This window comes from Loxodonta africana, chromosome 12 (assembly GCF_030014295.1).
Source record: "Loxodonta africana isolate mLoxAfr1 chromosome 12, mLoxAfr1.hap2, whole genome shotgun sequence".
NCBI classification, from domain to species: Eukaryota; Metazoa; Chordata; class Mammalia; order Proboscidea; family Elephantidae; genus Loxodonta; species Loxodonta africana.
In genome coordinates, this window is record NC_087353.1 from 48,066,648 (window position 1) to 48,210,826 (window position 144,179).

A 144,179-nucleotide genomic window follows, 5' to 3' on the forward strand; every position below is an offset into this window, starting at 1 on the left:
GCAGACCCATTCCAACCCTGACAGGATATGACCCTCTTGACAGGGAGGCTGCTCTGTGAGAGGTGGAAGGAGCCCAAATCACTCCCCAGGACCAGCCCACAAGCTCTTCCTTCACAAGTGACAGAGCCTTAAAAAGTACTTCTCTTGGTAACAACCTAATTGCTGCTTCCTAGCGAGCCTCCAGTGCCCACTCTGTGCCAAGCTCTGGCTCTCACCCAGCACCTCCTGTAGGCAGGAGCCAAATCCCAGACTCCCTTGTCCTAGGAACTGGTCCAGAACGGCCTTAGTAGTCAGCTGAGAGGAGCTCTATATCGCAGCCTGGGAGGCCTGACTGCCCAAGCTTCGGCTGCCTGGGTGGGCTGCCAGGGCCCCTCCTCTGTGGAGGCCAGCCCCAGCTCAGCAAAGTAAGAGAATGGGAAGGTTAGTAGCAGTACTGAGGTGATGGCGGTGGTGGGGTGTGAGAGGGTGCCTGCTGTGGCAGCCCTTTCTTTTTCTGAGACTGGGAAGAATTTGATGCCACCAGTATCTGAGTGCCACGTGCCTTGTTCTTCAGGAACAACCTCCTGTTTTCTAGAACCACACAAACTCTTCAGGCCTGGGACTTCTGTATGCATACCAGCAGGTGAGGCTGGAATCAGGACAGTGAGAGAAAGTGCAGGCAACTTCTCTTCTTTGCAAGGAGACTTTGCAAGGTTTCTTCTCTGTCCCCTTTCTCGGGAGGGTTTATCTAGGCATGGCCACTCTTGTGCATTTGAGATGAGTGTAAGCATTGCCAGGAATGGGTTGGTCATTCTCTGATTTATATGTGGTAGCTTTTCCTGCCAGTTTTCAAAGGATGGGCAGGACACGTGGAAACCCACCTCTTCCTTCAGCAGACCTGTATGTCCCACAGATGCTGGTTCACCCCTCGACTTCTGAGTCCCTACAAATGAGTCACTGTCAAGGGCAGGGTGATACTCATGTATTCATAGCAGGCCTCCACTTTCATACATTGTATTAACATTTCTCAAAGTTGAGAACTTAAGGCCCCCCAAGTTATGCCTGCAGACCCTCAGGGGATGCCAAGCATAGTTTGAGAAATCCATTAAGTTAAACTATTTTCTTTCACTGGAGGTGACCAATCAGCACTAACAACATTGTCAACACAGAGAAATGCAGACCCTGAAACCAGATGGCATCACTTGGCTATAAAGGTAGTCATCCCCACATAGTTTATAATGTACTTACGGTGATTTTTATTTTATTTTTTAAAGTTGTTGCAATGAAACAAAAAACCTAAAGACTCCTTTTGGAACCCATGTCCCCTCCCCTGGACTTTCAGGGATTTTAGACGCCATTTTGAGGAATACTGCTCTGGAAGAGTCTTTCCCCTAAAAAGCAAGAGCCCATATCTAAGGGAAGAACAGAAGCTCTACCCTGCTTGGAGTCCCTGAATGGTGCAAACAATCAACAAGCTTAGCTGCTGTGAGGTGTGGAACCCCTTTGCAGTGAACAATTTGGCCTTTGGTCCTAATTTCTGAGAGCCTGACCACATCTGAGACCAATGAGTGAGGGCTGACCAGACCAAGAGGGACCCCCTGGGAGCCCTGATGGTGACTAAGCCTCAGAAAACCATACGGTGAGGCCAGTAAAGGCCTTGGAAGAAGGAGGCTCACTGGAGCTTCCAAGTTGGAGTGGACATTTGCTCTCTTGAGGGTAAGCTCTATGCTGAGGCCCCCTCCTGGGCCCCCCTCCCCTCCGCTGCCTTTGTGTGTACATCCTTTTTCCTTCTAGATTAAAGATAGCCCTTTTCCTGCAGTTTGCGAGTCATTTCATTGGATTATCAAACCTAAGAAATAGAGAAGGGACTGATACTGGTTGACCTGGCCCCCAGTGAATGGGGAAAGAGAAGGGAAGGGAAACTGACCAGGGAAGGGAAACTGAGATTCCATGGACTGGTTGGACACTGATTTAGCACTGCTGCTAACTGAGAGGTTGGAGGTTCACATCCACCCAGAGGCACTTTGGAAGAAAGGCCTGGTGATCTACTTCTGAAAAACCAGTCATTGAAAACCCTATGTAACACAGTTCTACTCTGACACACAGGCTGCTGCCATGAATCAGAACCGACTTCATGGCAACTGCATAGTCTGCTTGGGCTGAGGCTCACATAGCAGGGTCAGACTAAACAAGGGGAATCCATATGACCACACAGCTCTGAGCTGGGAGGACCTCGGCGGCCCTCTCCTCCGAGGCCCATCTGATTCATGACTCTAATCATCACTGACATCCCATTCATTGTTAGACAGCTCCTGCTCATGCTCTGCGTTGCTTAAACTAAGCCAAAGCAGACTCATCTAGAATTTCCACTGGTTTTGGTCTTGACATCTGGCCAGGGCCTATCTATAGGGAATAGCACCTATGGCAATTAGTTTTAAGTTGCTGAATGAATTTCACAGCTGGCAATAGAAACTTCAGTGGCCAAAAGAAATTACTCATTAGTGCCCCACCTTGAGCAACACCCAGGGCACACACCCTACCTGCCATACCTTAGTTACTTCTCTGTATCTGGGACCATATTAATGAAATAAAAGTCCCAAAGATAAATTGGGGCAGAGGGCATATAGGCCTGATTTGCGCTCCTTCCTTTTTTTGTATAAATGGATGCAAGAAGCTCATTGGAGCAGCCCATGAATTTACTGGTTTGCTTCTGAAAAATGTACAGATGGGGAGAAGGGGAGTTTGGAGGAGAGCACAGATGGAGAAGTCTTTTCTTTTTGATTTGTCACTGAGCAGAGACCTGGAGTGACTGAGGGTGTTGAGACTCAGACGCAAACATGGGGAGGATCATACAGAGCATGGCAGGAGGCAGCAGGCAGGGAGTATTTCTACAGGGGTTGGAGGCATGAGGACACACAGCAGGGGCGGCTGGGAATTTCAGCACAAGTGCCTGGTGCCCCAGAGAGGGTCGAAGACCCAGTGGTGTTTCCAGATAACTCGTACAAGCTGCTCCTGCCACCTCTCACACTTAAAGAATGAGTTATGTCTCTGTGGTTGATTTGCCCAGCCAGGTGTTCGTCAAACTTCTGACAATGCTCTTTGAAATTTGTGCAGGGCTTGATCAGTTGGGTGATATTGTCCTGTTGCTTTGTTTGAAATTAGTTTCCTTTCCTATCGTTTTTTGCAATATGGTAGACTTTGTAATCAGGTGACACCTAAATGTAGACATTCTAACTTTGCTTTTGTAGGCTCTCATTATTGAAAATTTTGTACAGTGTTCTGAGCACAAATGCACATATATGGAGTCCTGTTTTTGAAAGCATTTGCTGGCCTGCTGGTCACATTTTTTTCAGCTAAAACAGTTTCTCAGGATCAGCTCAGGTTGGTGTCTTCAGGATAAAGCAGTACAGCTATGTAATCAGATTCTTTGGTCACTAGATTGTCAGGTAAAGTATTTGAAATCTTAGGCCTTTTAGCTATATGAAACTGGATAATCACTTGAGTCTAGATGCCAATGGTATGTTTGAAATGTACACAAGGATTGGTTTTGGCTCTACATTTTTAGATGATTGGTGGGTTACTTGTAGCCTACCTCCCCCCGCTACTGGTGATAACGCGCTTGAGATACATCCAGCTGGCCTTGTACTAGAGGGTCCATTGGCTGCCTCAGTGGGGGAGCCTAAGGCAATAGACACTTTGCTGTTGCACTTACCCAGATGTGCCGGTGGAAGTGCTGATCCGTCCACCAGAAAGGACCCAGTTTTCTTAGACTCACGGGCTGCCAGAACCCAACTCAGCCCTCCTCCGCTGCCACTGATGTGTGCTGTGGCCTGGAGAGCAGGTCGGGAGGGACCTGCAACCCTCTTTGGCTGGGGATGCCCCCTTTTCCCCACTGCATCTCATAGGGAAAGAACAGTCCACCCATTCCTTTTGGGTCTCAGTTCTCCATAAACTCTAATGTAGAGTTTTGTTTTTTTTTTTAAATAAAAAAAGAACCTGCTTCTAGAACGAGAAAGGACTTAATCAAATGAGTACAACAAGGTAGGTGTTCAGGACTCTGTATGTGAAAATCCAGCTACTTCTGGACCACTGCAGCAGGCAGGTGGGAAGGAAGTGGAGGCTGCTGCCTGCAGCTTCTGCCAGCACTGCCCAAATGACCAACAACTCCAGCCCAGATGTGTATAGGGCATCATTGTCCAGTTGTTGGGTCTGGGAGGGGCTGTCAAATATGGTGAGCAGAGGATGACTTCACTTCCATATTCCCCACTGGACATCCTCCCTATGGCCTCACTTTGGGTGATGGTGGCTGAAAAACTTAAATGGTATTGACATGGGTGCCAATGTTGGTTCAGTGGACATTGTATCACCCCCTCCCACAAGCCATCTCCTGGTGCTCCTACTGGGGGGAGATCATGGGGTGGTATGAACCATGGAGCTGAGCTATATGGTGTTTCCACACTGCTGTCAGATGTGAGAGAAGCAGGGGGGGAGGAGGCGGTGCAGGGGGTGCAAATCTCAGAGTGGCACCTTCCAGACAGTGTTGTAAGGAAATAGACACATTGCCATGATGCTTAACGCTATGAAGGGAAGATGCTAGAAGCAGCAGTGTGAAATCAAGGCTGTAATCCATTCAGAGACAGTGGTCAGGGGTAATGCCCATTCTGTGTGCTAGCTCTCCATAGACCTGTGGCGAAGACCCCACCCCCAGGAGTGCTCCCTCTGAGGCTACTTCATGTTATGGGCTGAGGTTCCTGGGTGTCTTGCTCTTTATTTTCCTCTTCTTTTCAATCCCTTTACCCTTTACACTGTATCTAACTCCAAGAAATTTAATTTTTGAATCACAACTCCAAGACCTCTTGTTTGAAGGGTAGTTTCAATTTATTAACAAACCAGAGAAAACAGCACAAAATGACCATGAAATCCAAGAAAGATGGATAGGGATTCATTCTGCCTGACCCTCTTATGTATACCAGAATAGACCATCCCTCTGCCTCACAGTGGTGCCTCTGAGAAGAGGGATGATCAGTCTTACAGCAAGGGCACAGGGCTTTTCTGCTTTTGTGTTATAGGGGGATTCCCCTGCCTCCTCATGCCCCCATGAGAAGTTTCCCTCTGCAGGATCATAAACCTGCACATCCAAGACCTATAAAACAGGGCTCTTGAAAAACATCCTCCCAGTTTGCAACTTTTTCACACCTTTGGATAATTCATTTTTCTTTTGTTTGAAACAGCACATTTAGAGACAGATTGCAGATCCAGCCCTTTAGACACTATTGTTCTTCTCTGCTGCATAATAGACTAGATACAGGTTTATTCATCTCACACTTAGAAAATAGTAAGACCACACATTAGAGTTTTCAAAGCATGAAATATGTAATCTGACCCTCGCAACAGCCCTGTGAGGTAGGCAGGGCAGACATCCTGATTCCAGAATCCAGAGGAGAGGGCTGTAACTGGGGGAGCTGAGTCCTCTGACTCCTGGTCCAGGGCTTCTTCCACTCCACAAGATGAGCTGATGAACTGACTTCACCATAAAGAACAGAGCAGCATCTCTGCTTAAAATAGATTAAATGTCCTTTGAGCTTGCAAACAAAGGGGATTTTAAGTACAGACTTCATCAGGAAGCTCAGGTGATAAACACACCTGACCTCAGTTCAGTATCAGAGGGATGAATAGGACAGAAAGAACACTGACATCTTTCACAAGGGTTTCTTCTTGTTTTCTTGATTCTTACCTGGACCACAGTGGTGCTGTAACTTAAAAGCAGCAAAGTTCAGGAAGTGGGAAGGCATTCAAAGGACTTTCTCCTCTAGCAATTTATTGACTCCCTCACAGATCCTCTTGAGGTTGGGCCTACAGTCTCCATCCAGGCTATAGAGGGTGGAGAGGAACTCCACATCAGCAAAGTGGTTGAAGACATGGTTGATGCGCCTGTGGGTCCTGGGCGTCAGGTGTCGCTGCACCATTTCATGCACCAGGTTCTTGCACTCGTGCAGAAGCTTGGAAAGCACGTTCCTATCAAAGGTATACTCCACCTCGTAGAAGCTGACGACAGTCATGGCAATCTGGTTCAGCTTCTTCCTGAACTTCTCCACAATAACAACCTCCTCCGGGCTGAACTGGTTGTTTCGGTAGAGGATCCCAATTTTGATCGCCACCTTGATTAAGTCTTTCATGATCTTGTGGGCTTCCTTCTTGTTGTGGGTGTGCTCTTTGGTAACTTTGTAGAGCTCATCAAAGATCTCACTGCTGGTGTCATCAATCAACATGTTGGCCATGGTTTTGCTGGCTATTTTGCTCAGAATCTTCTTCTGGGCTTGAAGGGCCAGGCTCTTTGAACTAAAAACATCGGGACCTATGGTAAGGAAAGAAATAAAAATTATAGAAATAGAACTGTTGTATTATGTTTTCAGCAAATGAAACATTAACTTGAACTTCATAAGGAAACACGTGTGCCTTCATATCCTACAACTCTCTAACTAAACCCCACCCCAGTGTCTTCGCTACATGCCACACCTGTTTCCACTTCTGAACCTTCTAAACTGTGCTTTTGCTCTTCGCTCTGCTGGCGATGGAAGTGGTCTCCTCTTGTCCAGGCCAAATCTCACCTCTTTAGACCCACTTAATTGGGTGGGTCTGGAATGCATGAAGCAATCCTGACTCTACTAGCTCACAGAGAAATCCCTACAACTGCTATGGCATTGGAAACAATTCAGTTTTGCAAATTATACAGGAGCAGATTATTGCTGAATGGCAAGAATGAAGGACTAATGCCAACCGTACTCCCTTAGCAGACATTTTTGACTGAGTCATAGCATTCGTATAGTCTAAGATGTATGTTTTCACTTTTGACATTTTGGAAACTGGAATGTGTCTTACAATCATTGTTGCCAGGTAGCAGCTGTGCTGTGCTGTTGTAACCTGTATGCACATCAATTTGGAGAACAGGTAACAGAGATATGGGAGAAAAGCCAGGAAAAAACCGTGGAGCACTCTTGTCAGAAATGTTGCCTCACTAGCACTCCTGGTGACACAGAGAATGGCACTATGTGGAAAACACAGACTCAAAGACTCCCAGTAAAAAATGTTTCAGAAGAGTTGGACTCTGAATGTAAAGAAGCCTTAGGAAAACTGTAGCCAATTTCTTTCACTGATGTTTTTCTCTTTGGGAATGAACGAGAGCAATATGCTTTAAAAAACAAAAACTATGTCTATGTTTAAAACAGCTCTTTTGGTAAGTATAAAATAAAAATTCTAATAAGAAAGCAATAGTCCAAAACTTAATTGACAACATTTTTTTTTTCTTTCTTAACCAGGTGCCATAAAGTCAGCTCCAACCCATGGCGACCCCATGTGTGTCACAGAAGAACTGCAATCAAAAGGGTTTTCAATGGCAGATTTTTTGGAAGTGGGTCTCCAGGATTTTCTTCCAAGGTGCCTCTGGGTGGACTTGACCTGCCAACTGTTTGGTTAGAAGCCAAGTGCGTTAACTGTTTGCATCACCCAGGGACTCCTTTTTCTTTCTTAAGAACATATAAAACAATGGCATCTTACAACCAGTGGCATCTTAAATACTCCATGGGGTCACTGACTGGCTGGAGTTGGCATCTGAGTTGAAACCCATAGCCAGCCTGGACTTCAGTACGTAAACTTAATTATTCTTATCTTTTCAAGGAGATTCAAGTTGCCTGAGGACAGGCACAATGTCTCCCACAGCACCTAGCTCAGTTCTGGGCACAGGGATGGAATGGTATCTGTGAGTTATACCAGAGATATGTTTCAAATTATAAAGCAGTAAAATGTAGTGCACACAGAATCCATACTGAGAAAATTCAATTTTCCTTAGAATTGAGGGTCCTCTAGGATCTCACAGAACTCCGGCATCGGTTACAGCCCCAGTCAGTGCTCTGTGGCCACACAGAAGTGGCAGATGTGATAGGCAGTTAGCATGGACAGACAGATGGCCAGTCATGCCAGCTTCTGCTCTTCTTGGTCTGGCCCCTCCCCTCATGGTATCCCACCTCTCTGCCCATCCCAGACCCATTCCCTCTGTGGGCAGTGATTAATCACTGGATGCTCAGGCCTCGCAGACAGATTCAGTAAACACTCAAACAATTTAAACACAGGCCTGGCACTCCTTCCATGTGTCTGTCCCCTCACAGGCCCAGCAGAGCCACCCCAGCTGTGGGGCTTCCCAAGTCAGCAACTTCTCCTGCTCTAGGGCCTCTTCTGACTACTCCTTCCTAAAGGGCGTGGTCTGGAGTAGAGTGGCTGCAGTGGGATCAGCAGAACTGAAGCAGTGGATGCCATAGGCCCCAACTACCCCAGAAAGCACTCTCTCCAAAGTTAGAGCTCACAGAATCTCCAAGCATCCTCCCAGCCAGGTGACACTGGCATGGCTGGGATTTTCCCTTTAGCTTCAGTGCAAAGAGAACAAACACTTACCATGTACAACATACAAGGAACCAATGGTATCTCCTGTCAAGTCTTTACCATGAAAACGCTTCAATGTCCTGACTGACACACTTCCAGAGTGTGAGACAGATATTACTGCCCAATTTAATCACTGACCACGGTCACCAGACCTTGGTACGAATGACCTTTGCTCCAAAAAAGTTAAATTTGCCCTCCAAAGACAAATACTTGCAAGCATAAAGGATGTTCAAAGATTGTGCTGTATGCTTTGAAGCCAATTCCAAGGCAGAAGCTTAAAGATTTCTGAATATTGGCTGCGTCACTGATATAACTGTGCGCTTTCTCCAGCAGTTGTTTGGATGGGTGCAATGCAATTGAGATGAATCAAAAAATGAGTCATTTCTTTGTTGTCACAGTTCCTAAAAACAGAGAATAAAGTATGTTTAAAGGCTCTCTAGAAAGGCAGCAAACATGCCTTTACACAGGAGCAATGGATCTGCTGGGTGGTGCAAATGGTTAATGCGCTTGGCTCTAACTGAATGGTTGGAGGTTCAAGTCTACCCAGAGGTGCTTCAGAAGAAAGGCCTGGTGATCTACATCCAAAAAATCAGCCACCGAAAACCCTATGAAGCAGTTCTATTCTGACACACATTGGTCACCTCGAGTCAGAATGGACTTGATGGCTACTGCCAGTGGTTATTCTACTTCACCCACAGAACTTTAACCTATTATTATTTTTAATATTGTGGTGAAAATATACATGAAAAAACACATGCCGACTCAACAGTTTGTACATGTACAAATTCAGTGACATTGTTACTTTCTTTAAATTGTACAGTCAGTCTCCCTTTTTCCAAATTGTTCTATTACCATTAACATAAACTCAATGCCCCTAAGCAAGAACTCCTCTTTCCCCCTTTCTCTTACTCCTGGTAACCACTGATAATGTTTGGTTTCTATATATTTGCTTATTTCATATAAGTGACATCATACAATATTTGTCTTTTTGCGACTGATTTATTTAACTCGACATATGTTTTCAAGGTTCATCCACGCTGCGGCATGCATCAAGACTTCATTTCTCTTTACGGCTGAGTAATATTCCATTGTATGCATATGCTACATTTTGTTTATCCATTCATCAGTTGATAGACATTTCGGTTGCTTTCACCTTTGGGCTATTGTGAAAAGTGCTGCAATGAACATTGGTGTACAGGTTTCTGTTTGTTCCTGCTTTCACTTCTGGGTGTACACCTAGGATTGGGATTGCTGGGTCAAATGGTAGTTCTATGTTCAACTTTTTGAGAAACCACCAAACTATTTTCAACAGTGGCTTACCATGTTATATTCCTACCAGCAACAGATGAGTTTCCTAATATATTTTTATGCTTGACCAAGTATTTTATTTGGTCACTTCATAATTCTATACAACTAAAGAATGCATGGAAAGCCTGGTGGGGTAGTGGTTAAATGCTCTGCCTACTAACCAAAGGGTCGGCAGTTCGAATCTGCCAGGCGCTGTTGGAAACTCTACGGGGCAGTTCTGCTCTGTCCTATAGGGTCGCTATGAGTCAGAATTGACTCGACGGCAGTGGGTTTTTGGTTAAAGGATGCATACAAATTGAAGTTTAAATGAAAAGAATATTCTGGTGACCATAAAACTCCAAGCATTAAAAAATTTCTTCTGGATAATCATTTTGGTATGATTATAATTTTGATACTTACTAAACACAAAAAGTGTTATTGGAAATGCATGTCTTAATGAGATAGGTAGAGGTGGGTTTTGGTGCCTTAATTAAAGGAGGTTTCACCAACACCAGAGTTTCACACGGTCCCTTTGTTTGGCCAGAGAGGTTCTGTATCTCAAGGTAATATGCCACATTAAAATTCTCTATAGTGAAGAGACTATATCAGCTTAAGACTGGAAGAACTAGATGGTGCTCGGGTACCACCAATGACTGCCCTGACAGGGAACACAACAGAGAATCCCTGATGGAGCAGGAAAACAGTAGGATGCAGACCTCAGAGTCTCATAAAAAGACCAGACTTAATGGTCTGAGACTAGAGGGACCCTGGAGGTCATGGTCCCTGGACCTTCTGTTAGCACAAGACTGGAACCATTCCCAAAGCCAACTCTTCAGACAGGGATTGGACTGGACTATAAGCCAGAAAATGATACTAGCGAGGAGTGAGCTTCTTGGCTCAAGTAGACACATGAGACTATGTGGGCAGCTCCTGTCTGGAGGTGAAATGAGAAGGCAGAGGAGGACAGGAGCTGGTTGAATGGACATGGGGAATACAGGGTGGAGAGGAGGAGTGTGCTGTCTCATTAGGGGAAGAGCAGCTAGGAGTACATACCCACCGCACCCCCCCCAAAAAAGGAGTACATAACGAGGTGTATATGAATTTTTGTATGAGAGACTGACTTGATTTATAAACTCACGTAAAGCACAAAACCAAACCAAACCTCCATGGTGAGAGCTCCATGATGGAAACAGGGAAGAGAAGGGAAATCTACCATGCCTTGACCTCAGATTTCTTCTCAGGCAGATAAGTTACAGGAGAAACTATGTACTCAAGTTGGATAGAGAAATTTGGATCTACAAAGCAATCCCCTCCAAACTCTCATGGTTGCATATCTCTTGGAAATCTGGGCTCCCAGGTATGCACACACCAGTTAGAATGCAGCTCTCCTGTGAAAGAGCACATTACATAAGGTGTTAATAGGTGTTCAGGAGGGGAGCTCCTGGGTCAAATAAGTAAGTTTGGGAAACACTGGGCTAAGCAAAGTTAAACATTTTTTGTGAGACTTTAAAAATGTTTCTTTAATAATACATTAAGGAGTTTTGTCAGTCTCCCAGAGAGGAGTGGTAGAGTATGATGTAGCATTTCCCAATTTAATCTGATCAGGAATTCAACTTTTGTCTCCTGAGTAGGGTGATCAACTGTCCTGGTCTGCCCAGGACTGAGGACAGGGGATCTTCAGTGCTAAAATTAGAAAAGTCCCAGGCAAGTCAGGACAAGTTGATTACCCTACTCCTGAGCCACCAGTAATGTGTGTATTGTTGACCTAAAAAATGAAGAGGGCGGAAGAAGATGATACACACCTGAAGTTTAAAATGCTATCACCTCAACAGGTAAGGTGTACACCCATGTTGCCACATTTACCACCCACTCTACCTGCTTCTTAATCCTAGAGTCCCTTTTCTCTCATTTTCCTTGGCAATTAGTGAACATTTAACTATTAGTTCAGCTCTGTATGAAGTGCTGTGCGGAAATCCAAAAAAAAAGTATTCAACTGGGTCCTATTCTGAGGAAACATATGTCCTGCAGGGAGGCACAAAATACAGAAACATATGAAACATCCCAAACTGGCATGAATGAGAACAGCTGGGGAAGTTCCAGGGACTCTGAAGGTGGGCTTGGGTGTGGACAGATGAGAATGGCCAGGATGTTGGGAAGTGGTTTCTACACTCATGGATACAGGCCAGTAATTTTCCCCAAGCCACAAAGGCCCTGGGTGTTTTCCCTATTAAGTTCCCAGCCAACTCTTTTGTATAATAATACACTATTTACCTACAAGGGGACTTGTGGTCCAGGTGTCTATGCTGAGGTCACAGGTGTAGCATCTCTGAAACTTAAAGATCAAGAGCCTGGAGCAGAAAAACCAAAGTGTTATAAATCATCAAGATCATGGGAAAGCTTTAAGAACAAACAACGAGTAGATTCCAACACTACTTCACACTGTCAATATTAAAATCTTCAGGAGTAGGGACAGTAGTCGCAAGCTCCCTCAGTGATTCTGACATGCTGAAAGTAGGACCCACTGATCATAACAGCATGCCTCAGTGTGTATCCTATAGAACACTAGTCCTGTTAGATGCTCAGGAAAGGAGGTCTTGTGGTCAGGCCAACAAGTGTGTAGATGACCATATAGTTTGGGTTGCTCTTGATGATTCCCCAAGCCACCAGATAGCTTATGCCTCTTCACTTGTTAAAGGCCTTGAGAAGTCCTGGAGTAAAGACACCTTTATAGTTTTATTTCAGTCTACTACTTCCCAAACTTACTGGACCTTAAGATGAATGAAAAAAAAAATCTATCATTTATTTAGCAACATTTCTAATTTTTTGGTACTACCCATTAACATTCGGTGGTATGCATCATGGGAAATGTTGGGTTAGGATTGAGAGAAATAAAATCAAGACACTTTGGTCAACAGAACACTTTTACAGCCCTAGGGATCCATGGGGAAGGGGTGGGGAGATACCAACATTTCCAACACGCATGCATGATATAACACACGACTTAAGGGTAAAAAAAATTTTTTTTTTTTTTTTTTATGTGCACTGAGGGAGACTTCTGCAAAGGGACAACCCTGGTGACCCACCAGGGAGGGACACTGCAGGCTGAGAACAACTGTGTGAGCCGAGCTTTGGGATCCAAGGTCAGGAGTGCACTTGGGATACTTGGAGAAACAGGCCTAACTAGTGGGCACACGTTTGTTTAGGGAAACACCAAGAGATTTAGGATAGGGTTCGGCAAAAACTGTTCTCAAGTTCCTGTACACAAGCCTTAGGAAGGTCGTCCGCTGAGCAACAATTCTCTTAACCATTTTTGAGCAAAAGTTCTCATTCTCCGATCATGAAACATGATGGATTGTTTACAGTACTTGAGAATCTAAGAGAATGGAGTTGAAAATGTGATTAGTGGCTATGGTATAGCTCACCTGACCAGCACAATGAGACAAGATTGAGGAAGCTGCAAAATTGATCCTTGTGGAAAAAACAGGGGGCTTCCTTAAACTAAAATTGATGGAAAAGCTCAAGTGAAAGGAATGTGAAGGCAGTGCTCTAAGAATAAGTACCCTCAGAACATTTATACAGAAAGGAAAAGTGCCAGAACTATGTTGGGAGGATGGTGTGATGATGGGAGTAAACTAGTTTGGAGAAAGAAAGAAAAAGAATTTAAGTGGGCAGTTCATGTCATAGAAACGCGCTGGGGCCAGTCCGAGTCGATGCTTTTATAAATGATGGTCAGCAGTAGCACAAGTGATGTTTCCACATTTCTAGAAAACACTAAGCTCTCTCAGATGATGAAATGCCAAGTTGGTGGTGATAAACAGCAGGAAGACCTTATCAAGCTGGTTGAGCAGGCAGGAAAGGGGCAGATGAGCTTCAGCATGGTCAGAACACGGTAATAAATTTTGGGAAAAATAAGTGGCAGTTATAAAAGATGACAATCTGAGCTGTCAGCTACAGCCCAGGGTGTGTGATGAGAGAAAGGGGTCAGGGGAACAACCCTCAACTCTTCTCTCTTACTCACACAGTTCAATAATTTCTCTACCCCTAGTTAAGGAAATTATTTAACAATATCATTAATATCACATACAAGTAGAATTTTGCTGAAGATCATTCAAAAGCAGTTGCAGCAGCACACCTACAGGGAACTGTCAGAAATTCAAGCCAGATTCAGAAGAGGACAGGGAACCAGGGATATCATTGCTGATGTCAGATGGCACATGGCTGAAAGCAGAGACTATCAGAAAGATGTTTACCTGTGTTTTATTGACTGCAAAGGCATTCAACTGGGTGGATCATAACACATTTTGGATAACACTGCAAAGAATGGGAATTCCAGAACACTTAACTGTGCTCATGAGGAACCTGTACTTAGACCAAGAGGCAGCCATTCAGGCAGAAGAAAGGGATACTGCATGGTTGAAAGTAAAGAAAGGTGTGTGTCAGGGTTATATCCTTTTCACCATACTTATTCAACCTATATGCTAAGAAAATAATCTGAGAATCTGGACAATATGAAGAATGGGGCATCAGGATTGCAGGAAGACTCATTAACCTGGGTTATGCAGATGACACAACCTTGTTTGCTGCAAGTGAAGAGAATGTGAAGCACTTATTGATGAAGATCAAAGACTACAGCCTTCTGTATGGATTACATCTCAACATAAAGAAAAGAAAAATCCTTACAACTGGACCAATAAGCAACATCATGATAAATGGAGAAGACTGATGTTGTCAAGGATTTCATTTCACTTGGATCCACAATCAACACCTACAAAAGCAGCTGTCAAGAAATCAAACAACGCAGTGCATTGGATTAATCTGCTGCGAGACCTCTTTAAATTGTTGAAAAGCAAGGATTTCATCTTGAAGACTAAAGCGCACCTGATCCAACCCATGATGTTTTCAATCGCCTCATATGCACATAAAGGCTGGGCAATGAATAAGGAAGACCCAAGAAAAACTGACACCTTTGGATCATGATGTTGGCAAAGAATTTTGAATATACCAAGGACTGACAGAAGAATGAACAAATCTGTCCTGGAAGAAGTATAGCTGGAATGCTCCTTGGAAGAGAGTATGGCAAAACTTCAACTCATGTACCTTGGACGTGTTAACAGGAGGGTCCAGTCCCTGGAGAAGGACATCATGTTTAGTACAGCAGAGGGTCAGCGAAAAAGAGGAAGATCCTCAATGAGATGGAGTGACACAGTGGCCGCAACAATGGGCTCAAATAATGATTGTAAGGATGGTGCCAGGCAGGCAGTGTTTTTTTCTGTTGTACATAGGGTCACTATGAGTTGGAACTGACTCAATGGTATCTAACAAGAACAGCAATAGTTAAGGAGTGTGTGGAAAACTTGTGTGTAAGTATGGATAAAAGTATGGATAGCTGTATAAAAACTATAAAATTGGAAATTATTTGTAATTGCCAGCACACACACAGTATCAATGCACTTTTGTAAACAGCTTAAGATGATGGCAGGGAAGTGAATTAGCTAAACGTGTTAAGTAGAAGTGGAGATGGTACCCAAAGGAAAACAATTTGTAATGCTTAATAAGCACTGTCTGCCAAAGCAGGGGACCCAGCATATCCAGAAGAGTGGTCATGAGGAGGAGTAAGACCCTGGGCAGGGGGTGAGTCATGGTCCACCAAGTTTCTGGTACTTAATCACTTACCTATAACCACTGAAAAACACTTCAAGCAAGCCTCCCTAAGATGGGGCAGTTTCACAAACTACTTTGAACTTGGAATTTCACGATGAGCACCCATCTTTCTGCTCACCTGCTTATGTACCCAGAAAGGCTAATCGGACCTGCCATGTCCCTAATGGGGGCTCCATCCTTCACTACTGAGAAGGACCTCCCTTCCCATCTCCTTTTCTGCTTTCTGGGAAATGATGATGAAGGGTTTGGCTGGGTGGGATATCCATGACAAAACACCTTCTGAAGAAGAAGGCTGCTTCTGCTTTAATTCTTAGTTGCCCTTAAGTAGCCGTAGGGACAAAACTATTAGCCACCAACATTAAGGGACCTTAAATAGTGTTTTGAAATGGAAACTGAAAGTGTGTTTGGTTTCCAGAACAACTGAATTGCTGCATCTCCAGTGGAGCCAAACTAGAAAACATTTTTCCTCCCCTTGTATAAAACTGTGGTTTGCATTCCTTTGGGTTATTAATGCAAGAACATGGAGCTGAAGTACAATGAAATGACAATGAAATGACAGTGGGGCCTTTGTGTTGGCAACAAGCAAAAACCTTGATTCCCCCTCACTGCAAGGAGAAATGATCAAAACTTAGAAGCTCATGAAAAATGCCATTTGTTGGCTCAGTCCTCTCCATACTTGAATGATAACAGCATTCCTGAAGCTGAAGAAAGATATATATATATTTTTGGATACTTTAAAAGAAATCACTGTAAAACTTAGATGACCTGGGAGGGTTAGGGAATGGATTTTATGCTTGAGGGTTTACTCAGCACATCCTTGAGGCCTTCTAGGGCCTGGCCCCTCCCACACCCTCCAAGGGAGCCACTGGCCTTGAAGACACATTTCCTGGCTCACACCTGCTGCTGGGAAGACCGAGGGTCCCCCAAATTTCCACTACCTGCCTCAATAAACAAGTAGCTTGTGGGTCCTATGGGTGGAGTCACCATGACTTGGAGGCAGCAGCCTCCTCCAGGCACCACGGTATATACTAAATGCTAATATTTAATATACAGACTGACCTTTGCCTCTCACTGGTGTGTGGCATCCTGAGGGATGAGGGAAAGGTCCCTCTAGGCTAGTGCCCCCATCACAATGTACACAGCCTTATTGTATCCCTCCTTTTCAGTAGTTTTGACTTATTTCAGCATTCTGTTTATATATGCTTGGTTAAACAGACTCCCTGATTGTATTATCTACGTTGGGCAAATCTGAGAAAGACCTCTTTGAAGTGTTGAATAGCAAAGAAGACTAAGGTGCGCCTGACCCAAGCCATGATATTTTCAATTGCATTATATGCATGTGAAAGCTGGACGATGAATAAGACCCAAGAAGAACTGACACCTTTGAATTGTGGTCTTGGCAAAGAATATTGAATACACCATGGAATGCTAAAAGAATGAACAAATCTGTCTTCAAAGAAGTACAACCAGAATGCTCCTTAGAAGCAAGGAAGACGAGACTATGTGTTACACACTTCAGACATGTTATCAGGAGGGATCAGTCCTGAAAAAGACATCATGCTTGGTAAAGTACAGGGTCAGCAAAGGAGAGAAAGGCCCTCAATGAGATGGATTGACACAGTGGCTGTAACAATGGGCTCAAGCATAACAATGATTTTAGCATGGCACATCAGCGGGCAGCATTTCATTCTGTTACACGTGGGGTCACTATGAGTTGGAACCAACTCGGCGGCACCTAACAACAACAACAGTTCTAACTAAACTAACCCTCACAAAATGGACCAGTGGTTTCAAAAGAGTCCTAAAGACAATGCCCTAATTCAGGCACATGTGAACGGCAAGAAAATGGCAGTGCCAACAATGCTCCTACTTGTACTAAGAGCTTTTCCCTGCCATACTGCAGAATAAAAGTGATGATCTAATCAGCTCTGACAAGAACTAGGCCATAATAATTTCAAAAATTTTAAAAAGGCTATCTGAGATATGGATTTCAGGCACTTCTACTTGCCTTGAGATATTACGCAAGGCAGCAGGAAGCCACCACAATTAACAAGACAGTTAATGCATTGTAAGATTTGATCTTTGGTTTATCTTTTGGTATGACTGTGAGGGGAGAGGGATGAGCAAAGCAGGACGCCAAGTGCTTCTTTCAGCTTGGCAGACTGGGGCATGATGTAACCGAGATGGTATGCACTGTGTATTTAATCCCCACAGCAATCTTGCAAGACAGGTACTGTGAGTCCCATTTTACAGATGAGAAAACTGAGGCTCAGCAGATTTAAATAATTCCCTCAAAACCATGAAGCTAGTAAGTAGCAGAGTTGCAGTTGGGCCCAAATTCAGACCGACTCCAGACAAAGCCTGCAATCTTTGCCTTCTTGCAACTACTTGCAGAAAATTACCACTGTTTCTCTAATGACTGTGATTTCTTGCTTACCTGAAACATTAAATAGGCTTCGGCTTAAATCCCCATTTAGCTAGGGGACTCACATTTCTTTTCTTTCTTTTTTTTAAATACAAAAGAACAGTCTCATTATGTGATAGAACACTACTGCATATTCATCAAAACTTGCAGATATGGCTTTCTTTTTAGAGGGAATTCTATATATTTCAACAGAGCTACGTATTGATTTTATTTTTCATATTGATTTTACAGCCAGCCTGAAAGCTGAATGAGTGTTTCATAGTTTTACTCAGGAGAGCTAACTGAAGCACAGACTTGTGAAGTCACTGGGGGTTGAATCATCTCTAACAGGTTAATTTTGGATATTTGAGAGGTATTTTTGTCTCACCTCATTAGAAGAGCAACTGGCACGAAAAACGACATTTACTTACGTGATTTCTTTTAACAAAACATACTCATTTCACTCTTTCTCTCTCCCTCCCCTACCCCTTCTCTTCCATCCCTTCTGTTTCTCTGTCTCTTCATCTAGCAAATAACTGGTGTCACCCTGAATGGTAGGTCATATTCAGGCATAATAATAACAGACCACTTACGTAGTACTCAGTCTTCTAAGTACATTATGCATAGAACTTATATCTTTGCGACACTCTATGTAGGATCGCTAGGAGTCAGAATTGACTCGATGGCAATGGGTTTGGTTTTTTGGTTATGAAGTAGGTGCTAATATCATCAACATCATCATCGTCACCTCCATTTTACATCTAAGAAAACTAATGCAAAGAGGTTATTATCTAAAACCAAACAGGCAAAAAAACACACCACTGCCATCGAGTAGATTTGGACTCATAGCGACCCTACAGGACAGAGTAGAGCTGCCTCATAGGGGTTCTAAGGCTCTAATCTTTATGGAAACAGACTGCTTCATTTTTCCCCCACAGAGTGGCTGGTAGGTTCCAACCACCGACCTTTTGGTTAGCAGCCGAATGCTTACCCACTAGGAGGTGGCAGAGCTGGGATTCAGACTCATGGAGTCTACCCCAAAGTCCTGTGCTTTAACCTGCCACAATAAACTGTATTCATGAGGTGACAAATATCAATTAGCTCAAATGTTTTGTGAATTACAGCCCACTTTAAGATGGAGGTTGAGCAGTATTTTTTTACACTCAGAATTCATTATTTTTAAAATCATGAAGCATCTGCAACATACAGAAAAAACAATATAACAAACACTTGTGTGGCCACCACTCAGACTGCACAAATCTTAGTATTTTGTCCTCAAAGATAGGGATAGATTAAGCCCCCTTTGTTCTTGACTCCCTCTCTCCCTTTCTCCCTCCCCAGAGCTAACTGCACTTCTGAAGCTGATGTGTCTTTGTCCCATCTGTTTTTATATTTTTTACCTTATGAGTATGTATGCATCAACATTATATTGCTTAGATCAAGAGATTTTAAACTTCACATAAAAAGTGCCATACTACACAGATCCTTCTGCAATTCTTCATTCAACATTATGCTTTTAACATTTATCTAGCTCAGTCATCTAATTGCTTATTGAAAGAAAAAAAAAAAAAAAACTCCTTGCTGTTGAGTCAATTCCGACTCACGGTGACCCCACGTGCTACAGAGCAGAGCTGTTCCATAGGGTTATCTTGGTTGTAAGCTTTATGTAAAAAAAAAAATTTTTTTTTTTTAAGCAGGTCTTTATTTCCGAGGTACAACTGAGTTTGAACCACCAACCATTCGGCTAGGAGTCAAGTGCAAATGATTTGTGCCACCCAGGGACCTGTAATTGCTTACGGGAGTATATTATATATTCATGTTTCCTGCTGTTCTTTCCACTTTCTGCAAACAAAAAAAAAAGTCCACAAACATGTCTCCTTGTGCACACTTACAACAGTCTCTTGGGTTTTATACCTGGACTGTGACTGCTAAGTCATCTATGGATGTGCCGTTAACTCTCCACGGAAAATGTCCTAATGTTCACTCCCAGTAACAGTGGATGAGAATTCCTGTGGCTCCACTTCCTCATCAACATTGCAAAGGCTCCAACTTTTTCATTTTTGCCTATTGATAGGGATGAAATGGTATCTTGCTTTAATTTGTATCTCCCTGATTATGAGTGAGATTGAACATATTGTGTTTATTAGGCACTCAGGTTTTTCTCTTCTGTGAATCGCTTTTTCATATACTTCACTAATTTTTTAAAATTAGATTGTATGTCTTTTTCTTGTTAATTTGTAGAAGTTTTTAAAATATGTTATGAATTCTAATCCTCTTCTGATTACGAGTTACAACTATTTCATCCCAATCTGTAGCATTATCTTTTAACTTTACTTATGGTGTCTTTTTTTTTTTTTTTTTTGGGCTTATAGATGTTTTAGATTTTAATATAGTCAAATTTATCTTTCTTTTTCTTTATGGTTTGTGGTTTTTGTATCTAGTTTTAAAAAAAATCCTTTCCTACCATGGGTGATAAAGGAGTCTCATTTAAGGTTCTGTTTTTCACATTTAGGTCTTTAAAACATCTGGAATTTATTTGTGCCTATTGTCTGAAACAAGGATCTTCCCCTCAATTTACTCAGATTGTTGAATATTCCTCCTTCCCCTACTGACCTGTTAGGCCACTTTTTTTCATATCAAGTGTCCAAATTACACAGGTCTATTTCTGAGCTTTCTGCTAACATTGGCCTATTGTCTATATCTGTACCAATACCACATTGTCGTAGCTACTATACCTCATAATAAGTCTTGATATGCCATAGGGAAGACCCAGCCTTATTCTTTTTAGGAATTGTCCTGATCGTTTTTGCCTTAACTCTTCAATATGAATTTTAGTATCACTGGTAAAATTCCATGAATACTCTGTATTAATCTGAATCTTGATGATATTGAGCCTTCCCATCCATTAACATGATGTACCTCTCCATTTAGTTAGACCTCCTCTGACCTTCAATAATATTTTATAGTTATTTCCATAAAGTTCTTGCATCTCTTTCATTAGATTTATTCCTGGGTGCCATATAGTTTTGGTTGCTACTGTAAATTTAATTTTTTTCTATTAGTTTCTAAATGGTTATTAATAGCATATAGGATGCCAACTGATTTCTCTATATTTATCTCCGGTTCAGATATTTTGCTGAGTTCTGTTATTAGTTCTAATAGATTTTACACCGCATCTCTTTAGATAGGCAACTGCACTGCCTGCACAAAATGATTTTTTTTTTCCTGCCCCTTATTTCTTTTTCTTCCCTTATTGCACTGCTGAGGATATCCAGTACAATGTTGAATAGTAACAGTGCTATTTGGCACTCCCGTCTCATTCCTGACTTTAACAGGATTGCATCAGAAATCTCCCCACTGAGTATGATGTCTAAGGGTTTTTTTTTTTAATTTTTATTGTGCTTTAAGTGAAAGTTTACAACTTAAGTCAGTCTCTCACACAAAAACTTATATACACCTTGCTACATACTCTGCTAAGGGTTTTTGATGAATACCATTTACCAAATTAAAGATTCTTCCTGTGTTTCTAATTTGCTAAGGCTTTGTTTTTAATTAGGAATGTCTATCGAATTTTAGGGAATTCTTTGCACCTATTGAGAACGTCATAAGATTTATCTCCTTTAATATGTTAATTTAGCCTGTTATTTAAAAAACTTTTATTATTTGAACCATCATTGCATTCCCAGGATAAGCCCTACTTGGCCATGATGCATCTGTATTTAATATACTGCTGAATTCTACCAAAAAATCTTCAACAATTTTCTCTGTATTTTCTGTTATCCCTTCCTGTTCTGGTACACCAATCACTCGTAGGTTATTTCTCTTGATAGAGTCCCACATGATTCTTAATGTTTCTTTTTTTTTAATTCTTTTATCTGATTTTTCTTCATATATATTAGTGCCAAGTGATTTATCTTCAAGTTCAGAAATTCTGGCTTCTAACGCAATTCTGCTCCTCTGACTTTCTATTGAGTTGTCTACTTCAGTAATTTCATTGTTAATCTTCTGAATTTCTGATTGCTGTCTATGGATTTTTCCAGCTTACTAAATTTTTCATTATATTCTTGAATAATATTTCTAATTTCTTCAATTGCTTTATCTATGTGGTCCTCGGCTTGTTCTGCGTATTGCCTCATTTCCTTCCTGATGTCTTGAAGGGTTCTGTATATCAAACTTTTGTATTCTGCCTTTGGTAGTTCCAGAATGCACTCTCATCTAGAAGATCCTTGGATTCTTTGTTTTGAGAGCTTGTTGATGTGATCATGGTCTGTTACTTTATGTGACTTGATATTGACTGTTGTCTCAGAGCCATCTATTGTATTAGTTATTGTATTAGTTTGTTTGCTTACTGTGTCATAGCTTCTTGCCCTATTTTGTTTTCATATGCCCAAATGGGTTGCTTGAGTGAGGTAGCTTGATTATTTTTGCCTTTGGAGCTCTGACATCCTGTCCCCAGATGGCTAGAGCTGTTATCAGGTATATCAGTCTAGGAGTCCATTCACTTTTCTTGTATGAATCGAGCTCAGGTGTCCAGGTAGCTGATCATCAAGTGTGTGGTCCAGGCTCTGTCCTACAGTCTTAGAGGAGCAGGGGTGATTGGTGTTTGAACCGGTCTCTGGTTGCAGCAGGGGCACTCTGAACAAGGCAGGGAGTTGAGAACCGACCCCCGAGTGTCTCTGCAGAAAGTGCGTCCCTGTTCCCTAGAGCATGCAGGTGGGTGGGTTCTGCAGACGGATCATGGATACCCAGTGTTTTTGGTTGTAAAGACTGGGAGGTACCAGTTATCTTTGGACCCCTGTTGTGGGTGGCTGGGTGACCTGAGTGGAGCTACTAGTCCTTAGGCCTCTGATGTGGGTAGATGAGGGCCCTGTTTAATAGGCAAAGTGATGTCAAACATCAAACACCCACCTCTCCACCGCACAGCTGAAATGGTTGGAGTCTGCCAACAACAGCCTATTCTCCTGAAATGGGCCCACACAGGTCCATGCAAAGGGGAAAGGTGCTCAAAGTCCACAGACCATTTATGCCTGGACAGGAGCCTCTTCTGTCCTGAGCTCCCCTGGTTAATGGAGCTAGCAAATTATCTTTTCCCCCGAATGCAAATTTTTTCCTTCCCCAAGGCCTGGAGGATGGCTCTAGGTGCTCAACAGGGCCTATCTCAGGTCCAGGGAATTCAGCCACTGAAGCCGGGTTGGGGGTGGGGGGGGTGCACCCAATACACGCAAGTACTTAGCCTTTGCCGAGAGCGCCGTTTTTCTTAGGTTCTAGAGGTGTGAGTAGGCTGTGTGGCTGGCTGCTTTCTCCCTGAGGAAACTGTGGCCAAACACTAGTACCAGCCAGCCCTCAACTCCACCGCTCCAGGAATGGTGCCTGAGGGCTCCCCGTGATTCAGGGCCGGTAACTCCTCTCCGCTTCTGAACCATCTCTTCCTCCCCCTGCCCCTCAGTTTGTTTTCTAAGCTTGCCCTTGATGCCCAGGGCTCCTAGCTTGTCATAAATATACTCATTTCACTTGTTTTTTTGGGTCTTTGTTGTAAAGAGGGCTCGCCGGAAGCGTCCGTCTATTCTGCCATCTTCCTGCTGAATTCTATTAGCAAATATTACATTTAACATGTTATAAGTGTTTGACAATGAAATTGGCCTATAACTTTTTTCTGGTACTGTTCTTGCCTAATTTTGATGTCAGAATAAACTAGCCTCATAAAATGGATTGAGTAGCTTTTCCTCTTTTTCCATCCTCTGAGTTTGTGTAACCTAGGGATTAACTGTCTTTTGAAGGTTTAGTAAAATTTATCATGAGGCCACTTTTAACTAGTGTGTATTCTGAGAGTAGGGATAAGGTGCAGAATAAATTACTTTAATGTTTCTTGTTTTCCACAGGTTTTTAAGAGCAATCATCCCCCCAAACAAAACATACGGCATTTCATTTAACAACTATTTTAAGCTCACCCGATTTTTCTTTTCTTTTCCTAGAGCATCCAAAAAGTAGATAATCGCTCTGAATAGTAGATTACTCTCAGGAATAAAATGATGAACATCCTCCATTGGTATAATTTTCAGTATTATCTTCCTTGTTTTATTTTAAAAGGGGAAACTGAGGAGTTATTTCTCAAAATATTTTCTTTAATAATTTTAATACAAAAAATGATACATGAGCACCGAGAAATGCCAGAAAAGACAGATAAGCATAATGGAAGAAAATGAGTCCCCCACAATCCCGCCATGCATCATGGTCAACATTGTGCATATTCTTCGGTACTCTCCTTTTTTCTCTGTTGCTCCAGGCAAACAGAGGCCAATTGTGCCTTGAATGGCCAGTGGCAAGCTTTTAAGATCCTGGGCACTACGCAGTGAACTAGGACGTAGAACAGAAGCACTAAGCACATTATTAGGCCAATTAACTGGGAAGTACCATGAATTCATGGCCGTAAACCTCCAAACCAAGGAACCAAATCCCATGAGATGGTTGGTTGTCATTTCAGAAGCTACTCTTTTTTCTTTCTTTTTCTTTTTTGGTCATTGTTGTAAACATAACTATCACACAATTTTTGGCAATTCAACTTTTTACAGGTGTACAACTTATTGACAGCAATAACATTAATCAGCTGTGCAAACCTACCCTTGATCAGTGTGATTTTTACATCATCATTTTTTGATGGTAGCATAATATTCCACCCCACATATGTGCCACAATTTTTTCTACCTGTCCCATTTTGATAGATTTTCAGTTGCCAGTTTTTGCTATGACAATATGAAGTGTCTGCAGCAAGTAATAAATAACCCAACACCAGGGTGCGTGATGGGAGGGAGGCTGTCTAAAGAAGCCTCTATTGATATATGACCGGATTCCCTTCTAATGACCCTTCCTAATCCAGGAAGTGTCAGGGACCATTGCGGAGGCAGTCTACAAACAGACTCTCCACAAACTGTCTCTGGCCACCCCTACCAGTCCTCCCACCAGAGGTCTTCTTGTCCAGTGTCAGTCAAAGGACATACTGAAACCGGGAGCCAAAAGGCAACAGGTCAGCCCTTCACAAAGATGGCTTTGCCCTAGCCCAACTGGCTAAAGATAGTCAGATGGATGAGAGCCAGACAGCATGAGAAATCAAGTCAGCTCTCCCTGAGAGTGGGTACCCCTGGCTCTCAACCATGCCTTGGTCCTCTCATGCCTACAGCTGAATCTAATAGACAGACCCCCACCCTAGTGGAAGAGGCACAGCCACAGCTTCTCGGTTCCAGCTGAAGGTCTCCTCCCACTCATAGAGTCCCTGGCCAGGCTTCACCTCCTTCTTCTCAAGGAGGGGCGGCCTTCCTGTGCTGCATGGACTCTCTCCTTTCCACACCTGGTACTCATTTCTTGGAGGCCTGGTGCCCACAAGACTTGTGTATCTCACAGCTGGAACAGTGCCTGCTACACAGAAGTGGTTCAAAAGATGTCTGTCAAATGAACAACCAAATGAATGATTTTAGTGTGATCTTTCTTGTTCCTTGAGGTCCAGATTCTATCTGTTTAGGATGTATACCTGGAATAAGGTATGCATTCAGGAAGCGGAGGTGGAATTGAATGCACTCGAATGCCTTCCTAACTCAGCACAAGGTCTACCTCTTGCCTTTCACATACAGCCACCTTCCCTGCCCGGTCAGGCTCTGTTTGTGCCTGGACCAGCAGCACCATCACCTGGGGAGCCAGATGTGCCCCCTCCCCATTGTATAACAGCAGCAGGAACCCTCTCTCCATGGCATCAGTACCCATCCCTCCTGCCACCCCCAGGGCCTCCCTACTCACTCTCCTTCACACTCAAGCTATTTTAACACTCTGGATCAGAACAGAACAGGGATCAGAACAGCACAGGCCAGTCTGTCTCTCTGGTGAGCCTCTCTCTTCTGGCAGTTCCCAAACTGTGCTTTACCACATCAGCTGCTCAAAAACCCAGGCTCAGGCCACCAGACTGCCAACAAGGATGCTGCAGGATGCCACGTTCAGAGCCGTGGAAGGGTGCCAACCCAGTAATACGTGAAATTAGTAAATAGGTCGATGCAATGAAAATGTCAGGCTTTGCAATTCTTGTTTTTGGAGCATAGATACATAACCTAAAATGTTTAAAATCAGGCAGTAAAATGGAACAAATTCCAGTCTATATTGAAAAAAATAAAATACAGCCTGAGGCAGCGGGTATTTGTAGCCTAAAGGGCTGAGGGTCCCGGAAGGTGCGCTAGTTGGATTAACAACAGTAATGTGTTGACACTCAGCTTAGCAATCTTAAAAAAAAAAAAAAAAAAGATAAACCATTAGCTGTACTAGAGAGGTCAGAACACATGAGAAATAGGAAACCAGAAGGTACTTCTGGATGGGAGATGATTTGGAAGAGAGCATTCAATGTTCTACTTAATGTTTTTTTTTTTCCTTTAGTGAAATATGAATTTTGTACAATGACATTTTTGGATTTCAGTCAGTCTGAATGTGAACAGCAGGACAGAGGCACATGTAATATAATACTACTTATGTATATCCCGTAGTAACTTGTTTTGTTCATTGTTTTGAGATCTGAAACATGAGTGAAGCCACATTCTGGATATCCTCTGGTGCCATGGTCAATATTTAGCAGAGTGGCGTGACAGTGTTAAGGGGTGTAGTTTGCAGGTGGGAGGTGGGGAGCTGAGGGCCTGAGGGGGAGATGGTGGATATCTTACTGACCTGTAGGTCCCCCAGGTTGGGTTCCTATGCTTTGCTGGGACCCCTACTCTGATGGACTCACTCTAAATCCAAGGAGTATCCCATTGCCATCATTAGGACTAAGCTATGGAGACCTGACTTCCTGGAAGTTACTCATAAATGTCTCTCTTGAGTGTTCCTTTTTGATCTAAATTCTCCGCATACCTGTCTCAAAGGCAGTGTCTCAAAATAAAATTATATTTCATGGTAATATAGAATGGTGCCACCAAAAGGGACACTAATACACTTCCATGACTAAGTCTCAGTGTCCTCAGATCAAGTCACCAGGTGCAGTCACTCAAAGATGCTGGGAATGGCCATCTTGTGGATTCAACATGCCATGGTTGTGACCACAGATTTGCTCCAAAATACTGGGAAAACCAAGGAGCAGAGCCACACATCCAGTGGCAGGGGGTGGAGGAAACTGTCCTGCTGCTTACCTGCGTGCCATGAGTCCAGCTGGTCACCTTTCCGGTTTCTCCATCTGTTAAATGATTGAGCTGGGCTATTTAAATAGGAGCCTCTTCAGAATCAGAAACTGATTTTTCCTTTAATCCATATGAAACAGCAGTGGGCACGCACCAGATGTGTGCTGACGCTTGCAGGCGGGTGCACTATCAGCTTTCCTACCCTCCCGAGGTGCCTCTCCTCCATGCCTGCTCTGCTCCTGACATGCTTCAGCAACCAAGTGCCTCCTGCTTTCCCTCAATCAGGCATCCATCTGGGAGCCTCTGGCTTTCCTGTTCTGTGGTTTTTCTCCAAAATGCAATCCCCCACCCTGATTTCCTGGGGCCCTTGCCTCCCTCCACCAGCTGCAGCTTGTGCTCCCCACAGGCCAGTGGCTGTGCTGGCTGTACCCGCGCAGGCCTCAGTGCCACAAACTAAGCCGTAGACTGCTGGCCCACCAAGCCTGGCCCCATCTGGTGCTGAGGTAGCTCCACGGAGAGTTGTGACTGAAACCTCAAAGCCAGTTCTGACCATGAGGCCTGGCAGCCCTTTCACCCCCAACACCCCAGAGAGAAGGTGGCTTATCCTTTCCCCAGCTTCACCCCATTCTGCTGGTGCATCTCCTCCCTCCCACCACTGCTCTAACCCTCCCTCGGTCCACAGCAAACTCCCCAGAGCCCTGCTGACTCAAGAATCTCCCCTTACACCAGCTTCATTTGTTTGCTCACTGAAGTTCCCAGAGGGTGGGGTCTTGACTGCTGTGCTCACTGTGGTACCCCTGGCACACAGCAGGAAGCTCAATTATAAAACCTCAAAAAAATAGTGACTGGTCAGCCCAGGAAGTGATGTCACGCTGTCCTCTTCATTTCTGGAGGTTGAGGAAAGGAGAGCCCCGAAGGTGCAGGGAGAAGCCTGAGAAGGGAACGGCCATACCAGGACAGAAGGAGCTATGGCTTTCTTCTTCCTTGGCGTTCACCCCAAATTGCAACTGCCCTTACCAAAGTCACCAAATGATTTTCTAATTGTTCCCGGATGGTGTTTGGAAACATGGCAGGATATATTTGGTTGTCTTGTCAGAGTGTGTAGTGTGTGTGTGTGTGTGTGAAGAGGGGGAGGGTTCCTACAAGCTATCAGTAGGTGGGGCCAGATATGCTAACGACCCTGTAATGCCTGGCCATTCCCCTCAGAGACTCCACCTCTCAGTCCTGGGCTTACCTGACCTCTATTGGCATGGGACCCTCCCTCAGTCTCTGCTTCCCAGCCTACCTCTCCTAATCTTCCTCTTCTGCCTACTCCTTCTGAGAGTCCTCCAGGGCTCCTCTTCCTCTGTCCATGCCATTAAGCGTGGGTGTATTCAGGGCCCTCTTCTCTCTTGTCACAGACTCTCCCTGAGTGGGAGATGTCACCCATTTCCCATTGCTGATGCCTTCCACATATGTTCCCCTAGCCCAGAGGCCTCTTGGAAGCCCACCCCCTATCTATGACTGCCTGCCGGACCTCTCCACTTGGATTCCCATAGACCTTCCCGTTCCACATGTTGAGAGCTTCCACTCATCTCCAGCCCTCTCAAGCCCTCCTTGTATTACATGTGGGTCTACTGCCCACCCAGTGTTCAGGCAAGAAACAGGAGCCATCCTTGCCTCTTTCTCTCCCTCATTTCTGACACCTAATGGGGCATCAGACTGTCCATTCAGCCTCCTTTATACCTTCAAAAGCATCTGCCTTTGTCTGCCTCACTGACACCATCTTAGTACAGACCCTCATTTTTCATCCAATTGCCTGTCCCCTTACTGATCTTTCCTGCTTTCATTCTATCTTCCATTGTGCTGAGGGCAGGTTTTGATGATGCTAGAAAGAACGTTGACTGGCTTCCCATAACCTTCAAGATGAAGTCCAGACTCCTCAGCACAGCATGTCAGGCCCAAGTTTATGACCTGGCTTCTGCTCACCCCTCCAGCTTCACCCCCTACAAACCCTGAGCTCCCACCTCTGGGCCACATGCAGGTCTCACAGGTACCAGGCTCTCTCATGCCTGGTCCCCTCTGTACCTTTGCACATTCTGTTTCCTGTGCTTGGACACCCTGCCACCCCACCTCCAGTAACTCCTACTGAACTTCTAGAGCTCTGCTGAGGGGTCACCTCCTGAAGGATTTCTGACCTCTGGTTGACTCCCTTCTGTAGTCACTTTTCCCTCTGTCACCATGTGTCTGGTCATCCATTAGCCAGATGAATGACTATGCCTCCTACCAGTCTGTGGCCTCCTCGAGGGCAGGAATCATGGTTTATTCATCCTGGGAACTCCATCCTGGGATTGGAACACAGAGAACATTCACTGCATAAATGAATGGCTATCACTGTTGACATTTTACTGAAATGTATTCACGCTCATGTCAGGAACAATGATAACAGGAGTTGGCGTGGCCTCGGGACACTGAAGCCTGCTTCTCCACCTAGGTGCCTGAGATCCTTTTCCTGCTCTTCTTAGGCCTCTCCCTGAGCCCGGGGGTGGGGGGTGGGGCACTCCTCTCCTCAGCCCATGTGCCCCTCCCCCACAAGGGCATGGTCACCATAATATCACTTCCTGGGATAACCAGTCACTTTTTTTTCAACTTTCCAAACAGTGAATTTTATTTTTTAAACTCCATATTACTATGAGTGAGTCTGATTTATTTCCAACTTTGTATATCGAAAAATTTCAAACCTACCGAAAAGTTGCCAAAATGGTACAATAAACTCACATGTACTATTCACCTAGGTTCACCATGTGCTAACATTTTGCCACTTTTTTTCTTTCTTTCACTGTATGTATATATATATATACATTTTTTTTTTCTTGCTGAACAATTTGAGAGAAAGGGGCACATATCATAGCCCTTTATCCTTAAACACTTTAACATGTATCTCTCTTTTTTTTAATTTTATTGTGCTTTAGGTGAAAGTCTACAGCACAAATTAGTTTCTCATTCAAAAATTTATACATGAATTGTTTTGTGACATTGGTTGCAATCCCCGCAATGTGTCAGCACTCTCCCCCTTTCCACCCTGGGTTCCCTGTGTCCATTCGCCCAGTTTTCCTGTCCCTTCCTGCCTTCTCGTCTTTCCTTTTGGGCAGGTGTTTCCCATTTGGTCTGGTGTACTTCATTGAACTAAGAAGCTTGCTCCTCACGTGTTATTGTTTGTTTTATAGGACTGTCTAATCTTTGGCTAAAAGGTGACTTTGGGGGTGGCTTCAGTTCTGAGTTAGCAGGGTGTCCAGGGGCCACAGTCCCTGGGGTTCCTCTAGTCTCTGTCAGACCAGTTGAATCTGTTCTGTTTTTGTGCGTGAATTTGAATTTTGCTCTACGTTTTCCCCCCGCTTTGTCTGGGACCCTCTATTGTGACCCCTGTCAGAACAGTCTGTGGTGGTAGCCAGGCACCATCTAGTTCTTCTGGGCTCAGGCTGGTGAAGGCTGTGGTTCATGTGGTCCATTAGTCCCTTGGACTAATATTGTCCTGTGTCTTTGATTTTCTTCATCCTTCTTTGCTCCAGACTGGATGGGACCAACAGCTGTATTTTAGCTGGCTGCTTGCAGGCTTTTAAGACCCCAGATGCTACTCAGGAAAGTAGATGTAGAACATTTTCTTTATGAACTATGTGATGCCAATAGACCTAGATGTCCACTGAGACCATGGTCCCCAGCCCTCAGCCCCAGTAACTCGGTCCCTCAAGGTGTTTGGATGTGTCTAGGAAGCTTCTATGACTTTGCCTTGGTCAGGTTGTGCTGCCTTCCTTTATATTGTGTGTTGTCTTTCCCTTCACCAAAGTTAGCTTGTCTGCTATTTAGCTAGTGATTCCTCCTCCCCACCCCTCCCCTCCCTTGTAACCATCAAAGATTGTTTTTTTCTGGGTGCAAACCTTTTCTTGAGTTTTTATAATAGTGGTCTCATACAGTATTTGTTCTTTTGTGACTGACCTATTTCACTCAGCATAATGCCCTCCAGATTCATCCATGTTCTGAGATGTTCTATGGGTTCATCATTGTTCTTTATTGTTGTGTAGTATTCTACCTTGTAGATCTATCATAATTTGTTTATCCATTCCTCTGTTGATGGACACTTAGGTTATTTCCATCTTCTTGCTATTTTGAATAATGTTTCAGTGAACATGGTATGCATACGTCTATTGGTGTGATGGATCTTATTTCTCTAGGATATATTCCTAGGAGTGGGACTGCTCAATCATATAGTATTTCTATTTCTAGCTTTATAAGGAGGTGCCATATCATTTTCCATAAAGGTTGTAGCATTTTACATTCCCACCAGCAACGCACAAGAGTTGCAATCTCCCTGCACCCTCTCATTTTTTGTTTTTTGATTAGTGCCAGTAATGTCAGGGTGAGATGGTATCTCACTGCAGTTTTGATTTGCATTTCTCTAATGGCTAACGATCAAGAGCATTTCCTCATGTGTCTGTTAAGTGCCTGAATGTCTCTTTGGAGAAGTGTCTGTTCATATCCTTTGCCCATTTTTAACTGAACTATTTGTCTTTTTGTTGTTGAGGTGTTGAAGTATTTTACACATTTTAGAGATTAGATCCTTGTCAGATATGTCATAGTCAAAAATTTTTTCTCATTCTGTAAGTTCCCTTTTTACTCTTTTGGTGAAGTTTTTTGATGAGCAAAAGCATTTGATTTTTAGGTGCTCCCAGTTATCTAGTTTATCTTCTGGTGTTTGTGTATTGTTGATAATGGTTTGTATTGTATTTATGCCATGTATTAGGGCCCCTAGCATTGTCCTATTTTTTCTCCCACCATCTTTATCGTTTCACACTTTATATTTAGGTCTTTGATCTATTCTGAGTTCCTCTCATACTGAACAGGATTACCATGGCAACAACACATCATCAGTAGGGTAAAACTAACTTGTTTCCTGATGGTCTAATCCCTGCTCGCATTAGGGTTTGAGTTAGGTTTTGTGTATGGTGTGAGGTATGGATCCTGTTTCATATTTTTAGAAATGGGCATCCAGTTTTGCCAGCACCATTTGTTAAAAAGACTGTCTTTTCCCCCCATTTAATTGGCATTGGTCCTTTGTCAAAGATGAGCTAACCACAGGTAGATGAATTTACATCTGGGTTCTCAATTCTGATGGATTGGTCTATGTGTCTGTTTTGACTACCTTGAGTGTATAGTAGGTCCTGAGATCAGGTAGTGTGAAGCCTCCTACTTTGTTCTTTTTCCTCAAAAATGCTTTGCTTATCTGGGGCCTCTTTCCTTTCCATGTAAAGTTGGTGATTAGTTTTTCCATCTCGTTAAAGAATGCTGTGGGTATTTGGATCAGGATTGCACTATATCTGTAGATTGCTTTGGGTAGAATTGACATTTTCACATGTTGAGTCTTCCTATGCATGGGCATGGAATATTTTTCCATTTATGTAGGTCTCTTTTGGTTTCTTGCAGTAGTGTTTTATAGTTTTGTTTTTGTATAGGTTTTATGTCCCAGGTTAGATTTATTCCTAAGTATGTTATCTTTCTAGGGGATGTTATAAATGGTATTGTTTTGCTGATTTCCTTTTCAAAGTTCTCTTTTTTGGTGTATAGGAATCCAACTGATTTTTTAATATTTATCTTGTATCTTGCTACTCTGCTGAATCTTTCTATTAGTTCCAGTAATTTTCTTGTGGAATCTTTGGGGTTCTCTATGTATAGGATCACATCATCTGCAAATAGGGATATTTTTAATTCTGCTGTTCCAATTTGGTTGCCCTTATTTCTTTTTCTTGCTTTATTGCTCTAGCTAGGACTTTTATCACAATGTTAAATAGGAGTGGTGATAAAGGGTGTCTTTGCCTTGTTCCCTTTCTCAGGGGGAATGCTTTCAGCCTCTATAGAGAATGATGTTGGCTGTTGGTTTTGTATGCAAAAACCTGCTGCCAGTGAGCTGACTCTGACTCCAAATGACCCTATAGCACAGAGTAGAAATGCCCCATAGGGTTTCCAAGGAGCAGCTGGTGGATTCAAACTATCAACCTTTTGGTTAGTAGCCTAGCTCTTAACCACTGCGTAAGCAGGGCTCCTGGTTTTGTATAGATGTCTTTTATTATGTTGAGGAATTTTCCTTTTATTCTTATTTTATTTAAAGTTTTTTTCAGGGATGATGTTGGACTTCATCAAATGCTTTTTTTGCATCAATTGAGATGATCACGTGATTCTTTTCTTTTGTTCTATTTATGTGGTGGATAATGTTGATTGGTTTTCCAGTGTTGAACCATCCTTGCATACCTGGTATGAATCCTACTTGGTCAGGGTGTATTATTTCTTTGATGTGATGCTGAATTCTATTGGCTAGAATTTTTGCATTTATATTCACGAGAGATATTGGTCTGTAATTTTCTTTTTTTTGTGTGTGGTGTCTTTGCCTGGCTTTGGTATCAGGGTTATGCTGGCTTCATAGAATGAATTGGGGAGTATCCCTTCCTTTTGTATGTTCTGAAGTAGTTTGAGTGGTACTGGTGTGACCTCTTCTCTGAACGTTTGGTAGAATTCTCCAGTGAAGCTGTCTGGTCAGGGCATTTTGTTGTTGTTGTTGTTGCAAGTTTTTTAAATTACCTTTTGAGTCTCTTTTATAAAAAGAGTCTGTTCAGATTTTCTGTCCAGTTTGTGTTAGTTTAGGTAGGTAGTGTGTTTCTAGAAATTTGTTCATTTCCTCTAGGTTCTCAAATTTGTGGGAGTACAATTTTTCATAGTATTCTGTTACGACCCTTTTTATTTCACTTGGGTCTGAGTAATGTCCATCATCTCGTTTCTTATTTGGGTTATTTGCTTCCTCTTCTGTTTTTTCTTTTGTCAGTTTCTCCAATGATTTGTTGATTTTGTTGATCTTTTCAAAGAACCAGCTTTTGGTCTTGCTGATTCTTTCAGTTGTTTTCCTGTTCTCTATTTTTCCTTTATTTCTGCTCTAATTTTTATTATTTATTTTCTTCTGGTGCTTGTGGGCTTCTTTTGAGTTCTCTTTCTATTTGAGTTGCAGGGCTAATGTTTTGATTTTAGCCCACTCTTCTTTTTTGATGTGTGCGTTTATTGCTATAAACTGTCCTCTGAGCACTGCTTTTGCTGCGTGCCGAAGGATTTTGTAAGACATGTTTTTATTCTCATGATTCTAGGACTTTTTAAATTTCATCTTTGATTTCTTCTATTATCCAGTGATTTTTAAGTATAGTGTTACTCAGTTTCCATGTATTTGATTTTTTTCCCTTGCTCTTCTCCTGTTATTGATTTCAACTTTTATAGCATTGTAATCAGAGAAAATGCTTTGTATTATATTGATGTTTTGGATTTTATTGAGGCTTACTTGTGGCCTAAAATGTGGTCTGTTCTTGAGAAAGATCCATTCATGGGCATTGGAAAAGAATGTATATTTTGCTGCGTTTGATGGAGTGTTCTCTATATTTCTATAAGGTCAAGTTGATTGAGTGTGGCAATTAGATCTTCTGTATCTCTGTTTAGTTTCTTTCACACTATTCTCTCCTTCACTGAAAGGGGTGTGTTGAAGTGTCCTATTATTGTGGAAGTGTCTTTCTCTTTTCAGTGCTGTTAGAGTTTGTTTTATGTAGTCTGGAGCTCTGTCATTGGGTATGTATGTATTTATTATGGTTATGTCCTCTTGGTAGATTGACACTTTAATCATTATATAATATCCTTCTCTCTCTTTTATGGTGGATTTTACCTTAAAATCTATTTTGTGAGAGATTAATATTGCCACTTCTGCTGTTTTTTTGTTGTTTGGTAGATATATATTTTTCCATCCTTTGAGTTGTTGTTTATTATGTCTTTGTGTCTAAGGCGTGCCTCTTATAGACAGCATATTGATGAGTCTGTGTTTTAAATCCATTTTGCCACTCTCTGTCTTTTTACTGGTGCATTTAAGCCATTTACATTCAGTGTGATTATTAAAAGGTATGTGTTTACTCCTGTCATTTTGTTGTGTGGTTTTTTAATAATTTTTGTGATGTTGACGATTTCTTTGTTCTGCTTAATTTTCTGTGCTAATTTCTTTTAGTTTGCGGATATCCTTTTCTTTCTTTTGTTGTTGCTGATTTTTGCTTATTGACACTTTGTTTTTCTTCTCTTTTATTTTGATGAGTAGGTTTATTAACTTTCTTTGTTGTTACCTTGAAATTTACCTTTATCTTCCTAAGTTTAAAACAGTCTTTTATTTCTTGATATCACCATGAATTCCTCTCCATATGAAAGTTCTATAACTACACAATTTATCCCTCCTTTTTGTTTTCATGTTGTGATTTGTAGATTGACATCTCTGGTTCCCTATTTTCAGTCTTTTATGTTTCTTTTAATTTTGGAAATTCTTTATCTGGGTTGGTATCTGGCTGATGTTGTCCTGTGTCCTAATCACAGGTTGTTGTCTGATGATGTTTGTTCTCTAACAGAAGGTCTCCTTTTAATAGTTCTTGTAAGTTTGGTTTTCACAAATTTCCTTAATTTATGTTTATCTGGAAATGTTCTAATTTTGCCATCATATTTGAGAGAGGTTTTGCAGGATATACTACTTTTGGTTGGCAGTTTTTTTCTTTCAACGTTTTATACATGCCACCCCATTGCCTTCTTACCAGCATGGTTTCTGCTGAGAAAGATAAGCTTAGTCTTATTGTTTCCCCTTTGTAAGTGATTTTTCATTTTTCTTGAGCTGCTGTGAGGGTTCTTTGTCTTTGGTTTTGGCCTGGTGATTTTCTTTGGGGTCTATCCTGTATGGGATTCACTGAGCTTCTTGGATGGCCAGCTTTTTTTTTTTAATATATAATTTTTATTGTGCTTTAAGTGAAAGTTTACAAATCAAGTCAGTCTCTCACACAAAAACCCATATACACCTTGCTACATACTCCTAATTACTCTCCCCCTAATGAGACAGTACACTCCCTCCCTCCACTCTCTCTTTTCGTGTCCATTTTGCCAGTTTCTAACCCCCTCTACCCTCTCATCTCCCCACCAGGCAGGAGATGCCAACATAGTCTCAAGTGTCCACCTGATCCAAGAAGCTCACTCCTCACCACCATCCCTCTCCAACCCATTGTCCAGTCCAATCCATGTCTGAAGAGCTGCCTTCGGGAATGGTTCCTGTCCTGGGCCAACAGAAGGTCTGGGGGCCATGACCATTGGGGTTCTTCTAGTCTCAGTCACACCATTTAGGCTGGCCTTATGAGAATTTGGGGTCTGCATCCCAAAGCTCTCCTGGTCCCTCAGGGGTTCTCTGTTGTGTTCCCTGTCAGGGCAGTCATTGGTTGTAGCTGGGCACCATCTAGTTCTTCTGGAAGCGCCAAATCGATTTCCAAAGTGGTTGTACCATTTGACATTCCCACCAGCAGTGTAGAATTGTTCCAATCTCTCCACAGCCTCTCCAACATTTATTATTTTGTGTTTTTGGGATTAATGCCAGCCTTGTTGGAGTGAGATGAAATCTCATTGTAGTTTTGATCTGCATTTCTCTAATGGCTAATGATTGTGAACATTTCCTCATATATCTGTTAGCTACCTGAATGTCTTCTTTAGTGAAGTGTCTATTCATCTTTTTTGCCCATTTTTTAACTGGGTTATTTGTCTTTCTGTAGTTGAGTTTTTGCAGTATCATGTAAATTTCAGAGACGAGGCGCTGATCAGAAATGTCATAGCTAAAAACTTTTTCCCAGTCTGTAGGTAGTCTTTTTACTCCTTTGGTGAAGTCTTTGGATGAGCATAGGTGTTTGATTTTGACGAGCTCCCAGTTATCTAGTTTTTCTTCTGCATTCTTTATAATGTTTTGTATACTGTTTATGCCATGTATTAGGGCTCCTAACATTGTCCCTATTTTTTCTTCCATGATCTTTATCGTTTTAGATTTTATATTTAGGTCTTTGATCCATTTTGAGTTAGTTTTTGTGCATGGAGTGAGGTATGGGTCTTGTTTCATTTTTTTGCAGATGGATAGCCAGTTACACCAGTACCATTTGTTAAAAAGACTGTCTTTTCCCCATATCAACTGTTCATATGTGGATGGATTTATGTCTGGATTCTCAATTCTGTTGCATTGGTCCATGTATCTGTTGTTGTACCAGTACCAGGCTGTTTTGACTACTGTGGTGGTATAATAGGTTCTAAAATCAGGTAAAGTAAGGCCTCCAACTTTGTTCTTCTTTTTCCGTACTGCCTTATTTATCCGGGTCCTCTTTCCCTTCCATGTGAAGTTGGTGATTTGTTTCTCCATCTCATTAAAGAATGTCATTGCGATTTGGACCAGAATTGCATTAAATGTATAGATTGCTTTTGGTAGAATAGACATTTTCACAATGTTAAGTCTTTCTATCTATGAGCAAGGTATGTTCTTCCACTTATGTAAGTCTCTTTTGGTTTCTTGCAGAAGTGTACTGTAGTTTTCTTTGTATAAGTCTTTTACATCTCTGCTAAGATTTATTCCTAAGTATTTTATTGTCTTGGGGGCTACTGTAAATGGCATTAATTTGGTGATTTCCTCTTCGATGTTCTTTTTGTTGGTGTAGAGGAATTCAACTGATTTTTGTATGTTTATCTTGTATCCCGATACTCTGTTGAACTCTTCTATTAGTTTCAGTGGGTTTTCTTGAGGATTCCTTAGGGTTTTCTGAGTATAAGATCATGTCATCTGCAAAGAGAGATACTTTGACTTCTTCCTTGCCAATCTGGATGCCCTTTATTTCTTTCTCTAGCCTAATTGCTCTGGCTAGGACCTCCAACACAATGTTGAATAAGAGTGGTGATAAAGGGCATCCTTGTCTGGTTCCCGATCTCAGGCTCTCTCCATTTAGGGTGATGTTGGCTGTTGGCTTTGTATAAATGCCCTGTATTATGTTGAGGAATTTTCCTTCTGTTCCTATTTTGCTGAGAGTTTTTATTACGGAAGAGTGTTGAACTTTGTCAAATGCCTTTTCTGCATCAATTGATAAAATCATGTGATTCTTGTCTTTTGTCTTATTTATGTGGTGAATTACATTAATTGTTTTTCTAATGTTGAACCATCCCTGCATACATGGTATGAATCCCACTTGGTCATGGTGAATTATTTTTTTGATAAGTTGTTGAATTTTACTGGCTAGAAATTTGTTGAGAATTTTTGCATCTTTGTTTATGAGTGATAAAGGTCTATAATTTTCTTTTCTTGTGGTGTCTTTACCTGGTTTTGGTATCAGGGATATGGCGGCTTCATAGAACGAGTTTGGTAGTATTCCATCCTTTTCTGTGCTCTGAAATACCTTTAGTACTAGTAGCGTTAACTTTTCTTTAAAAGTTTGCTAGAACTCTGCAGTGAAGCCGTCTGGACCAGGGCTTTTTTTTTTGTTGGGAGTTTTTTGATTATGTTTTCAATCTCTTCTTTTGTTATGGGCCTATTTATTTGTTTTACCTCTGTTTCTGTTAGTTTAGGTAGGTAGTGTGTTTCTAGGAATTCATCCATTTCTTCTATGTTTTCAAATTTGTTAGAGTATAATTTCTCATAGTAATCTGATATGATTCTTTTAATTTCAGTTGGGTCTGTTGTAATATCACCCATCTCATTTCTTTTTTGGGGTTATTTGCTTCCTCTCCTGTTTTTCTTTTGTCAATTTGGCCAGCGGTTTATCAATTTTGTTGATTTTTCAGAAAACCAGCTTTTGGTCTCATTAATTTTTTCAATTGTTTTTCTGTGTTTGATTTCATTTAGTTCAGATCTAATTTTTATTATTTGTTTTCTTCTGGTGCCTGTGGGTTTCTTTTGTTGCTCTCTTTCTATTTGTTCAAGTTGTACGGATAATTCTTTGATTTTGGTCCTTTCTTCTTGTTTGGATGTGTGCATTTATTGATATAAATTGGCCTCTGAGCACTGCTTTTGCTGTGTCCCAAAGGTGCTGATAGGAAGTGTTTTCATTCTTATTGGATTCTCTGAATTTCTTTATTCCATCCTTAATATCTTCTATAATCCAGTCTTTTTTGAACAGGGTATTGTTTAGCTTCCAAGTATTTGATTTCTTTTCCCTGTTATTGATGTCCACTTTTATGGCCTTATGGTCAGAGAAGATGCTTTGTAATATTTCAATGTTTTGGATTCTGCTAAGGCTTGCTTTATGACCTAATATGTGGTCTATTCTAGGGAACGTTCCATGTGCACTAGAAAAGAGAGTATAGTTGGTTGCTGTTGGGTGGAGTGTTCTGTATATGTCTATGAGGTCAAGTTGGTTGATTGTGTCATTTAGATCTTCAGTGTCTTTACTGAGCTTCTTTCTGGATGTCCTGTCCTTCACCGAAAGTGGTGTGTTGAAGTCTCCTACTATTATTGTGGCACTGTCTATCTCACTTTTCAATGCTGATAGATTTTGGTTTAAGTATCTTGCAGCCCTGTCATTGGGTGCATAAATATTTAATATGGTTATATCTTCGTGGTGTATTGTCCCTGTAATCATTATATAGTGTCCTTCCTTATCCTTTCTAATGGATTGAACTTTATAGTCTATTTCGTCAGAAATTAATATTGCCACTCCTGCTCTTTTTTGATTGTTGTTTGCTTAATATATTTTTTCCATCCCTTGAGTTTTAGTTGGTTTGTGTCTCTAAGTCTAAGGTGTGTCTCTTGTAGGCAGCATATAGATGGATCTTGTTTTTTAATCCATTCTGCCACTCTCTCTTTATTGGTGCATTTAGTCCATTTACATTCAGGGTAATTATGCATAGGTATGAGTTTTTTATGAATTTAGTGCTATCATTTTGATGTCTATTTTCGCGTGTTGCCGAGAGTTTCTTTTTCCCACTTGATTTTATGTGCTGAGTAGATTTTCTTCATATATTGTCCTTTCCTTATGTTTGTTGTTGTTGATTTTCTTTCTGCTGAGTATCTATTTTTCCCTCGTATTTTATTTTGATGAGTAGGATAGTTTGTCTCCTTTGTGGTTACCCTATTTTTCTAAATTTAAAACTTTTATTTCTTTGTATTGCCGTTTCTTCCTCTCCATATGGAAGTTGTATGATTACAATTCTTAGTCCCCTCTTTATTATTTTAATGTTGTCTTCTTTTATATAACAACATCGCTGTTACCTGGTTTTGGGCTTTTTTTTTTTTTTTTAAGTAATCTTGCTTTGTTTTTTTGGATTTCCCTGTCTGGGTTGACCTCTGGTTGCTCTGCCCAGTGTTCTAGTCTAGGCTTGATACCTGATATTATTGATTTTCTAACCAAAGAACTCCCTTTAGTATTTCTTTGGTTTATTTAGTATTTCGGTTTGGTTTTTACGAATTCCCTCAACTTGTGTTTATCTGAAAATGTCTAAATTTCACCTTCATATTTAAGAGACAGTTTTGCTGGATATATGATTCTTGCCAGGCAATTTTTTTCCTTCAATTAAAAAAAAATATGTCATCCCATTGCCTTCTTGCCTGCATGGTTTCTGCTGAGTAGTCTGAGCTTATTCTTACTGGCTCTCCTTTGTAGGCGATTTTCGTTTATCCCTTACTGCTCTTATAATTCTCTATCTTTGGTTTTGGCAAGTTTGATTATAATATGTCTTGGTGACTTTTTTCTCAGATCTACCTTATGTGGAGTCTGATGAGCATCTTGGATAGATATCTTCTCATCTTTTACAATACCAGGGAAGTTTTCTGCCAGCAAGTCTTCAACAATTTTCTCTGTATTTTCTGTTATCCCTCCCTGTTCTGGTACTCCAATCACTCATAGGTATTTCTCTTATAGAGTCCCACATGATTCTTAAGGTTTCTTCATTTTTTAAAATTATTTTATCCGATCTTTCTTCAAATATATTAGTGCCAAGTGATTTATCTTCAAGTTCAGAAATTCTAGCTTCTACTTGCTCAATCCTGCTCCTCTGACTTTCTACTGAGTTATCTAATTCTGCAATTTTATTGTTAATCTTCTGAAGTTCTGATTGCTGTCTGTCTATGGATTTTTCCAGCTTATTAAACTTTTCATTATGTTCCTGAATTATCTTTCTAATTTCTTCAATAGCTTTATTTGTGTGTTCCTTGGCTTGTTCTGCATATTGCCTCATTTCCTTCCTGATGTCTTGAAGGGTTCTGTATATTAAACTTTTGCATTCTGTATCTGGTAATTCCAGGAATGCACTTTCATCTAGAAGATCCCTGGATTCTTTGTTTTGAGAGCCTGTTGAGGTGATTATTGTCTGTTTCTTTATGTGACTTGATATTGACTGTTGTCTCCGAGCCACCAATAAGTTATTGTATTAGTTTATGCTTGCTTACAGTGTCATAGCTGCTTGCTTTGTTTTGTTTTGGTATACCCCTGTGGGTTGCTTGAGTGAGCTAGCTTGATTATTTTCACCTTTGGAGCTCTGGTGTCCTGTTCCCAGCTGGCCAGAGCTATTATCAGGTATATCAGTCTAGGAGTCCATTCAGTTTTCTTGTATGAATTCAGCTCGGGTTTCCAGGTAGCTGGTCATCAAGTGTGTGGTAGAGGCTCTGTCCTAGAGTCTTAGAATGGCAGGGGTGATTGGCATATATACCGGTATCTGATTGCAGCAGGGGGTCATGCTCTGAACAAGGCAGGGGGCTGAGAACTGACCCTTGAGTGTCTCTGCGGAAAACGTGTCCCTGTTCCCTAGAGCATGCAGATGCGTGGGTTCTGCAGACAGACCATAGGCACCCAAAGTTTTTGGTTGTGAGGACTGGGAGGTACCACTTATCTTTGGACCCCTGTCGTGGGTGGCTGGGTGACCTGAGTGGAACTACCAGTCCTTACATCCCTGATGTGGGTAGTTGAGGACCTTGTTTAATAGGCAAAGCAATGTCAAACATCAAACACCCACCTCTCCACTGCACAGCTGCAATGGTTGGAGTTTGCCAACAAGGGTCTATTCTCCTATTCTCCCGAAATAGGCCCACACAGGTCCATGCAGAAGGGAAAGGTGCTCAAGGTCCACAGATGGTTTATGCCTGGACAGGAGCCGCTTCTGTCCTGAGCTCCCCCGGTTAATGGCGCTAACAAGTTATCTTCCCCCCCATTGCAAATTTTTTCCTTCCCCAAGGCTGGGAGGACGGCTCCAGGAGCTCACCAGGGTCTATCTCAGGCCTAGGGATTCAGCCACTGAAGCTGGGTTGGGGGTGGGGGGGGCCGTGGTAAAATATATGCAAGTACTTAGCTTTTGCCCAGAGCACCGTTCTTTTCAGGTTCCGGAGGTGTGAATAGACTGTGCGGCTGGCTGCTTCTCCCTGAGGAAACTGCGACCGAATGCTAGTACCAGCCCCCCACCACCGCCGCACCGGGAATGGTGCCTGAGGGCTCCCCGCCATTCCTCTCCACTTCTGAACGGTCTCTTTCTCCCCCTGCCCCTCAGTTCATTGTTTAAGCTTGCCTTTGATGCTCAGGGCTCCTAGCTTGTCAGAAATATACTTGTTTCACTTGTTTTTTCGGGTCTTTGTTGTAAAGAGGGCTCGCCGGAAGTGTCTGTCTGTTACGCCATCTTGGCTCCCGGATGGCCAGCGTTTTGTCTTTCTATGCTACTTGGGAAGTTTTCTGCCAGCAAATCTTCAACAATCTCCTCTGTTTTCCATTTTCTTCCCCTGTTCTAGAACTTCAATCATGCTCAATTTTTTGTTCTAGATTTTGTCCTACATAATTCTTAGGTTTTCTTCAATCTTTTCTCTGATTTTTCCTAAACAATGTGACTTATATGGATTTGTCTTCAATATTCCATTGTTCAAATTTGCTCCTAAAGCCTTCCATTAAGTTGTCCATTTCTGAAATTATATTGTTTATCTTTTGGATTTCTAGTTGCTGTTTTTGTATAACTTCTATTTATTTATTTTAGATATTTTTTTCTTCTTCTACTGCTTTGACTGCGTTTTCCTTGATTTTGGCTATTTTTTCATTGGTTTCACCTGTGTTTCCCATGATTTCTTCTATTTTTCTTTGGTTTTGTGTTTTCCTTGATTTCCTTCCTAATCTCTTGGAGAGCCCTAGATAATAGTTTTTATAGTTCTTTTTTTTTTTTTTTTTATCAAGTAGTTCCAGTGTCTTTTTTTCTACCAGAACTTTATCTGATTCTTTGTTTTGGTCACTTGTGGAGCCATTTTGTCCTGCTTTTTAATATGTTTCGATATTGTCTACTGTCTCCAAGACATTAAGGTATTGTTTTCATTTACTGATTGTACGTTCATTTTTTTCAGTCTGCTTTTTTGGTTTTTTTTTTTTTGATATGTCAGGGTGGGCTTTGCTAATTGCTCATCTGTGGGCATGGTAGCTCTCGCCACCTTGTCCAGGTGGGCAGGGCAGCAGCAGGCAGGGCAAGCCTGCTTCACTGTACACTGGTCTGGCAAGGTGGGTGAGGGTGGACTAGGCCACCCTACATGCCTCCTGATGTTGGTCCAGGGGTGCAGGAGCACTCACAGCCCCTTGACAGAAGGGCAGGGATGTCAAATGGGGCGTGGCACAGGCTCACTTCCCACGTTCAGCAGCTGGTCAAGTGGCAGGAGGGGAAAGGCAGTTCAGACTGAGTGTGGTGGTGGGCCTGAGCACCAGGGGCACTCTAGCCATGTAAGCGCAGTGGGGGAATGAAGGGAGAGGTGATGTACAGGGCTAGGTGGGAGGGAGAAACAAAAGAGAAAGGAAAAAAAGGTGGCATAGTGGGAGCTGGCAGGTGGGAGTGGGGTGGATCTGGTGGCTGCCAGGAAGGGGGGTAGGTGGCATTTGGGGCTAGGTGGGAGGCAGAAAGAAAAGTAAGAAAAGAAAAAGGAGATAAAAGGAAAAAAATGGTTGCATGGTGGGGCTGTCAAGTGGGGTTGGGGTGGACCTGGGGCTGGTGGGAAGGGAGAGGAGGTGGCTTTTGAGGCTAGGTGGAAGGGAGAAAGAAAAATTGTGGCATAGTGGGAGCCTGCAGGAAGGCAGGGGGAGGTGGCAGATGGGGTTAGGTGGGAGGGAGAAAGAAAAGGAAGGAAAAAAAGCAAACAAACAAAAAAGCCACACAGAGGGGGTGCGACAGGCCTGGGGGGCTGGGATCGTACTGTGGACCCTGGTGGTGGGGCTACCAGGATGGGGGGACTGTTGCTTCTTACTCACCAGATGGGTGAGGGGCAGGAAAGCATACTTCTCTGATTGCTGAGCTCCCTGAAATTGACTCCCTGTGTTCCATGTCTGGGGTGGTTGCTGGCTGTGTTTCAACATGGCCACACTGAGCTGTGTTAGTTGGCAGGGGACTTCCACTCCATATCTCTCTTCGTTTTCTTTTCTCCATCAGTTTCTTCTTCCATTTGGTGTTTGATCTAGTTCTTTATCCCTTCATTTGATGCTCAGGGTCACAGGACTGATGTTTGTATCGGTTTAACTTAGTTTTTCAGGTCTTTGCTGCAGGTCGGTGTAGTGTATCTGTCTAGGGTGCCATGTTGGCTAACATGTCTCATTTAATTTTAAACAATTTTATTTTCAAAGTAATAGAGGTACATTATTTTAAAAGTCAAGTCATTCTACAAGACTTATAAACAAAACACAGCTTCCTCTGCCCTACCTCTGATTCTGGCTCCTTAGAGGCAAACCACTTTAAACTATGTTAGCTGTTTCAAGTAATAATCACCTCTATGTATTTAAATTACATGCTTATATTGTTAATTCTTGCTTTTATTCACTTTTAACTTCCTACTATAGAAGGTGGAGATATAGCTTTCTTCCCCATTCATTTCTCCTTCCACTTTCCAATTTGGTTATATTTCAATTTTTTGTTAAATCAAATGTCAGCAATTATGTTAGTATGATTTGGATATCATTCACAGCTGAGTCATGTAGTATTGTGTGATGCCTGTGACTGCATTTCCTTTCTTATTCATCTTGTTTTTCCAGGAATTAAAAGCAACCTTGTTTTTCTTTAGGTTAGTTTTCTATCTATCTAGCGCTAGCTCACTCCCAAAGTGCAGTATAATATTCTTCACAATAGGTTCAAACATGTCAACTAATCTAAGGCTTCATTTTTATTTCCCCTTGGAGACCCCTCTGGGAGTTCTCTGTCTCATGGCTCAAATCTAGGAGCTTTTCTCTCTATCCTTGATAAGGTTGTTATCTGGGATCTCCATCATTCATCTCTTCTCTTGTGTCTGTCTCCTGTTTCTTGGATGTCATGGATTCCTCTTTCCTAGTTTGCCACCCCATTTCAGTAGGGTACATCACCTAGCATAGGCGGCAACAAACTACCTTAAAGGGCCAGAAAGTGAAGGGCCAAAGGCACAATAAAGGATATTATGTAGGTACTTATATAAAAACCAGCTGCTATAGAGTTGATTCTGAGTCATGGCGACCCCATGTGTGCCAGAGTAGAACTGTGTTCTACTCTGGCTGATTTTTCTGAAGTTGATCTCCAGGTCTTTCTTCCAAGGCACCTCTGGGAGGACTCAAACCTCCAACCTTTTAGTTAGCTGCCAAGTTAACCGTCTGCACTACCCAGGAACTCCGGGTTCTTATGCAACCATTTAAAAAGGTAAAAAACATTCCTAGTTTGTGGGCCACACAAAAACAGGTGGAAGGCTAGATTTGGCCTAGGGGCTGCAGATTGCCTACCCCAGATCTAGCTGCTCCCCAAGAAAGGGGAAATAGTAAAAGCATTTTTTAAAGATCTTACATGTCTTAAAATGACTTTACTTTACCCGCACACTTGGCTGATGGTTTGACTGGGTTCAGAACTCTTATGTCTGAAATCATTTGCTTTGAGAATTTGAAGGCATTGCATCACTGTAGTCTAGCTCTCAGTATTGCTATTTAGAAACCTAGTACATATGTAGGGACCTGGTTTTTCTCTTTGGAAAGCTTTAGGATCTTCACTTCATGACAAAAATGCAGTCACAGCCACAGGACTTGGAGTTCCTACTGCCTAAGTCCCTCTAGCTCCTGGGAGATCTTGAGGGGTGGGTGTGGGCCCAAGTCAGAGGCAATGGAGAGGAACACCTGGGTCCAAGATACTACAGAGGAAGGGGAGGCAGAGCGCTAGGTCCAGGGAGACTGAGAGAATGGGGGAAAGAGTCAGAAGGAATTACTTCTGGGTTGTGGAGGAGAGGCAGATAGGCCTCCACTGGAGGTCCAGCTCTTTTGGAAGTTTTGGACTCTTTAAGGTAAGAGGGGTTACTCCCCAGGTAGAGAGGCTCAAGAAGGCTGAAGCAGCAATGACTGGCAGACTGGCTGTAGGCCAAGCGACTCTTAAAGGAATGGGCCTGTCCTCTGGTACCTCTGTCCCTCCAGCTTCCCTGCCACCTGACCCCAGCTTCTTAACAATCTGACCAGCTGCCTTTAGTCCTTGCCTAGCCTTCATTCTGCCTGGATTACACTCTCGGCCCCTAATTACCACCAACCTTCACCCATCTTCAGATTTTGCTCAGACCTCAGCCACTCTTACTGGTTACAACACAGTGTGGCTATGGCAGAACTTATTTTTATGTGGAAACATTTTTTAAGCAATAACAAAACCAAGGATGGCTGGAAACAGACCTCCTCACCCCATCCTTGAACCTCAACACATCCCTGACCCCCCTCCTGGGTTTCAGGGAGAGCCTGGGGGTGAGGGTGGTTGATAATGCTCTTCATAGCAAATAACATCCACATACTAATCCTACTTGCTGGTCTTAGGATGTGCCATCCATCATTCTCAGCATAATGCTTGCTCCTCCAAGAATTCACTCCTACCTTGATCATTCTGCCTCTCATTTCCTATAATCTCTCCTTTAAAATTCACAGTGGTCCTATGTACTCTCTTGCAATTAATAATGAGATATGACTTCTTCATAAAGGAACTGATACTGCTTTTCGATTGGAATCTAAGAAAGAGTGATGTTTTTTAAAAATGGAGAGTGCGAATTTTCTGGAAGGGTGAAAATGCATGTCAACATGTATTATGATTTTGTATCTGAAACAAACAAACAAAAATACCAAACCCGTTGCCGTCAAGTCAATTCTGACTCATAGCAGCCCTGAAGTACAGAGCAGAACTGCCCCATACGGTTTCCATGGAATGGCTGGTGAATTCGAACTGCTGACCTTTTGGTTAACAACCATAGCTCTTAACCACTGTGTCACCAGGGCTCCTATATCTGATAAGAGGTCAGTATATATAGTTTGTCATAATACAAACCAAAAAAGTAAAGACAGGCAACGAACTCCTGGCTGATGGGGGACACCAATCACTAAGTGTGGTAGGTCTGACTAAAAACTGTGTTAGAAACTCTGAAATGTGGGTCTAAAGGGCAAATACTTCTGTCTTCTGTAAACTTTCTCTCTGGGCTACCCCTATTTGATGGGCTAAAGTAGGAAGAGGTGAGGGTTGGGAGGCTGTAGAGGGGCCCCGATACAATCCTCTAATTTTCAACTTCAATATGCATAGGAAATCCTCAATTAAATTCCTGCCTACTTCGTTCAGAAATAGATAAATGTTATATTTGGTATCATACAATTCCTCAACAATTAGTTTTTTTTGGAAGGGGGTAGCAGGCTGTTCCCTTATAAAAGCTAATAATCCTGTGTTATGAATTGAACTGTGTCCTCCCAAAATATGTGTTGTAAATACTAACTTCTATGCCTGTGGTTATAATCTCATTTTGGAATGGGTTGTCTTTGTTATATTTATGAAGCAGGATTAGTGTAGGGTGTGTCTTGAGTCGATCTCTTTTGAGACATAAAAGATTAAACAAGCAAGGAAGAAGCAGAGATGAGGAAGAGAGATGCCAGGCTACATGAAGATCACCCAGGTGCAGAAGCTCAAAAGAGACAAGGACCTTCCTCCAGAGCTGACAGAGACAGAAAACCTTCCTCTAGAGCCGGCACCCTGAATTCAGACTTCTTGCCTCCTAAACTGTGAGAAAATTAATTTCTGTTTGTTAAAGCCACTCACTTGTGCTATTTCTGTTACAGCAGCACTAGATAACTAAGACAGGATTTGGTACCAAGAAGTAGGGGTGCTGCTCTAACAAGTACCTACAATGCGGAAGTGGTTTTGGAATTGGGTAACAGGTGCAGGCTGGAAGGGTTTTAAGGTGCCTGATAGTAAAAGCCTAGATTTCCTTGAAGAGACTGTTGGTAGAATTATGGACATCAAAGGCAATTTTGGTGAGGGCTCAGGAGGAACTGAGGAGAGCTATAGGGAAAGTCTCTACTGTCTTAGAGAATACATACAGTGCTAGCAACAAGATGCTGCTAGAAATACGGATGTTATATGTACTTCTGGTGAGGCTTTAAAAGAAAATAATGAACAAGTGACTGGACAATGGACAAAGGACGATGCTTTTTGTGCAGTGTTAAAGAATTTGTCTGAATTGTGTTCAAATGTTTGGTGGAAGGTAGAACTTGTAAGCAATAAACCTGGCTATTTGGCTAAGCAGATTTCTAAGCAAGATCTTAAAGGGGCCACATGGTTTCTCCTTGCCGCTTATAGTAAAATGTGACAGGAAAGAGACGGACTTAAAAATGAACTATGTAAAAAGAAAACAAAACTTAAAGATTTGGACAATTCTGTTGTAAAACTAAGGACACATGTCCTAGAATTTTCGCCAAGAACACGGATACACAATCTTTTGTTAAGGAGATTAAGCCTGTAACTGATGGATCTAACCAACTACCACAGCAGAAAACCCATCAGCTTAGACTGAAGGGAATGGAGAAAGAATAAAAGGAAAGGACACTATCCGCCTCTCGGAATTCTTACAGGCAGGAAACAGGCCAAAGGAGCTACATCTGTTGTCCTCCAAGAAAAGAAAATGACCATCCATGGAGTACCTCAGAGAGCAGCAGAACTACTGGAAGGAACACGGGAGGCTGGGCTGCCTTGATTTCAAAGGGTGGAAACCTGCTGGGTTTCAAAGGGTGGGGCCACCATCTCCTAAGTTTCAAAGAGATGGGTCTTCACCAACTTGGTTGCAGAATGTGGGGCTGCTGTGTCCAAATGCCAGGGGGGATGGGGCTGCTGTCCAAAGCTGAGGAGGTGATGCTACCATGCCAAAGGGGCAGAAGAACGGGGGCTTCTGGGGGCCGAGGGGGTGGGGTTGCCATTCAGATGGACTAGGAGAATGTGGCCGTCCAAAGCGAAGGGAGCAGAGCTGCTGTTCCAGGGGGCCTGGAGGGCAGAGCTGAAGCCCAGGGCCCAGGGGCCTCTGCCCAGAATCCACAAGGCATGGCCAACACCCAGAATCTAGAGGGCAGGGCCATTGCCCAGATGGTACCAGAGAACAGAGGATTATTATCGAGTCTTGAGAGCCAATGTAAATTGTTCTGCTGGGTTTTGGACTTGCTCGGTGCCCATTATCCCTTCTTTCCCTCCAGTTTCTCCCATTTGTAATGAATGCGTCTACCTTGTATTCGTTGCACCATTGTACTATGGAAACAGATAACTTGTAGTTCAGATTTCACAGATTCACAGATAAAGTAGAATTTTGCCCCAAGGTAGAATACAACTAAAGTCTCATCCATATTCAATTTAGATGATTCAGAAGATGAGACTTTAGGCTTGGAGTAGATTTAAGACTTTTGGGATGATGTAATGGGGTAAATGTGTTTTGCATGTGGCAAGGACATGAATTTTGGGGAGCCAAAGAGTAGAATGTTATAGACTGAACTATGTCCTCCCAAAATATGTGCTGTAATTCCTAACCTCTATGCCTGTGGTTATAATCCCATTTGGGAATGAGTTGTCTTTCTTATATTAACGAGGCAGGATTATTATAGGGTTTGTCTTGAGTCAATCTCTTTTGAGATATAAAAGAGATTAAACAAGCAAGCAAGAAGCAGAGATGGGGAAGAGAGATGTCAAGCTACCTGAAGATTGGCCAGGACAGAAGCTCAGAAGAGACAAGGACCTTCCTCCAGAGCTGACAGAGAGAGAAAGCCTTCCCCTAGAGCCAGCACCCTGAATTCAGACTTCTAGCCTCCTAAGCTGTGAGAAAATAAATTTGTTTGTTAAAGCCACCCACTTGTGGTATTTCTGTTATAGCAGCACTAGATAACTAAGACATCCTGTTATAACAGGCTTTTGGTTGTTTTTTTAAAAAGAAATTTATCATGCTAAAATATACATAAAATTTACCATTTTAAAGTACACAATTCAGTGATGCTAAGTACATTCCCAATGTTGTATGACCATCACTTTTTTTTTTTATCATCCCAAACAGAATTTCTGTATCCATTCAATAATTCCCCATATTCCCCTCACCCAGTCCCTGGTAACTTCTATTCTACTTTCTGTCTCTATGCATTTGCCTCTTCTAGCTATTTCATATAAGTGGATTCATATAATATTTGTCCTTTTGTGTCTGACTTATTTCACTCAGCATAATAGTTTCAAGGTTCATCCATGTTGTAGCATGTATCAGAATTTCATTCCTTTTTATGGCTGAATAATATTCCATTGTATGTATATACTGCATTTTATCCATTCATCTATTGATGGGCACTTGAGTTGTTTCCACCTTTTGGCTATTGTGAATAATGATGCAGTGAACATTAGTTTACAAAGTATCTGAGTCCCTGCTTTCAATTCTTTTGAGATATACCTAAGAGTGGAATTGCTGGGCCATATGATAATTCTATGTTTAATTTTTGAGGAACCACCAAACTTTTCCAAAGTGGCTACACCATTTTAAGTGCAATGTATGAAGGTTCCAATTTTTCTACATTCTTGAGAACACTTACTTTTTGTTTTGTTGTTTGATAGCAGCAACTCTAGTGGGTGTAAAGTATATCTCATTGTGATTTTGATTTGCATTGCCCTAATGACTGATGATGTGGAGCATCTTTTCATGTGCTTATTGGCACATCTTCTTTGAAGAAATGTCTATCCAAGGCCTTTGCCCATTTTTTAATCGGATTGTTTGTCTTAATTGTTGTTGAGTCATCTTTATTGTAAAAATGTCCTTTTTTTCCTAGTTGTAAAAGTAATAAAAGTACAAAATCAATGTATAAATGAAAAAAAGGGGGAAGCAAAAGTTCCTCATATTTGAGATGAGGTTAGAGATGGAGAAAGGTCATGGAGGGAATGAGGGTTCAGGATGCCAGGTGTATACACTGCTGGCTAAGAGCAATAGCTAGGGCACATTTTGAGATACCCCGGGTGGCTCAGTCAACAAGTCTCACTGGCTCTCATACCTCTCCCAGCAGTTCTTTTAGCCTGGGAGGGCTCTAGTGCCCTCAGCTGGTCCATAGGCCTAAAATTTACAAGCTCATTACCCATCCCATGTGTCTACACTTCCCCTCCAAGGCTCACAACGGCCAGCCAGGCTGGATGAGCTCAGAAGAGAGGGGTGGTTATGGAGTGGAAGCACAAAGAAAGGGGTGAGCCAGGGTAATGGGTGAGCAGGAAGAGGGCTGAGGAGAGAAGCCTGGGTTACACCCTAAGAGAGGGCTGGGCTGCTTTAAAGTAACATTTCCTGCTGAAAGTCTTACACAGTCATTGAGGAAAAATCTGGAAGACAAGTAAAAAGAAGAAAATTAAAATTACCAATAAACTCACCATCTAATATGGTTTACTTTTTTCCAGCATTAAGAAGTTTTTTAAAAATAAAAGTACTTTTGTGTGCAAATATGAGGGGAGTTTTCTCCCGTTCTCTGTAGATAAAAGGGGTATATGAATATATTTGTATGGGTGTTTGTGTGTGTACATATACACGTATACAGCAAAATTAGAATCATAGATTATCAAGCTTTCTTTATGCAACATTATAATATGAAAATTTCTCTATATCATTATATATTCTTCAAATTAATTTTTCTTTACAGCTGAAAAATGTTCTACTGTGTGGAAATGTCATTATGTATTTAATTATTCAATAAATATTTGAATATTTAATATGTTTATTAGGTTGGATATTTAGGTTTGTTTCTCCTTTTATTCTTTTTTTGTATGTGGTAGTTTTAAATAGTGAAAATACGTCACTTACTTTGTGATGGGGTAATTTAATCTCTATGAATCTATTTCTTCATCTGTAAGCTGGAAATAACATTTGCTTTATCCCTGTTGTGGTATGGCTAAGAGATCATGTGTGTAGGATATTTCATTGTTCTTACGACTACAAATTTGAGTGACTTGGTGGCTGGCAAGGCTACCAGCAGGGTTAGGAAAAGTGAGGTAAAGATAACGGGCCTGGATTTAGATGTGTTGAGTAGAGGTGCCTCCTGGGCAGTTGGAGGAGAGGCCCAGGGGCCTGTGGAAGGCAAGATTCTTGCTCAGGAGAGAGGACTGGGCTAGACACACAGCTCTGCAAAGCTTTAGTTTTGTACTGTAAGAAAAGATGGTCTTTTTCCAAGAGAAAATGTGTTGTCTGAAAGGAACAAGGCCAAGGGTTGGTCTTGGAGGAAATAAGTAGGAAAGAAATACTATCAATGAGGAGGAGCAATTGAGGGAGGGTACAGAAAAACCAGGATTATACACAGGTCAAAAGAAAAAAAAAAGCCAAGAAAATTCAGGTTTAATTCCCATTAGATACTCCTCTGGGCTTTCTAAAGCTTGACCCTATATAAACTTAGCTCTGACAGCCTTGCTTGACTGAGACTGAATCAGTGAATTATGAGTTAAACCCTAAGGATAGAGGGGTCTAACACAGATGAACCAATCATCTCTGTTCCCTTACCGAAAAAAAAAAAAAAATCAATCTAAACAAAGATAAAACATAACTGGAGAGTTATAGAAGCCAATAAATCTATTACTGAATTTGATAGTATTTAAGCTCAACATAAATTAACTTCTGCAGTTGTCATTGGCCACCACGAAACCTCCCAAATGCCTCTCAAGTATTAAAAAAAAAAAAAGTGATGATCTCCTGAGAGCTCCTGACTGAGACAGGGGTGTGGGCTGGACACAGGAGGAGGCTGCTGGGGAAAACCCTGTGGGCCTGTGGTGGTCTGAGCTCTGGGCAGATGTACCCAGGAGGGAGGAACCTCAGGAGAGATTAGACAGATGAATAGACAGATGTGCTTTTCCAAAGGAAAGAGTGTAGTCCGAAAGTAATCCTAAAAAGAAATTACAGAGCTTTTTTTTTTTTGAGGAGGGAAGGGGGTTTATAAAAGAACAAGAGACCCCCTTCTGAAATGTTTATCTGTGGACACCACAAACGTCTGACCATACTGCCAGGCAGTGTCAGAACCAGAACAAAAAGCCAGATCCTCTAGCTCCTCTGTTCTTTCCCAAAAACATATGTAATAATATGAAGGGTCAGTCTGCCGTATTGAATGCTACTATGTGTCCAGAATTATTCTAGGAGTTGGGCTATCAAAAGGACCCCTGCCCTTTTTCCTTTGGCACCTTCCATGGTGTTCTTGCTGTGCCTTCTACTCACCTCCTTTTCCTCTCCTGAGGTTCCTCCCTATCTATTCTTAGGGAAACCCTGGTGGCATAGTGGTTAAGTGCTGTGGCCGCTAACCAAAAGGTCAGCAGTTCAAATCCTCCAGGCGCTCCTTGGAAACTTTATGGGGCAGTTCTACTCTGCCCTACAGGGTTGCTATGAGTTGGAATCCACTCTACGGCAACCGGTTTGGTTTGTTTTTTTTAAATCTACTCTTAGGGCTCAATTTAATTGTTTTCTTTGTACTGTTTTCACATATTCTATTGCATTCCTTTGATCATAAAACGTTACTGAAAAGCAGTAACTATTAGACAGTGCTGGAAGACCAAGCACCAGTCGTCTAGCTCTGAATCTCAAGTTCTCTTACTTCTTTGCAGGCTCATCTTTGAGTTTTCTCTCCCTCTCGAATCCTATTGGTCACCATGACCTGTGGCTTCTACACCTGAAATGATTCTAAATGTTGGGATGGGGGAAAAAAAGCCTAGAACCCGGCTAATTATACTCTAAAAAGGCACCTCTCTTCTTTGCTTTCAGCCCCTCTTCTCTCCTCTCAGCGTTTGCCATGCTCATCAGCCACCAGGTCTCCATAACCCTGAGGATGCCCAGTGCTGTGGAGTCTTCCAGCATGTTCTCTCTGGCATTGGCTTTGTGCCGACTCTCCCCCAACTTCCTTCTCATTCGAGTTGCCATCAGGTTGATTTCAACTCATAGCAACCCTATAGGACAAAGTAGAACTGCCTCGTAGCCCCTTATTCTGCAGCCCATGCCAGCCAATCCTTGTCCAAGTGTTAGTGGGCTAATGCAGGTAATGTATATGGTTGAAAACGGGGCTCTCTGAGGACATAATGCCCTAACCTAACAGAGGGAGCCTAAAAGTCAGAGTTCTGGGTATCATGGGAGCTGAGAGGGAAGGGGGCATGCAAAGGAGCCTGGTGGGATCTATCAACCTAACTACATAGTCTACCTGGTACAGGAGCAGAGTCTGTAGAGTTAGACTGGCTTCATATCTACTGATGAGCTTTATGACCCTGAGCAAGTTAATCTCTCTGTGCCTCAGTTTCCTGGTCTATAAAATGGGGTTATTTATAGTACCTGGAGCCCTGGTGGTGCAATAGTTAAGAGCTCAGCTGCTAACCACGTCAGCAGTTCAAATCTGACAGCTGCTCCTTGGAAATCCTTTGGAACAGTTCTACCCGGTCCTATAGGGTCGCTATAGGATTGCTATGAGTCTGAATCAACTCGATGGCAACAAGTTTGTTTGTTTGTTTTTTAATAGTACCTAGCCCAGAAGCTGTTATAAGGGTTAAATACCTTATAAACAATTAACCCAGGCCCTAATACATGTTGTTGTTGTTAGTTGCTGAGCTGGCCCCCAAGACTTCCAGCAACTCCACGCGCAATGGGATGAAATGCTGCCCGGTCCTGTGCCAACCTGGTGACTGGCTGTAGTTCACACCATCGCGATCCATAGGGTTTTCACTGAATGATTTTTGGAAGTTGATCACCAGGCCTTTCCTCCTAGTCTGTCTTAGTCTGGAAGCTCCACTAAAGCCCGTTTAGCATAATAGCAACATACAGCCTCCACTGACAGACAGGTGGTGGCTGCGCATGAGGTGCACTGGCTGGGAATTGAACCCAGGATTCCTGTGTGGAAGGTGAGAATTCTACCACTGAACCATCACCGCTGCCTCTAATACATAGTAAGTGCTTAATAAATAGTAGCCATTATCACTGTTGGAAACCCTGGTGGCGTAGTGGTTATTAATTTGGCTGCTAACCAAAAGGTCAGCAGTTTGAATCCACCAGGCGCTCCTTGGAAACCCTATGGGGCAGTTCTACCCTGTCCTACAGGGTCATTACGAGTCAGAACTGACTCGATGGCAACACTTTTTTTTAATTATCACAATTATTTTTAATAATAGTATTATTAACATATATTCCTATATATCTGGGGCCAGACTCTGGCTGCACAAAGACCATCCTTATAGTTTCTCGTCTTGTTTAATATTTGCCACAGCTTCTCAAACTCTAGTTTTTCTTACCCTATAATCCCCAGCCCTAGTCTCCTGTCCCTGACTGTCTCAATCTTGTCCAAAGCAGACCAAGGAACCAGGACTTAAACGTGGTGGAGAACAGCTCCTGCAGAGGCCTGCTGCGCAGATGGCCCCTTCCTTCACCTCCCTCCCTCCTTGCTCTCAGAACATTTGTTCACCTTCCCAGCATAACCCACAGGCCCCAAATCAGGAATATGGGACGTGTGTGCTTACCAGCAACAGCTTTTACAGAATTTCCTCCCTCACATGAAACTGGATGCCTTGACTACAAAAATATAAACCGGGAGTCTCCACAAAGCTAAAAAACTACTTACCGCTAAAATGCTTCCTTTCAGGGGCTAGAACAGTTTTACAGAAAGCATATTTTATTTTTGAAAACAGAACCTAGAAGCCGGTGGCTGCCCTGTGGTTTTTAAACAGTTTAAAGCAATATTTGGATACATCCAAAGTGTCTCCTTTTTTCTCAAAGAACTAAATTACAAAATACTGGTTTCTATTAGGGTGTGTCTAGCACTTTCTGTGCCACCAAGCCTTCCATTTTTATAGTCTGCACACCAGTAGATTTTCCATGAACAGGGTCAAATTTTTTATAGTCTGCACACCAGTAGATTTTCCATGAACAGGGTCAATTTATTCCCAGGCAATGATGTTTAGAAACCCAATACGAACGTGAAGACTATTCTAAAGCAGCCTCAGAATTTGGCCATTAAGTTGCCTAAAAAGAATATTTCTAACACATAAATTTTTTTGTCCCCCACCATGCCTTAATCTGTATGTGTGTGTGTGTGTATGCATGTGGGTTTTATTCACTCTCCTTGTGTGTTTCCTTGCATTGGGCTTTTTAAATTCTTCTTCTCTATCCTTTCCATTTCTGTACTTCTACAGAATACAGCCCAAACACCCACCTACACAGGCATTTTACATACAGTTGGAAGCCAAGTGGCTGAAAAACAAAACAAAATCATTTAATAGTGTCTTAAAGAGATTTACATATGAATTCAAATAGGAATAAAAAAAAAGAGCCAATGGTAATTCTGGAGGAAAATGAACCACTTAGAGAAAACTGCTAATGGAAAGTATGACTATAATTCAGTTTTGCTGGCAAATGAAAAATCAGGTGCCTTATTTCTCAATAGAAAAATAACGTAGGAAATAGAGCTGCATATGTACACATTCATACCCATTCTCTGTCTCCGGAAGCATACATATTGGCTACAACTGCAGCAATGGCCATCCAATTTTACGTTTTGAGTACGGCGACCCTCTTCTCCTATCCGCTCTCCCGGGGCTCCTTCCAGCCGGGCCAGGGTCTTCACAGGCTCCCAGCCTTACCACCACCTGTGCTTCCCTCTTTCTCCTCCTGCCATCCAAATCTTTCACCCCTTCAAGGCTCCTCCATGAAGCCTTCCCTCCAGAGCACGAGACCACATGACTGCCCCATGCTCCAAATCCTACACTATGTATTGCTGATGCCATGCCTCCTGCAGGCTTAGTTTTGGGTGGGTGTTGTCTCTCCCCAACATGGTTGCAAGTCTCCTAAGGGCAGGGCCACATCAGTTTCACTTCTATATACCATCATAGCACCCAGCACCAGCTGAACACAAAACAGATGACTGTCTAACATCTGTTGGATTATGTGGACAGTTGGGTGCAGAACTATGAAGATCAGACAAAACGACTAATTTAATCTGGCAGTCTGAACCATCTTAAAGAGGTGTAAATAAAGTTTATAAGTCAACATCTATTCCCTGAACTCTGCCAGTACACCAGGCCCCTGTCCCTAACAAAACATCCCTAAAAAACTTTGGAAGTGATCTGTGGGGCATGCTGTGACACATTGCCCAGTCTCCCTTTCAGGAATGAGGGACACTGTTGGAAGTGCTACCTGCAGACGGCCCTCAGCTGAAGGGAACAACTTTATTCAAAAACAAACTCCCTTCCTTGGATTGGCCTCCATCCAATGCCTGACCCCTGTGGGGGTATAATAACTTGACCTCCTTACCCCAACTAAGAACAATTCTGAAGGGTCATCCCAGCTCCACAGCTCTATGGGGTTGGCTGGGCTGTTGTTGGATCCGCCCCATAGGACAGCTCCTCTCTCTGCCCAGTCTGGCTTCCTTCCTTTCCCTTCCCCAGGTCCCAAAAGCAGTCACCAATAAAACTTCTGCATGCTAATCTCCAGCTCAGAGTCTGCTTCCCAGGGAACAAACCTACAACTCCATGCATCCTCCATCCATTCATCCTCCATCCAACGATGTACTATTGTGTTTATGGCACGTGGGTGGTTGTGGGGGGGTATGATACAGATGAAAAAGACCCAGTCCTTGCCCTTAGGGAGCTAACAGTTGAATACAGGAGATGAGACATATACAGGAATAGCCATAAAATACATAGTGGAAAATGACCGGTATCAAGGAAGAACACAGCACAGAGACGCAAGGTGTAATCCTGGGGTGGAGGGGGCGGGGCGGGGGGGGAGCCTTCTACATACGTTGGCTTAGGCTGTGACCACCAGTAGATGTGACCTATCTCCTGAATAGGATTCGAGCCCTGGAGGGCAGGATAGACTGTGTCCTTAACTCTCTTTGTGTCCCTCATACTTCCTAACACAGAACCCCAGACAGCACAAGAAATTTTAAAATTATACCCTGATTAAATTTTTAAAAAATCAGTTCTGCTTTACAGAACAGGTTTCTGGCTGTGGGTCTGGCCTTTCAGTGCAAAGTTCTCAGGAGGCTCCCCAAGACGCACATTCATTTTATTACGTCCATAAAATCTCAGGAATGTGAAAACTCCCAAAGCAGCGACAACTCACTGCTTGGATGAGGCCCAGACCCATGAAAAGTCCAACAAACAGGAACGAGAAGTGGGAATGTGACTAATAACCAAATGATATGTGATCTCCAGGTGGTCCCTGCTGTCAATTGGCTCGTCCATCAGTCTGTCAGTTGGCTCGTCCATCAGTCTGTCAGTTGACACAGTATACTGAACAGCCCCCACTTGCCAGGGTGCTAGGAACACAACAATGAGAACCAACAAACCCCAAACCTAACAATCCCCCTAATTCAATGCGTTGGCAGGGTTTCTGTTTAAAGGGTACAAGGGCCTTTCGCCAAAAAATAACCTGAAAAAAGTGATTTTTTCAAAAAAGTGCTTGAAGGAAAGGCCAGGTGCTGGAAGCGTTTGTCAGCTGGGGAGCCACCACCTGCCTTTCCTGCCTCCAGGGCTTTTTCCCTTGGCTGTTCTGCCCTCACCCCAAAGTGACATGCCGCAGTATACTTCCACTCTTCTTCTCTCTTCACTGCTTCTGTACAATCTGTTACCAGCTTCTGTTGTTTGTTTCTTGGAAATGCCACTGGAAGCCTTCTTCTCCTGCCTGTCTCAGTGTTACACCCCCTCTGCTAGTGTGACCACAACCCGGCAGCTGAGGCCTGGAGCCTAGGTATAATCCCTGCCCACCTCCATCTCTACCAGGCTTGGCTTCTGAAAACCAGCTTTCATTCTGTCATGTCTCCCTCCGCTCAGTAATCAACCGTCGCTCCCCAGGCACCATCAACATCCAGTGTTTAAGACCCTGTTATAATTCGCCATTCCTACACTGACCAAAGGAGCCCTGGTGGTGCAATAGTTAAGCACTCCACTGCTAACTAAGAGGCTGGCAGTTCAAACCCACCCAGTGGCTCCACTGGAGAAAGACCTGGTGATCTGCTTCGATAAAGATTCCCCCCACCAAAAACCAAACCCTCTACAGTGGAGTCGATTCCAACTCATAGTGACTCTATAGGACAGAGTAGAACTGCCCCATAGGGTTTCCATGGCTGTAAATCATTACAGAAGCAGGCTGCCACATCTTTCTCCCATGGAGCAACTGGTGGTTTTGAACTGCCAACATTTTTGGTTAGTGGCCGAGCACTTTAACCACTCCACCACCAAGGCTCCTCCTGTAAATATTACAGCTAGAAAACACTGGGCAGTTCTATTCTTGTTGACAATGACTCGACGGCATCCAACAATACTGCTGACCTCAGGGACAGTGCTGGTTCAGTGGTAGAATTCTTGCTTCTATGCGGGGCACTTGGGTTGATTCAGTCAATGCACCTCACGTGCAGCCACAGCCTGTCTGTCAATGGAGGCTTCCAGGCTAAGATGGACTAGGAAGAAAGGACTGGTGATCTATTTCTGAAAATCAGACAGTGAAAATTCTGTGGTTAGAATGGCCCATTTACAACTGATCATGGGGATGGTGCAGGACTGGGTGGCATTTTGTCCTGTTGTGCATGGGTGGCTAACAACAACATTGACCTAATTTTATTTCCCATTTCTCCCCAGTATATACTGTATACTCCATTTGCTTGTTTATTTGTGCCTTTCCTCAAGCTGTGTCTGGCTCACAGAAGGCCTTTTTTCCCCTTGGCCACATATTGAATCCGACCACTCCTGCCCCTTTATTCACATGGGCCAAGCTTAGGACCTGGGAAAGGGAAGGGTAGGAAGGGCAGAGTTAAGGCCCTCTGCTTTCTGTTCTTTATTTCTCTGGAGGTTCCCCTAACACATAGCAACTTTTGTCAGATGGAAATGCTTTTCTGTGGAACCTACCCAGCTGCAAGGATGCCCCATCAGCTCAACTGCCCTGGACTGTCTAGTTATGAGTGGAAGTAGCTCATCTTCCCTCTCGGCTGTATAGACTGTCTTGGTCTTCTAGGTCAGAAAGGGGAAAAAGGGACATTGCTAATGTTTACTTCCCTGTTGCTCCTTAGGAAAGACTCTCAATCATTCCTGAGTTAATAAAACAAACTGTAAGATTTCTGAGAGACGGATGGCAGATTTGCCAAAGGACAGGCTGCCAAGTTGGGTCTCTGGAAAGAATCCAGTGTTCCATAAACCCTGCCTCCTTGCTAATCATAGAAGGAACCAAAAACTTCAGGAAGGCAGAGAAGAGCTGCAGGAACAGAAGGACACAGAAACATGTTTCCGTGACACCAGATAGTGCAGATCGAGATAAACCTCAAGGCCACTCCCATTTAGATCCTCCACTGCAGGGTGTTGCTCCATGAAAGATCTGCACATCATGCAGTGGGGAGATCTTTAGAAGTCTCCTGAGAATGGTACAGTAAAGAGCGAGTGGCTACAGAGACTGCCTCACTCCTCAGCTGATTGGTGACTAGTAAGGTGACCCTGACGGACGGAAGTGGAAGGGAGGGTGGTGAGTACCTCCTGTGCCTCCTGCCAACTCACTAGTGTGGGGATGGAAGAAGGCATGCCCCCTTCTCTCATTTGAAGGGTATGAAAGAGAGGAGCACTCCCATCTCCAAGTTAGAAGGTGGATTGGGTAAGGAGTTCGGCTTTTTACAACTTCCCCTAGAGCTGGAGGAAAGAGTGATGGAAGCAGCAGGTTTGAATGTCCCCATCTTCAAGCCTTGAGCTTGTGGATGGAAAGAGGTAAAAACAAACAAACAAAAAACACAAACACACATGCACATATGCATACACACACATATGCACTGGGATATATCATTTAGTAGTGTTCTTAAATAATCCAATCAGGTGATAATACAAGTAACAGCGGCTGTTTACTGGCTGATTACTATGTACCTACCAGGAACAATTTTCATATTTGATTTAACCTTCTCAACCCTCTTGTGGTACTATTATTACTCCTATTTTGCAGAGGGGGAAACTAAGAATTGGAAAGGTTAATTATCTTGCTCTTCAGGTAAAAATTGGAAACCTAGGTCTGTCTAATTCCAGAGTCCAGGCTCTTAACTTTAACCTGGCTTTTTCACAAGTTTGGGAAGGGAAGGGAAGGGCGTTGAGGAGGAAGCAGTCCTTAGGTCTCACCTCCTTCTGAGATAGGTACATACAAACACACACGGAAATACTCCAGCAGGTCCCACTCACCCTTTGTCTCAGTTTCAAACTCATCACCTACTCAGCTTGCACAGATACAGGTCACCCAATGAATGACAAGATTCCCATAGGAACAAAGGCATCTGCGATGAATAACATACCTGTCATTTAACCTGTATCTGAAGGGGCAACAAGGATTTCTATTTGACAGGATGCAGCCATAGAAGCAAAGCAATGAATTAGCATCCCGATTTGAAGTTTTGTCATAAAAGAGAGTACTTTCAGTGAGATCGAATGTCATTTAGCAGAATGGTTGTGACATTCAAATAAATGTTCAACTTGTGAGATTCAAGCTCACGAAGAAAGAAGAAATGGCTGTAGAAGACAGTAAGGCGCAAACAAATGGTGACAGCTCACAGGAGCTGGCTGCCCTGGTCCTTGTCTGACCCATCTAGCATTTGCTGTTAGCTTTCTGCAGAGGCTATCTCACAGAAACTGATGCGAACATAGCCAGGGATGTTCCTCGATGGGGCAGAGTGGAAGAAAAAGGCACCAGGGCACTGAAGAACTTTCCCCCTCTCCTTTCAACCATGTACAAACTGTTACGGAGTTCTCTTCTCTCATCTCTCCTCCTCCCCTCATCTTTCTGGAAGCCTCCTTATCCTTCTCCCCCTCCCCATGAACACTCACAAGGCACAGGAGGTTGAGGGTAGGGGAAACATGAAGATGTTAGTCCCTGGGATCCTGAGAGAGTAAAGGTCAGTGCCAATGTCCTCGCCCTCTTGAGCTCTGGAAATAGACCTAGACACACCCCACTTGAAATTTTAAGTGATGGGAGAAGATCCACAAGCCACCTGTGAAGAAATGCCCGCCTTTATAAGCACAAAAACACAGGTATGCAAAGGGCTTATGTTTGTGAATTATATGCACACACACCTACACAAAGCAGGTGGCCCTTGCATACACACAGGAATCCTCACACACAGGCATCTTGGTGAAGCCACCTTTCCTTTCTGCCCACATCTGTGGACCACAGCCGCCCAGTGAGAGGCAGTGGAAAGGGAGTCCTTGCACCTGGTTGCTCCCTGGCTGTGAGACGCCAGCAAGCCACTTAACCTCTCCAAAAACTTCTGTAAAACGGAGATAATAAGCACCTTACTAGGTGCGGTGAGGATAAAGGGGAATAATATACGTCCTGCCCTTGGCACAACGCCTAGCAATGTCCTGCTTGGCACTGTCCTGCCTGGCTCCTAAGCCTACCCTTGCTATATCCCCGCCTGGGCTGACAGTGCCTGCTGTCATTTGTGCCCTTCCTTCAGGATTGCGTTTGACATTGGGAAATGTGACGACCGATCTGGGATTTCCGTTCTGTACGAGGCGGATCCCAGCATGCAGGTCAGAGGTCTGCCGACCACAGCTAGCCTTCAGGGCGCTGGGAGACACGGGCACGTGGGGAGGGCACGTCGGTCCCGGGTGTGTGGGACCGGGGGCGGTGTGAGCCGGTGGGGGCTGGCAGAAGCTTGGAAGTAAGTCGACCCAAGGCAGTGGGTGGCTTCCTCCTGTTGCTCAGTATCAGGGACAGGCGGGGGAGGACATTCATTTTTTTCCTAAGTATGCATCCACCCATTGCTTCGATAACTATCGATTGTGAAGAGCTGGCGGCGGTTCTTAAACGCGAAGCCCGGCTCCAGCGGGACCCCGCGTCTGTTTCGGGGGGCCCCTCCGCCGGGACCTCCTCGGCCGGCTGCCAGGCAGCGAACCACGAGAGCCTCTGCACTGGCTCGCCTAGCAGCCTCGGGAACCACAGCCACGAGCTTTGGTTTAACCCCTGCTCAACCACCCCCGGGGCCTTTCCTTCCTGGAGTCCCCCGTCACACCCTTGGACCCGATCACCTGCTCCGAAGCGTGGCTTCTGGGCCCTGGGTTCGGGGACCGGGCCGACGCTCGGAAAGTTATTTCAAAAGGCTGATGTGTTGCAACCCTCGCTGCAGCAGACTACGGGACGTGGATTTCCCAAAACCTTCCCCGCCCCCACCCAGCCCGGGAGACCCTAGCCAGCTGCAGGAGTCGGGCAGCGCCCAGAGCCCCCAGCAAATCCACCTCCTCTCTCTCCCACGCGCCCAAGTGCAATGGGAAGAGGAGAGCCCCAAAGCAAACTCAGAGCGCGGAGCAACCCCCAGTCCCGGCCTGGAAGGGATCCGGCTGCTGGGAATCCGCCTCCCGCCTGGCAACTTGAAGAAACACTCACGATTTCCTGCCCCGGCCCCAGCCCTCCCAGGTGGGTGGCCGCGGGCCCTCTGTACCTGAGGCGGTCACAGGCTCGCCCTCGCTCTGCTCGCCGGAATCTGAATCCATGCTGCGGGCTGGCCGGGCGTCCTCAGCCGCCTGACGTCCCAGTTTGAGCTCCGCGGTGCGCTGGGTGCGGGAAGCCGGGCGGCCCTGGCTGGGCGGTGCGCAGGGGGCGGTGCTCGCCTCTGCCCCCCGCGCCCCGCTGCCGGCGCCCGCCGGCCGATGTCTGAGCGCAAGGCGAGTGCTGGGCGGAGGGTGAGGCGCGCTGGCAGAGAGCCGGAAAGAGGGAAGGGAGGCCCGACCCGGGAGGAGCCCGAGCGTCTGACGCCCGGCGTGTTGCAGACTGGAGTTAAATACCCCCGGGCGGTGCCGCTTCTCCCTCCGCGCGTCCTGGACAAGCTGCGCGCGGCACAGTGTCGGGGCCGCTGGGTCGTGCCCCTTCCCTTCGGTGTGGCTAAGTTTGGAAGCGTCTTAGATGAAAAAGCTCCTCTACCCACGTAGCAAAAGGAGAGGTTCCGAGTGGGAATTCTGGGGCTGCCTGGGCTCCAGTCCTATTCTTTTGCTTGGAGAGCTTGGGCGAGTGGCTCAACCTCTCTGTGTCTGTTTCCTCATCCTGAAAACGGAGATAATGATAGTTCACTCCTCGTAGGAACGTATCAGGGAGTAAATAAGATACTAGTGAGGGGCCAAGGCTTGGCCGCCAAGCGCAGGGCCTGGCACCTAGCGAGGAAGTAAACAACACACAGCAGGTAATACCAACTCTGGCTGTTATTATTATTCGCTTGGCGTGGGCGGGGCAGGTTGGGGAAGCAGCGGTTGAGCCGGTTCTTAGGTCTGGGTACGCCTGAGCCCTCGCCGGGTAAGGCTAGACCCGCCCTGACGCTCAAGGAACCGTGCCGCTTACGCGAAGCCAACTCGCAGGGCAGGAATTGATTTTAAAAAGCTTTTCTTTGTCTTTGTCTGATGGGACACCTCCCCCCCCGCCATTTTCCTTAGTTTTAAAATTAATTTGTTAGAGACTAAACTATCGGGAGAATGCATGGCGCAATAAGCGCTCGGAAGCTCTTTGGTTAATTCTTCGTTATTCACGCAGTTTTATTGTCTCCGGAGTTATGGGCTCCAATATTTACATAATCTCAGGCTGGCTTCTCTGCATAGAAAGTGAATTCAGAGAATGCAAATGCATTTTATTGACCTGACGAAAACGAAATCAGCGCTTTCTAAAAAGCGCCATTTACTGTTTCCTGTGTGCACTCATTTAATCGAAAGAGACCCGGTGAAGACTTTAGGTTGGCCCATTTGAAGATGCTGTTTGAAGGTAAAAAACGGTTGAGAGCAGTTTCACAGAGTCCAACCTATGCGGTTATCCCCTTTTACATATATGGAAACTGAACCTCAGAGAGAGTAGGTAACTTTCCTGTGGTCTCCCATCCAGTAAGTGGGCTAGCTGGGGCTTGATAAAATCAGAACTGTCTGATGTCCAGACCCGTGCCTAACCCCTATGATATAGTGTCACAAGTGAGTTTTGGCTTCTTGGCTACTGGGGGCTGCTTTTAGTGAAGGTGTGGCCTTCACAGAGTGCAAACACAGCTCTACTTTGTGTTCTTAGAAAAAGTTTTCTGGATGGCCAAACTCATGAACTTTAGTGAGAAAGTTGGATGGATTGCCATGGAGTGGTAAAGAGCCCCATTCTAGATATGCTGTGACTTTGGACAAGAGCTGAAGCTCCCTCAGCTTCCTCATGTGCTGGCGTCTCCCTCACAGGGTGTTGTAAGGAGTAAATGAAATAATGGGTGTGGAAACGAACACCCAGTGCCTGGCACACAGTTAATGTTCAATAAATCTTAGCCATTATCATGTAAAGAACATTAGTTCTCAGATCTAATGGATCCTATTTAGAAAAATCACATTTTTAAATGAAAAGAGGAAAGGAATGGCAAAGTTTGGATAAAAGTTAATATCAGAAAAGACAAATAACTGGGATCATTTAAAATTTCTCTGTAATAGCTTTGCAGTCTTTGGGAAGAACAACAGTGATAGCTTCACAGAAGAGAACATATTGGATTAGAAAGATGTTCAGCTTCCTCTAAAAGCTAGCATTCAACAACAGTAAACTTTCTCTGTTCCCTCAGACCTCCTTTCCTGGCACTTGGTGGAAGTTTTTTTTTGTTAAATGGACAGGTGGTCTGGGTTGAAGGATGAGGGAGACAGAAATACTACAGAGACATCTATGCAAACAGCAATAAAGGGAAACAGGGATGCCCACTTACAGGAACTTGATCAACAGTAAGCAGAGTACCAGGAGAGCACATTTATGATACATGTATGCCCATCAGTCACCAGATCTCTACCAAGTACCCATTACATTTCAGCCTAGAAATTAAATGCTGAGGAGGAGGAGGGGGACACTAGCCAAAGTGCCTTTGAAAAGTCTATGAGGTCTTTAGCTATTAATTTATATGCTCCTATATTCAGCCAGGAGCCCTGGTAGTGCAGTGGTTAAGAGCTCAGTTGCTAACCAAAAGGTTAGCAGTTCGAATCCACCAGCCACTCCTTGGAAACCCTATGGGGACAGTTCTACTCTGTCCTATAGGAAACTGATTCAGCAGCAATGAGTTTGGTTTTTTGTTTTATATTCAGTCATGGAGGAGTCCTGGTGGTGTAATGGCTGCTAACCAAAAGATCGATGGTTCGAAACCACCTAGTGACTCTGTGGGAGAAAAGACCTGGCAATCTCCTCCTATAAAGATTACAGGCTAGGAAACCCTACAGGGCAATTCTACTCTGTCATACGGGGCTGCCATGCATTGGAGTTGACTCGATGGCACACAACAACATATTCAGTAATAGTATATTTTTTTTACCAAAAGAAAGAGGACATAGAAAATTGACAATGACAATGGAATCTCAATGAAATGACAATGAAGAATTGGATGTGGAGTTAAACAATGGAGAAGATAAGTCCAAACTAAATAAAGTCCTCATTCCAATTTCCTATGATAATGCGATCTGTTGTCGTGGGACAACAAGACAAAGGGAAGTGACTGCTGGCACATGTGTGTGTTTAATGAAGAATATTAGTGGAACACATCTGTCTTTCCAGTATGGAAAAATCTGTGGAAGAGAAGGAAGTCCTTAAAATAGCATCACACTACCATCACTTGCATGAAAGCAGTGAAATCTGAAGTAGTGACTTTCCTGTACAAACCAGATCCTAGTATGTTTCTTTAAAAAGAAAAACAAAACAAAACAAAAAAGCTCTTATGGAAGAGAAAGGGAGAAAGGGCTTCTGTAGTTCCTCTGTATATTTTTAGAAGAATGGCATCATTCTGCAGACTTGAATCTAGAGTCTGAGGGTTATAAACCACCTTCCTCAGTGTTTCCATGATATCCTTCAGTCTGGCTGCTCTTCAGAACACGAGTTTCTAACTCTTATTGGTCATTTCTTAACTTTGGCAAATGGAATTGTTGGCTCTTTAAGGGAATTGCCTGTCTAGTGGGAAAAGCATATCTATTTGTAAGGTGTCAAGAAACAGATAATAAAATAGATCCATTTCTGCTAACACAATAATACTCCTTTAATCCAAGCCAGCGCTGTGACTCATCTGCCGTTCTCTTGTGGGATGGAAAGGGAGTTGTCTGAAAACCTTCAGCAGTTATGAGGAGGGAGGGAAGTTCCTTCCGCATGCAAGGGCTGCTGCTCTGCTTCCAAAACTCGTGGGCTCTGGAGCAGTTGTTTTCTCAGGGCCGAAGTGGCCTTTGGTCCTTAAGAACGAGAGGTTGGCCAGGACAGCCCCTGTTTTTGATAACTTGTCTCAAGGTGGATGCTGGGTAGAAGTGACCTTGATGGGGCTGTAGGCAAGCTGGAGAGTAGGGTCTGAGTTGGCTACATATCCATCTCACAGAACAAGGCTCTGGGAGAGAGCCGTGAAAGACAGAGCTTTCCCTATTCCTTTTTTGCCAGCAAAAATGTTTTTATTGTTTTTTTTTTCTCCCTTATTTCAAAAGCATGGCACATTGCTGTACAAAAAAATAGAAAATGCTTATAAACAAAAAAGAAGAAAAATTTTAGAACCCATTCATAATTCTGCCAGTTGCAATCGCTGTTAATATCTTTTGAGCATTTTCTTATGTGTGCGTGTGCAGCATTCTGCTTTTGTAGATCTCTTTTTCCCTTTAACAGCGTGCTGTGAGCATCAGTCCATCTACTACAATATGACTTTTAATAGCTGTACAGTATTACATTGGATGTAATGTATTTTAAAAATCCTCTTTTGTTGGGCATTTAGATTGTTTCCAATTTTCTGCTATAATAGACAGTATCAGTGAACACTCACGTGTCTAAATCTTTGCACATATCTTTGATCAATAGCTGTGAGCCTTCAGCAGCCTCATTTGTTCTTGGGAGAGAGAAACAAGACATATACTGAAGCTCACAAAGTAATTGCTGTGTATATCCCAAGACTTTCAGGTTATCAAGAATTTTTGTGGGCACAGTACTTTCTAAGTAGAAAGTGAGGTATTTGAGTTCATTCTTGTACTCATCAAGCATTGCTTGAGCCAAGAAGGGCTTTGTATAAGCATAGGAGAGGAGTGGAAAGTTTCCCTCCACACTTGCCTTGTGGGCAGTGTGCCCTCAGAGCAGCTCCATCTCAGTCCAGACACCTCATGGGAAACAGGATGAAGCTGGGCTGGCCACGTGGGCATCAGGCTGTTCTCCTGGATCCTTAGCTCCTGCCCTTGTGAGCTGCCCACAGGTTGGCTTCCTGCATAGCTAATGCAGTCATAGTGACTCTAAGAGCACTGATTCCTAGGGCAAAGAAAATTGAGAAAGAGGGAGGGGGAAAGAGAAAGAGACAGAGAGAAGAAAACACGATAGGCCCAATCTAGGCCTCACCATGGTCCAGCTTCCTAAGGAGTTACTTCTGAACACCTTAAATAGTAGCACCAAGATCATCACTCACCCCTACTGGGAGACTCCCTAATTGCATATGACTTCTGGTTCCACCGGTGGCATTCACTTTGGGGGCTGCAGGGTATGACTGTGGTGTATAGGAGCTGCTTTTACAGGGATCCATGTGGCTCTGATGTAGGCCCCTAAGTGACTGTTTTAGCTGTGCCCAATGCCTTCCCATCTTCCTGATTCCCCACGCAGCTCTGTGGCATGGGAAGGGTTGATATATTACCACTGGGGAGAGGACAGAGTCATGACCCATGAGGCTTAAGCAGCAGCTAGAGTCTTACAGTTTTCAGGACAGGAGAGTACCCGAAGACTGGACATGGGCAATGTTGCTGCAGTCTCCAAAAGGAAGAAGGGAGTGGATTCCAGAAATAACAGATTGGTGAGTTTTGTTTTTTTTTTTTTTTACTCTGTAGCAAAAGTCTGGAACAGATTTATAAGCATTTAAAAAAGAAAACAGTGATCACCAGCAGCCAGCATGGGTTCTTTAAGATCATGCCCTGCTAAAATGACAATGTTAATTTTCTAACCAGGGTCATTAGGTGCAAAATCAAGAACATTTTATTCAACTTCAAATTAACAGGTGTTAGGTGAGGCCCCCTGCAAAGTGCTCCAGGAGCAAAGTGAAGGGAATTGACTGCCACAGATACCGTATGCTGCGATGTAAGTCTTAATGAAGTCTTGCTGTTAGTTGGCTCTGCAGCTGGTTGAACAACTCTACCCACTGAGCCTGGATTTGTGGCTCTAAGTTAACTTGGAGGGAGGCCTCAAGTGGAGTGACACAGAGCTCTGTCCTTGGTGCTAGTCTTTTTTTAAGAAAGAAAAATCAGTGATTTAGAGGAAGAATTAAATGGTGGTTTCCAAATCTGTAGATGACCCAGGGCAGACTTGGCTTCATACAGAAAATATATGTGGGTCATGGTTGTCCATGAGCTCAACATGAGTCAACAATGGGATAACAGCTGCATTGTTACTAGATGGTCAGGGATAGTCCTCCAGTATTTGAGTGGTCACCCCACGCTTGGGCATTATGGACATCTGGAGCCACATTTTAAGGAGAATATCTGGGAGTTCCCAGAGGGGGTCAACAAAGATCATGAAGGAGGAGAGGAAACCATTTGGTATAAGGAAGTTTGTGTCAGGCTGGGGAAGAAAAAAACCAAGGCATGAAAGAATGGATGTCCTCAAATGTGTAAAATGTGAAACTCTAGGCTGATGCTGGGCTAATGGGTAGAAGTTATAAGAGAGAAGAGTTTGGATCTTGTGCCAGTCCTGGCCTGGTTGTCCTCAGACCCATTCCTTGTCCTTCCCTGCTCTGTGAGGAAGAGGTGCTGACCTCTGCAGGCTGTATTTGCCAGGCTCCAGTGTCAGCTGGCTTTTAGCTGGATTCCATCAAAGGGAGAGGCACTGGCAGAAGATTGGAGGATGGGGGAAGAAATAAGCCAGGATACTCTCCCTAATCCTCCATGGCTCCAGCTTCTACCAGATGGACTCATTCTGGTTCCAGCTTCCGTTGGTGATTCCAGCTCCTGGGCTGTAGTAACAGCACCTCCTTCCTTTGGTCCCTCCAGCCCAGGGTGGTAGTGGATTCCTGCTGTTGCTAATACCTAGGTTGCCCTATTATCCCCTGTTTGGCTTATCAACTGTCCCACCACCTGGGTAAACCAGTTCCCTACATTACATTCCTTCTTGTGAAAACATATAAAGTGGTTGTTTTCCTAGTTGGGCCCTTTTGGTATAGACACACGGAAAGAAGAAAGCATTTTCTAGTTATAAGAGCTAGATGACCATGGGCAGCGGTGTTGTGGGAGGCTGGTTCCTTTTAGTCTAGGTGTATTATCCTCATTTGGCAGATGAGGAAATTGAGGCACAGAGTGGAAGGCATGCCCAAGTTCTGGAAACAGCAGAGCTAGGACTAGAACTCAAATTTCCTGACCCCTAGACCAGCACTCTTTTTGTTTGATGTTGAGTAGCATCGTGGATCTATCTTTATTAACCAGCTGTAGTTTATGTTAATCACTCTTCTGATCTATGAGAGAGAAAATTGAGTCTCCTAAATTATTTTTCTTTTTTCTTGTAATTATGTGACAGTCTAGGTCAATAACACTTATTTGCTAATTATTTTACAGAACAAATACTGCTAGCCAAGTGTTGAGTGGAACCTTTTTTTCCTCTCATCAAGCATTTTTCTACTCAGAAAAACTAAATACATGTTCCAATCTGGAAGGTTCCATTTGCATAAGTCTCTGATTTCATAACTTATATGTTAAATTGAAGGCTGTGGAAGGGGAAGATCACCTAGCACAGGCATCATCTGATAAGAGTGTACAATGTCCATATCAGATATGAAGACGCAAGTGCAAAATGATGGAGTGGCTTGCCCAAAGTTAGGGACAGAACTGGGACTAGAACCCAGGTCTCCCATCCTAGTTCAGGCATCCCACAGTCCCACATGCTCATTTATGAGCCTTCTACTTTCCTTTACTAAATCCAGTTTTCATTCTGCTTCTACCTCCAGCTCCCAAATCTCTCTCCCCAATGTTGATCTTTCCCCTCTTTTCAGTTCTTGTATACCAGTGTTCTGGTATTCAATCTCTATCTGGAACAGAAATTATCAAAAGCAGAACTTGTCCAACTGCTCTTTTCAATTTTTCCATCTCTTCAATTACTCCCCTTCCCTTTTTTTTTCTTCCCTTCCTTCCCCTCCCCTTCCTTCTGGATTATCCAACTTTCCAGTAAACAAAAAACAAAACAAAAAAAAACCAAAACCCAGTGCCATCAAGTCGATTCTGACTCGTATTCTTCTCTATAGCCAATATTTTCTCCACCCACCCAAGTCTTCCCTTGGCATTGTTCAACGCCAGACTGCTTGGTTGAAGCCATCAACCCTTCTAAGGACGGAATCATCCAAGCACTAGATCTGATGGCTGGCTGCCATAAAGCTTTGATCATTCTCTGAGGAAGGGCATAGCTTTATGGTACCCCTTACAAGGACTCCAAGTTCTATTACTTCCTTGGCTTCTTGACTGTGGATATGAGCAGCTTAATACTTCAAACACTGTGGCAGAGATGGGTAATTCCCGCAAGGCCCAAAGTATCAAATTTAGGTCGAACCATTAACACATATGATCTGATAAGGGTTTCCAGTGTCTCAACATCTTTCTCCTTTGGCTCAGTATTAATCTTATCTGTTTTTTAGATCTTTCCAAATTTGTGTTATCTAGACATTCATGAACAGTTTGGTTTATTGAAGTTCTTTCAGGATAACAGCATTACAATACAACATTTGAGTCACAGTGACCTCGTTCAAATGAACTCCCCCCTCCGCCCCAAGAACAGGCTCATTGATAACCGTATTTCCAGTTGGCTTAATTATGTTCCTCTGTCTTCCAAATTATGCATTGCTTTCTTCCAGTGTACGTTTTATCTCAGTCACATAATTGTGAAGAATCCAGGAACTCGGTCCAACTGTCACATTCTTTAACTCTTACTTTAATTTCTCATGGTGAAGTTGATAAATCCAAGGATCAAGCATTGGAATTCTGTCACTGAAAACAAGTGTACAGGACAGCTGTCTTCTTCCTTGTACCAGTGGTATTGCTGCAAGAGGTAACAAAAATGGGAAGTTACTGGCAGGAAAGAGGACAGCCTTAGAAACCAGGAATCAATCCCATCATGCTCTCCTCTCTTAGATATAAAAGTGGAGGGTGGGCCGGTGCAGTGCTATTTCTCAGCTCCAGTCACCTCTTTCTAAAGTCCCCATAGTCACCTGAAGTGCCAAGAACCTCCCAATTCCCCGGGCTCATAGTCTTCAAGTTAATTCCCTTATTTTTGTCTTAATTTCACTTTGGCATCCAAGGTCCTATGGAATCCTAAAGCTGTTTCTTCCAGGAGTCTCTTCATTTTACCCTTTCCTTTCCTTATTTACAGGCTCCTTTCTTCAGGCCCTTTACTCCTGTCTTGATTGCTGTGACAACATCGTCTTCCCCTCTTGGCTGGTCTCCTCTTCTCTGGCCTTGCCCAAATCCTGCTACATCCAAGCCAGAGCTCAAGCTCCTCAACCTTTATTCCTTTTTGTCTAAAAGCTGCTGCTTGACTCTTCTGCTCTGTTCCCCACCCAAAAGAGAGCCCCGAATGCGTATCAGAAGACAGAAATAGCCAGTCTAGTCAGTGATGATGGACGCTGGTGGTTCAGTGGTAGGGTTCTCGCCTTCCATGTGGGAGACTTGGATTTGATTCCTGGCCTGTGCACCTTGTGGGCAGCCACCACCCATCTGTCAGTGGAGGACTGTGTGTTGGTGTAATGTGGAATAGGTTTCAGTAGAACTTTCAGGCTAAGACAGACTAGGAAGAAAGGCCTGGTGATGTGCTTCTGAAAACCAGCCAATGAAAACCCAATGGATCACAACGGTCTGATTTTCAACCAATCATGAGGTGGCACAGAACCGGGTGGCATTTCATTCCATTGTGCATAGTGTTGTCATGAGTCATGGACAGACTTGATGGCAGGTAACAACAACAAGAAGCAGTGATGGGCTTGTCATAGGCCAGTGCTGCCCCACATCCATCCCATTTTCAGTCTCTGTCTTTGCTCCTTGCCCTGCTCTGCCCCCACACTAATTTGTCTGGCTCTTTGCTTCAGCCCTGTCCCTGGATCATAAGCTCCTTGCCCCTCCCCCACTCCACCCCAGCATCAGGCCTGTCTCCTCCCTGCCAGCCAGCCAGATGCTTTGCTGCAATGGCTGGAGGTTTAGACTCTGTGGTTTGGCCTCAGGCCCTTCTCCCCTGAATTTCCCTCGAGGATATCGCTCATAGCCACTTCTGGCCAGAGTGCCCTGGTGTTTCTGGAGGACTTCTCTTCTTGGCTTTGCCTCTGGAGGACTAAGTGTTGGGTAATTTCTGCCATGTTCCAGTGAAGACACGTGGGCTTTTGTCCTGGCTGTTGAAGAACTTGTCAGGGACTGTTTCTTAGTCTTCTAGGGCTGCTGTAACACAAGTATCACAACTGGGTACCTTTGAAGAACAGAAATTTATTTTCTTTGTGTTCTGGAGGCTAAAAGTCCACATCAGGGCCTTGGCCATCTTGGTTCCTTCTGTGGGCTTCTCTCCTGGTTTCTGTTGTCTCTGGTGATCCTGGGTGTTCTGTGGCTTGTAGATTGGTCCTCACAGGCATCTTTCGCTGTATGTGTCTCTGTGTCTGTCCTCCCCTTTTTATGAGACACTTCTCAGAAGTGATTAGGTTTAGGACCCACCCTACGCTGGTGTGACCTTATTAACATAACAAAAGAAAACCTCTATTCCCAAACTGGGTCACATTCATAGGTACAAGGGTTAGACATCAGCACAACTTTTTTGGGGACACAGTTCAGTTCACACCAGGCTGCCTGTCGCAGCCGTCTTCAGAGATCAATTCTGAGGACTTGAGTATGCCCCTTTTCCTTCTAGTGCCAAGCAGTGCTAAGTCCGGTTTCTCACAGAAGGTAAGGGAGGTTGTTAGTCTTGTCTGCTGCCTGTAGTGTACTCTGGGCTCTGCATAGCCACTGACCCACAGTTTCCCCCTTTGCCTCAGAGTGTGCAAGCCACTGTGCCTGTGTTTGCCTCAGTTTCCCCATTTACACTCATGCATTCCTTTGGTAACAGTAGCCTCATCCTAAACATGGACACTTTCTAAGGCCTGGTCATTTCCCATTACTTGAGGTAACATGAATAAGTTTGTTTTCATCTCCAGAATAGCTTAAGACAACCTGCCATTTAGTAGACTTGTACTTTTTTTTTCTCTTGAGAAAGACGTTTATTCAGACAGCCTAAGACAACTTTACCTTCTTCAGACTGAATTGTTCTCTAAATTGGTTTTTTTAAAAATTTTTATTGTTCTTTAAGTGAAAGTTTACAAATCAAGTCGGACTCTCATACAAAAATTTATAAACACCTTGCTATATACTCCTAATTACTCTCCTCCTAATGAGACAGCATACTCCTTCCCTCCTTTATTTCTTTTTGTGTCCATTCCGCCAGCTTCTGACCCCCTCTACCCTTTCATCTCCCCTTTAGACAGGAGATATCAACATAGTCTCATGTGTCTCCTGGATCCAAGAAACCAATTCTTCACCAGTATCATTGTCTATCCCATAGTCCAGTCCAATGCCTGTCTGAAGAGTTAGCTTTAGGAATGGTTCCTGTCTTGGGGTAACAGAAGGTCTGGGGACCATGACCTCCGGGGTCCTTTTAGTCTCAGTCAGACCATTAAGTCTGGTCTTTATATGAGAATTTGGGTTCTGCATCCCACTGCCCTCTTGCTCCCTCAGGGGTTCTTTGTTGTGTTCCCTGTCAGGACAGTCATCGGTTGTAGCCGGCAACCATATAGTTCTTCTGGTCTCAGGATGATGTAGTCTCTGGTTTATGTAGCCCTTTCTGTCTCTTGGGCTCTTAATTACCCTGTGTCCTTGGTGTTCTTCATTCTCCTTTGAGCCAGGTGGGTTGAGACCAATTGATGCATCTTAGAGGGCCACTTGCTAGCATTTAAGACCCCAGACGCCACTCTCCAAAGTGGGATGCAGAATGTTTTCTTAATAGATTTTATTATGCCAGTTCACTTAGATGTCCCCTGGAACCGTGGTCCCCAAACCCCTGCCCCTGCTACAGTGGCCTTCAAAGCATTCAGTTTATTCAAGAAACTTGTTCGCTTTTGGTTTAGTCCAGTTGTGCAGATCTCTCCTGTGTTGTGTGTTGTCTTTCCCTTCACCTAAAATAGTTCTTATCTACTAGCTAATTAGTGAAAACCCCTCTCCCTCCCTCCCTCCTTCCCCTATCTCGTAACCATCAAAGAATATTCTCTTCTCTGCTTAAACATTTCTCAAATTCTTATAATAGTGGTCTTATACAATATTTGTCCTTTTGCAACTGACTAATTTCACTCAGCATAATGCCTTCCAGATTCCTGTTATGAAATGTTTCACGAATTCATCATTGTTCTTTATTGATGCGTAGTATTCCATTGTGTGAATATACCATAATTTATTTATCCATTCATCCGTTGATGGGCACCTTGGTTGCTTCCAATTTTTTGCTGTTGTAAACAGTGCAGCAGTGAACATGGGTGTGCATATATTTGTTCACGTAAAGGCTCTTATTTCTCTAGGATATATTCCAAGGAGTGGGATTACTGGATCGTATGGTAGTTCTATTTCTAGTTTTTTAAGGAAGCACAAATAGATCTCTAAAGTGGTTGTACCATTTGACATTCCCACCAGCGGTATATAAGTGTTCCAGTCTCTCCACAGCCTCTCCAACATTTATTATTTTGTGTTTTTTGGACTAATGCCAGCCTTGTTGGAGTGAGATGGAATCACATTGTAGTTTTGGTTTGCATTTCTCTAATGGCTAATAATAGTGAGCATTTCCTCATGTATCTGTTAGCCACCTAAATGACTACATTACTGAAGTGTCTGTTCATATCCTTTGCCCACTTTTTAATTGGGTTATTTGTCTTTTTGTTGTTGAGTTTTTGCAGTATAATGTAGATTTTAGATATCAGACACTGATCAGAAATGTCATAGCTAAAACCTTTTTCCTAGTCTGTAGGTAATCTTTTTAGTCTTTTGGTGAAGTCTTTGGATGAGCATAGGTGTTTGATTTTTTGGAGCTCCCAGTTATCTAGTTTCTCTTCTGCATTGTTAGTGTTTGTATACTGTTTATGCCATGTATTAGGGCTCCTAACGTTGTCCCTATTTTTTCTTCCATGATCTTTATCGTTCTAGATTTTATATTTAGGTCTTTGATCCATTTTGAGTTAGTTTTTGTGCATGGTGTGAGTTATGGGTCTTGTTTCATTTTTTTGCAGCTGGATATCCAGTTATGCCAGCACCATTTGTTTAAGAGACTGTCTTTTCCCTATTTAACTGACTTTGGGCCTTTGTCAAATATCAGCTGTTCATATGTGGATGGACTTATGTCTGGATTATCAATTCTATTCCATCAGTCTGTGTTGTTGTAGCAGTACCAGGCTGTTTTGACTACTGTGGCAGTGTAATAGGTTCTAAAATCAGGTAGAGTGAGGCTTCCCACTTTGTTCTTCTTTTTCAGTAATGCTTTACTTATCCGGGGCCTCTTTCATTTCCATATGATGTTGGTGATTTGTTTCTCCATCTCATTAAAAAATGTCATTGGAATTTGGATGGGAATCGCACTGTGTCTATAAATGGCTTTTGGTAGAACAGACATTTTTACAATGTTAAGCCTTCCTATCCATGAGCAAGGTATGTTTTTCCACTTACGTAAATCAATTTCGGTTTCTTGCGGTAGTGTCCTGTAGTTTTCTTTGTAAAAGAAATCCCTGGTAAGATTTATTCCTAAGTATTTTATCTTCGTGGTGCTGCTGTTAGTGGTATTGATTTGGTGATTTCCTCTTTGATGTTCTTTTTGTTGGTGTTGAGGAATCCAACTGATTTTTGTATGTTTATCTTGTATCCTGCTACTCTGCTGAGCTCTTCAATTAGTTTCAGTAGTTTTCTTGAGGATTCTTCAGGGTTTTCTGTTTATAAAATCATGTCATCTGCAAATAGAGATACTTTTGTTCCTTACCCATCAGGATGCCCTTTATTTCTTTTTTTTTTTTTTTAATTTTTATTGTACTTTAAGTGAAAGTTTACAAATCAAGTCAGTCTCTCATACAAAAACTTATATACACCTTGCTACATACTCCCAATTGCTTTCCCCCTAATGAGACATCCTGCTCCCTCCCACCACTGTATCTTTTCTTGTCCATTTCCCCAGCTTCTAACCCCCTCTATCCTCTCATCTCCCCTCCAGGCAGGAGATGCCTACATAGTCTCAAGTGTCCACCTGATCCAAGAACCTCAGTCTTCACCAGCAACCTTCTCCAACCTATAGTCCAGTCCAGTCCCTGTCTGAGGGGTTGGCTTTGGGAATGGTTCCTGTCCTGGGCCAACAGGAGGTCTGGGGGCCATGACTACTAGGGTCTTTCCAGTCTCAGACCATTAAGTCTGGACTTATGAGAATTTGGGGTCTGCATCCCACTACTCTCCTGCTCCCTCAGGGGTTCTCTGTTGTGTTCCCTGTCAGGGGAGTCATCGGTTGTAGCCGGCAACCATATAGTTCTTCTGGTCTCAGGATGATGTAGTCACTGGTTCACGTGTTCCTTTCTGTCTCTTGGGCTCATAATCACCTTGTGTCCTTGGTGTTCTTCATTCTCCTTTGAGCCAGGTGGGTTGAGACCAATTGATGCATCTTAGGTGGCTGCTTGCTAGCGTTTAAGACCCCAGACGCCACTCTTCAAAGTGGGATGCAGAATGCTTTCTTAATAGATTTTATTATGCCAATTCACTTAGATGTCCCCTGAAACCATGGTCCCAGACCTCTGCCCCTGCTACACTGGCCTTCGAAGCATTCAGTTTATTCAGGAAACTTCTTTGCTTTTGGTTTAGTCCAGTTGTGCTGACCTCCCGTGTATTTTGTGCTCTCTTTCCTTTCATCTAAAGTAGTTCTTATCTACTATCTAGTGAATACTCCTCTCTCACCCTCCCTCCCTCCCCCTCTCATAACCACAGAAGAATGTTTTCTTCTCAGTTTAAATTATTTCTCAAGTTCTTACAATAGTGGTCTTATACAATATTTGTCCTTTTGCAACTGACTCATTTCACTCAGCATAATGCCTTCCAGGTTCCTCCATGTTATGAAATGTTTCACAGATTCCTCACTGTTCTTTATCGTATGAAATGTTTCACAGATTCCTCACTGTTCTTTATTGATGTGTAGTATTCCATTGTGTGAATATACCATAATTTATTTATCCATTCATCCGTTGATGGACACCTTGGTTGCTTCCATGTTTTTGCTATTGTAAACAGTGCTGCAATAAACATGGGTGTGCATATATCTGTTCGTGTAAAGGCTCTTATTTCTCTAGGATATATTCCAAGGATTGGGATTGCTGGATCCTATGGTAGTTCTATTTCTAACTTTTAAGGAAGGGCCAAATCGATTTCCAAGGTGGTTGTACCATTTGACATTCCCACCAGCAGTGTAGAAGTGTTCCAATCTCTCCACAGCCTCTCCAACATTTATTATTTTGTGTTTTTTGGATTAATGCCAGCCTCGTTGGAGTGAGATGAAATCTCATTGTAGGTTTGATCTGCATTCCTCTAATGGCTAATGATCGTGAGCATTTCCTCATATATTTGTTAGTCACCTGTATGTCTTCTTTAGTGAAGTGTCTATTCATATCTTTTCCCTATTTTAATTGGGTTATTTGTCTTTTTGCAGTTGAGTTTTTGCAGTATCATGTAGATTTTAGAGATCAGGCACTGCTCAGAAATGTCATAGCTAAAAACTTTTTCCCAGTCCGTGGCTAGTCTTTTTACTCATTTGGTGAAGTCTTCTGATGAGCATAAGCGTTTGATTTTTAGGAACTCCCAGTTATCTAGATTTTCTTCTACGTTCTTTATAATGTTTTATATACTGTTTATGCCATGTAGTAGGGCTCCTAATGTCCCTATTTTTTCTTCCATGATCTTTATCGTTTTAGATTTTATATTTAGGTCTCTGATCCATTTTGAGTTAGTTTTTGTGCATGGAGTGAGGTGTGGGTCTTGTTTCATTTTTTTTTGCAGATGGATATCCAGTTATGCCAACACCATTTGTTAAAAAGACTGTCTTTTCCCCATTTAACTGTTTTGGGACCTTTGTCAAATATCAACTGCTCATATATGGATAGATTTATGTCTGGATTCTCAATTCTGTTCCATTGGTCCATGTATCTGTTATTGTACCAGTACCAGGCTGTTTTGACTACTGTGGCGGTATAATAGGTTCTAAAATCAGGTAAAGTAAGGCCTCCCACTTTGTTCTTCTTTTTCAGTAATGCCTTATTTATCCGGGTCCTCTTTTCCTTCCATATGAAATTGGTGATTTGTTTCTCTGTCTCATTAAAGAATGTCCTTGGGATTTGGATTGGAATTGCATTAAGTGTATAGATAGCTTTTGGTAGAATAGACACTTTTATAATGTTACGTCTTCCTATCTATGAGCAAGGTATGTTCTTCCACTTATGTAAGTCTCTTTTGGTTTCTTGCAGAAGTGTACTGTAGTTTTCCTTGTATAAGTCTTTTACATTTCTGGTAAGATTTATTCCTAAGTATTTTATCTTCTTGGGGGCTACTGTAAAATGGCATTGATTTGGTGATTTCCTCTTCGATGTTCTTTTTGTTGGTGTAGAGGAATCCAACTGATTTTTGTGTCTTTATCTTGTATCCCGATACTCTGCTGAACTCTTCTATTAGTTTCAATGGTTTTCTTGAGGATTCCTCAGGGTTTTCTGTGTATAAGATCATGTCATCTGCAAATAGAGGTACTTTGACTTCTTCCTTGCCGATCTGGATGCCCTTTATTTCTTTCTCTAGCCTAATTGCTCTGGCTAGGACCTCCAGCACAATGTTGAATAAGAGTGGTGATAAAGGGCATCATTGTCTGGTTCCCGATCTCAATGGGAATGTTTTCAGGCTCTCTCTATTTAGGGTGATGTTGCTGTTGGCTTTGTATAAATGCCCTTTATTATGCTGAGAAATATTCCTTCTATTCCTATGTTGCTGAGTGTTGAACTTTGTCAAATGCCTTTTCTGCATCAATTGATAAAATCATGTGATTCTTTTTTTTTATTTATGTGGTGGATTGCATTAGTTGTTTTTCTAATCTTGAACCATCCCTGCATACCTGGTATGAATCCCACTTGGTCATGGTGAATTATTTTTTTGATATGTTGTTGAATTCTGTTTGGTGGAATTTTGTTGAGGATTTTTGCATCTGCATTCATGAGGGATATAGGTCTATAATTTTCTTTTCTTGTGGTATCTTTACCTGGTTTTGGTATCAGGGATATGGCAGCTTCATAGAATGAGTTTGGTAGTATTCCATCCTTTTCTGTGCTCTGAAATACTTTAGTAGTAGTGGTGTTAACTCTTCTCCGAAAGTTTGCTAGAACTCTGCAGTGAAGCCATCCGGACCCGGGCTTTTTTTTTGTTGGGAGTTTTTTGATTACCTTTTCAATCTCTTCTTTTGTTATGGGTCTATTTAGTTGTTCTACCTCTGTTTGTGTTAGTTTAGGTAGGTAGTGTGTTTCTAGGAATTCATCCATTTCTTCTAGGTTTGCAAATTTGTTTGAGTATAGTTTTTCATAGTAACCTGATATGATTCTTTTAATTTCAGTTGGGTCTGTTGTAATATCACCCATCTCATTTCTTATTTGGGTTATTTGCTTCTTCTCCTGTTTTTCTTTTGTCAGTTTGGCCAGTGGTTTATCAATTTTGTTGAGTTTTTCAGAAAACCAGCTTTTGGTCTTGTTAATCCTTTCAATTGTTTTTCTGTTTTCTATTTAGTTCAGATCTAATTTTTATTATTTGTTTTCTTCTGGTGCCTGTGGGTTTCTTTTGTTGCTCTCTTTCTATTTATTCAAGTTGTAGGGATAGTTCTTTGATTTTGGCCCTTTCTTCTTTTTGGATGTGTGCATTTATGGATATAAATTAGCCTCTCAGCACTGCTTTTGCTGTGTCCCAAAGGTTCTGATAGGAAGTGTTTTCGTTCTCATTGGATTCTATGAATTTCTTTATTCCATCCTTAATGTCTTCTATAATCCAGTCTTTTTGGGGCAGGGTATTGTTCAGTTTGCAAGCATTTGATTTCTTTTCCCTGCTTTTCCTGTTATTGATTTCCACTTTTATGGCCTTAGGGCCAGAGAAGATGCTTTGTAATATTTCAATGTTTTGGATCTGCTAAGGCTTGCTTTATGACCTAATATGTGGTCTATTCTAGAGAATGTTCCATGTGCACTAGAAAAGAAAGTATAGTTGGTTGCTGTTGGGTGGAGTGTTCTGTATACGTCTATGAGGTCAAGTTGGTTGATTGTGGCATTTAGATCTTCTGTGTCTTTATTGAGCTTCTTTCTGGATGTCCTGTCCTTTACCGAAAGTGGTGTATTGAAGTCTCCTACTATTATTCTGGAGTTGTCTATCTCACTTTTCAATGCTGATAGAGTTTTTTTTAATGTATCTTGTAGCCCTGTCATTGGGTGCATAAATATTTACTATGGTTATATCTTCTTGGTGTATTGTCCCTTTAATCATTATATAGTGTCCTTCCTTATCCTTTCTAATGGATTGAACTTTATAGTCTATTTCGTCAGAAATTAATATTGCCACTCCTGCTCTTTTTTGATTGTTGTTTGCTTGATATATTTTTTCCATCCTTTGAGTTTTAGTTTGTGTCTCTAAGTCTAAGGTGTGTCTCTTGTAGGCAGCATATAGACGGATCTTGTTTTTTAATCCATTCTGCCACTCTCTGTCTCTTTATTGGTGCATTTAGTCCATTTACATTCAGGGTAATTATGGATAGGTATGAATTTAGTGATATCATTTTGATGTCTTTTTTTGTGTGTTGACAGCTTCTTTTTCCCACTTGATTTTATGTGCTGAGTAGATTATCTTTATATATTGTCCTTTCCTCATATTTGTTGCTGTTGATTTTGTTTCTGCTGAGTCTGTATTTTTCCCTTGTATTTTATTTTGATGAGTAGGATAGTTTGTTTCCTTTGTGGTTACCTTATTATTTATCCCTATTTTTCTAAATTTGTAACTAACTTTTATTTCTTTGTATCGCTGTATCTTCCTCTCCATATGGAAGGTGTATGATTACATTTCTCGGTCCCTCTTTATTATTTTAATATTGTCTTCTTTTATATAATAACATCGCCATTACCCTGTGTTGGGCTTTTTTTTTTTTTTTAACCTTTGGTTTTTTTTTTTTTTTTTGTATTTACCTGTCTGGATTGACTTCTGGTTGCTCTGCTCAGTGTTCTAGACTTGGGTCGACACCTGATATTATTGATTTTCTAACCAAAGAACTCCCTTTAGTATTTCTTGTAGTTTTGGTTTGGTTTTTACGAATTCTCTCAACTTGTGTTTATCTGAAAATGTCTAAATTTCACCTTCATATTTAAGAGACAGTTTTGCTGGATATATGGTTCTTGCCAGGCAATTTTTTTCCTTCAATTTAAAAAAAATATGTCATCCCATTGCCTTCTTGCCTGCATGGTTTCTGCTGAGTAGTCCAAGCTTATTCTTACGGCTCTCTCTTGTAGGTGACCTTTATTTTATCCCTCGCTGCTCTTACAATTGTCTCTTTATCTTTGGTTTTGGCAAGGTTGATTATAATATGTCTTGGTGACTTTCTTTTAAGATCTACCTTATGCAGAGTTCGATGAGCGTTTTGGATAGATATCTTCTCATCTTTCACAATATCAGGGAAGTTTTCTGCCAACAAATCCTCAACAATTTTCACTGTATTTTCTGTTATCCCTCCTGTTCTGGTACTCCGATCACTCGCAGGTTGTTTCTCTTGATAGAGTCCCACGTGATTCTTAAGGTTTCTTCATTTTTTTAAATTCTTTTATCTGATTTTTCTTCACATATATTAGTGCCAAGTGATTTATCTTTGAGTTCAGAAATTCTAGCTTCTACTTGTTCAATTCTGCTCTTCTGACTTTCTACTGAGTTATCTAATTCTGTAATTTTATTGTTAATCTTCTGAATTTCTGATCGCTGTCTCTCTATGGATTTTTCCAGCTTGTTAAACTTTTTATTATATTCCTGAATAATCTTTCTGATTTCTTCAGTTGCTTTATCTGTGTGTTCCTTGGCTTGTTCTGCTTATTGCCTCATTTCCTTCCTGATGTCTTGAAGGGTTCTGTATATTAAACTTTTGTATTCTGCATCTGGTAATTCCAGGAACGCACTTTCATCTAAAAGATCCCTGGATTCTTTGTTTTGAGATCCTGTTGAGGTGATCATGGCCTGTTTCTTTATGTAACTTGATATTGACTGTTTTCTCTGAGCCATTTATAAGTTATTTTATTAGTTTATGCTTACTTATTGTGTCGTAGCTGCTTGCTTTGTTTTGTTTTGGTATACCCCTATGGGATGTTTGAGTGAGCTAGCTTGATTATTTTCACCTTTGGAGCTCTGGTGTCCTGTCCCCAGCTGGCTAGAGCTGTTATCAGGTGCATCAGTCTAGGAGTCCATTCAGTTTTCTTGTATGAATTTAGCTCAGGTTTCCAGGGAGCTGATCATCAAGTGTGTGGTACAGGCTCTGTCCTACAGTCTTAGAGGGGCAGGGGTGATTGGCATGTGTACCTGTATCTGATTGCAGCAGGGGGTCACACTCTGAACAAGGCAGGGGGCTGAGAACTGACCCCCAAGTGTCTCTGAGGAAAACACATCTCTGTTCCCTAGAGCATGCTGCTGGGTGTGTTCTGCAGAGGGACCATGGGCACCCAAAGTTTTTGTTGTAAGGACTGGGAGGTACCAGTTATCCGTGGACCCCTGTCGCAGGTGGCTGGGTTACCCAAGTGGAGCCACCAGCCCTTAGGTCCCTGTTGTGGGTAGGCCAGGACCTTGTTTAATAGGCAAAGCAATGTCAAAATTCAAACACCTACCTCTCCACTGCACCTCTGAGATGGTTGGAGTTTGCCAACAAGGGCCTATTCTCCCCACGTAGGCCCACACAGGCCCGTGCAGAAGGGAAAGGTGCTTAAGGTCCACAGATGGTTTATGCCTGGACAGGAGCCGCTTCTGTCCTGAGCTCCTCCCGTTAATGGAGCTAGCAAATTATCTTTTCCCCCAAGTTGCAAATTTTTTCCTTCCCCAAGGCCGGGAGGACGGCTCCAGGAGCTCACCAGGGTCTATCTCAGGCCTAGGGATTCAGCCGCTGAAGCTGGGTTGCGGGTGGGGAGGGGGCACGGTAAAATATACGCAAGTACTTAGCTTTTGCTGAGAGCGCCCTTCTCCTCAGGTTCTGGAGGCGTGAGTGGGCTGTGTGGCTGGCTGCTTCTTCCTGAGGAAACTGGGGCCAAATGCTACGACCAGCTCGCTGCCCCCGCCGCCGCCACTCTGGAGATGGTGTCTGAGGGCTTCCTGCAATTCAGGTCTGGTAACTCCTCTCTGCTTCTGAACGGCCTCTTCCTTCCCCTGCCCCTCAGTTCAGTGTCTAAGGTTGCCTTTGATGCTCAGGGCTCCCATCTTGTCACAAATATACTCGTTTCACTTGTTTTGTCTTTGTTGTAAAGAGGGCTCTACGGAAGCATCTGTCTATTCCACCATCTTGGCTCCGCCGCCCCTGCAGTTGAGTTTTTGTAGTATCATGTAGATTTTCAAGATCAGGGGCTGATCGTACATGTCATAGCTAAAAACTTTTTCCCGGTCTGTTGGTAATCTTTTAGTCTTTTGGTGAACTCTTTGGATGAGCATAGGTGTTTGATTTTTAGGAGCTCCCAGTTATCTAGTTTCTCTTCTGCATTGTTAGTAATGTTTTATGTACTGTTTATGCCATGTATTAGGACTCGTAACGTTGTCTCTATTTTTTCTTCCATGGTCTTTATCGTTTTAGATTTTATATTTAGGTCTTTGATTCATTTTGAGCTCGTTTTTGTGCATGGAGTGAGGCCTGGGTTTTGTTTCATTTTTTTTGCAGATGGATATCCAGTTATGCCAGCATCATTTGTTAAAAAGACTGTCTTTTCCCCATTTAACTGTTTTGGCGCCTTTGTCAAATATCAACTGCTCATATGTGGATGGATTTATATCTGGATTCTCAATTCTGTTTCATCAGCCTATGTATCTGTTGTTGTACCAGTACCAGGCTGTTTTGACTATTGTGGCAGTATAATAGGTTCTAAAATCAGGTAGAGTGAGGCCTCCCACTTTGTTCTTCTTTTTCAGCAATGCTTTTCTTCTCCGGGGCCTCTTTCATTTCCATATGAAGTTGGTGATTGGTTCCCCATCTCATTAAAGAATGTCTTTCGAATTTGAATCAGATTTGCATTAAATCTATAGATTGCTTTAGGTAGGCTAGACATTTTTATAATGTTGAGTCTTCGTATTCATGAGCAAGGTATGTTTTTCCACTTATGTAGGTCTCTTTTGGTTTCTTGCAGAAGTGTTTTGTGGTTTTCTTTGTATAAGTCTTTTACATCTCTGGTGAGATTTATCCCTAAGTAGTTTTCTTCTTGGGAGCTACTGTAAATGGCATTGATTTGGTGATTTCCTCTTCGAAGTTCTTTTTGTTGGCATAGCGAAATCTAACTAATTTTTGTGTTTATCTTGTATCCCGATACTCTGCTGAATGGATGCCCTTTATTTCTATATCTAGCCTAATTGCTCTGGCGAGGACCTCCAGCACAATGTTGAACAAGAGTGGTAATAAAGGGCATCCTCGTCTGGTTCCCATTCTCAAGAGGAATGCTTTCAGACTCTCTCCATTTAGGGTGATGTTGGCTGTTGGCTTTGTAGAAATGGCCTTTATTATGTTGAGGAATTTTCCTTCTATTCCTGTTTTGCTGAGAGGCTTTATCATGAATGGGTTTTGAACTTTGTCAAATGCCTTTTCTTCATCGATTGATAAAATCATGTGGTTCTTGTCTTTTGTTTCATTTATATGATAGATTACGTCGATTATTTTTCTAATGTTGAGCCATCCCTGCGTACCTGGTATGAATCCCACTTGGTTATGGTGAATTATTTTTTTGATATGTTGTTGAATTGTATTGGCTGGAATTTTGGTGAGGATTTTTACATCTAAGTTCATGAGGGATATAGGTCTGTAATTTTCTTTTTCTTATAGTGCCTTTACCTGCTTTTGGTATCAGGGATATGCTGGCTTCATAAAATGAGCTTGGGAGTATTCCATCCTTTTCGATGCTCTGAAATACCTTCAGTAGTAGTGTTAATTCTTCTTTGAAAGTTTGGTAGAAGTCTGCAGTAAAGCTGTCCGGGCTAAGGCTTTTTTTTGTTGGGAGTTTTTTGATTACCTTTTCAATCTTTTCTGTTGTTATGGGTCTGTTTAGTTGTCCTACCTCTGTTTGTGTTAGTTTAGGTAGGTAGTGTGTTTCTAGGAATTCATCCATTTCTTCTAGGTTTTCAAATTTGTTAGAGTACAATTTTTCATAGTAATCTTTTCATTTCAGTTGGGTCTGTTGTGATATCGCCCATCTCATTTCTTATTTGTGTTATTTGCTTCCTCTCCTGTTTTTCTTTTGTCATTTTGGACAATGGCTTATCAATTTTGTTAATTTTTTCAAAGAACCAGCATTTGGTCTTGTTAACTCTTCCAATTGTTTTTCTGTTTTCTATTTTGATTAGGTCTGCTCAGATTTTTGTTATTTCCTTTTTTCTACTGCCTGAAGGTTTCTTTTGTTGCTCTCTTTCTATTTATTCAAGTTGTAGGGATAATTCTTTGATTTTGGCCCTTTCTTCTTTTTGAATGTGTGAATTTATTGATATAAATTGACCTCTGAGTACTGCTTTTGCTGTGTCCCAAAGGTTCTGATGTGTTTTCATTCTCATTGGATTCTATGAATTTCTTTAGTCCATCCTTAATGTCTTTTATAGCCTAGTCTTTTTTGAGCAGGGTATTGTTCAGTTTCCAAGTGTTTGATTTCTTTTCCCTGCTTTTTCTGTTGTTGATTTCTATTTTTTTGGCCTTATGGTTAGAGAAGATGCTTTGTAATATTTCAATGTTTTGGATTCTGCTAAGGCTTGCTTTATGACCTAATATGTGGTCTATTCTAGAGAATGTTCCATGTGCACTAGAAAAGAAAGTATACTTGGCCGCTGTTGGGTAGAGTGTTCTGTATATGTCTATGAGGTCAAGTTGGTTGATTGTGGCATTTAGATCTTCCGTGTCTTTATTGAGCTTCTTTCTGGATGTCCTGTCCTTCACTGAAAGTGGTGTGTTGAAGTCTCCTACCATAATTGTGGAGCTGTCAGTCTCACTTTTCAATGCTGTTAGAGTTTGTTTCATGTATTTTGCAGCCCTGTCATTGGGTGCATAAATATTTAATATGGTTATATCCTCCTGGGATATTGTCGCTTTAATCAATATATAGTGTCCTTCCTTATCGTTTGTCATGGATTTAACTTTGAAGCCTATTTTGTCAGAAATTGATATTGCCACTCCTGCTCTTTTTTGATTTTTACTTGCTTGATATATATTTTTTTCTATCCTTTGAGTTTTAGTTTTTGTCTCTAAGGCATGTCTCTTGTAGGCAACATATGGATGGATCGTGTTTTTTTGTCCGTTCTGCCCCTATCTTTCTCTTTATCGGTGCGTTTAGTCTGTTAACATTCAGTGTAACTATAGATAGGTATGAGTTTAGTGCTGTCATTTTGATGGCTTTTTTTGTGTGTTGTTGACAGCTTCTTTTTCCCACTTAAGTTTTTGTGCTGAGTAGTTTATCTTTATATATTGTCTTTTCCTCTTATTCTTTATTTTTTATTTTGTTTCTGTTGAGTCTCTATTTTTTGCTTGTGTTTTATTTTGATGAGTAAGATATTCAGTCTTCTTTGTTGTTACCTTAGTATTTACCCATATTTTTCTAAGTTTAAACCTAACTTTTATTTCTTTATATCGCTTTGTTTTCCTCTCCATATGATAGATCTATGACCACATTTCTTAGTCCCTCTTTATTATTTTAATGTGGACTTCTTTTACACAGTGACATCGCCTTTTTCTCCATTTTGAACTTTTTTTTTATCTTTATTTATTTTTGTGATTTCCCTGTCTGGGTTAACATCTGATCGCTCTGTCCAGTGTTCTAGTCTTGGGTTGATACCTGTTATTATTGATTTTCTAACCAAAGTACTCTCTTTAGTATTTCTTGTAGTTTTGGTTTGTTTTTTACAAAATCCCTAAAGTTCTGTTTATCTGGAAATGTCCTAATTTCACCTTCATATTTGAGAGACAGTTTTGCTGAATATATGATCTTGGCTGGCAATTTTTTTCCTTTAGTGCTTTATGTAAGTCATCCCATTGCCTTCTTGCCTTCATGGTTTCTGCCGAGTAGTCAGAGTTTATTCTTATTGACTCTCCTTGGTAGGCGACTTTTTGTTTATCCCTAGCTGCTCTTAAAATTCTCTCTTTGTATTTGTTTCGCCAAGTTTGAGTATAATATGTCTCGGTGACTTTCTTTTAAAATCTACCTTATGTGGAGTTTGATGAACATCTTGGATACATATCTTCTCATCTTCCATGATATCAGGGAAGTTTTCTGCCAGCAAATCTTCAACAATTCTCTCTGTATTTTCTGTTATCCCTCCCTGTTCTGGTATTCCAATCACGCGTAGGTTATTTCTTTTGATAGAGTCCCACATGATTCTTAGGTTTCTTCATTTTTTTTAATTCTTTTATCTGATTTTTCTTCAAATATATTGGTGCCAAGTGCTTTATTTTCAAGGTCCTCAGTTCTGCCTTCCACTTGCTCAATTCTTCTCCTTTGACTTTCTATTGAATTGTCTAATTCTGTAATTTTATTGTTAATCTGAATTTTTGATTGCTGCCTCTCTATGGATTGTTGCAGCTTATTAAATTTTTCATTATGTTCTTCAAGAACCTTTTTAATTTCTTGAACTCTTTTATCTGTGTTTTCCTTGGCTTGTTCTGCATATTGCCTGATCTCCTTCTTTATGTCTTGAAGAATTCTGTATATTGATGTTTTGAATTCTGCATCTGGTAATTTCAGGAGTATCCATCCAGAAGATACTTTGATTCTCTGTTTTGAGAGCTTGTTTAAGCGATCATGGTCTGTTCCTTTATGTGGTTTGATATTGACTGTTGTCTCTGAGCCATCTGTTATGTATTGTATTAGTTTATTTTATGTTTGCTTAGTGTATCCTAGTCTCTCACTTTGTTTTGTTTTGATATGCCCAGATGGGTTGCTTGAGTGAGCTAGCTTGATTATTTTCACCTTTGGGGCTCTGACTTCCTGTCACCAGATGGCTAGAGTTGTTATCAGGTATATGAGCCTAGAGTCCATTCACTTTTCTTGTGTGGATTCAGCTTAGGTGTCCAGGTAGCTGGCCATCAAGCATGTGGTACAGTCTCTGTCCTACCATCTTAGGGGGGCAGGGTTGTTTGGTGTAGGTACTGGTATCAGATTGTAGCAGAGGGTCACACTCTGAACAAGGCATGGGGCTGAGAACCATTCCCCGAGTGTCTCTGAGGAAAATGTGTTCCTCTTCCCTAGAGCTTGCAGGTGGGTAGGTTCTGCAGATGGACCGTGGGCACCCAATGCTTTTGGTTTTAAGGACTGGGAGGTACCAGTTATCCTTGGACCCTTGTCACAGGGGCTGGGTGACCTGAGAGAAGCTGCCAGTCCTTAGTCCCCTGATGTGGGTAGGTGAGGACCCCCTTTGATAGGCAAAGCCGTGTCAAATATCAAACACCCACCTCTCACTGCAGAGCTTAAACAGTTGCAGTCTGCCGGCAAGGGCCTCTTCTCCTGAAATTGGCCCACACATTTCCATGCAGGGGGGAAAAGTACTGAAAGTCCATGGATCACTGATACCTGTACAGGAGCTGCATCTGTCCTGAGCTGCCCCGGTTAGTGGAGCTGGCAAATTATCTTTTCCCCCTGTTGTGAATTTATTCCTTCTCCATGTCCAGGAGGATGGCTCCAGGTGCTCAACAGGGCCTATCTCAGGCCCAGGGAAATCAACAGCCTCTGAAGCTGGGTTGGGTGTGGGGGGCACAATAAAATATATGCAAGTACTTAGCTTTTGTTGAGAGCGCCGTTGTTCTCTGGTTCCTGAGGTGTGACTAGGCTGTGTAGCTGGCTGCTTCTACCTGAGGAAACAGCAGCCGAACACTACCACCAGCCTGCCACAGCCGCTTCTGACAATGGTGCCTGAGGGATCTCATTGATTTAGGTCAGGTAACTCCTCTCTGCTTCTGAACAGTCTCACTCTCCCCCTGCCACTTAGTCCATTTTCTGACTTTGCCTTTGATGTTCAAGGCTCCTAGCTTGTCATAAATATAATCATTTAACTTGATTTTTCAGGTCTTTGCTGTGGCGGGGATTGCCAGAAGCATCTGGCTATTCTGCCATCTTGGCCCCGCCTCCAGTAGACTTGTACTTTGTTTCAAATATTAATTTGATTGGATTTTTGAGTGTTTTTTTTTTTTTTTTTTTTTTACTACTAGTTGCCTTACAGTATCTTTTCAAAATATAACCAAGACCCAGGAAGAAAACAGAAAGTAAAGGCCCCTGATCTATAACAAAATGTATCTTTTATGCAGAGGAGAGTGCCTTATGCTCTCACTCATAGTCTAGATCTCTTCCTTTACCCCCAAATTCTGTCAGGTATGAGACCATGAGGGAGGGACTGCCCCAGGCAGACATCTGAGTTACAGAGTAGGAGCTGCTGCCTGCTCCTGCCCACATCCTCTTTGCACACATCATTCCCACATGCCTGATGGCTTCCTACTGCAAACACCTGCAGGCTTCTTGAAGTGCCAGGGAGTTATGAGTAGCCTCAAAGAATGATAGAATGTGGTGGGTAAAATCTAGGTTCCTGCCCCTTATGTGGGACAGCTCTGCATGGTCTCACAGAGGTCCCAGTGGGACAGAGCGCAGCTGCCCACTGTAGTAACTGCTCATTAACTAGTTGCAATGGAGTTGATTCCAACTCATGGTGCCTATGTGTGTGTGAAAGTAGAACTGTGCTCCATAACGTTTTCAGTGGCTGGTTTTTCAGAACTAGGTGGCCAGGGCTGTCTTCTGAGGTGCCTCTGGGTTGACTTGAACCTCCAGACTTTTAGTTAGCAGGCGAGCGCATTAACCTGATAGCTGTTTCCACTACCTAGGGACCCCAGCTGCTCATTAATGCACCTGTATGATCTTCCTTTCCTTTTCTGACTCATTTTCCTTCCCTCTACTGGTGCTTCCTGGGATCACCTCCCAAGTAAACAACTCGCACAAACATCCTTATCTCAGATGTGCCTCTAACCCATTGCTGTTGAGTTGGGTAACCTATTCTAAGACATGCCACAAAAAAAGATCTGAAGGATGATGGAAAGAGAGAAAATAGAAGGACTTGAAAAAACAAAGACAAGAAATAAATTATCTCAGGGCCTAGGGGCCATTGCGACCTGAGGGTGTGGTATAATTGTTGTATACCCTGATGGCCACGGCAGTGGTATGGTGTAGTGTTTTACAGCTAAGAGGGCTAGAGAAAGCAACACATTTTAGAAAAGTTTCTACTCAAAAGAGTGGGAATAGGTTGTGATAACTGAAGAAATAATTCCTTGGCTATCTGGAAGCTTGAGTTTCCTGAATGCTCTTACCCCTGGTAGCCAGGGTTGATTGAATTTTAACTGAACTAAATCATTGCCTTCAAGCTTTAAAGCTCCTGGTTCCAGCAGTTTGGTTCTTTAAGGGTCATATCGTTTATGTTTTTCATCGTCTTTTGATTTCACCCCTTCCCATCCCATGTTTGCATAATGGAGTTTTTTTTAAGTTTGCCTTCCCACAAGGCCGGTTTTCTCCCCTTGACCATTTCAGTGGCCCTTCTTGTACACCATCATCTCGCTCTTGGGGTGAGAAGATCAGCTCTGCATTCATTATTCCAAAGGCCAATGCACTGAGATTTGTACTTCTGTTTTCTGATCCAAATTAATTATTTTTTCCATTTTCAGCCAGATGTTTGATATCACGTAAATACAGCTTGAAAGTGTTCCTGCACTGCTTACAGATATACACTCATGAAGCTCTTTCCAAATTACATATAATGATGCTCTGGGTCTATTTATATCTATGTCATAGTCTCTGGCTTGAGTCTTAGTTATAAGGCTAAGTTGGAAAAAAAGTGAAAAATTCACGTGTGTGGGTGATTTGTCTACTTGATTAAAGGCTTCATATACTTTGTAATATTCAGAGATTGGTGCCACTTTTCTCTGAATGCCTGCATGTGTGTAACCGTGGGGACCCAGATTCTGTTGATCTGTTTAGCTTATGGTCATTTTCATAAACCTGCTGTGTATCCACTTGGACCAAGCCAAGACCTCCTCACTGGTATTTGGTGCCAGAAAGATACCTTTCAATTAGGTCTGCTCAATTCTTATCAAAAGCTTCGTTGCAAGTTACTATCTTCTAAATGATGTTGTCATGGGTGGAACAATATCTCCCATCCCACATGCTTTTCTACATTATGATCTTGACACATCTCCTATCAAGAAGTGGCATTTGGAGTGTCCTTTCATGCAGATTGGAGCAACCATGTTGGCTGGTGTGGTCGCTGATGAGGTGTCTTATCAAAGGTGGTATGGCAGGGAGTACTGTCAACCTGGTACATGACCAGGAGGGGCTGGGACCCAGCGACAAGAGCCAGACGGCCCTTTGGAAGGCAGAGGAGGTAGTTCCACCTGCCATGTACCAGTTCAGCCAGTATGTGTACAAGCAGACTGGCCTGCAGATGCGCCAGCTCTCACGCCCTTCAGAGCTTAACTTTTTCATCCTCGAGTCCTGGAATTCAGGCATCATCACGGTGATGTCAGCTCTATTGGTGGCCCCCTCCAAGGCCTGTGAGTACTCCAAGGAGGGCTGGGAATACTCGAAGGAGCATGCCAAGTAAAATGTCAGATGAGGCCACCTGCCTTGGTTGGGAACAGGGGCAGGGATGTCACAACCTGGAAGACTCCAGACTGGGACCCATCTCCAAGGGCAGCTCACAGCCTTGCAGACCCAATACAGTACTTCTGAAGTGTGAAGGAGAAGAAGGAAAAGGGGAAGAGGAAGAAGAGGAGGAGGAAGAAGGGGAAAGGGAAGGAGAAGGGGGAGGGAGAAGAATAAGAAGGAAGAAGAAAGAAGAAGTGTCTATGTTCTCTCCCCCTAAATCTAGATGGGTTTGTGACTAGCTTGTATCCAATCAAAAGCAGTGGAAGAGACTCTGCGTAACTTCTGAGGCTAGGTCAGCAAAGCCATGTGGCTTCTGTCTGGCTCTCTGGGATACGCACTTTTGGAGCCTTGAACTGCCATGTAATAATTCCGACTACCTTGAGATCTTTATGAAGTGAAGAAGCCCTGGTCACCTGGCTTTAGACTACAACCCAGATAAGGTCCCATCCAATAGCCAGCCTCGACCATCAGACATGTGAGTAACACCCCCTCCAGATTCTATCCCTAGCTTTTGAGTCACCCGTAGGTGAGGTCCTAAACATCATGGAGCAGAGATAAGACATCCCTGCTGTGCCCTGTCTGAATGCCTGGCACACAAAATTATAAACAAAATAATGATTTTTTAAGCTAAGTTTTGGGGTTATTTGTTACGCAGCGATAGTAACTAGAATAGCTGTACATTTCATTGATTCTTCCATTGAGTAAAAACCCACCCCTGGATCAAGCCAGACCTGCAGGGACCCACCTTGCTTGGATCTTTTGTTGATTAGCTATAGTGAGTTTAAGGGAGTTCTGGGCCGATCAAGGGAAAAGGTATGGCCACAAGTTAGCAACATTGCACAAAAAGGTCTTTACTGGGGCTGATAACAACCATATGCAGGGGCTGGTCCCCCACAGCAGGAGGCCTGCCAGAGGCAAGCAGGGAGCCACCAGAAGGGAAAGAGGGCAAGGAAACTTCTTAGGAAGAGAAGGGAATGGGGGCACTTATGTGTGCCTTCATGATGTCCTGCAGCAAGGTAGGGAGTCTCTGGGTCAGAGAGCTCTGAAGACAACAGCACTTTAGAGTCCTTATCTTGGGCTGGCAGATGTTTGGCCCAGTTCATGGTGTATGTAAAAGAGGCAGGCTCTTTGTGGCTAACAATTTCTAACAATCTGCCTATTTGGGCTATTTAAAAATAATTGGGTGGGTAAAAATTTGAGTTTGGCACCAGTGGGTTTTTTTGGACTAATGAGCCTCAGCTTGCTAGAAAGAAGTAAATAACCTGGGGCCGATATGCAGAAGCCATCTTTGGCTTATTTATATAACAGCAGTCCTCTTGTGTGCCCTGGTTTGTACCAATGGACAGGATAAGAGAGATATTGTTGAAGATGGTACAGATTTCACTTAGACCATCATGTAGGAAAAATTGTGTTTCTATGAAGCCACTGATATCTTGTAAACACTGTGAATCTTATCATTGCTCAGCTTTCCCTCTTTGCCTTGGCTTCTAGGAAGCTCAGGACCAACTTTGTGACCAACTTGTAACAAATAATCTTATCTCTTTGTATCATGTTGTATTTATTTTTGTAAGTCCCCTGAAATTATTTTTGGAATAAGGTGGGTATAAAGTAATGGGGAAGTGAGTGCCCCTCAAATCACTCTAGTGTTTAAGAAAGTTATTAGACTGAGCTAGTTTCAACATATAACTTTATTATAACTAAAAACCAAGCATACTCTACATTTCCTGAAACAAAAATTCAAGAAGCTAAAAGGGCAGTCAAGACCAGTAGTCAAAAGAAATCTCTATAAGGTAGTATGATACCACTTAATAAGCAAAACAAGGAGGCACTTAGACAGGAAAATACAATTTATTGAGCACACATTATCTGCCAAGCATTGTCTAGGTCCTTACTGTGCACAATTTCACTTAATCTGATTTAGTCCTAATAAAATAACCCCATGAGCATATCGTTATCTTATTTTTGCAAATGAATAAACTGAGGCTCAGAGAGGTTAGTAAACTTGCCCAGAGTCACACAGCCAAGTAGAAGAACCGAGACTCAAACTCCACTCACTTTCTAGGTATGGTGGATGCTGATGACAACTCTGAGGCCCACATAAGTTACAATGCTTCCCTAGGCATAGATGAAATGCCATGCAGATGAAACCCTTTCACAGGATGGGGTTTTGATGTACCTAGTCATGGTGGAGGAGGGATTCAGTGGCCTGGGGTTCAGCAGTCAGGGAAGGCTAGACGCAAGAGAGGGAGCAGTGATACACCCATGAGGGATAGCCTCCTACACGGTTACTCCTTTCTGAGCTCACAAGTTCATGGGCTAAGTGTCATTTCATTTTCTTTTTCCCCTCTGTGTTATCACCACCATGCCCCACCCTACTCTGGAAAATATCATTGTTTCTGCCAAGGAGGCTCCCTGGAAATCCACTTGGTTGTTGGCCATGGCTGTGGGTGAGGTTTTTGTCACCCTCACCAGTGCCTGTGAAAGCTTGCTTGTTTTTGGGCACTGACACACAGAGAGGCGTGTGACATTTCTCCCCACATATGGATGGGAACAAGAGAAATGTGTTCTTGGTATGAAATAATTCACCTCAATGGATTTGGTCATGAGCCAGTCGGGCATGTATCATTGTCATGGGATTTTGGGTGGAGCTTAGACATTCTTGCATTTCATGTCATGAATTGTTCACTCTAATGATACCCTGCTTGCTGTGTCCTTTACCAGGCAGTGATTTTAAGCACCAGAGGGAAAAAGCTCTGACATGTAGGCAAGAACTCCATCCAAGCTCTAACCACAAGCTGTCGCTTGTCTGTGTAATGCCACTGAAACTATGACTTAACTCTCAAATTCCTTTAACGACTTGCTTGCATAGATTAACTCTTGGTCACTGTTAGAGTTAGCTTTATAAGAAGGCATTACGTAGCCAAGGGGTAAGATTTGCGGTGAGTCAAATGGCTCCACACCTTCTCCCCTGTTGGTGCTCAAAGTTCCACCGTTAGTGATTCATGCCACTGAATGGAAAGCCATTTTTCAGTATACAAGATTCCCCTCTTGAGATAACCACAACCCTGGACAGGCACTAGCAGCAGGTGTGTGGGCGCCCAAGGAGAGCTGCTGCCTTTTCTTACCTTGGCCTCATCCCGCTCCCAGTCTTCTGGAACTTAGTATGGTTGCCTGACCTTCCTGAGGTCCTGGCTAAGCCCTGGCCGGTTCTAGAGTGGCTTCAGAATGTTAGTGTCTTTTGCCTACCAGCAGACAGGGTCTGGCAGTTCACTTACTTAGTCACTCATTTATTCATTCAACAAATCTTTATGAAGCCCTTATGTGCTCAGGTGCCAAGCATCTGGCTAGGCTCTGGGGATACTGGAGTGAAAAAAGCCCCTGCCCTCACGGGGACTTACATAAAGATAATATCTGTGTAATGCTCCTGAAGCTATGACTTAACTCTCTAATGAGTTGCCTGCATGAAGACTTTTGGTCACCATTAGACTTAGCACTGTCATAGGCATGAAGTAACCAAGGGGCACCATTTGGGGTAAGCCAAACAGCTTAATACCTTCAACATTAAAGACAACTACAGATGCACCAATAAATGTATAATGAGTCAAGGAACTCTAGTGGCACAGTGGCGGCTCGGCTGCTAACTGAAACGTTGGCAGTTCAAACCCACCAGCAGCTCTGTGAGAAAAAGACCTGGTGATTTGCTCCTGTAAAGATTATGAAGTAGAGAAAACATATTTTCTTTAGTGTTTTAGTATTGAAGTAGACAGAATGTATTTTCTAATGTTTTAGTATAACTGTATAAGCTAGTCTTTGAAACGTAATTACTTACTCTGGAATCTGTCCCATGATTGTTCCCTTAAAGAAAAATAAGGTAATCAATTTTTAGTTGCCGATTAAACTATGTTCCTCTCCCCAGGAAAAAAATACACAAAACTGAGGTGGCTGAACAAAGCTTAGATCCATCTTGTGACAGAAACCAGGATGGCATGAAGAGACTTGCAGGACTCCAGGATGGCATGAAGAGACTTGCAGGACTTCAATAATAGATCACTTTATCATCGTGTCTACCTCCAAGAAAAGCCAACATTCCTGAAAACCTCTAAACCCTGACCTTTCCCCTATAAAAACTCTCCAATTAGTCCTCTAGGTTTAGACAGAATTTGAGAGCAATTTAACCCTCTCTGTCTCTTGAATACTGGTATTCAATAAAGCCCTCTTACTGCTTACCTCCTCCTGTCTCAGTATTGGCTTTGCGGCAGGCAGCACGAATCTGCAATTTGTGGTAACAAATTCTGGTGCCCAACGTGGGACTCTTTACAGCTTGAGACTCAGGGGCCCCAGGGTGGGGCTCGGACAGGCCAATTAACCCTTAGGCAGCTGCTGGTGGGTTTTTTTTTTTCACCTCAAAAGGGAACATTGCCCCATCCTTATTCTCGCCATGGCACTGCCGGCCACTAACCATGCAGAAACAAGGTAAGCAGGGAACAAGACAGGCTAAGGGAAAAAACCCCTGGGGCGAGTCCGCAATTCCTCCCCCTATTGCGCTCAGGGCCAGGGCAGATAGAGTAAGCCCAGGGGGGGCTTAGACTTTTGGTTTCTGAAGCATGTGATGCTTCAGATGACTAACCCTGTGAGTAGGTTCGCATAAGGGACTCTTAGTGGCTCTAGAGTCTTGGTTTTGGTTTTTGGGTGTGTGAATGAGCTTGAGGCTGTCAAGATCACTTCTATCATCCTAGGGACTGTCTGGGAGGCTGAGGCTGCTAAGGCTGTCAAGATCACCTCTGTCATTCTAGAGATTGTCTGGGAGGTTGAGATTGCCAAGAGCGAGTGTGAGGTCGGCCAAGTAGCTGAGTGTGTATATGTGTGATCTGTGTGCATAGCAGTAGAATTGTCCGTGTGAAACTGAAGAGATCTCGTGTCATCTTCGTCATTGTGCTAACCCCTATTTGTACAAAACCTGTTGTCAGATTCATGAATATTCCTGGTCCCAGTTCTTTAATTGTGACGGTTGGTCCTATAGGTCATCAGAAGTCTGCCATGCCCAAGGTGTCTTAGGTCAGCGTCTAAGAGATGGGGGGGGGGGGGCGCGGCTGAATTAATCTTAATTAGAAAAGAAGTAGACTTCCAGGTAGACCGTGCAACTCACCATCATCAGGTTCAAAAGGAAAGAATTGGCCCATTAATAACTACTAAACATTTGAAAAGAGCACCCAGCATCGAGGGGCAAACTCATCAATCCCTGCTAACCGCCCCCGGGTTGCCTCCTAGCAAAATGGAAAAGGTAGAGCTATGAACCCATGATTAAAATAATAATAATAATAATAGTGTTTTTATACAATACTGTTTGGCATCAATGTCAACTAAAAAATTAGGAATATCGGCCACAGTATGGTTCCTTGATTTTTAGTATGATTTTTCAGCTTAATTTTTTTGGTAAAAAACAAAAAATGAAGTCCCCTATATCCAAGCTTTTATGTGTCTTTACCAAATTCTAAAGCCCTCTAACCAGGTTCTTTTCCAGGGGAAGCCGAAACCAAAGGTGCTTCCCGTTTCCTCAACTGAGGACCCCCTTTTAGAAGGATGGGCTTCAGCCACCACTTCGGCTTCCCCTCGCCCAAACAGGGGAGGTGCGGTAGAAGCCTAGGCGTCGAACTGTAGAAAGACAACAAGATCTCCTACTAGGATGGCTGAGCCCTATTCTAGCCTGGCCAGCCTACCAGGGGCTGACAGAGAAAGAACAGACAGTGTGGGCCCGACTCCATCAGGTATGGTCTCCCCCTCTCCTACCCGTCAGGGTACGGTTTTGGTAAGGGTGCCCCAGGAGTCCAGGCAGGGCAATACTCCTTGAGAGAAGTTCAGCCAGAGTGAACGCTGAAGAGAGACCACGAAGTCAAATGCTAGTCGTCTTTAAGGTCTTCAATAGTAGAGACCAAGCGGCAAAAAGGGAAAGAAACAAAAGGCGGCCTTGCTGGCAGCCGCCTTAATCCCTTCAGGCCCGGAAAAGAGGACGGGAGCCAAAAAAAAAAAAAAACACTAAGGTTTTTTCTTTAAGATTTTTGGTTAAATAAAGTTTTGTTTCTTGGTAACTTATGATAAACTCCTGGCAAGTTGTGAAGCCACAAAATTTTTATGAAGAAAAAGTGCTAAAAGGGTTTATTTAACATGTTATAAATTACATAAAATGTGTTATTAAAAATTATGAGAAGTGCCTGATTCTGTTTGGGCTAAAATTTATATGTTAGTATTCCCTCTTGTGTTTTTGCCTAATATTAGACAAGAAACACATAGTAATATGCCATAATCTTATTATTATTTCTTAATTGCTAACTTGGTTACAAATTTATGTTTTTAAACATAGCATCAGTAAAGCTAGTGGTTTGATTGGAGAATTCACATCATTTACCTATGAAGTTATTTTTATTACTATTCAGGTATTTAGAGACTTGATAATCTTGATATATTCTTAATATATTCTGACTATATGGTATTAAGTCTGAAAATTATTATGTATTATATCTAAACTTTTAAAAAAATATGGTTAATGGTTACATTAAGAAATACTGTTATCTAAAGTTTTTTTTTTTTAACTGATTTTATTTGGCCTTTACGTTATGCTTGTGATTCGTTTCTATCAGGTCTTTCATTATGAAGAGTTATGCTTATAAATTAATCATGACCATATTAAGTTTTGTCATCTGCAGATAAATTTTTACGTTGCTGATTTTCTGAAAACATTTGACCAGAGTATCTCAAACAAAAAAAAGACTATATTAGACTTATGAAAAAGACTGTGACTAGACGTAATCAAGATTTCCAGAGTGCCTATGCAAAATTGATGAGTTCAGACTGCAGTCGATCCAGAATCACTTGAAACAGAAATTAATTACATAAAGCTGAGTAAACAAAAAGATACTATGGGTTTCATGTAAAAATATTGCTAATGTTTTAAAGTCATTCTTTCAAAAATAAATACTTTAAGGTTCTACTTTCTAGATATAAGAAAGCATTTTCCTCTTGCTACCAGATTAAGGTCCATGCCCTGAACAGTCGAGGCAATGAAAGGTACTCCATGTCAGAAAGAGTGGAATGAAAATTAGGGATCTTAAAGAAACCAGGCTCTCAGAGGAGATCAACCTCATGGCTCAGACTCTATTCTGTCTTAAGTTTCACTTCTGCTTCTGAAAAAGTGACCCTTGACTGTTAATAGGTAAACCAAGGACGGACAGCTTTCTCTTGAGAAAAATACTTAGTATGTTTTAAACAAATTAACTAGAAACCTCCAGCAGGAGAAGTCCATCCTGTATTATCTTGCTAATCATGTATTCTTTAATAGAAACTCGTTTGTCACAAGTAAATATTTCTATACCTTCTGTTTTCTCTAGACAAACTTTGTGTGGTTTATAATACATTTTTTTTGTGTGCTAAATTCAACTACACTAATTTAGATAATCCTTTTCTAACTGACAGCAAATTTACGTGAGTAATCTCTAGAGTCCTGAAGAAAACATGGGACAATACACTTTGAAAACCTTAAGACTACCTTTAGATATTCATAGTAATGATTTAATAAATATTAGAAAGGGAATGTTAAATTGTTACCCATTGAAAAACGAGAGCCAGAAGAAAGCCCGTTGGTCCAACACTCAGGGTATGGTTGGTGAATTTAATTCCTGTTTATAATATAGTCAAATTAGAAAGAACTTTAAAAAATGTATTAATCACTATGGGACAAATAACAGAAAAAGTTGCTACTGAGATAAAAATACAACCATCTCTGACCTCATTAAGCCAAGGTAACATAAGATAACGAAATAGACTTATAACACAGGAGAAGTAGAACACATAGAATTGGACAGCAAGCTACTTGGTTACACACTGTAACACCCTTATGAACGCCAGATTTATTTGGTTGGTTACAGTCAAGAATAAGTACATGGGCCAGATCACTACTGCAAGGGGTAGTAATAGTCTTAGTCTACATCCTGGTAGTATTAGGCATAATAAAATTTATCCTCTATTGTCTTACACACTTAAAAGGCAAAAAAAAAAGCCTTGGGCTAAAATGTTGGTATACATCAAGTCTGCAATTGATAAAAACTTTACTTAAGATCCTGGTGAAGAACCAGATGGTATCCGGTGGAAAACCAGCACCGTGAGTTTAAACAGCCTGCAATGGACGCCATCTAGGAACTCAACTAAGTCCAGGTATTGATCATTGATGTGTTATCTCCAATCTCCAGTAAAAAAGAGAGAATGATATAAGAAATAATTTAGAGTCATTATTCCCTGTCCTCGAACACTGAGAAAGGGACCCAGCTGGAGCTGGGCTCACAAAGACTCACTAGGACACATTAGCTGAGCCCTGAGATAAAGACAATACATGGAACAATCTTAAAAATTATCTTTTAAGAAAGAAAAATATCTTTAGGAACCTTTCACATAAGCCAGAACACAAGACTCCTTTTTTTTTCCACTAACATTTAGTGAATAAAAAATTTGTTGGACCAGTGAAGACCTTCCTGATTGTCAGTTACTGAAACCTGTAGCAATGATTGTTAAAAAAGACAATTCAAAACATAAAATCACAGTTTTTAGCCAATTTGTAAAAAGGTAAAACTTTCAGTGGTTTTGCCCATTTTACACCCTATAATATTCTTCTTAAGACTTAAAGAAGACATGACTCTAGGAACATGCTTGTCTGCTTTCCACTTTTGCCTTTTTAATATATAAACCAGTTAAAAGCCTTAAGTGACTATTCAAGAGACAAAACAAAGACCTGTAAATAATATCATAAAGTAAGTGCTGTAGAAATATTAAGGATTGTTTTTACTCCAGCCCTTTTACTAATCTCTATTTTAACCTTTGCATGCATTGTTCCTCTCACTAGACAAGCTTATGTGTCTTAGTGTATACCTTAATGAGTTGGTGCCTTCTCCTCCGAAACATAGAGTCATTTCAAGTGATTCAAAAATTCCAACTCCAAATGATGGTTGCTCAGAGATTTCAACCTATCCCCCATCAAGAAGCGAAACATAATAGTTTAACTCAGACAACACAAGAGTTCCACTTCTCTAACCTTTAGGCCTCTACACCCCCATCCAGCAGGAAGCAGCTAGAGAGACACGATGCTCCGTTTCCCAAGATTGAGAGACTTTCAAAAAAAGGGGGGATTGAAGTAGAGAAAATAAGTTTTCTTTAGTGTTTTAGTATTGAAGTAGACAGAATGTATTTTCTAATGTTTTAGTATAACTGTATAAGCTAGTCTTTGAAACGTAATTACTTTGGAATCTGTCCCACGATTGTTCCCTTAAAGAAAAATAAGGTAATCAATTTTTAGTTGCTGATTAAACTATGTTCCTCTCCCCAGGAAAAAATACACAAAACTGAGGTGGCTGAACAAAGCTTAGATCCATCTTGTGACAGAAACCAGGATGGCATGAAGAGACTTGCAGGACTCCAGGATGGTATGAAGAGACTTGCAGGACTTCAATAATAGATCACTTTATCATCGTGTCTACCTCCAAGAAAAGCCAACATCCCTGAAAACCTCTAAACCCTGACCTTTCCCCTATAAAAAGTCTCCAATTAGTCCTCTAGGCTTAGATGGAATTTGAGAGCAATTTAACCCTCTCTCTCTCTTGAATACTGGTATTCAATAAAACCCTCTTACTGCTTACCTCCTCCTGTCTCAGTATTGGCTTTGCGGCAGGTGGCATAAATCCGCAATTTGCAGTAACAATTACAGCTTAGGAAACCCTGTGCGGCAGTTCTACCCTGTCACATGGGGTCACTGTGAGTCAAAAATTTACCCAGCAGCACCTAACAGAAATAACAACTGAATTACACGTGGCAGGCCAGGTTAGGTGAGCTGGCCACTCCCTAGTCACAGAGTTGATGCAATGGAATCTGCTTAAAATGTATAATGGATCAGGTGGTGGTAACTTCTGTGAGGAAAAAGGAAGTAGGATGAGGGGGCTGGAGAGTGATAGGGGTAGGAAAAGATGTGTGTGATATTTTATATGGGGCAGACAGGAAAGTTCTCCTGAATGTGGTCACAATTGGGCAGAGAGCTGTAGGCAGTGACTGAGCCAACTCTACCAAGAAGACCTTCCCAGGGAGAAGGGGCAGATGGTGCAGAGGGTCTGAGAGGAGTATGCTTGGTATATTTGAGGAATAGCATGGAGGCCTGGGTAGCTGGGTAGAGGCATGGGGACCATCGTAGATGAGGAAGTCACAGGTGGATGAGCAGGAGCAATTACTCTTGATTCCCTAGTCTGAGTGCCTGGAAGGCTTGGAGTAACCCTTGGTAGACACTCACCAAGCTGGAGCCTCTCTCCCAAAGGGCAAGGGAGCTCCATCCAAAGACCCAACTTACCTGGACTAGGCCCTGGAAACTGCCTGCCAATTTCTCTGGAGCTGTAACCCCATCCTCCTCTGCATCAGCAATACCATTCCTGCTACAGGCTCCAGTCCCAGGGCCCTCTCTTGGAGGGATCCAAGTAGCCTTCAAGGGCCCCTCCCTCAAAACTACAAGGGTAGAAGCAAGCCACCTGGTAGGTTGGTTCCCCTCAGCCCCAGCCCCATCCTGCTCCAGCTTCTGTACTACTCCCACCCCCTCAGCCACCCACCCTCTTCCTGAGGGCAGGACACGTTGAAGGGGAAAGGAGCTGGTGAGAGGCATTATGGACAGACACCTCCCACCTCACAGTTTTGGCCAGGGCCCACCCTAGGTCAGCCTCTCCTGCCCTTAGGAAATTCATTGAGCACTTGGTATGGGCTAGATGCCAGGCTTTACATGCATCAAGATTTTGTTAATCTTCGCAGCTTCTCAATGAGGTAAGCATTGCTAGTTTTACCCCCATTTTACAAATGAGGAAGCAGAGGTTCAGAAAGGCTAAGCCATTTGCCCAGGGTCATACAGCTGGTAAGATGTGAAGTTTTGGTTGAAACCCAAATCTGTTTTTCGCCAGAGCTGAGCTTTTTATTCTTGGGTGGGCCACAAGTTCTCTCCCAGAAAATGGTAAGAGTTGCATATACATTAATCACCCGGAGAGATGTTCTGGACTGAGCATTCCAGCAGGGCAGCTCTGTGGCTCCAGGCATTCAGAGAGATGATCTGGGCATCCTGCCCTCATTGTTCACCTAATAGGAGTGAATATCCTCAAAACTCTCCCATCATCCTCCACCAGCAATGGCTCCACTATGCCAGCATCCAAAGTAGTGTTGTTCTTCTGGCCCGGAGTTCCCTGATCTCAAAGGGAAAAAGTCCTGTCTCTCTAGTATTTCCCCCAATGTATGAATATTCCTTTCCCTGGCCCTAATGTCTGGCTTCTTACATCAAACAATCGCTGAGTGCCTTTTGGGTGCTGGGGACTGGGGATGCAAAGTTGATTACAGCCTGGTCCCTGGTGCCATGGGGCACCCAGAGGAGAGGACCAGGTGTCTTCTTGCAATGGCTCCCCATGTTCCTGTTTCCCTAACGACCGGTCACCCTCCCCCTCTGAGTCTCTTCACAGCCACAATTCTTATGGAGTATCTACTACCTCTGAGGCCTGCTGAGACCCTCTCAGCCTTCAGGAGTCAGTCAGATTTGGGTGGGGGAGTTCATGCAAGATAAGTACCCAGAAAACTCTACTCAAAGGCAGAACATAGGCCTCTTCTTGTTTAGCTCTGTAGTTAAAAACAAAACAAAAATGAAATAAAGCCAATGCTATTTTAACAAATTGAGCCTGAAATGAAAATGTAAAGGACATAAAAATCCTTTCATATAGCATTCAAAATGCAAATTATTTTTCAGTAAACTGGTTTTTTTGAGAAATTTCCATGTTTATCTCTCGTGGTTCTTCTATATATTTCCAGGAGATTAGGAAGCTTCTGTGCAATTGTTTAAATCCGTTTTCTCTCAGTCTCTGACGTAAAACTCAGACAGTCGAGACCCATTTTCCAGGAGTAATGGCAAAAACAGAATTGCACACAATTTCCCTCAGTTTGATTAGAAACATCAGAAAAGTAGAATTTGTTTTCTGTTGCTGTTTTATTGGGGCCTTCCCACTTTCTCATGCCTCACTCAAGGGAGGGGTGGTAAGGCTCTGCATGAGCCAGGAGAGGAGAGAACCGCCCCACAGGAGTGACTGACAGGACGCCGCTGTCTCGTCCTTCTGATCATCCTCTCAAGTGGCATGGGAGGGCAAAGGGTGGAGTTTGCTGCTGGGAAGACGTGTGATTTGGAAGGTGCCAAAATGCCCCTCTGCCATGCAGTGTGGCCTCAACAGCCTATAACGTGGCCGAAATCCCACCATCCGGGATGCATTCCCTTTAATGAAGTTTGTGGGGGGGTGGTGGTGATAGAAGTGCAATGGAGTCCTTTCTACAGATGAACATTTGCACAAAAGGCCTGGTTATACGGAGGCCAGATGTGAATTAAGGATCTCCCTCTTCTTGCATTCTAGGTAAAATTCCACAGACACCTACACACATTCCATCCAACTTGTTTCCACAGCCTGGTGAAGCCCTGGAGTGTGACAGTCTTGTATCCTCAGCTTCTGATTCTTGCATCTCATTTTCTATCATGTCTTTCACATCCAGCCCAACACAGAACTCAGCTGCTTTCCAGTTTCCGCATTGTGGCAAACATTTTGTGAGTTTTGCAGACATTCCTGAAGATTTCAGGGGATCACAGAGGAGTTCACTCCATCAGCATTGTCATCCCTTTGTCTTCTGTCTTCTCCTTTCTCCCTCCCCCTGCCCCCCATTACTCCTGGGGCTCCAAATTCTCCCTGCATTTGGACTGCATGCAGGTGCCCAGCTCTGCGTGGCCACAGCCAAATGGCACATCCTCCCCATGAAACATACTCCTCCTCCTGGCACCTGAAAAGCTCTGTCACCCACCTGCTGCTAAAGCTGGAGACCGGAGTCCTCCTCACCTCCTTCTTCTCTTGTGACCCATATCCAAATACCAAGCCCTGTCTGCTCTCAATTTCTTTGTTTCTCCAGGGTGGATACAGAATTGCAGTGTAGGAGGGCTGTACTCCTTTCCCTAACAAAATAACACCAAGTGGGTGGTTTATAACATTAAAAATTTTTGTTTCATGATTTTGGGGTCTGGGAGTCTGAATTCAAGATGTTGGCTATAGGGTCATGTCCTCTCCAAAGGCTCTAGGAGGGAGATCCTTTCTTGTCTCTCCCGGCTTCTGGGAGCCCAGGTGTTCCTCAGCTTGCGGCTGCAGTTTAGCTGTGTCTTCACATGGCCATGTTCCCTGTTTCTCTGTCTCTTCTCCTCTGTTATGAGGACACCATTCAGATTGGATTAGGACCCACCCTACTCCAGTATGAGTTCATGTTAACTGATAACATCCTGAAAGACCTTATTTCCAAATAGGGTCACCTTCATGGGTACCAGAGATTAGGATGTCAAGATATCTTTTTAGGGAACACAGTTCAATCTATAGCAGGGGTTTACGAGATAATCTGCTGGCAGAAGTGGGGTGAGCCTGGGAGCTTATTTCCTGGATGCAAGAATGTAGCCAACACTCTGTTTTACATTTGCTTATCTGTTTATTTGGGTGATTTTTGGAGATGAGTTGATGGAAACTATGGGCAACAGCTAAAGTCTCCCACCCTCTCCACCACCACCATTACTTTTTTCAATCCCGTTGCCACTTCCACCCTCCCTCCTGTGGACGACTGCAGCTGCTTCCCACCTGGACTGCTGGCCCCTCTGCCCTTTGATTGTTCTCCATGCAGCCCTCAAGACTGGCTTTCTTTCTTTCTTTTTTTTTTTTTTTTTTAATGTTTACTATACTTTAAGTGAAAGTTTACAAATCAAGTCGGTCTCTCACACAAAAACTTACATATATCTTGCTACATACTCCCAGTTGCTCTCCCCCTAATGAGACAACCTGCTCCCTCCCTCCCTCGACTCTCTCTTTTCCCGTCCATTTCGCCAGCATCTAACCCCCTCTACCCTCTCATCTCCCCTCCAGGCAGGAGATGCCTACATGGTCTCAAGTGTCCACCTGATCCAAGAAGCTCACTCCTCACTAGCATCCCCTCTCTAACCCATTGTCCAGTCCAATCCCTGTCTGAAGAGTTGGCTTTGGGAATTGTTCCCGTCCTGGGCCAACTGAAGGTCTGGGGACCGTGAACACTGGGGTCCTTCTAGTCTCAGTCAGACCATTAAGTATGGTCTTTTTATGAGAATTTGGTGTCTGCATCCCACTGCTCTCCAGCTCCCTCAGCGGTTCTCTGTTGTGTTCCCTGTCAGGGCAGCCATCAGTTGTAGCCGGGCACCATCTAGTTCTTACGGTCTCAGGCTGATGTAGCCTCTGGTTTATGTGGCCCTTTCTGTCTCTTGGGCTCGTAATTACCTTGTGTCCTTGGTGTTCTTCATTCTCCTTTGATCCAGGTGGGTTGAGATCAGTTGATGCATCTTAGATGGCTGCTTGCTAGCGTTTAAGACCCCAAACGCCTCTCTCCAAGGTGGGATGCAGAATGTTTTCTTAATGGATTTTATTATGCCAGTTGACTTAGATGTCCCCTGAAACCATGGCCCCCCAATCCCTGCCCCTGCTATTCTGGCCTTCAAAGCATTCAGTTTATTCAGGAAACTTCTTTGCTTTTCGTTTACTCTAGTTGTGCTGACCTTGTCTGTATTGTGTGTTGTCTTTCTTGTCACCCAAATTAGTTCTTATCTACTATCTAATTGGTGAATCCCCCTCTCCCACCCTCCTTCCCTCCCCCCTTCATAACCATCAAAGAATATTTTCTTCTCTGTTTAAACTGTTTCTTGAATTCTTATAATAGTGGTCTTATACAATATTTGTCCTTTTACAACTGACTCATTTCACTGAGCATAATGCCTTCCAGATTCCTCCATGTTGTGAAATGTTTCACAGATTCCTCACTGTTTTTTATCGATGTGTAGTATTCCACTGTGTGAATATACCATAATTTATTAATCCGTTCATCCTTTGATGGACATCTTGGTTGCTTCCATCTTTTTGTTATTGTAAACAGTGCTGCAATGAACATGGGTGTGCATATATCTGTTCGTGTAAAGGCTCTTCTTTCTGTAGGATATATTCCAAGGAGTGGGATTGCTGGATCGTATGGTAGTTCTATTTCTGGCATTTTAAGGAAGCGCCAAGTTGATTTCCAAGGTGGTTGTACCATTTGACATTCCCACCAGCAGTGTATAAGTGTTCCAGTCTCTCCACAACCTCTCCAACATCTATTGTTTCGTGTTTTTTGGATTAATGCCAGCCTTGTTGGAATGAGATGAAATCTCATTGTAGTTTTGATTTGCATTTCTCTAATGGCTAATGATTGTAAGCATTTCCTCATGTATCTGTGAGCTACCTGAATGTCTTCTTTAGTGAAGTGTCTGTTCATATCTTTTGCCCATTTTTTAATAGGGTTATTTGTCTTTTTGCAGTTGAGTTTTTGTAGTATCATGTAGATTTTAGAGATCAGGTGCTGATCAGAAATGTCATAGCTAAAAACTTTTCCCCAGTCTGTAGGTAATCTTTTTAGTCTTTTGGTGAAGTTTTTGGATGAGCATAAGTGTTTGATTTTTAGGAGCTCAAGACTGGCTTTCTGAAAGATGAACCTGATCATGCTGTTCCCTGGCTTCAGTGGCTCCTCACTGTCTTTCTGCTAAAATCAGATCCTTCACATGACCTACGGGGCCCACCATGGTCTGGGCCCATCTAGCATCCACTCTCACCTCTCCCAGGTGCACGCTCTTCATCCCAGCCATGTGAACCATATCCAGTGCCTTGAGCACCCCACTGGTATTTGCACATGCTGCTGCCTCTACCTGGGATACTCTCTATTTCCTGGCCACCTGGTAGACCCCTCTGCATTTCAGCTTAATTTGCCCAGCTTAAGCATCACTTCCTCTGGATGTGTCCTGGGATTGCTGGCTACTTTATGGGGTGCTGGCCTGGGAAATTTTTTGCTGCAGATAATAATAGGTACCCAGATTGAGGAGTCCCTGGCCGATGAGAAGAGTTAAGGTGCTCAGCTACTAACCAGAAGGCTGAAGGTTCAAGTCTACCCAGAGACATCTCAGAAGAAATGCCTGGTGATCTACTTCCAAAAAATCAACCACCGAGAACCCTATGAAGGATAGTTCTACTCCAACACATATGAGGTCACCATGAGTCAGAATCAGCTCAATGACAACTGATTTACCCAGATTGAGGGCTTCCCTTGCTAATGATATGTGGCTGCCCTGACCTGTCCTGAGAGACCATTTTGCCCGTCATTGTCTCCCTGGTGTCTCTTACAAGCCTGGCACATTGAAGTGCTCGGTAAATACGTGCTTAATGAATGAATGCATGAAAAGGGTGCCAAACAGATGTTTCCCAATCTATTGACACTTCATCTAGAAAAGAGACAACAGTCAGGGGTGATGAGGCTGTACATGATCATTGCTTGATGTTGCCAAGGGGATTGTTTGAGGATTAGAAATAACTTGTGTAAAGTGCCAAGCACAGTGCCTAGGACTCAGTAAGCTCTCATTGGAAAGTAATTCCCATCCCCACCTTGTTCTTTCTTTCTGTACTTGCACCTTCGCCCCCACATTCCTCCAGGAGATTGAATTAGGAGCAACACTCAGAGTTCAGAGAAATAGGTTTCTGCCCCTGGGAGGGAGAACTTTCCAACAGAACAGTCTGGGAAGGGAGCAAGGTCTTTGTGATGGTGACATCACCCCCTGCAATCATCTGATGTTGAAACAGGGGCACCATATACCAGAAGGGGCAGGCAGAGGGTGGACCAGGTGTCCTTCAGGTTTCCTCCCTCTCCATAAGCTCTGAAATTATTTCATCTTTATATATACATATATATAATTTCTTTTGTTGCCTTGATTTAAAATAGGTATAGGGATGCTGCAAACTCAAATATCAGAGAAATCTCAAGAAAATTATGTTGCTAGGAAACCAGAAAGGTTTGGCACTCTTTCAAGAGGAATTTTCACTCTGTCACCATATATTTTTCCTGAGGTCTTGCCAAACCATATTCTTCATCTGGGACCAAATGTCTTTGGGCTGGATGCCTTCCAATAATGGCCAAGCCTCACCATTTCTGAGCACCAAAAGCCACTCATTGTCTACTGTCTTTCCTGTTCTTTTAGGCTTTAAATTATAAAGCATGCTTCTTCTTTTTTTGGCTTGAAACACTGATTTATCAGTTCACAGCTCTGTAGGTCAGAAGTCCAGCATGGCAGGGCTGGATTTGCTGGTCGGTCAGGTTCTCACTGGGCTGAAATCAGGTGTTGAAAGGAGCTGAGGCTCTCATCAAGTATTTGAGGTTCTCTTCCAAGCTCACTGGTTGTTGGCAGAATCCATTTCCTTGTGGTTGTAGGACTGAGGTTCAATTTCCTTGCTGGATGTCAGCTGGTGGCCACTCTCAGCTTCTAGAGACCACCCACATTCCTTGTCACATGGTCCTTCCATCTTCATGGCATACCAACTGTGGCATACCAGATCTTTTTCATGTTTTGACTCTCTCTGACTTCTGCAACCTGCTTTTAAAGGACCTAGGTGATTAGATTAGTTTTACCCAGACAAACTCAGATAACCCCATCATATTCACAGGTTCCACCCATACTCGAAGGGGATTATTCAAGAGCAGGAATCATTGGGGGTCATTCTTAGAATTCTTCCTGCCACATGTACAAAACATAAACAGAAAACAATAATGACAACAAAAACATCACTTAAGCATACCACAGGAAAATTTGCACAAATTCTTCAAGAGAATAGAAAAAGAAGCAGCATTTTCCAAGTCATTTTACCAGGCCCAATTTTGATCTCCAGACATAATAAGGACATTCTAGACATATAAAGGAAATTTATCATCCAGTCTCTCAAACAGGTGTAAAAATTCTAAATAAAATATCAGCAAATTAAAATCTTGGGATATACAAAAAGGAAACCAAACTAAAAACCAAACTCATTGCTGTCAAGTCGATTTCAACTCATAGTGACCCTATAGGACAGAGTAGAACTGCCCCATAGGGTTTCCAAGGAGTGGCTGGTGGATTCGAACATTTGGTTAGCAGCCATAGCTCTTAACTACTGCGCCATCAGGCAAAGATAATACATAATGACCTAGTTGGGTTTATTTCAGGAATGCAAAACAGTTTAACATTTGAAAATCAATCTAATTTGCCACATTATAATAATTTTCAATTCATATGCATCCAACAACACAGCATCTAATAGTGCATATAAAGCAAAAACTGATAACCACAGGGAGATAAAAACAGTAATAGTAGGAGATGTAGCTTATATCACTCAGCAATTGATAGTTCATGCTAACCTAAAATTAGTGAGATATAGGTGGTTTTTAAAATACAAGTAATATATTTGAGCCATGCAAAAACTAGAGAAATTTAGGAAAATTGGCGATGTTCTAGGCTAATAAAGCAAGTCTCAACCAAAAAGAATGATTTTCATACAAAACATACTCTATAATCACTAAAAAATTATGTTAAAAACCAACAACAAAATACTACCAACCTTCTTATATATTAAAAAAAAATTTAAAAATACATTAGGAAAACTTGTAGATTACAAAAAATTAGAAAAAAACTCAGAAGTGAATGATAATGAAAATTATATATATCAAAGCTTATAGGATACAGCTAAAACAGTACCGAGAGGGAAATTCATAGACATAACTGATCGTATTAGAAAATAAGAAAGGCTGAAATTAATGAGTAAATCCTGGTGACGTAGTGGTTAAGTGCTATGGCTGCTAACCAGTTTGAATCTGCCAGGTGCTCCTTGGAAACTCTATGGGGCAGTTCTATTCTGTTCTTTGGGTCACTATGAGTTGGAATTGACTTGATGGCAGTGGGTTTGGTTTGGGTTAGAAGTACTCAAATTAAAAAGATAGAAATGAGCAATAAAATAAACCCTGTGGTAGGCAACCTCCAAGGTGACCCCCAATGACCCTGCTCCTGGCATCCACGCCTTCATGTAAGTCTCTCCTCTTGAGTGTGGTCAGACCCAGTGACCTGCTTCCAATGACTAGAATGTGGCAGAAGTGACTAGGTCACCTCTGAAATTAGATTATAAAGGACTATAACTCACATCTCAGGGACTCTTCACTTTCTCCCTCTGTCTGTCTGTCTCTCTCAGATCCCTCTTTCTGGGGAAAGCAGGCTACCATGCTGTGGTCAAGCATGCCTGTTATTCCAAGCAAAGTATGGATTTATTCTGGACATTTTGGGTTCTGTGGATAAAATACGTAAAATGTGTAGATCAGGGTTTCTCAAGCTTGGCACATTTTGGGCTGGACAGTTCTTTTTGGGGGGCTGTCTTGCACATCATAGGATGTTTAGCAGCATTTTTGGCCTCTATCAGCTGGATGCCAGTAGCATCTCAGTTATGACAGCCAACAATGTCTCCAGATATTTGCAAATATCCCCTGGGGGCAAAATCACAGCTGATTGAGAACCACTGGTCTACGTAAAAAGAATGAAAGTAAGTCAGTCATCTACGTGTTCTGTTGGCTCAGGTAACTAATGAAATTGCACCTGAAATCTAGCTTTTCTGACCTTATACCTCGGCTTAAAAGGAGTCCTGGTGGTGCAAAGGTTAAGCACTTGTTGGTGGTTTAAACCCACCCAGTGGCTCCACGGGAGAAAGACCTGGCAATCTGTTTCCATAAAGATTAGAGAGAAAACCCTATGTGGCAGCTCTGTTACATGGGGTCGCTATGAGTTGGAACCAACTCAATGGCACCCAACCACAACAACTTGGGCTTGGGAGGCAGGACCTTGACATGATGATTAAGATCAAGGACCTAGAAGCCAAATGGCCTGGATCCAAATCCTGGGCCTTCTATCTCCAAGTCATTAACCTCTGTAAGCTTTAGTTTCTTCATCTGTGTAATGGGAATATTGTTGGTACATACTCTATTGGTTGGTTGAGAGAATTAAATGAGAAAAAGTTTGCAAAGTGCTTACCATAGTGTCTGCCACTTCACTAGTCTGCAATTCATGCATCCTATTATTGTTTTTTTGTGACAAAAAGACTTCCCAGACCACCCCCCCCCACCAAAATTAAAAAAACTACCTTTTCTCTAGCATATAACTTAAACCACCTGCATGAATTTCTTATTAGGCCGCGTACACTAACTGCCATAATAAACAACCTTGTAGTTTAAATGGCTGAACACAATAAAAGCTTATTTTTTACCCACCCAAACAATCCAACACTGGTGTTTCGAGTAGGCCTGCTCATAGGGCAGCTCAGCTTCAAGCAATGGAGTCCTCTCCATTTAGCCTTTAAGGAAAGAATGGAGGATCTTTGGGGAAAGGTTTCTATGGGCCAGGCTGAAGATGATGCACATCACTTCTACCTACAATCATTGGTCAGAACTCAGTCACATGGACTCATCTAACTGCAAGGGAGGCTGGGAAATGTTGTACACTAGTGGAAGAAAAACCAGGGAATCTAGTGAACAATTAGCCTGTTTTTATACATATACACATTCTCCATTTATTTGGTACAATTAGATTCCTATTTATAACTACAGAGCCTCTAACACCTGGAGGGGGAGGGTAAAAGTATAATTCAGCAAATATACAATATGTGAGACACTGAGGGGGGTGGGCAGACAGAGACACATATGAAGGAGGCAAATAACCAGGATCATGATACAAGTTGGAGTGAGAGGTGTGACATAAGTTCAAGCAGAAGGCTGTGGGAAGGAAGAAGAGGGGATGAACTAGAAGGCTTTGTGGAGTAGGTGGCTAGCATTTGATAAGTCCTGAAGGAAGAGTAGGATTATAATGTAGGGAGAAGCAGGAGAGACTGAGGAGGTGGCTAAGGGCTAAGAACTAGGCTAAGGCTTCGGAGCATTGGTGTAGGCCTTTAAGGAAGCATTTCTTGAAGGAAGAATACTTTGTAAAAGAAAAAGAAAGAAAGAAAAGAATTCTGGTGTCAAATAAGTTCGAGATAAGATGTACTTATGACCTCTTTTTGGAGATTCATAGTGTTCACTAGCACAAGAAGGACTCTGATGAGTTCTGCAGTAAAGAGACCTGTTAAACCTTGTTTAGCCCAATGTTTCTCAATGCCTCGAACTTATTTGGGCATTACCCCCCCCACCTCCTTATTAAATTCCCCCCCCCCTTATTTTAATTTAGCTATTAACATCCCATGGAACATGTATCCTGTGGAATGACCTTTGGGAAATCTGAATTTTGAATTCGAGCATTGGTATGACAACGTATGGTCCCCGGGCAATAGTTTTGAAAAGGTGAGTGATTGGATTCAGGGAGGCCAGTGAGAAGGCTTTTGTCACAATCCAGGTAAGCAATGGTGAGGTCCTGAACCAGGGCAGAGGCAGTGGGTTGGCATAAGAGGGACCAGAAATTTGAGAGATATTTTGGAGGTAAAATTACATGGACTTAGCAGTTAAGTGGGTGTGGAAATGAGAGTACCAGGGTTACCGAGCTTGAGAGACCAGAAGGACTAAGTGCTAAAAGCTTAAAGAGGGATCTTATAGGTTTTGAGGGATGCCAATGAGTCCCCAAAATAGGTGAGCTTATCCAGGGAAAAGGCGTAAAAGAGGCCGAGGGCAAAGTCTTGGATGACAATCCATTTAGGAGGATTTGGAGATAAGCAATCAGAGAGGAGGGAGGAGGGCTGGGGGTATGGTGTGTCAGGAAGGCCATTGCAGAATGTCCAATGCTGCAGAGGCGTCTGCTAGGAAGAAAAAGAAAAACCCCTATTGGATCTTACCTGGGTTGAAGAGCACATGTTATAGGGTGGAGGAATGGAAGGCAGATTTCAAGGCTAAGTGAGGTGATGGAAGCAACAAGTGTAAGCAACTCTCAGAAAAGTTTAGCTGGATTGGAGGGAATGAGGGAGATGTGTTGTTGGGTGCCCCTGAGTGAGTTCTAACTCATAGCAACCCCATGTAACAGAGTAGAACTCTCTCGTAGGTTTTCTTGGCTGTAATCTTTGCAGAAGTAGATCACCAGGTCTTTCTCCTGAAAAGCTGCTGAGTGGATTTGAACCACCAACCTTTTGGTTAACAGCTGAGTGCATAAACTTTTGTGCCACTAGGGCTTCCTGGGAGAAGATTAGGGGAGAGAATTCTGAACCTCTCTGTATGGGAGGGAGTCAGGGGTAAAAGGGAGATAGAAGATATCAGAGAAAACCTTTGAGAGAAGGGCAGCAGGCAATGTTGGGAGAAGTACAGAGAAATTGTGAGGTTCAAGTCAGGAAAATGAAGAGAGTTTAGATAGTAGGGGATCTGTTAGAAGCAGAAGGGTAAGAGGGAGGTGCTCAACTGCAAGTAACAACAACAACAATGAATTGGAGAGACGGAAGTAAAAGACGAATTTCTTTTTTGTCAATTTTGACTGTTTAGACTGCACTTTTTAATTACAACTCCATATAGAGACTGGACAAAAGGACCTGGGATTTATAAGGGTAGTTATTGTTGTCTTTGTTAGCTGCTGTTGAGTTGGCCCTTGACTCAGGTGACTTCATGAACAACGGAAAGAAACATTGTCCGGTCCTGTGATATCCCCTATGATCGGTTGTGGACCTGACTGTTGTTACAACAGTTACGTTATTCATAATCAATCAGTAGCTACCCCTTGCTTATAAGAAAACTTACAAATTCTTTGGTCTTGTTATTCAAGGCCCCTACACCAGACCTAGTCTAGCCCTTTCCAACCTAGTATGAACTGTCCTCTCCAACTCAACTGGCAGACACATTGTCCTCTAACTATGCTGTGCGGTGTACACACTGTGCTTTTGCTCACCTTTCACCTAGTCTCTCTTCACTGAAGTTTCACTTCCCTGGGGGTCCTAGGCCTTGAGTATTTCTCACTCCTGTTTGCTTGTGGCACTTCTTTCCTCATCTTGCTATCTCTCTTTTTTTTTAATAATTGATTTTGTTTTTATTGTTGTTGAGAATATATGCAGCAGCACATACACCAATTCAACAATTTCTACATGTACATTGATTATGTTCTTGGGGATGTGCAACCATTCTCACCCTCTGTTTCTGAGTTGTTCCTCTACCATTAGCATGAACTCACTGCCCTCTAAGTTTTCTATCTAGTCTTTCAAGTTGTCAGTTTGATCCCATATAGATAGATCTTAAAAAAAAAAGTACAGTGCTCAAGGTGGACATTCTTTACTAGTTAAGCTAAACTATTTTTTGGTTTTAAGAAGACTTCAGGGGATATTTTTGGTTTAAAGTTTAAAAGATTATCTCAGAATCCCATAAGAATTTAAAATTCTGTTTTGTATTTTTCCTCTTTTGATCAGCAGTCTTCTATAGAATCTTTTTATCAAAATATTCAGCAATGGTAGCTGGGCACCATCCAATTCTTCTGGTCTCATGGCAAAGGAGGCAGTTGTTCATGAAGGCAATTAGCCACATATTCCATCCCTCCTCCTATTCCTGACTCTCCTTCTTCCTCTGTTGCTCCAGGAGAATAGCAACCAACTGTTGTGCCTTGGATGGTTGCTTGCAAGCTTTTAAGACCCCAGGCACATAACACAACAAACTAGGAGTTAGAACCAAAGCACTAAGCTCCTCCCCTTTTCCCCTCCCTCCTGCCCCTCGTAACCACTAATAAACTTTAGTCTCTATACATTTAGCATTCAACTAACACTAAATGTATAGAGACTAAAGTTTATTAGTCTCTACTGAACATTAATTTTATTGAACACAATGGGCCAAAGGCCAGAATAGTTACAGAAAGGCATCAAGGGCGTCAGACGAAGAAAGCAAGAGGTCCTTAAAAAGTCAGAAAATAAAGAAAAGACCAAAATGGATGTCAGAAGAGACTCTGAAAGTTGCCCTTGTACATAAAGTAGCTAAAGCGAATGAAAGAAATGATGAGGTAAAAGTGTTGGACAGGAGATTTCAAAGGGGAGCTTGAGAAGACAAACTAAAGTATTATAATGAAATGTGCAAAGACTGGGAGATACAAAACCAATAGGGAAGAACACTCTCGGCATTTCTCAAACTGGAAGAACTGATGAAAAAATTCAAGTCTTGAGTTGCAATATTGAAGGATTCTTGGGGAAAATATTAAATGACACTGGGCGCACCAAAAGAAGATGGAAGGAATACAGAGTCACTGTACCAAAAAGAATTGGTTGATGATCTAACATTTCAGGAGGTAGCGTATGATCAAGAACTAATGGTACTGAAGGAAGCTGTCCAAGCTGCACTGAAGGTATTTGTGAAAAACAAGGCTCCATGAATTGACGGAATACTAACTGAAATCCTTCAACAAATGGATGCAGTGCTGGAAGCGCTCATTCCTCTATGCCAAGAAACTTGGAAGATAGCTACCTGGCCAAAGGACTGGAAGAAATTCATATTTGTGCTCATTCCAAAGAAAGGTGATCCAACAGAATGCGGAAATTATCAATATTATTAATATTACACATAAATAAAATTTTGCTGAAGATCATTCAAAGGCAGTTGCAGCAGTACATTGACAAGGAACTTCCAGAAATTCAAGCCAGATTCAGAAGAGGACTTGGAACAGAAGCTATCATTGCTGATGTCAGATAGATCATGGCTGAAAGCAGAGAACACCAGAAGGATGTTTACCTGTGTTTTATTGACTATGCAAAGGCATTCGACTATGTGGATCATAACTAATTATAGATAACTTTGGGAAGAATGGGAATTCTAGAATCCTTAATTGTGATCACAGGGAACCTGTACATAGACCAAGAGGGAGTTGTTCAAACAGAACAAGGGAATACTGTGTGGTTTCAAGTTAAGAAAGACGTGCGTCAGGGTTGTATCCCTTTCACCATTCTTATTCAATCTGTATCCTGATCAAATAATTCAAGAAGCTGGATTATATGAAGAAGAACATGGCATCAGCATTGGAGGAAGACTCATTAACAACCTTCAATATGCAGGTGAACTTGCTTGCTGGAAGTGAAGAAAACTTGAAGCCCTTACTGATGAAGATCAAAGACCATAGCATTCAGCATGGATTACACCTCAACATAAAGAAAACAAAATTCCTCACAACTGAACCAATAAGCAACATCATGATAAATGGAGAAGGTTGAAGTTGTCAAGAATTTCATTTTGCTTGGATCCACAATCAACACAGTCAAGAAATCAAACGACAATGTGCATTGGGCAAATCTTCTGCAAAAGACGTCTTTAAAGTGTTAAAAAGTAAAGATGTCACCTTGAGGACTAAGTTGCACCTGACCCAAGCCATGGTGTTTTCAATCACCTCCTATGCATGTGAAAGCTGGACAATGAATAAGGAAGACCAAAGAAGAATGGATGCCTTCAAACTGTGGTGTTGGCAAAGAATATTGAATATATCATGGACTGCCAGAAGAAGGGACAAATCTGTCTTGGAAGAAGTACAGCTAGAATGCTCATCCAAAGCAAGGATGATGAGACTTTGTCTCATATACTTTGGACATGTTATCAGGAGGGACCAGTCCCTGGAAAAGGACATCATGCTTGGTGAAGTAGAGGGTCAACGGAAAAGGGGAAGACCCTCAACCAGGTGTATTGACACAGTAGCTACAACAATGGAATCAAACATAACAACAATTATGAAGATGGTGCAGAATGGGACAGTGTTTCATTCTGTTGTACACGGGGCTGCTATGAGTTGGAGCCTACTCAATGACACCTAACTACAACTGTATGTTTGCCTGTTCTTGTCTTTTTATATAAGTGAGGTCATACAATATTTGTCCTTTTGTAATTGACTTATTTCCCTCAGCATAATGTCTTCAAGCTCCAACCATATTGTAGCATGCATCAAGACTTCATTTCTCTTACTGGTTAATTAGTATTCCATTGTATGTATGTACCACATTTTGTTTATCCAAGTCATCTGTTCATGGGTTTTTGGGTTGTTTCCATTTTTGGGCTATTGTGAATAGTGCTGCAATGAACACTGGTGTACAAGTCTCTGTTTGAGTCTCTGCTTTCAAGTCTTTTGGATATATTCCTAGAAATAGAATTGCTGGGTCATATGTAAGTTCTATTTTTAGATTTTTGAGGAAAATACTGTTTTCCACAATGGCTACACCATTTTGCATTCCTACTAATTTCCCCACGTCCTCGCCAACATTTGTTATTTTCCGTTGTTTTTTTTTTTCTTCTCAACTTTGTGGTTTTATTTCTAGCATGTAAATCTTTGATGTAAATGGAATGTATGTTGACTTAGGAGTGAGTATGCATATAAAATTATATTTTCCAGAACTTGAAAGTTATCCCAACATTATTAAATAATGTGTCTTTTCTCCAATGAGTTGAAGTACCATATTAATCATATGCAAAGTTATGATATGTATTTGAGATTATTTCTAGTCTATTCCATCTATTGAGAGTACAAGTAATTTACAGCTTAACTTAGAAAAAACAAACGTCCATCATAGTGTTCCTAACCAAGAACAGAGTACACCTTTACATTTATTCAAATTTTCTCCCTCCAGGAGTTATTTATAGCTTTTTTTATATAAACATTGCATATGTATTTTGTATTTTTGGTAAGATTTTTTACTGGAATATTTTTTGCCCATTATATTTTCTTTTTTATTTTTTTTTAAATTGTACTTTAGGTGGAACTTTACAGAGCAAATCAGTTTCTCATTAAACAATACACAAATTGTTTTGTGACATTGGTTCCAACCCCACGATGTGTCAATGCTGTCCCCTCCTCGACCTTGGGTTCCCCATTTTCATTCCTCCAGTTTTCCTGTCCTTTCCTGCCTTCTTGTTTTTGATTTTGGACTGGTGTGCCCATTTAGTTTCCTATACATGGTTGAACTATGTGTGTTATTTGTTTTATATGCCTGTCTAATCTTTGGGTGAAGGGCGAACTTCAGAAGTGACTTTGGTACTGAGTTAAAAGGGTTTCCGGGTCATAAGGAAAATATGAGCCCAAGAGACAGAAAGGGCCACACAAACCAGAGATTCCATCAGCCTGAGACTGGAAGAACCAGATGGTGCTGGGCTACCACCAATGACTGCCTTGACAGAGAACACAACACAGAGTCCCTGATAGAGCAGGAGAAAAGTGGGGTGCAGAACTCAAATTCTAGTAAAAAGACCAGACTTGATGGTCTGACCGTGACTGGAGGGACCCCAGAAGACATGGCCCCCAACTTTCTGTTAGCCCAGAACTAAAACCATCCCCAGAGCCAACTCTTTAGACAAAGATTAGACTGGACTATAAGACATAAAAAGATACTGGTGAAGAGTGTGCTTCTTGGCACAAGTATATACATGAGACTAAATGGGCCGCTCCTGTCCAGATGAGAAGGCAGAAGGGGACAGGAGCTGGTTGAATGGACATGGGAAATACAGGGTGGAAAGGAGGAGTGTGCTGTCGCATTGTAGGGACAGCAACTAAGGTCAGATAACAATGTGTGTATAAATTTTTATATGAGAAACTGACTTGAATTGTAAACTTGCACTTAAAGCACAATAAAAAAAAAAAAGCAAGGAAAGGGTTAAAAAAACAAAAGGAGGTGTCGAGGGCCTTACTCTCAGTTTTCTCCAGTCTGTCAGATCAGTAAGTCTGATTTTTTTTGTGAGTTTCAATTTTGTTCTTCATTTTTCTCCAGCTCTTTCTGGGACCCTCTATTGTGATCCCTGTCAGAGCAGTTGGTGGTGATAGCTGGGCACCACCTAGCTGTGCTGAACTCAGTCTGGTGGAGGCTGTGGTAGTTGTGGTCCATTAGCCCTTTGTACTGATCTTTCCCTATTGTCTTCGGTTTTCTCCATTCTCTCTTGCTGCAAATGGAGCGGGACCAGTAGATATACCTTAGATGGTTACTCACAAGCTTTTAAGACCCCAGGTGCTGCTCACCAAAGTCGGATGTAGAACATTTTCTTTATAAACTATGTTATACCAATTGAGCTAGATGTCCCTCGAGACCATGGTCCCCAGCCCTCAGCCCAGTAACTCAGTCTCTCAGGGAGTTTGGATGTGTCTATGAAGCTTCTATGCGTTTGCCCTGGTCAAGTTGTGATGACTTCCCCAGTATTGTGTACTGTCTTACCCTTCACCAAAATTTCCATTTGTCTATTGTCTAGTTAGTGTTTTTATCTCCCACTCCTCCCCTCTCTCATAATCATCAAAGATTGTTTCTTTCTGTGTGTAAACATTTTCATGAGTTTTTGTCATAACGGTCTCATACAGTTATTTGTCCTTTTGTGATTGACTTTTTTCACTCAGCATAATGACCTCCAGATTCTTCCATGTTGTGAGATATTTCGAAGATTCATCATTGTTCTTTATCGTTGTGTAATATTCCATTGTCTCTCTGTACCATAGTTGTTTATCCGTTCATCTGTTGTTGGGCACTTAAGGTTGTTTCCATCACTTTTGTATTGTGAATAATGCTGCAATGAACATGGGTGTGCATATGTCTACTCATGTGATGGCTCTTATTTCTCTAAGATATATTCTTAGGAGTGGGATTGCTGAATCCTATGGTATTTCTATTTGTAGCTTTTTAAGGAGGCACCATATCGTTTTCCATAGTGGTTGTTCCATTTTACACCCCCACCAGCAGTGCATAAGAATTCCAGTCTCCCCACAACCTCTCCAATATTTGTTATTTTCTGTTTTTTTGATTAGTGCCAGTAATGTCAGGGTAAGATGATATCTCATTGTAATTTTGATTTGCACTTCTCTAATTTTTTAATGGCTAATGATCACAAGCATTTCCTCATGTGTCTGTTAGCTGCCTGAATGTCTTCTTTGATGAAGTGTCTGTTCATATCCTTTGCCCATTTTTAATTGGATTATTTGTCTTTTTGTTGTTGAAGTGTTGAAGTATTTTATAGATTTCAGAGATTAAACTTTGCCAGATATGTCATAGCCCAAAGTTTTTTCCCAGTCTGTAGGTTCTCTTTTTACTCTTTTAGTGAAGTCCTTTGATGGCCATAAATGTTTAATTTTTAGGAGCTCCCAGTTATCTAGTTTAACTTCCAGTGTTTGTGCATTGTTAGTTATGGTTTGTATTATACTTATGCTATGTATTAGGGCCCCTAGCATTGTCCTTATTTTTTATTCCATGATCTTTATCATTTTAGGTTTTATATTTAGGTCTTTGATCCATTTTGAGTTTTTTTTTTGTTTTAAATCTTAGCCAGCCTAGTGGGAGTGAAATGGCATCTCATTATGATTTTGATTTGCATCTCTCTGATGTGTTTGGTGGCTATTTGAATTTCCTCTTTGGTGGAATGTCTATTCAAATCATTTGCCCATTCTACAATCTCTTTTTGTTGGTTTCCTTTTCCTATATGTAACTGACTTCCCAATTGGCTTGACAAGCTCCCTGAAGACAGAAGTGCCTCCCCCTCAGTGTCCAGCTCAGTGGCTGACCCTCGTAGGCTGCAGAACTGTCCCATGATCTGAGTAGCTGCAACAGTTGATTAAGCCACATCTGTAAGTGCCCCACACTCTGACTTTGGCAGCCAGAGGCTCCCTGAGCTCTGATTCTTCCCATCTGGGGAGCCTGCCATTACCCGCACTGTAGCCCCTTGTAACCCTTTGATTTACTTAAAAAATTTTTTTGAACAGATATTTAGAAGCAGATTTCACTCCCTTCCTCCGTGTTTGTGCCATTAGCTAGACTTTGCTCATTTTATGGTTGCAGATTTCACCTTTAAGAATGCTATCCATCTTCTTCCCTGGGATATGATGACCCCAGGCAATGGGCCGTGGTACATATGGTGTGTAATATAAGTCAAAGATCTGGTTCCAGCTGTATCTTCAGTCCTTATTAAAAAAAAAAATCTTCTTTATTAACACACTTAAAGTATATTAAATAATCCCTGTATTTATAGATCATATTTTATAGCAACTTTTAAGGAACTCAGCATACTAGCATGTTGTTTTATTAGAAATCCCTCTTTTACCTCCAATAGTCAAAAGGTATTTCTGGCTGTTTTGTTCTCCATATTTATTAGATATCTTCAAAACCTTCCTGGGCCGTTTATTCCTTTGCACCAGAAACTTCGAGTGTCTTCTGATAGCTTCCAAGTTAATCAAAGGAAAGATCTTATTTTGTCTTTCTAGATCTCCATGTCATCCCTCCCATAACTCTCCATCTCCCACTGTCTTCTCTTTGTAATATCAAAGAAAGATACCAGTTGTCATTGAGCTAACTATGATTCACGTTGACCCCATGTGTCAGAGTAGAACTGTGCTCCACAGGGTTTTCAACGGCAGATTTTTCAGAAGTAGATCTCCAGACCTTTCTCCTGGGGTGTTTCTCGGTGGACTTGAACCTACAGTCTTTCAGTTAGCAGCCGAGTTTGTTAACTGTTTGCACCACTCAGGGACTTCGAAGGAAAGATAGAAAGTGTTTCATAGAGTGTGCCTGTGCTGAAAGCATAACAGGGCCATCCAACTAAGATCTTTCCAATTCTGTGTCTCTTTCCCAATGAATTTATCTCTCCCTCTTTTCCTAATTTTTTGAGAAGAAGCCCTTCAACTCAGACAGTTCTATTACTTACTAGCTCTGTGAGTGAAACTTCTTGAGCATCCTCCTTTTCCTCATCTGTAAAGCAGGGAAACCACGTACTTCACCAGGTAGCTCTAAAGACTGAACAAGTTAATCATAATCATATAGGAAAGTGCCTGGCATAGTGCTTGGCATGTAGAAGCAGTTAAAGATATGTGAGGTCCATTCATCCCTCTTTCCACCTGAACAGTACTTTAGAACGGTGGCCCTCAAACTAGTATGTATTAGAATCACATGGGGTCCTTGGTAAAAAAAATAGATTCCAGGGCCCCATCCTCAGAGAGTCTGACTCAGTGGGTCTGAGATGGGGTCCAGGAACCTGCCTTTTTAATCAAGCAGCGATTCTAATACAGGTGGTTGGCAGATCACATCCTGAGAGACTCTGCCGTAGAATCATGAAATTATATGTAGATAAGCTGGAAGGGACTCTGGATTACCTCATTCAACACGCCCTCTCCATTTTGCTGATAGAGACTGAGTTTAGGTGATTCATCCAAGGTCACATAGGGAAGCAGTGGCTGGGCTAAAATGGGAGCTCAGGTCCCCTGACTCACTGGGCTACTTTGGCTACACCAGTGGGCCACCTCCTCTTTATCAGGAAGTAGCGCCTTTCTTGGCTCAGGCTGAAGTTGCCCTGAGCAACTCCTTGGCAATAGCTTCCCCTCACAGCCTTGTTATTCAAAAGGCTGTCTAGAAACTTTTTTTGTCAGGGTTGCTCCAGTATAGCAGTTTACACACCCTTTCCGTAGCCTTCTGGAAAGCATCTTCAAATTTAGAAAAATTTCCTCAATTATCTCTTTGATTACAGTGGGTACATTTGCTGGTCTTTAAAATTTTCTTCTGGTATCCTTCTTTAATTTTTTAAAAAATTTTTATTGTGCTTTGAGTGAAAGTTTACAAATCAAGTCAGTCTCTCATACAAAAATTTACATACACCTTGCTATGTACTCCTAGTTGCTTTCCCCCTGAGACAGCACACTCCTTCTCTCCACCCTGTATACCCCTTGTCCATTCAGCCAGCTTCTGTTCCCCTCTGCCTTCTCATCTCCCCTCCAGACAGGAGCTGCCCACAAGAAGCTCACTCCTCACCAGTATCATTTTCTATCTTATAGTCCAGTCCAATCCCTGTCTGACGAGTTGGCTTTGGGAATGGTTCCAGTCTTGGGCTAACAGAAGGTCCAGGGACCATGACCTCCGGGATCCTTTTAGTCTCAGTCAGACCATTAAGTCTGGTCTTTTTAAGAGAATTTGAGGTCTTCATCCCACTGCTCTCCTGCTCCATCAGAGATTCTCTTTTGTGTTCCCTGTCAGGGCAGTCATTTGTTGTAGCTGGGCACCATCTAGTTCTTCTGGTCTCATGCTGAAGTAGTCTCTGATTTATGTGGCTGTTTCTGTCTCTTGGGCTTGTAATTACCTTGTGTCTTTGGTGTTCTTCATTCTCCTTTGCTCCAGGGGGGTTGAGACCAATTGATGAATCTTGGATGGGCTCTTGCTCCCATTTAAGACCCCAGATGCCACTCACCAAAGTGGAATGCAGAATGCTTTCTTAATAGATTTTATTATGCCAATTGACCAAATGTCCCCTGAAACCATGGTTCCCAGATGCCCACCCTTGCTACTCTGGCCTTTGAAGCAACTGGTTGTATTCAGGAAACTTCTTTGTTTTTAGTTTAGTCCAGTTGTGCTGACCTCTTCTGTATTGTGTGTTGTCTTATCCTTCAACTAAAATAGTTCTTGTCTACTACCTAATTAGTGAATACTCCTTTCCTGCCCCGCCTCCCCACCCTCATAACCATCAAAGAATATTTTCTTCTGTGTTTAAACTGTTTCTTGAGTTCTTATAATAGTGGCCTCATACAGTATTTGTCCTTTTGCAACTGACTAATTTCACTTCTGGCATCCTTCTTAATTAAAGGTAGTGAAACTTTTTAATGAAAGACACTTCTTTTAATTATTTTTTAAATTCTTTTATTGAAAAACAACACATGAAAAGAAAAACACACACACACACAATTTTGGCTAAGTGGATTGTTATAAGCTGAACATCTATCTATTCACCACCCAGGTGAAGAAACAGAATTCTGCCAGCTACCCTGGAAGCCCTTCCATGTACCCCATTCTAATCATGACCTCCTCCATTCCCCAAAAGTAACTACAATGCTGACTTTTATAGTAATCACCTCCTTGCTCATCTTTACAGTTTTATTACCTAAGCATGCGTCCCTTCTGTGTAGGAGATTGTCCCTATCACAAATTGTTTCTCACCTCTTCTGTAATACATGTCTAGGTCCTTTCTTCCACATCAGGAACTCTGACACTCAAGGACACTGGGAATGATAGAATATCTCACAATTAGCCATTTGCTTTATCCCACATAACACATAGCAATCTCAGGATAACAATAATAATACTACCGACACTAGTTATGATTACTGACAGTAGTTAAAGAAGTTTTTGTGTGTGTGTGTGTGGAAGGTTTACAAATCTCTTCCCATTCTCTATTGTAAAAATGGCTGTACTATATCTACATTATTCCTTGTGGTGCAGTTAAGAGCTAAGACTGTTAACCAAAATGTTGGCAGTTCAAATCCACCAGCTGCTCCTCGAAAACCCTATGGGGCAGTTCTACACTGTCCTATAGTGTCACTGGGAGTTGGAATCGACTCAGTGGCAACAGGTTATATCTACATTGTAAGAATGAACATTCATTATGCAGTACAGCATACCCTCTCCCATCACAGGTTAGATTCCCCAAGAAGCAGACTCTGAGACTGAGATTAGCAAGAAGGAAATTTATTAGGTCATGATCTAGGGATCAATACCTGTGGAAAGGAACCAAAGGAAGCAGGATTGGGCAGAGGAAGAAGACTGTTTTTTTTTTTTTTAAACTCAGGGAAGTTTTCTTGAATTATAGATTTTGGCATTTACTCTGTTGGATTGTCTTTGGTATCTTCAATATTTGTCCTTTTGTCTCAAATCCTTTTTATCTTGTTCTTCATTTTTTTATTAATTTTTTTTTCTCTTTTCACCTTCTATTTCTCTTGAAACACTGTTTGTTACTACTGTATGCTTTTGTGTTCCTTGAAGTTTAGTATTCGTTTCTAAAAATGTTCCTCCTTTTTTTTTATTTTTAAGTCTTTCTACTTACCTAATTAATTAATTAAACAACTAATTACTGAACACCTAAATGCTAATGAATCAGATGGACCTTGCCTCCAAGAAGTTCAGACTAGTGGAGATTAATAATAGCAATATTTAACATTTATAGAACACTTACAAGTTTTAGGCTTTGTGCTAAGCAGCTTACATGTTGTTGTTGTTAGCTGCCGACACTTTAGCTGCCCCAACTCATGGTGACCCTGTGTGTTACAGAGTAGAAAATTGCTCCATAGGGTTTTCATGGCTGTGATCTTTACGGAGGCAGATCACCAGGCTTTTCTTCCACAGTGCCACTGGGTGGGCTCAACATGCCAACCTTTCGGTTAGCAGCCAATTGCAAACCACTTGCACCATCCAGGCTCCTTACATACATTATTTAATTTAATCCTCACAACAACTCTATGAGGTAGATACTGTTATTATGTGCATTTATTAGCTGGGAAAACTGAGGTGTAACTTGACAAGAAACCCCAAACCTGTTGGGCTCCTTCTCATGTGCCAGGATTAGGATTAATTTTTTTTCTCATTGTACTTTAGATGAAGGTTTACAGAAAAAACTAGCTTCTCATTAAATAGTACACATATTCTTTTATGGCATTGGTTAACAACCCCATGACATGTCAACGCTCTCCCTTTTAGACCCTGGGTTTCCTATTACCAGCTTTCCTGTCCCCTCCTGCCTTCTAGTCCTTGCCCCTGGGCTGGTATGCCCCCTTAGTCTCGTTTTGTTTTATGGTCCTGTCTAATCCTTGGCTGAAGGGTGAACCTTGAGAGTGACTTCATTACTGAGCTAAAAGGGTGTCTGGGGGCCATACTTTCAGGGTTTTTCCACTCTCTGTCAGGCCAGTAAGACTGGTCTTTTTTGTGAGTTAAAATTTTGCTCTAGATTTTTCTCCAGCTCTGTTCAGGCCCCTCTGTTGTGATCTCTGTCAGAGCAGTCAGTGATGGTAGCCAGGTACCATCTAGTTGTACTGGACTCAGTCTTGTAGAGACCATGGTATTTGTGGTCCATCAGTCCTTTGGGCTAATCTTTCTCTTGTATCTTTAGTTTTCTTCAATTCTTCCTTGCTCCCGAAGGGGTGAGACCAGTGGAGTATCTTAGATGCCACTCAGAGTCTTTTAAGACCCCCAGATACTACTTGCCAAAGTAGAATGTAGAACATTTTCTTTATAAACTATGTTATGCCAATTGAGCTACATGTTCCCCGAGACCGTGGTCTCCACAGCCCTCAGCCCAGTAATTTGGTCCCTCAGGGAGTTTGGATCTGTCTTTGGAGCTTCCATGACCTTGCCTTGTATAAGTTGTGCCAGGTTCTGTAGGATTGTATACTGTCTCACCCTTCACCAGAGTTACCACTTACCTGCTGTCTATTTAGTGTTTTTCCCTCCTCCCTCGTAACCATCAAAGATTGTTTCTTTTTGTGTGTAAACCTTTTCATGAATTTTTATGCTAGTGGTCTCATACAATATTTGTCCTTTTGTGATTGACCTATTTCACTCAGCATGATGCCCATCAGATTCATCCCTGTTGTGAGATGCTTCACAGGTTCATCATTGTTCTTTACTGTTGCGTAATATTGCATTGTGTGTATGTAGCATAATTTGTTTATTCATTCTTCTGTTGATGGGCATCTAGGATTGTTTGCATCTTTTTGCTATTGTGAACAATGCTGCAATGAACATGGGTGTGCACATGTCTAATCGTGTGACGACTCAATTATCTAAGATATACTCCTAGGAGTGGGATTGCTAGATCACATGGTATTTCTAGTTTTCTAAGGAAGCACCATATCACTTTCCAAAATGGTTGTATCATTTTGTATTCCCACCAGCAGTGCATAAGAGTTCCAATCTCCCTGCAGCCTCTCCAACATTTGTTATTTTCTGTTTTTTTGATTCGTGCCAGTAATGCCAGGGTGAGATGGTATCTCATTGTGGCTTTAATTTGCATTTCTCTAATGGCTAGTGATCGTTAGCATTTCCTCATGTGTTTGTTAGCTGCTTGAAGTGTCTTCTTTGGTAAAGTGTCTGTTCATTTCCTTTGCCCATTTTTTAATTGGACTATTTGTCTTTTTGTTGTAGAGGTGTTGGATTTTCCTATAGATTTTAGACCTTTGTTGGGTTTCTAATAGTCAATTTTTTTTCCCAGTCTGTAGGTTCTCTTTTTACTCTTTGGTGAAATCTTTTGATGAGCATAAGTGTTTAATTTTTAGAAGATCCCAGTTATCCAGCTTATCTTCTGGAGTTTGTGTGTTGTTAGTTATGGTTTGTATCCTGTTTATTTATTGTATTGAGGCCTCTAACATTGATCCTATTTTTTCTTCTATAATCTGTATAGTTTTTTGTATATAATTAGGTCTTTGATCCTTTTTGAACTAGTTTTTGTGTGTGGTGTGAGGTATGGGTCCTGCTTCATTTTTTTGCAGACAGCCATCCAGTTTTGCCAGCACCATTTGTTAAAAACACTGTCTTTTCCCCATCTGATGGATTTTGGGCCCTAGTTGAGGATTAGGTGACTGTAGGTGGATGGATTTACATCTGAATTCTCAGTTCTGTTCCATTGCTCAATGTATCGGTCATTGTACCAGTACCTGGCTGTTCTGACTACTGTAGCTATATAGTAGGTTTTGAGGTCAGGTAGTGTGAGTCATCCTACTTTATTCTTCTTCAGTAGTGCTTTACTTATCGGGGATTTTCTCCCTTTCCATATATAGTTATTGATTAGTTTTTTCCGTATCATTAAAGAATGTTGTTAGTATTTGGGTTGGGATTGCATTGTATTTGTAAGTTGCTTTGGGTAGAATTGTCATTTTCACAATGTTGAGTCTAACTATTCATAAGCATGGTATGCTTTTCTGTTTTTGTAGATCTCTTTTGGTTTCTTACAGTAGTGTTTTGTAGTTTTCTTTGTATAGTTCTTTTATGTCTCTGGCTAGATTTATACCTAAGTATTTTATTTTTTTAGGGGCTATTATAAATGGTATTGTTTTCCTGATTTCCATTGTTCTGTTTATTCGTGTATAGGAATCCAACTGATTTTTGTATGATGGTCTTGTATCCTGCTCCTCTGCTGAATCTTTCTATTAGTTCCAGTAGTTTTTTCGTGGATCTCTTGAGTTTTCTATGTATAGTATCACATCGTTCACAAATAGGGAAGTTTAACTTTTTCTTTACCAATTTGGATGCCCTTTATTTCTTTTTCTTGCCTTATTGTTCTAGCTAGGACTTTCAGCACCATGTTAAATAGGAGTGGTGATAAAGGGAATCCTTATCTTGTTCTCAAGGGGAATGTTTTCAGCCTCTCTATTAAGAATGATATTGGCTGTTGGTTTTGTATAGATGCCCTTTATTATGTTGAGGAATTTCCCTTCTATACCTATTTTAATGAGAGTTTTTATCAGGAATGGGTGTTGGACTTTGTTGAATGCCTTTTCTGTGTCAATTTAGATGATAGTGTGATTCTTTTATTTATGTGGTGGGTTATGTTGATTGATTTTCTTTTAATGTTGAACCGTCACCTGGTATGAATCCTACTTGGTAGTGGTATATTATTTTTTTGATATGATGCTGAATTCTATTGGCTAGAATTTTATTGAGAATTTTTGCATCTATATTCATGACAGATATTGGTCAGTAAATTTATTATTATCATTATTTTGTGGTGTCTTTGCTTGGTTTTGCTATCAGGGTTATGCTGGCTTCATGGAATGAATTCGGAAGAATCCCTCTTCTCTGAATGTTTGGTAGAATTCTCCAGTGAAGCCATCTGGGCCGGGGCGTTTTTTTGTTGTTAGGAGTTACTTTTTTAATTACCTTTTCAGTCTCTTCTTTTGCTATGGGTCTGTTCAGATTTTCAACATCATTTTGTGTTAGTTTGTGTAGGCAGTGTGTTTCTAGAAATATGTCCATTCCCTCTAGCTTTTCACATTTGTTGAAGTCCATAGTTTTTTTTTTTTTTGTAATACTCTGTTATGATCCTTTTTTTTTTTCAGTTGGGTCTGTTGCAATGTCCCCCATTTCATGTCTTATTTGGATTATTTGCGTCCTCTCCTGTTTTCCTTTTGTCACTTTGGCCAGTGGTTTGTCGATTTTGTTGATCTTTTCAAAGAACCAACTTTTGGTTTTGTTGATTCTAGTCTCTAATTTCATTTATTCCTGCTCTGATCTTTATTATTTCCTTTCTTCTGGTGGCTGTGGGCTTCTTTTGCTATTCTCTATTTGTTAGAGTTGTGTAGCTAAAGTTTTGATTTTGTCCTTTTCTTCTTTTTTGATGTGTGCACCTATTGCTATAAATTGACCTCTGAGCATTGCCTTTGCTGTGTCCCAAAGATATTGGTATGATGTGTTTTTATTATCGTTTGATTCTGTGAATTTTTTTATTCTGTCGCTGATTTCTTCTATTACCCACTGGTTTTTAAGCAGGGTGTTATTCAGTTTCCATGTAATTGATTTTTATTCCTTACTCTTCCTGTTAATTTCTACTTTGCTGGCATTGTAATCAGAAAAGATACTTTGTATTATCTCAGTATTTTGAATTTTGATGAGGGTTGCTCTGTGGCATAAGATGTGGTCTGGTCTGGAGAATGTTCCATGTGTGTTGGAGAAGAATGTGTACTTTGTAGCTGTTGGGTGGAGTGTTCTATACATGTCTGTGAGGTTGAGTTGGCTGATTGTGCCCTTTAGCTCTTTGTATCTTTGTTGAGTTTCTTTCTAGATATTCTGCCTTTTACTGAGAGTGGTGTGTTGAAGTCTCCTACCATTACTATGGAACTGTCAATTTATCTTTTCAGTGCTGTTAGAGTTTGTTTTATGTATTTTGGAACCCTGTCATTTGAAGTGTAGATATTTATTATGGTTATGTCTTCATGATGGATCATCCCTGTAATCATTATATAGTGCCCTTGTTTGTCTTTTATGGTGGATTTTGTTTTAAAGTCTATTTTATCTGAGATTAGTATTGCCACTTCTGCTCTTTTTTGGTAGCTGTTTGCTTGATTTTTTTTCCATAGTTTGATTTTTAATAAATGTACATCTTTGTTTCTAAGGTGAGGTGAGTCTCTTGTAGACAGCATTTTGATGCATCCTGTTTTTTTCTTTTGACCATTTTGTCACTCTCTGCCTATTTATGGGTGCATTTAGGCTGTTTACATTCAGTGTGATTAATTGATAGATATGAGTTTATTCCCCTCATTTTGTAGTGTTTTTTTGTTTTTTGTTTTTTGTGGTGCTGATGTTTTCTTTATTCCTCTTACTCTCCAGTGCTGAATTCCTTATGAATTTGTGGGTTTTTTTTTTTTATTTCTTTTTGTAGATTTTGTTTTTATTGAGTTTTTTTTTTTTGGTGAGTATGTTAACTTTCTTTTTGGTTACCTTGAAATTTACCCTTATCTTCCTAGGTTTGAAAAAAATCAAAACCAAACCTATTGCATTGAGCCATTTCCAACTCATAGTGACCCTATAGGTCAGAGTAGAATTGCCGCATAGAATTTCCAAGGAGCGCCTGGTGGGTTTGAACTGCAGACCTTTTGGTTGGCAGCCATAACACTTAACTACTATGCCACCAGGGTTTCCTCCCAGGTTTGAACCAGTCTATTATTAATTGGTATCACTTTACGTTCCTCTCCATCAGAAAGTTCTGGCCTGTACCTTTTATTCCCTCTTTTATTGTTCTGACATTGTTGACATTTACAGATTAACCTTTCTGTTGTAAATCTTTTAGTTTTGAATAGACCTTGAGAGTTCATTTACTAGGTTGGTATCTTGCTGGTGTGACCTTGCCTCCTAGATTCAGGCTGTCATCTGATGTTGTTTGTTGTCAAACTGAAGGACTCCCTTTAATAATTATTGTAACTTTGGTTTGGTTTTTACATATTCCCTTAATTCTGTTTATCTGGAAATGTCCTAATTTCACCATCACATTTGAACAAGATTTTTTCAGGATATATAATTCTTGGTTGGCAATTTTTTTTCTCTCAAGATTTTATACATGTCAGACTATTGCCTTCTTGCTTGCATGGTTTCTGCCAAGTAATCAGAGTTTAGTCTTATTGTTTCACCTCTGTATGTGACTTTTTGTTTTTCTCGAGCTGTTCTCAGGATTTTTTCTTTTTCTTTGGTTTTAGCGAGTGTGATTATGATATGCTTTGGTGATTTTCTTTTGGGGTCTATCCTATGTGGGATTCATTGAGTTTCTTGGATGGTCAGCTTTTCATCTTTCATGATATTAGGGAAGTTTTCTATCAGCAGTTCTTCAATGATCCTCTCTGTGTCTTCCATTTTCTCCCCTGTTCTGGAACTCTGATCACTCAAAAAAATTTGCTTTTGATTGTATCCCACAATATTTCCTGGGTTTCTTCATTTTCTTTGTTCTTTTTTCTGATTTTTCCTCAAACAATGTTGTATCAAAGTATTTGTCTTCACTTTCACTGATCCTGCATTCCATTCTTTCAGAGCTGCTCCTCAGCCCTTCTATGGCACTGTCCATTTCTGAAATCTTGGTTAGATTTTAGGTTTCTAATTGTTTTTCTTGTATGAGTTCTAATTGTGAATTTATTTTGGAATTTTGTTCCTGTATTATTTTCCTGAATTCTTCTATTTTTTGTCTGTATTTTGCGTGAATTTGTCTGCATTTTCCATGAATTTGTCTATTTTTTCATCGTTTTTTGTCTGCTTTTTGCTTCAAGTCTTGGATAGCTCTGAATATTAGAGATTTGAATTCTCTATCAGGTAGTTCTAGTGACTTTTGTTCTACCGGAAAGTCATCTGGTGTTTTATTTTGGATGCCTACTGGAGCCATCCTGTTCTGTTTTTTATATGTTTTGATATTGTCTGCTGTCTTCAGGACATTCAGTAGTTATTTTCTTTGTTTATTGTTGTAGATTTGTTTGCTTTGTCTTGCTTTTTTGTTTTATTTGGTTATGTCTGAGCAGGTAGGGTATGCATTCTTTGTTTTTTACTCATCTGTGGGCACAATACTTTTCACGTCCTTGTCCAGTGCTGGGCCTGTCACTCAACTATAGTGCAGCAGTGAAGGTCCAGCTGAAAAGGAGGGGCTGGTTGTTTGTGGCACATACTGGGGCTGACGGGTGGCCTGGGGATCAGTGCAGGGCAGATTCCAGTCAGCCTTACATGTGCTGCTTGGGGGTATGATGTTCAGCTCATGGTGCAGGTAGGCAGCAGGGAAGGAAGAGATTGTAATGTGTGATAGTTACGGGAAAGAAGAGAAACAGGAGTAAAACAAACAAACAAAAAGTGCTGAGGGAGCTTGCCATTGGAGTGGAGAGATGAGAAATCAAGAAATGAAGAAAAACAAAAAGGAATAAAGAAAAAGAGAAAAAAATTTTTAAAGAAATGCCTCCAGGGATTCCACCAGTGACTGGGAAGTGGTTCCCAGGCCTCGGGGCACAGCCCATCTAGAAGGGGTGGAGATGGCACACAGCACCAGGTATTTGGAAAACATGAAAAAAAGTAAGTAGAGAGAGATGAGAAACTGAGAAATGAAGAAAGACAAAAAGGAAAAAAGAAGAATTAAAAAAAAGGGAAAGAAAAGCCCCAGGGATCCCACTGGTATGGCTTCTCAGATCCGGGCAATGGCTCCCAAGCTCTGCAGTACAGCTTGGCTAGAAGGAGCAGAGAAGGCACACAGCGCCAAGTATTCAGGAGACGGGAAAGGAAGATAAGTAGAGAGAGACAAGAAACTGAGAAATGAAGAAAGACAAAAAGGAAAAAGAAGAAAGATAACCCCCCAGGGATCCCACCAGTGGAGCTGTGCAGACTGGGAGAGTGTCTCCCAAGATGCACAATACAGCTCAGCTAGAAGGGGCTCCCAAGCCACAAAAAGAAAAAGAAAACAAACAAACAAAAAAGTCCCTGGAGATTCCACTAGTGGGGCGGTGCAGACTGGGGTAGCAGTTCCCCAGCTGAGCAGGGCTTCACAGCCTGTCAAGAAGAAGCAAAGATGACACATGGAGCCAGGTGTTCGAGAGAAAGGAGAGGGAGGAGGTGAGAGGCAGAGAAGAAACCAAAAGAAGCTGAAAAAAGCAACACCAGCAACAATGAAGTGGCACTGAAGGAGCCAGCCGGTGTGGGCAGAGCGGTCATTTGGCCCACTGCAAAGCAGAAGAGGCTGACTAGGAGGGAGAAGGCCAGGGGGTGGGAAAACATGTGTCACTGGTTACTGAGTGCTTTGTCTCCTGCTGGGAGCTCCGTGAAGCTGCTTTCCTATACTCCCTGACTGCCAGTCTCCCACAGACATCCAAGATTGCAAATCTGTGTTGCCTTAGCTGATAGGGGATCTCTGTGCGTATCTCTCCTTTCTCCCTGTTCTTTGTCAGTTTCTTATTCCATTTGGTGCTTGGTTGAGCTCTTTGTCTCTTCATTTGATGCTTAGGGTTCCAGGATTCACATTTGTCTCTGTTTCACTTAGTTTTTTGGGTCTTTGTTGTGGAGGGACAATGTGGTACTTCTGTCAATAGCACAATGTTGGCTCTGTGACTCAGGATTAAATATTTTTATGTGTATCTTAATCCTTGACTTGGCCCTGAAAGTTAAGTAGGCATTCATTTCACAATGTAGGAATTATTATCATCCCCATTTTGTAGGAGAAGATAAAGGAAGCCCAGAAATTAAGTCACTTGCCCAAGGGCACACACTAGACAATAGAGCCAGGATTTGAACTTGGTACCTCCCCACAATGATGGACTAACACACAGCTTCAGGTTAGGCTCACTCCAGATGCCTCTAGGAGCCTACTTTTAGAAGACAGATAAGCTTATTCTCAGAAGCATCGATGGGTGATAAGCCTGGTCATTACCCCACTTTGGCAGAGTCTGCTGATTTAATGGCCGACAGCGATTCTGTCTAATCCTGGGAAAGCAGCAGATCACCCAAGGAGTCTTGAAAATATCCAGATTTCCTGGATACCCTCCAGACTTCTTGCAGAATTTTCTGAGGTGGGTCTTAGGAACCCACATTTCTAAAAAGCTCCCAAAAGACCATTTTAGATAGAACATATGCTGTTGTTTGCTGCCATTGAGTCAGGACCCGACTCATGGCCACTCTCATGCACAGTGGAACGAAACGCTGCCTGGTCCTGTGGCATCCCTCTGATGGGTTGTGAATTGAACCATTGTGATCCATAGGGTTTTCATGGACTGATTTTTAGAAGCAGATTGCCAGGTCTCTCTTCCTATCCATCTTAGTATGGAAGCTCTGCTGAAACCTGTTCAGCATCATAAACCAAAATCCAGTTGCTGTTAAGTCAATTCTGACTCATAGCAACACTATAGGACAAAGTAGTGTTTCCAAGGGGCTGCTGGTGGATTTGAACTGCTGACCTTTTGGTTAGCAGCCGAGCTCTTAATGCTTTGCCAACATCATAACCAAACATAGCAACACGCAAATCTCCACTGACAGATGGGTGGTGGCTGTGTGTGAGGTGCATTGCTGGAAATCCAATCTGGGTCTTCCACATGGAAGGCGAGAATTCTACCATTGAACTACCAATGCCTCAACAGGAAATACCAAAAACCAAACCCATTGCCATCAAGTTGATTCCAACCCATACAGAAAATACAGAAGCTACAAAAATAGGAGTAGAAGAAAAGATAGACATTTTAAAACTTAAATTTTACTGTAAACAAAGTCAATACCCAAATGATAGCGTCTGAGAAATAATTGTTATACATATCACAGGTGGAGAGTGTATTAGCGGGCCACTAAGGCTATAACATATAAACACTTCACTCTATATGGCTAACAGAATAGACATGAATTTCTCATATGAAGTCCACAGTGGGTGATCTTGTTTGGATCCATGCCAAGACTCAGGAACCCAGTCCTCTTGCATTATGTGCACCTCCATCTTTAACACATGGTCTCCAAGTCTGTTGCAGAAGGGAGAATCAAAAGTGGAAATTTTATGAGCCAGGCCTAGAAGTGGCACATATCACTTCCATCCATAGTTCATTGTCTAAAACTCAGCCTGTCATGACTATACCTAAGCACGACTTCTCATTACCTAAGCACAAGGGAGATGGGCCATGTAGTCTTGCTGTGCCTATGAGGGTGAAGAAAGAAGCTATGTGAACTGCTAACCTATCTCTACAACAAAGGATTAATATCTTACAAATTGATAACAAAAAGGCAAACAATTCAATTAAAAATGGACAAAGGATGAGGGCAGACCATTCACAGAAGCATAAATCCGAATATCTAATAAACATTAAAATGTGCTCAAGATCCTTAGTAGACAGAGAAATGCAAAAAACAATAAAAATAAAAAAAATAACAATGGGCTGTCACTTCCCACCCATCAGACTGACAGAAAGAGTGGGAAGCAGGAAAGAGTACACTGATGCACTGCTTGTAGAAATGTGCATTGTTACAGTGTTTTGGAAAGCAACCTGGCATTAGCAATTAAAATTAAAAACATACATCCTTTCAACCCAGTAATCCCATTCCAGGCAATCTCTCATAGAAACAAAAGCTGTGTGTATGGGTAAATTTTTTTTTATATATATAAATAAATAGAGTAGCCCTGGTGATGTAATGGTTAAACACTCGCCTCCTAACTGAAAGGTGGGCAATTCAAACTGTAAAAAAGTACAGTCTAGGAAACCCTATGGGGCAGCTCTACTCATATCATGCTCCACAACATACAACAACAACACAGGTATATTCTAGGATATTTATTGCAGCATTTTTCATAGCGACAAAGTTTCCATCAATAGGGAATCTTATGTTGTGGTTATCAATATTTTGGGATATTTTGCAGCTTTAAAAATGTGTCTCAGGGGTATTCCATTAAAAAAAAATTATTAAATGAGAGGATCAAGAGTCAGAGAAATGTGTATGATTCCTTTTAAAAAACAAATCCTTGGCTAGCTCTCTTTTAAATCTTGTTTCCTTCCTTTGTTCTTTCTCTCTTTCTTTTTCTCCCTCTGTCTCTCTCCATTCATCCATCCATCCATTCATCCATCTTGCAATCTAGTTATCTATCATCACTTGTCTCTGCCTTTCTGTGCATCTGTGTAGAGTCCCTGGATGGTGCAAACGGCTAACATGATTGGCTGTTAACTGAAGGTTGGCAGTTTGAGTCTACCTGGAGGCACCTCTAAAGAAAGGCCTGGTGATTTACTTCTGAAATATCAGCCATTGAAAACAGTATGGAGCACAGTTTTCAGACACATGTGGGTTGAGCTGGAAACAGTTCAACAGCAACTGGTTTTTTAGTTATAAGTAATATGATTCCTTCATTCCAGTGAATACTGACAATGTGCTACTCAAGACAGACATAGAACCAAGGTCCCTCAATGTGCTCTGAGCACAGAGAGGAGACAGATGAGTCAGCACTCTGAATACTTTGCCCTGACAGAAGTACAGGGCTCCCTGAGAGCAGAGAGAAGGGCATGGAGACACAGTGCACATGACCCAGAATTGACTAACTGGGATCCCCAGGTATGTTTTCTTTGGCCCCAGCAGTGTTTTAAAAATTGGGAAATCTCACATAGAAATCTAGATTTCTAGTTTTCTCTTCAAAAACTGTAGACTGTGCTTTCACTGGGCTTGAATTTCTACGTGGCAGCCACTGGATGGCATGGAGGAGCAGCTGCTGTCTTTAGAGGACATCATTCACCATGTCTCCACTCCTCCCTTGCTCAGCCCAATTCCCTCACTCATGTCATCCATCACATGGAACCTCTGACATAAATGCTGCGTTTTTAATGCTCATAATCCAAGTGCACAATTTATTGTGGAGTTTTCCCCCCTATTTCACTCAGAGAGCCAGGTTAACTCAAACCACGTCCAAAGCCGAGATGGACCTGGCACCATATTGTATCAAACTCCAGAAATCTCAGGGCTGGGAGGAATTTTGGAGATTATGTAGTCTAAACTTCTCATTTCCCAATATGGAAACAGACACCCAAAGAAGTGAAGTCCTCTGCCTCAGGTCACACAGCCAGATAGCAGACAGTAGAGCCAGTACTAAAGCTCGAGATTTCTAATGCTCAGTCCACTGCTTTTTTCACTCCGATAAATCATTTTTCCTCCTATTATCTAGGTAAAAAAAGAAAAGAATCAGTTTGCCACATAGAATTGGGCAAGTATTGCCATGTGATGTTTAATCCATGCTCAAGACCCTTTTTCACACTGTCAGAGGAATTATCAAAAGAAAATTATTGGAAAGTGTTAGCCATGTATTATGGCTTCCAAGCTCACAAGCACAGATGTCCACTGGCAAAGTTGAAATAAAATTGGAATAAATTAAAGCTCATTTTGTTTCCCAGGCCCTGATAATAAAAAATTCTTGCTGCGGATGAGTGCTCAAGCTCAGCCTCTTCCCCCTAATTATTAAGCAAAAGCAGAACACAACAAAAATAGAAACTAATGCAGAAATCGGCTCTGGTTTCTTCTTTTGTGTACCAGTGTTTTTTGTTGGTCAAATCACATTATGGAGAGCCATTAGAATAGCTTATTCTTGTGGGCCCCAAATTAACTATTAAGGATGTGAGGGGATGGTCCATTTTCAAGGAGGGCAACATAGTAGCCCCATCTCCTTGGGTCTCTGTACCCTTGAATTGGTTGGCGGGGGGAGTGATTAAGCATAAAATCCTTTAAAGAATGAACAGGATCAGAGGCAGTGTTGTCCAATGCTCAAGGCTGTGGACTTTGGAGCCAGACTTCAGAGTTCAAATTTTAGCTTTGTCATTGAGTAGTGGTGTGGCTTTGGACAAGATACTTAATCTGTTGATGCCTCCTGTCTTAGGCTGGGTTCTCTAGAGAAGCAAAACCAGTAAAGTGTATAAATGTATACATAGAGAGAGATTTATATCAAGAAAATGGCTCACGCAGTTGTAGAGGCTGGAACATCCCAAGTCCATGGGTAAGGATAGAGGCTTCTCCTGATGCACATAGCTGCAGGGACTGGCAAACCCAAGATCAGTAGGTTGGAGAGCAGGGCTGTTGTTCACAGGCTGTGAAGATCGATGAATCCCAAAGATCGGCAGGCAAGACTGCAGGAAATCTGCTAGCTCAAGTCCCAAGAACCAGAGGTCAGATGAACAGGAGCCAACTGCAGGATTCAGAATGAGCCCACAAGTCTTGCCAGAATATCCCCTTATATTCGATGCAGGTCACACGCCCAAGGAAACTTCCTTTCAACTGATTGGCCGCTCACAGCAGATCCCTTCATGGAGGTGATCACATAATATCAAATCTCATCATGAAAGTGATCACACCATCCTCCAACTATCAAACCACTGAGAATCGTGGCCCAGCCAGTTGACACACAACCTTAACCATCACATCTCCATTTCCTTATCTGTGAAACAAGAATAATAATATTGGTGCCTGCCTCACAGGAGTGTTTTGAGGACGCAGAACACTTATGCCCAGTGTCTGGCTTCGTAACTGTTAGCTGGACCATTGTGGCAGGAGAGGAGGGTGTGTGAAGACTGAGGACCCAGGTGAGTTTGGGAGAGTTGCTGAGGGCCTGATGGGTGTTAGGTTGTGAGTAGGATGAGAGGGAGGCAGAACCAAGCGAGAGACTGGGGCTGGCTGCCTGCCGGCCCTCATGGAGTATCTGCAGCTTGGTGGGGGCACCATGGGTCCAGAGACTCACTCAGCTTTGCAGACTCAGAAGTTTTGATCTCATCAGAGCATCTGGGAATAGAGGAGGCACTAGAGTGCAGTCTACAAAGTGCTGTTTGGTTTGGGAGTCACAAAGACCCCCATTTCACATATACCTGGATTCTGATTCTGGTTCTTAGGAGTTATGGGATGTTGGTTAAGTCATTTAATCTTTCTAATATTCAGTTTCTCTATTTGTAAATTAGGGATAACAAAACCTTCCTTTCAGGGTGTTCTGATGATTAGAGATAATATACGTTGAAAGCCTGGAATAGATAGTCACCCCGAAGATCCAAAAAACCCCAAACCCATTACTGTCGAGTCAATTTTGACTCATAGCGACCCTATAGGTCAGAGTAGAACTGCCCATAGAGTTTCCAAGAAGTGCCTGGTGGATTCAAACTGCCGACCTTTTGGTTAGCAGCCATAACTCTTAACCACTACATCAGCAGGGTTTCCACCCCAAAGACAGTTGCTATTAATTGGAGACTTGAACGGAATCATGTAACTCACGAGAACCAAAACTGTAAACTAAAAAAAAAACCAAACCCCTTGCCATCGAGTTGATTCCGACTCATAGCAACCCTATAGCACAGAGTAGAACTGCCCCATAGAGTTTCCAAGGAGCGCCTGGCAGATTTGAACTGCCAACTTCTAGGTTAGCAGCCATAGCACTTAACCACTACTCCACCAGGGTTTCTGAACTATAAACTAGGGTGTAAAAATCAAGGAAAGGTAGCACAGCTGTTGGTGCCTGCCCATACCTCCAGCACTCATCCCACACACTGAAGGCTGCCAGCTGCAAAGGGTGGGGCCACAGTCTCCTAGGTTTCGAAGAATCAGATCTTCACCAACTTGGTTCCAGAGTGTGAGGCAGCTGTTCACGAGTGCCAGGAGTATGGGGCTGGATCTGCTGCCCAAAGCTGGGGGACTGGCACTGCCATGCCCAAGGGGCAGAAGAACAGGGCTGGGTGGAGTTGCCTCTCAGATAGACCAGGAGAATGGGGCCACCCAATGCAGAAGGAGCAGAGTTGCTGTCTCAGTGGGCCTGAAAGATGGAGCTGAAGCCCAGGCTGAGGGACCTCATTACCACCTAGCAAGGAGAACCAGGAGCAGAGTGTGTCCTTTGGACTCAGGGTGCCTGTGCTAAGAAAGAAGCTCCTAGACCAGGGGAAGATTGATAACAAGGACTTTCGCCCAGAGCCATCAGAAAGAGAAAGACTTCCCATGGAGCTGACACCCTGAATTTGGACTTCTAGCCTCCTGAAGTGTGAGAGAATAAATTTCTGTTTGTTAAAGCCATCCGCTTGTGGTATTTCTGTTATAGCAAAACTAGATAACTAAGACAAGTATTGTCCTCTCTTTCACCAACCCTCTAGTTTACCAAGCATGATGTCCTTCTTCAGGGACTGGTCCCTCCTGATTACATGCCGTTAGCACGTGAGACGAAGTCTTGCCATCCTCAGAAACGTCTAAGAAGCATTCTGGATGTACTTCTTCCAAAACAGATTTGTTCATTCTTCTGACAGCCCATGGTATATTTAATATTCTTCACTAACCTCAAAATGTAAAGGCATCAATTCTTCGATCTTCCTTATTCATTGTCCAGCTTTCACATGCATATGTGTCAATTGAACATACCATGGCTTGAGTCAGGCAGATTTGCCCAATGCAATAAGTGTTTGCTTTCTTGACTACTGCTTCTGTGGGCAATGACTGTGCGTCCAAGTAAAATGAAATCCTTGACAACTTCAATATTTTCTGTTTATCATGATGTTTCTTATTGGTCCAGAATAAACTACTTGTCCTCAAATCCTTGTCTCGGGCTGTTTCTACCTAACATAAAGGCTGATGGTCCTAAGGGTATTTCAAGCTGGGTGGAACATCCACAGTGGGTCTGAGAGGTAGAAACATACTCCCTTTGTTATCATGATTCACAGTAGCCAGAGCTTCTGCTAGTTTTGTCCATCTGGGAAAATGCAAGTACTGTGCTACCATGAGAATGACATATGAGCTCTCTCCAGGCTTCAGCACAAGCCCGGGGATCAAGAGACTCTTTTATAAGACCAGTCACCCGAGCTTATGGATACTAGTGGCTTTGCCTATTTTTACTAAGGCACATGCCCCCATATCCGTGTCTGCTTTGACAGGACTCCAGAAAACCCAGGCTGTGATTTAGGGTACAGGGGTCTGGAGTGCTGTGGGTGGTGTTGGAGGAGCGTCACCCATTGGTTCTCACTTGGAGCTATGCAACATGAACACCTCTAGGCTCCAGCACTGGCCATAACCCAGGCACTGATTTCAGATGCTAGGCTTCAGACCCTTGGGTTAAACCCAACGGATGGCTCTGGAAACACTTTTTCTGACACTTAGCATGTAATTCTCTTAGTTATGAATCCTTACAATCCCTCTTTGTAACCCCAGTGCTTGGCACAGTGCCTGCTGTGTTATAGGAACTTAAATGTATGTTGAACTTTGAATGAGGTTTGAATCCTGTTAAAATGTTATCAGTAATGTTTACCATAGTAAAGGAGTGTTGAGTCTTTCCCAGTAAATAAGCAGTATTGGCATTTGGGGCAGGGAGACTGGAAAGAGCTCTGGTCAGTTATGTGAGTTAGCATAGGCCAGACTGTGCTCACTCCTCCATCAGGGAGTGCCAGTTTTAATGATTTGCTTTCAGCCACCTTCAGGAAACTACACAAGGGCCAGCTATGGGAGCTGAGGGCAAAGTGATGTCTGCAGGCTGTCATTCCCCTGGCTCACTGGCCCGAGGCATCTGTATGCAGCTTGTCCCATGAGGAGCCTGTCCCGTCCCGTAAGCGGCCCATCCTGTGAGCAGCCTTGGAAATGGAGTGGCTGCTGCTATTGAGTTTGCAGAGGGGAATAGGGAAGGCCTGTGGATGCATCTCTGTTGATGTGACACAGCCCCCAAGTTGGGAAAAGTGGTTTGGGGACTGTGAAAATCCTCTGCAGAACTCAGAGAGGCAGAACAAGGGAGGGAGGCAAGTAGGAGCTCGTCCCATTCTGCCCAGGGAATTTCTCTCTCACACTTTTAAAAAGAATAAGGCAAAGGCTGAAATCCCATTAGTCTCTGAATACAGAAGGAAGAGATTGCCACACAGCCGGCACTGCTCAGGGGGCAGTGGAAACTTGGCAAACAAAGCCTTCAGGCTCAGAGACCACCAGACCTTGAGGGGCTCTTGAGATGAGTTATTCTGGCCTCCTCATCTGAGAGTGTGCTGCTGAATTTCCAAACAGCTGAGGATTTTGTTGTTATCTTTTTGTTACTGATGTCTAGCTTAGTTCTTCTGTGGTCAGAGAACGTACTCTATATGATTTCAAGCCTCTGAGTTAGGCTGGGACTTGCTTTATGGCCTCACATATGAGCAATTATGGTAAATGTCCCATGTAAACTTGAAAAAATGTGTAGCCTTAGTTGTTGGGTTTAAAGTTCTTTATACGCTAATTAGGTCAGGTCTGTTTATCGTGATTTTTTGTTATTATTTTTTCTGCTTGTTCTATCAGTTACTGAGAGATACCCACTGCCATCGAGTCAATTCCAACTCAGTGTGACCCTATAGGACAGATTAGATCTGCCCCATAGGGTTTCCAAGGCTGTGAATATTTATGGAAGCAGACTGCCACATCTTTTTCCCATGGGGTGGCTGGTGGGTTCGAACCACTGACCTTTCAGTTAGCAGTCAAGGGCTTTAACCACTGTATCACCAGGGCTCCTTGCTACTGAAAGAGGTATGTTGAATCTTCCATTATGACTCAGGATTGTCTTATTTCTCTTTTTAATTCTATCAAGCTTTGCTTCATATTTTTGAAGCTGTGTTATTAGGTACAAATTTAGAATTGTTATGTCTTCCTGGTAGATCGAATTTTTATTATTATGAATTTTTCCTCTGTCACTAGTAATGTTTCTTGCTTCAAAGCCTACTTTGTCTGATACTAATTCAGTTCCACAGCTTTCCTTAGGTTT

The 144,179-nt window shown here is 42.2% G+C and overlaps 2 protein-coding genes across 2 annotated transcripts; one reads left to right on the forward strand and one right to left on the reverse strand.

Annotated features, from left to right (window-relative positions):
* Nucleotides 1-5,664: 5,664 nt before the first annotated feature.
* TNFAIP8L3 (TNF alpha induced protein 8 like 3) lies at nt 5,665-64,389 on the reverse strand. The gene is made up of 3 exons (XM_064294767.1): nt 64,307-64,389; nt 63,417-63,856; nt 5,665-6,334 (listed from the first exon to the last, which is right to left on the reverse strand). Exons 1-3 carry the CDS (start codon nt 64,387-64,389, stop codon nt 5,772-5,774), a joined length of 1,086 nt encoding a protein of 361 aa, XP_064150837.1. The 3' UTR covers nt 5,665-5,771.
* Nucleotides 64,390-92,520: 28,131 nt separating this feature from the next.
* Nucleotides 92,521-92,829, forward strand: LOC100673232 (MICOS complex subunit MIC13-like). The gene has a single exon (XM_064294768.1). The coding sequence runs from the start codon at nt 92,521-92,523 to the stop codon at nt 92,827-92,829; it is 309 nt and encodes a 102-aa protein (XP_064150838.1).
* The last annotated feature ends 51,350 nt before the right edge of the window (nt 92,830-144,179 follow it).

Bases quoted from the DNA above. Each gene is read 5' to 3' on its own strand.
- TNFAIP8L3 (XM_064294767.1), bottom strand. From the start codon at position 64,389: ATGGCGGGGGGGGAGGTGTCCCATCAGACAAAGACAAAGAAAAGCTTT. The intron at 63,857-64,306 runs GTAAGCGGCACG...TTCCAAACTTAG, and splicing joins GCCCTGCGAGTTGGCTTCGC to CCACACCGAAGGGAAGGGGC. The intron at 6,335-63,416 runs GTACAGAGGGCC...TCCTTACCATAG, and splicing joins CGAGCCTGTGACCGCCTCAG to GTCCCGATGTTTTTAGTTCA.
- LOC100673232 (XM_064294768.1), top strand. From the start codon at position 92,521: ATGGCAGGGAGTACTGTCAACCTGGTACATGACCAGGAGGGGCTGGGA.